The 133,126-nt window shown below is 47.9% G+C and overlaps 1 long non-coding RNA gene across 1 annotated transcript; it reads right to left on the bottom strand.

The window, feature by feature from the left end:
• Window positions 1-12,502: 12,502 nt before the first annotated feature.
• Window positions 12,503-94,792, bottom strand: LOC144773415 (uncharacterized). The gene is made up of 3 exons (XR_013599974.1): window positions 94,737-94,792; window positions 13,599-13,984; window positions 12,503-12,837 (listed from the first exon to the last, which is right to left on the bottom strand). It is a non-coding gene; the product is annotated as an uncharacterized LOC144773415 (long non-coding RNA).
• Between the last annotated feature and the right edge of the window lie 38,334 nt (window positions 94,793-133,126).

The raw sequence follows: 133,126 nt of genomic DNA, 5'->3' as shown, positions 1-133,126 counted from the left end.
CGGAGTGCAGCGGAGAACAAGGCCTGGCATGAACACCGGCGGCACAAGTCAAAGATAACCACCTACAAGCCATCCATCCATGTGGCGATCGTAGAAGAGGGCAAGTTTGGACTGTTGACAACAATCTACCTTGGGGTTGAGCGGAAGATTGGATGGCGAGAGTGCTCACACATCCGGCTGAGGAACTGACCACTCCACACCAACCCGTGGCAGCCCAAGAAGCAAAGGCCTCAAGGGACTCTGGTGGCAGCAAGTCCCACAAGAGAGACAGGTCCACAACGGTGTGTCTGCAGGACCCACGGAGAGGAAAGCTTCGCGTGCAAGAAAAGAGTCAACAGCGTAACCTTCAGGTGGAACTAGGACACAACGGTGAAGATTGTGGAGCGCCCCGCTCACGGCCCGAAGGCTATGGTGGAGCAACATGACCGACAACACCAGTCCAGTGGAAACCTGGCAAAGAGGTCCTCCCGGACATCTTGTGAGAGAGAAACACCAGCGAGAGGGGCATCCTAGTAAGAGGGATGTATGCACCTACTCCTTTCATCTGCCCAGAAATACTTTGGAGCCTGCCCAGAGACATCACCAAGGATCAGGACTGAAGAGGAGAACCGAGAAGACAAACAATACTCAGATCATGTCACCCTTCTCTCCAACTACCAACTACCAACTGTCACCAGTGGTGCCAAGCAAAGGCAAGACAGAGAACAACGTCCAGGCGGCGCAGACAGAAGATAGGACCCGCCGAAAAACGGCAAACCATGCCACAGTGACTCATGAGTCCTGGATGCAGTAACTACACCATCTGCGACCTGCAATCCACCAAAGAGACTCACTTCAAATCATAGAGTCCAGTGTTATATTGTATGTACATTTTCTTTCCCACAGGTTTGAACTTTTGTCGTGGGGTTTGCGAACTGCACTTTTTCTCCGACAGGTTGGACTTTCGTTTGTTTTCATTTTCCCCCAACCTGGGAGGGATGTAGTGACCCAGAGTCACAGTCAGCAGTCTAGTGTTTTGTATGCCCTACACTAAACACCCACCCACCACTGATGTCACTGGTCAGGTGACACAGCTTTAATAAAAGGGGCCGAGCCCATGTGCTCTGGGCCAGTTGTACCCAGAAGCTGACTGAGTCTGTGTCAGTCCTTTCCAGCAATGAGGGCCCAGGGCCCCCAACATTACAGATAACACCCCTTGAGCAGGATAATTAAAGGGCTACAGAAATTGAAAGGACAGTCAGTCACAATACTACCATCATCAATCTTACTGATATGAACATGAATCCTTCTGAACAACAGATCCTTTCACTTGGTTTCTCATACTGCCCCTCCACTAATTCCGACGATATCAACACCCGAGCTGACATCTATAAGTTTGTCAGGAAACTTAAACTTCAAAAATTTCATCAAATGAGGGAGAGCTCTCCAAATATGCCACAAACAAGACAAGAAATCAGCAACTAAACAGCAGAGGCTGGGACGAGCAGTCTGAATGTGGCTGACTTGCGATCGCTCAAAGACTTGTATAATCTGGGTCAAGAATGTGAAACAATCGATGGGTGTGAATCAGGTGCAGGTGAATACCCGGAATTGGCAACTGAGGATTTACTATCACCGGGATTTGAAACATGTACCAAGCCTGAAACCAACTTCAAGGAAAAGTCTAAATTCACACCCATTATGCCTTGTGATGTCATAGATTTATTTAATGAACAAGTAGTGGCAGAAATCAAACAACTCTACATGGAGACCAGTAAAAACAATATACCTATCAACAATCAAGAGCGCAAATACCACCAACTGATGGAAAAAATAAACAAGAATAAACAGGTTGTTGTCAGAAATGCAGATAAAGGGGGAAATGTGGTGTTATGGATTACTCAGAGGAGGCAGCTAAACAATTGAATGATACGGACTGTTACCGCAAAAGCTCCATGCAAAAATTCAGACAGGTACAAGATAATTTCTTTGGGAAATTGCTGGCATGGAAGAGCACAGGCCTCCTGAATTTACAAGAATTCAACTTTAAAAAAAAGAAGAATCCAACCACCCCCCTATTTTATTTTGTGCCAAAGGTACACAAATCAATGGTGAAACCACCAGGCAGGCCCATAATTTCTGCCTGTGATGGCCCATTAGAAAATATGTCTGTATATATTGACTCCTTTTTACAACTTCATATGAGATCTCTAAAATCCTACGTGCAAAACACAAGTGACTTCTTCCTCAAAATTGCAAAAATCAGCTGGCAGGAGAACTATTGCCTTATCACCCTGGATGTTACGGCGCTATAAGCCTGCATACGCAATCATGATGGAGTCAAAGCTGTGAAGTATTTTTTGGCAAATCGATCCATAAAAGTTGCCAAACAGAATCAGATGTTATTGAACTTATTGACATTTTGTCTGGAGGATAACATATTTTTGTACAAAAATCAAGTCTATCAACAAATACAAGGTGTGGCATTGGGGCCAGCTTCTCCCCCAGCTATGCCTGTCTCTTTATGGGATGGTGGGAAGAGCTGGTCCTCATGAAAAAGTATGCCCACACATTCTTCAGCAATATAGTGGCATGGTTACGATTTATTGATGACCTCTTTGTTGTTTGGAATGTGTCAATTCAGAGTGCACAGGATTTTGTTTCAGAGATTAACATAAACAACCTGAATTTAAAGTTTACATGTGACATCAGCTGTGAGACTATCACATTTTTAGATACAAAGGTATATATCTCCCACAATGGTCTGGCAACAACCCTGTTTCGAAAACCCACAGCGGGTAATTTGATATTGCCCCTCACTTAATTAACAGCATCCCCTATGGGGAGATGTTGAGAGTTAAGAGAATTTGCAGTGAGGAACAAGATATGCGGGAAAAACAAGAAAAATGTAAAAATAGATTTTTACAGTGTGGGTACAAAACCCGCACTTTTGGAGCAGCAATATCTAAATCTAGAGCAAGGCAGGATTTATTACAATACAAATCCAAGCCTAACAGGGTAACGGGTGCCACCCCGATGGAACCAACTAGATTGATACTGGGGCACAATAGACAAAAAGGACAGATTAGGGCGATAATAAGACGCAATTGGTCCATACTAATAGGAGATCCTGTCATAGGTGCAGCCTTACCTAAAAAACCATTGATAACGTTCAGAAAAACAGCATCTATGGGCAATGCACTAATGAAAAACAACCCAGAAGATGTGGAATCCAACACGTGGCTGTCCCCCAGGACAGGTTTCTATAAATGTTCCAATTGCAAGGCATGCCAATTTGGTGCGAATACTAAGAATTATCAAACCGCTTTCAGCCCTAAGGAGCACACCATATCCAAATATCTGTCATGCAAAACAGAATTCGCTGTCTATGTACTATGTGTAGTTGCAATCTCACATACATAGGTAGTACTAAACTACCAGTGCATAAAAGAATTTTGCAACACACTCGTGCAATTGTAAATAAAGACCCTAGTTACCCAGTAGCCTCAAACATTTTAAATACTATGTTTTAGACACAGTGCCTTTCAATAAATGGGGTGGTAACGGAGAAGCCAGACTTCGGCGCTTGGAGACTAGATATATATTAGAACTGGATACCAAGCAGCCCAAGGGTCCTAATACCTGTGAGGATTTACAAACATATCTAGGATAGACACGATCAGCAACTGTTTATAACTATTTCCATGTTATTTAATCTGTACTTCTATATAATATTTATTTGCATATCTATTTATTTATTTATTTAAGTAATTAGGTATGTACGCTATATTATTAGATTGTTGGTTGTAGGACTGTCTCATTATATAGGGGAATTACTGATATAAGATCTTTGCCCCCAATTTTTGGACAGCAAAACAGAGGTCTCCAACAACTTGTATACATATACTAACTAACTTTGTTGGGAAATATTGTATAATATGAGGATTTCAGTTAATTTATTGAGATTTTAGGTAGGAATGATTTTACAACGATTTTATATTGTGTATATCATTTTGTGGGAATCAGCCGATGAATCTTATCTTTAATTAACTTTAGGTTCTTGTCCTCCTCTCTTTTATATACTGACCATGATGTATATTGCATTTAGTCACTTTATGGTAATTGGCATTGACCATACCTATAATACTGGTCATATATGTGCTTTGCTGATTGTACTCTCGTTGCACATATGAACTATTTTGCACTTTTTGCACATTTGCACATAATTTTCAATTAAAAAGGTCTCGTTTTTTAGGAAAGTGGTGGGTAACCTTTTATTAAGCGCTTAGTCAGTTTACTTATACAGCAGCAGGAAATCTTGGGCATCAACCAGGACAATAGGAATATATACATGATGAAGGCGTTGAGTGGTAATTAGAAATATCACACGGATTATATATATATATATATATATGCACGAAAATTCCTCCACTCCTAGAAGAAAGCAGAAGCCCAGAGGGGAACTGGCTGGAGAGACTTTATTAAAACAGAACAGTCTGGTGGCGGCGAATGCATTTCGGCGCATTGCCTTCCTCAGCGCCCAACACCTGACAGGAATGTCCCGGTAAGTACCCCTGCTGCTTAATGTAGATGACGTACATCCGCTCCTCCCCCTAGCTGTGCTGCTCACCTGTTGTAGTGCATTTCATCATCATCGCACCACAACTCCCAGAATGCTTCATGATCAAACAGATTGGGCCGGTTTAATGGGGGAGAGTCCATGTTGAAATTGGAAGCGGGGTTCCATAGCAGCAGGGCGCAATGTTCTTGTGTCTCAGTCCTGTGATGCCAAAGTCGCTCCTTGGGCCCCCTCGAACCATCACAGCCCCTCGAGTAAGGCGGCCAATGAGCAGGGGCATAATGCCACGAAGAGAGGTAGATTACCTCAACTGCTCCGGTCGTCCCAAGGGAGAGGCGGGTTCCGGATGAATCCATACCTGGAAGAACATTGTGGCCGTTGAGCAAGCCAGCGTTTATCCGGACCCAAAGCGTGACAGGTGCTTCTGCACTGCGCAGCTGGCTAGCGCAGGAAAATATGCACGAAAATTCCTCCACTCCTAGAAGAAAGCAGAAGCCCAGAGGGGAACTGGCTGGAGAGACTTTATTAAAACAGAACAGTCTGGTGGCGGCGAATGCATTTCGGCGCATTGCCTTCCTCAGCGCCCAACACCTGACAGGAATGTCCCGGTAAGTACCCCTGCTGCTTTAATGTAGATGACGTACATCCGCTCCTCCCCCTAGCTGTGCTGCTCACCTGTTGTAGTGCGTTTCATCATCTTCGCACCACAACTCCCAGAATGCTTCATGATCAAACAGATTGGGCCGGTGTAATGGGGGAGAGTCCATGTTGAAATTGGAAGCGGGGTTCCATAGCAGCGGGGCGCAATGTTCTTGTGTCTCAGTCCTGTGATGCCAAAGTCGCTCCTTGGGCCCCCTCGAACCATCACAGCCCCTCGAGTAAGGCGGCCAATGAGCAGGGGCATAATGCCACGAAGAGAGGTAGATTACCTCAACTGCTCCAGTCGTCCCAAGGGAGAGGCGGGTTCCGGATGAATCCATACCTGGAAGAACATTGTGGCCGTTGAGCAAGCCAGCGTTTATCCGGACCCAAAGCGTGACAGGGGCTTCTGCACTGCGCAGCTGGCTAGCGCAGGAAAATATGCACGAAAATTCCTCCACTCCTAGAAGAAAGCAGAAGCCCAGAGGGGAACTGGCTGGAGAGACTTTATTAAAACAGAACAGTCTGGTGGCGGCGAATGCATTTCGGCGCATTGCCTTCCTCAGCGCCCAACACCTGACAGGAATGTCCCGGTAAGTACCCCTGCTGCTTTAATGTAGATGACGTACATCCGCTCCTCCCCCTAGCTGTGCTGCTCACCTGTTGTATTGCGTTTCATCATCTTCGCACCACAACTCCCAGAATGCTTCATGATCAAACAGATTGGGCCGGTGTAATGGGGGAGAGTCCATGTTGAAATTGGAAGCGGGGTTCCATAGCAGCGGGGCGCAATGTTCTTGTGTCTCAGTCCTGTGATGCCAAAGTCGCTCCTTGGGCCCCCTCGAACCATCACAGCCCCTCGAGTAAGGCGGCCAATGAGCAGGGGCATATATATATATATAGATATATATATATATATATATAATTGAATAGGTTGTTTTCATGTATTTTACTGTATTTTACAGTGATTTGTTTCCTGGTTTTTACTGCAAATTGCAATGTCATATGCACATTTTTAACATGAATTTAGCATTTATGCTGTAATTGATGTGAAATTTTAAATGTGTAGTATGTTTCCCATTTCTATCGCTGCTGTACATTGCACTTTAAAAGAAGGTAATGCCGCCCATGCGCTGTCATGTGATGAAGGTCGTCTCTACCGGCCGAAACGCGGCATGGATCTTACAGATATATAGTTACAGAAGGTAATTAACTTGTTCATTTAGTATAAACACTCACTAACATCTTGGTTTATCTCCTACCTGGAGATATAATCACAATACTTCAACAGTAGAACAGGTAAGTAGCACAAATACACAGTGGTCTCGAGGGGGAGACCAAATCATATACTAATAAAGTGGAATGCGAGCTCCAGCCAAAGTTGAGACTGGACCCAGAAGACTTAAAAGAGCTGGGGACCTAAGGAACCACCCAAGTTAAGTACACAGGAAGCCCACGGAGGTGGTGTGCTGAGTGGAAACACAAATGCATGCTCAATACATGTCAATGGGGAAGTCACGTTGCAGTTTTCAAGAAGGACCCATCCCAGAACACCCCGAGACCGGCCCGTCGGAGCTGTACAGCTCCATGCCGTTCAAACTGCCCTATTCTTAAGTGTTCAGGATGGATGAGGAGGTTTGGGAGGGGGAGCTGTATCCCTTAGAAATACCGCAACCACAAGATATGAACTGGTACGAGGAACTGGGTGATGCCTGTGGTCTGTACACCTCCCCAGATTCTGACATGCTGTCTCCACTTAACTTGGCTATGGAGGACAGGGGATCATTTGCTATGGTGGTGCGTAGGGCTGTGAAGGTCTTGGACCCGCAGCTCCATACTACAGCAGTCAGGGCTAACGTCTTGACAGGTCCTGCAGCCTGGTTTCTCCAGCTTAGAACCTTTGCTGCCTTTCAATGAGGCCTTAACGGATGTCCTTCTGGGCACCTGGTCCAAGCCCAGCACAGGGGCTCCTGTGAATAGGACAATTGCCTGCCGCCATAGCCCTGCACCGGCTACCCAGTTCTCCTCACCCCTCCCCCCCCCCACCCCACCCCACCAACTTGGTGGTTCAAGCTTCCACTTCCCGTGGCGCGTTCCCTTCTGAACCTCTGGACAGGGAATCCAAGAGAGTGGAAAGCTTTGGAAAGAAAATGCTTTCTTCAGCCAGTCTAGCATTGTGGTCAGTGAACACAGCATGCCTTTTGGGACGTTATTCCCATTCAATATGGGACACGGTTGCTCAGGTGCTGCCCAGGATCTTGGAATAGGACCGGATCCTACTCTTCCAAGCCATTTCAGATGGAAGAGATGCAGCACAGTTTGCCATCCGATGTGGCTTGGACACAACAGAGTCGCTGGGCAGAGGGATTCCCATGCCGTAGATCGCCACACCTGACTGAGGACATCTGGTTTTTCAGGGGATGGCCAAGCTAACCTTCTGGACATGCTTGATGGCTCCTGTCTCTTCAGAGACAAAACAGATGCCGCCCTTGAGCTTCTGCCAAGTCCTTGGGCCTCACCACAATGTCCTGGCCTGTATCTGCTTTTCGCTCCTTTTGTGGCTATGGAAGAGGCTACCAACTTTGCCAACCCTATCCTAGCCAGAGGGACCGCAAGCTCAGCAGCCTCTGCATGACCATGACGCGTTTCACCCCAACGACGTGAGTCGGGAGGTCAGAATTCGACCAATCCATGATCCCCTCCACAGCAAATCCCTCGCAGTCCGATCCCCTAGGATCATTCACGACCAGTCGGTGGCAGAATACACCATCTTTACCACAGGTGAAACATCTCCTCGGATGTGGGTGTTGCACATAGTCAGAAGGGGCTTCAAGACTACCCCTCTGTAGGAGGCTGGCTTAGTATATGGTGCACAATTATTTAAGTGAAGCACCCTGCACCAATCCAGACAACCCTTATGGTGATTTTAGTGGTCTTAGACAACCTTATAAAGCTCTCTAAGTGGTAGCTGTGGAGAGCTGCCTTCAGGCTTAGTCCAGGAGGAGTGAAAGCAGCTTGTTTTACCTGTACTAATCATACAGTGTAGGTTAAGTGAAAGAACCACACTGTGTAGTTATACAAATATGTATTTATTATAAACACTCGCTAACATCTTGGTATATCTCCTACCCAGACATAAAATCACAATATTTCAACAGTAGGACAGGTAAGTAGCACAAATACACAGTGGTCTCGAGGTGGAGACCAAACCATATACTAATAAAGTGGAATGCGAGCCGTGACCGAAGTCGAGACTAGACTCAGAAGACTTAGAAGAGCTGGGGACCCAAGGAACCACCCAAGGTAAGTACATAGGAAACCTATGGAGGTGATGTCCAGAGTGGAAACACGACAGCATGCTCAATACAAGTCAATGGGGAAGTCACGTTTTCAAGAAGGACCCTTCCCAGAGCACCCTGAAGAAACCCCGTGCAAGATGGAAGGTTGGAGAGTCACCCCATCCGCTGATACCCCAGGAACCAGGTTACCTACACCAGGAAAGCAGGGTGCATAGGTGTGAAGTGACTTCGGAAACCAATGGACAAAAATAGAGGACTTCAGTGAAGATGCCGCTGGCAAAGAAGGTGAAAGAGTCCGGTTGAATCCAAGGGTAGATTCTTGAAGAGGAGTTACCTGCAAGCAGAGTCTAAGCCACTCTGGAGAGACCATTAGGTAAGGAAGACCGATGAACGAAGATGCAGGAGAGTTGACTGTACCCTTGCCGCTGACCCAGTGAGGACCAGGTGACGCTGTGGAAGACCATGAGCCATTCACAAGTTGTCCCATGTCGGAAGTCGAGGTCCAGGTGTTCAGTGTCCGGCACGAGCACCAACAAGCTTTGACGGCAGAAACAGACTAGGAAAATGAAGAAGGTGCAGTGTCGGGACCAGCAAGGTCCAAGGTACTCACCAAGTGCAGGAGAGTCGGAGGAGGCCTGAGCAAGCAGGGGAGCCCACTGGAACCAAAGAAGGCCCTCAGGAGGACCCACAGGCCAAAGGCACAGGTGTAGGAGAGTAGGATCTGCTTACTATGGTTAACCCCGTTTTTTGCTGGTGTTTCACTGTTTTTTTACTTTAGTCTGGCTGGGGCCCTGCTAACCAGGACCCAGCCTAGCTGCTTCCTCTCTAAAATGATTGCATGTACATTAGGTACACTCCAGATTGGTTACTGGGGTACCCCTGTGAGTCCCTAGTATATGGTACCTTAGGTACTAAGGGCATAGATACCCCAGAGGCCTACCAGGGGCTGAAGCATATATTATGCCACCCCTGGGAAGCCTTCCAAAATGGCACCACAGGACTGCTACTGCAGCCTGGGTAAGGTGGTGCATGCACACCTTACTAAGATATAGGTTACCTCTATCTACCTTTTATCACTGACACATATAAACCTATAAGTCACTCCTATGGCAGGCCTTATCAATCCTGAAGGCAGAGTGCTTGGTTTTGTATGAGAGGGTGCCAATGCATGAGCAGGACCCCTCTGCAGTTTTCAGAATCTTTTTTCTGTAGCTGTTCTGTGATGCAGCCAGACCATATACTCTTAAGTGCATTATAACCTCGCAGTTAATGCTAACTTTGGAATGGCTGCATGGAAACATGTCGTGTTTGGTGTCAAACACTTTGGAATCCTAGCCCCCGCCAGGCCTGGCGGCAGGGGTAGAATTCCATCCTTCTAGAGGGAGAAGACATGTACACTGACCTAACCGGTAATAGTTTAAAAGAGCCCCAGCATCAAAAAATGGATGATGCAGCCACGAACACGAATCTGACCTCCTGCTGCTGGACGAAACTCTGGCAGGGAAAGCATGAACAATAGGTTTCCTGTCACAGGGAGGTGTAACCACCTCCCAGACAGGCTTTAGTATATTGGGGCTGGGTGGGTGCATTCAGAGAATGCTTTTCAGACAGTGCTGGGGCACACTTGGTGTCCCTGTGCATATCCCAGTTTAAACCGGTTGCAGGGGCACTCAGCCCCTGCTCTGACGCGAACCTGGACAAAGGGAATGGGTGTAACCACCCCTCTTCCCAGATCCTCCCATAGGGGGTCCCCATAGTATGTCCAACCCCCTTTCTTAGTATAAGTATGGGACCTCAGTCCTTAGGACTTCAAATTACACCTGGACGAAATTCTGCAACATGTATCCTGGAACTTCGGCATTCTACATCGACTAGGAGACAGAAGAATCTCCCTTGGGGTCAAGGAGTGACTCCCCTGTTCAAATAGGCACCAAAGAAGCATTGCCGTCGGACCCCAAAGTATTTGTGACTCAGGACCGGAACTCCTGGACACCGTGCACATTTGCTAGTGCATCAACTTCCAGAGCTTTCCCGAAGTTGTGCATTGGGCTACTTGTAGTCCAAGCACCATCTGCACCGAAGATTGTGGGCCTACACTCCACAATTGTTTTGTCAGCCCGCTTCTAGCATTTCTGCTCGAGGCCACTTCGCGATCCCTGGTCCGTCGATTGGTGGGTCCCCACAAAAGTAACTCTTCTTTTCCTTGGGCTTCCCTGGTTGCTCCAGACGTGCCCTGACTCCCCTCCAAAGGGGGAGTCCCTCAGACCTTTCTGGTCTGCACCGAAACAAATCTCTGCTTTCTGCGTGGGTTGCTGTTGCCAAGGCTTGTTGGGTCCCATCCGGAATCTGACACCGCAGCACTCGACATCCTTCATGGGGCAGCTCAAATCCAGCTCCTCTGGCGGAGGGTGCACACAAAAAACTGACCCAAGGATTACGCACTCACGTGTTTAAATGAGCGGGGACACATCATATACCGCTACGAGATACCCAAAAAAACGGGTGAATGAGGGTCTTTTATTGGGAGACACCCACTTACCTACCTGCAGACCTTGGTTTATGCAGGACAAGTGATCCTTTCCCCTATTGATTATGAGTAACTAATGGAGACTGAAAGGATCCGATATCTCTCTCTCCCCCCCTTCAATTGATCATACGTATGTATTTGGAGTACAGTATCCTCAAATTGCCATTGGGCGTCAGCATTTCTGTAAGGGAGCAGGCTATCTGCCATTCTTCTTCTGTGAGTAAATCATCCAGCACCTCGTTCCATCTTGCAAGCGCTCTACTCGTTGTGTTGGCAATTTCCTCTTGCGCTGTGTTATACAGTCGAGACACTATGGGGCACATGCATCAATGTTCCGTTTTGCGAATCGGTATTTGCGAATTTTAAGGAATCGCATTTTGCGATTCGCAAAACGGAATGCATCATCATTTTTGCATTTTTTTAAGGAATCGCTATTTTTCGCTATTTTTTGCGAATTCGCAATCGAAGTGCGAATTTTAATGAGATTCCTTATTTGCGAATTCGCAAAAAATTCGCAAAATTGCGAATTCGCATATTGATGCATTACAATGAGGACACACCCAGGAAGCCTACACTAATTGAAAGCACCTGAGAGACAGTTTGAACTAGGGAGTGGCAGTTGGTCAGTACTGCTTGCTTTGCTGAACCTGAAGGACTGTTTTTTGAGTGCTGCTGCAGAGGGAGAAATGGAATCAGAAGGTGGAAGTCAAGACCAACATCCAAGGAAAAGAAAGATTAAGTTTAGTGAGCAGGAGTTGCAGATATTAATAGAGGAGGTTGCTGAAAGGCAAGAGGAGCTTTTTGGGAAATTATCTTTGAAGGTTCCAGAAGCAGTAAAAAGGAAACATTGGCTGGCCATTCAAGCCAAGGTAAATGCTGTGGGGGTTGCCCACAGAGACATCACCAACCTGCAGAAAAGGTGGTATTATTTACGTTCACGCGCAAAAGAAAGGATTGCGACAAGGATGAAAAGTGCGAAAAAAACTGGTGGAGGCTCTCCCAAGGACATACCTACTACCCCCCTTGAGGATTTGGTTGAGGGGACGCTTGTGACTGAAGCTGTGATTGGAGTCATTCAGATTGACACATCTGAGCATGCTGGCACTCCACAAGGTATGTGTACATTGTAAATAGTTCATGCTTTATTTTTCCAGGCCTTTGTTGTGCTAGATGTCATTAGACATATTTAATCCCTTTTTAACATCCCTTTAAGAGTAGGACACTTTGCTTTCTCATTTTGGCTTTGAAAAAGGAATTAAATGAATTCAAGCAGTGCATCATGGGAAATGTAGTTCATCCTAAAAAATGTTATACACATGTAAAATTCTCAAACATGAAAATGTGACTGGAAACATCACATTAATAAAAGTACACATGCTTGTTTTCCCAATGTAGACAAGTGCAAAGCAATGTACATTAACACAAGTAATTAGAAAACATACATATAACAAATTTATTTTTCACTTGTAGATACTCAGAAAGAAACTGAAATATATGTCTCAGAGGAAAACAACAAGGGATCTGAGAACACATGTGAGCCACAGTCCAAAACATTTACAACTCCTGATAATAATTTGCAAATTAGGAAGAGAGTGCGTCAGCTTCTGGACTCAGACATTGAGGAAGAAAATATTGTCACTGAAGTCACAAAACAAACTGCAGCAATCCCAGAAAACACTGAAAAACAGTCATGTCAGCGCAAAAGACTTCAAAAATTCATCAGGAGAAAGCCAAGGTCCACAGTTCAAAGAGACTCATTAGATGATAGCACCCATGCCAATGTTGTAGAGGTAAAATTATTGAAAGTGCAGCGTCTGCAAGGGAAGGACATGAGAATCATGAAGGGGAAACTCAGTGATATCAATGAAAATGTAATTACTATGAACACAAATCTAGGTAAACTAACAAAAGTGATTGAATCTGCACAAAAGGCCTCATGTTCACAATTTGACCGCATAGCTACTGCTTTGGAGAACATCACTCAGGGAATGGAAAGCCAGAGAATTGCAAATTGCAATAGACATATGAGGTCAATTGCAGGCATGCACACATATGCCAGGGCTTTAAACAGAGTCACATGCAGCAATGCAAGAGTAATGAGAAATACAATTTCCATGCAAAAGGCCATCCAGCAATGTTGTGATGTACTCTGTGATGGTATGATGACCATGAAAAGTACTGCAACTGAGATGCAGTCTAAAGATAATTTTGTTAAACTTGATGAAGGTGGGGCAAATGTAGATAGTAAAGCCAGCAAAGAAATAATGAAACCTAAAGATTTGCCTGAACGCCGTAGTGCAAGAGGTCTATATATGACTGCAGGAAATTCTACAACATCTGAAAATGTCAAAACCAGAGCATTAGGTTTGCGTGGTAGAAAGAAATGAGTTACATTTAAAAATACATAATGGTGTTTTGATTTCATTATTTTGTCTAATTCACACCTTCACTGATTTCACATTGTATTCTTGTACTCATAACATTGTCAGCAATAATATACTTAGAAGTGCCATGCTCTACCATCTTTTGTGATCTGTTTAACAAAAGTATGACAAAGACATTACATTAAACTCACCTTTGGTTAAAAATAGTGTTGAGTGATTTCTGCCCTTCTTCTCCTCCCTTCTGCTGCGTCAGGTCCATGCAATCTGTGTTGAGGTTGTGGAGGCTGATTGTCAATATTTGGCAGCATATCCTCCATATCAAGTTCAAGGCCTCTCCTAGTAGCTATGTTGTGGAGGATAGCACAAGTTGCAACAATTTTGCAGCAAACATCTGGACGGTATTGCAATGCACCACCTGTCATATGGAGTACCCTAAACCTAGACTTCATGACACCAAAAGTCCTCTCAATGATACTGCGGGTTGAGATGTGGGCATGGTTGTATTGCTGTTCTTTGTGGGTATTTGGAGTCAGATAAGGTGTGAGAATGTATGACCTCAAACCATATGCACTATCACCTAAGTTTAAAAAAAAACATGTTGAAAATGAGTAACAATTACATGCAAGAGCATGACATTTAAAAACTTCTCATATTTTAAGATTTAAATTACCTAGTAAATATCCATCACCAAATTCTCCAGCAACCAAGCGAGCATGGATGGCACTGTGTTTAAAAATGTAGGAGTTATGAGCACTCCCTGGATAACTTGCAACCAAATCAGTGATAATTCCTTTAGCATTGCAGACTGCTTGAATATTTAATGAATGATAATTTTTCCTGTTTCTAAAAATGTATTCATTGGAAGAAGGGGGACAAATGGGAACATGAGTTCCATCTACACATCCTATTACATGTGGGAAATGTGCAATGTTATAGAAGTCTAATTTAGTCTGCAGCTCCTGCTGAGTTGTAGGGAATCTTATGTGATGGTTTATTCTCTGTAGCATTGCATTTAGAAAATCTCTAAAAAATCTGGACAATGCACTCTGTGACACCCCCCCAGCAACAGCTATGACCCCTTGAAAGGAGCCAGAGGCTAGTAGATGAAGACAACATAACACCTGTACATGGGTGGGTATAGCTTGAGTCCTAGCTGTTTGCCTCTGCAATATGGGGTCAAGTTCTGCTATCAGATCTAAAATAGAGTCTACATTAAGCCTATACTTGTCATATATGTCTGCCTGTGTCTGCCCTAGCAAAGTGATGCGCAATCTAAAGATTCTTTCACTCAGTACTCTTCGCCTCCTCCCTGCTGCTCTCAAACGCAACCTACGTGCCATCACAATTGCTGCTGCCATCCTGGAAGAGTTCCAGAGGGTCTGTAAGAGCCCTTTTATAGTTGCCTGATCATTTGCACATGTTTCATTTTTTTAGAAAAAATTAGCACCTGCTCACACTTCTTCTTAATTTAGGAATTCCTAATAGCGATTTCTACTTAATTCGCAAATTGCGAATTTTCATGCATACCATTTTTCGCAAATATTTTAAGAATTCCTTAAATTTGCGACTTTTTTGCGACTCACAAACCGGATTGCGAGTAAATAAGGAATCGCAAACTAAATTGCGATTCCTTAACATGGAAAAATTTGATGCATACCAAAAACAGAAATTGCATTGGCAAACGGCTAATTTTAGCGATTCGCACTGTTTGCAAATGCAATTTCTGTTGATGCATGTGCCCCTAAGTGTTTGCTACTGAGAGAGGTTATTATCATTTGCAGCGTGTTTAATTGGGGTGGGTCTGCCGGGTAAGTGGGATATAATTTCTTAACCGCCCCCTGAAGTCTGTGATATGTAAAGCGAAACATCAGTGTCTGGTTGCTGACATAAGCCAGATCATGTGGTGTTTTAAATACCCCGTTTTGGTAAAGATCTCCCATAGTGTCAATGCCCACCTGTTGCAGCAGTCCCATGCCTACCTCTTCTCTAGTGACAGATAGTTCGGGGTGGTGATGTAGTGGTAATGCAGAGGCATATAAAGGTAGGCGCCAAGCTACCTAACTTGTTCCAGGCTGCAGTTGTTGCGTCTATGGTGTTAATGTCTTTAGAATGTAGTGGCGGCCTGCGGTGAGTGATGATCGCTGTCAATGGGACTGGCAATGCGTCCCCTTCCTCAATAGCTGTATGCGTTAAATAGGGGATTTGATGGTACCAACAGTGCGCGTATTGCGCTTGTGCGCACAAGTAATTAATCAAAAAATCTGGTACCTTAAAGCCACCTCTGGAATATGGTAATGTTAAAGCTCGTAGTTCTATGCCGGCTTGCTTACCCGCCCAAATTAGTCTAGTCACTTTAGAAAGCTTATCAGGAGACATGGCCCTCATATGGGTAGGAGATTTTAATTGCTCCCTATGTCCAAGGAGCCTACAGGGTGTGTGTGGTCTGGAGGATGAAAATCAAGGGGTGCTGAACCATTTTTCTCATACTAAATTAGGGGACCTGTTGAATAGTATACTGGGAGATTACTCCCTAGCTTTCATTAATGAGGTTTGTACCCCTCTGAAAATATTTAGTCCCACTTTTAATGGTAGAGGGGCAAAATCAATTATTGATTTTACCCTCCTTTCTTCCCGTTATGCTGCCCTGGTTACTAACTGGGAGACCGTCCTTATTGGTGTGAGTGACCTTTACCCTATTTCGGTAACTCTCAATTTTGATCTGGATAAGCCACCTCAAAATAACTCCTCAAAGTATGATTTGAATCCCATTCTTGGGCAACAAAATGGGTTTTGTATTAAATGGGGGAAGGTAATCCCAGAAAATGTTCTAAAAAGTTTGATTACTAGCTCCCAACAGGAAATTAATACTTGTCTGTCATCAGAAGACGATCCAACGTCTGTGCTTGAATCTTTTAATAAAATCTGTTCATGCATTAAACAGCTCCTGGTGAGAACCCCTCGTAATGCAGTTAAGGGCTCCCCTGGGTGGTTTGAAGCAAATTGCACTAGGGCACTTTCTGCACTCAAAAAAGCCCTGCATTCTATTCCATCAACTAGACTACAGATTCAAACTGCAAGGCGCAGGTATCGTACTGCCTTGGCTGACAGAAAGAAAGAGCTGAAATCCGAAGCTTGGCTTGCTCTCCAGGCAGCGTCTGAGCTAAAGGATAATGTTGCCTTCTGGAAGGCTGTAAATGCACCGTTCTATCAAGATCGTCAGGGCCCTCGGATAGATAATGCCATTTTGGCACAGGGATGGGTGAATCATTTCCAGGCCCTCTATAGCATTCCAGCCCCCCTAGAAGACTCCTCTCACTCAAGAACTGTATCAGAAAAAGTATGTACTCCCTTTCCATTAGATATACAGTTTGAGATTGAGGAGGTCTATAAAGCATTAAGGGAAAGTCCTGCGGCTAAAGCCCCTGGACCAGACTGTGTTCCCATTGATGTTTTTAAAAATCTCCCGGATCTCTGGGCGCCAATACTTACTACAGTACTAAATTGCTCAAATAAAATTGGCTTTATTAGGACCTGGCAGGAGGCAGTCCTGGTTCCTGTATATAAAAAGGGGGACAGGAATGATCCTGTCTGCTATCGGCCCATCTCGCTTTTAGATGGCCTTATGAAGATAGCGGGCAGGATCATTCTTGCCCGTATACAGGATTGGTTAGAGGAGCATGATGTTTTATCCACCCTACAATACGGGTTCAGGAGAGGGAGAGGGACAATAGAGCAAGGCTTAAATCTCTCCTTAATAACTTCTAAATATATACATGCCAAAAAAAACAATTTATATGTAACATTCGTAGACCTTGGTTCTGCCTTTGATTGCGTAAGGCATGATACCTTGTGGCAAACTTTAATGGACATTGGGCTGGATAATAGGATACTTACCTTTATTAGAGAACTTTACTCCGGGGCTGGTGCACGTGTAAGATATGGCAGAAGAGGGGAATGCTCAGACTTTTTCCCTATTCATAGAGGAGTAAGGCAGGGGTGCATTCTCGCTCCCCTGCTTTTTAACTTACATATTAACGATGTGGGTTCCTTTCTCACAGAATAATATTATGATTACCCAGTAGTAAAAGGAAAACCCATCCCTATTCTCCTCTATTCCGATGATGCGGCTATTCTCTCACCGACAAGAATGGAACTTCAAAAGGCAGTACAGACTTTTTCACATTATATGAGGGGTAGGGGGCTACATATAAATGTTTCTAAGACATTTACCATGTCATGTGGACCGAATAAATGTAGAGCACCTTGTCCGATTACCTTGGATGATAGGCGTGTGGAGTTAGCGGATATATTTTGCTACCTGGGAGTGCACTTTGATAGACAGGGCACATGGAAGCCCGCTGTAAATGCGAGGGCTTTAGCTTTTAACAGAGCAACGGGTGCACTCTCAAATTTTGCCAAAAAGCTAGGGTCTAGGCCAGCAAGGGAGCTTCTGCAAATATTCAAAGCCAAATGTGTCTCAACTGGAACCTACGGAGCGGGTTTATGGGGCCCGTGGAGGCCATTCAACGTATCGAGAATAGGTTCCTACGATACTTGCTTGCCGTCCCAATGAGCACATCTACATACGTGCTACATGCTGAAGTTGCCCTACACTACATCTCGGACATCATAAAACTGGCGCTGATTCTACTCTGGCACAATGTATGGACTAACCCTGCCACAGCATTTAATAGAACTATTATAGAGGACTGCTTGGCCTGTGATGGGGCTAAAAATATTAAATGGTTCACCTACATCAAAAATTTTGCATTTGAAATAGGCCATCCTGAATATTTTTCAAACCCAACTTCTATGGAGCTTGTTTCAAGATCTGTGTTAAAAAAAAAATCTCTATTAGAACATCTGGAAATGAAAAGATGGAATGAAGAAAGGACCAAGATAACCGTCATCAGCCACGATGACGTCACATTGCACAGGGACATTCAGCTGTATCTCGTATTAGACCAACCTTTTTATTACCGTTGGCTTTTAACATGTTTCCGTTTGGAAACTTTTTATAGATTAGTAACCCGGCCTCGATGTAATGACTGGTCGAGAGAAAAAATTATTTGTCCCTGTGATGAGGTGTCATTTCAATTGAATATTCACTGCACCCTTTTATGCACCCTCTATAGTCATCCGAGGCGGCAAATTCTGAGACCTCTTCTTTTATCTTGGGGTCTAAGAAAATCAAGAGAAGCATATAAATAGGTAAGGACATTGGATGATCACTATACTATAATTATTGTAACCCTGTACCTGAGAGCAATACTCAGCGCCGGGACGCCCCGTTGGGGCCGCTGCGCGCTTTATAAATGACACAAATAAATAAATAAAATAAATGAGAAGGTCCATTATAACTGATTAGCCCTAGTTTGTACCAATGTATTAGTGTCAAACCTCCTAAATAGCTTGAATGTACTCTCTGTATTCTTAAATGTTTTTAATAATTCTCAATGGTACAGTATAATTAGTGTTTTAATTAAGAGTGTAAATGATATGATTTTTAAATTGTGATTTTATTGTGTATGCTTTTATGAATTGTTTACACACTCGAATAAAGCTTTTGAATTTGATTTTGTCTAGTCACTAATGATGACAATCGACAAAATACTTCTGCTGGGGGGGGATTGGTATGTTATTAAAAAGGTAGAGGAGTTTTGGTAAGATTACCATTTTCACTATAGCTAGCCCATCTGCCAAAGATAAGGGCAGTTGGATCCAGCGACCTATTTTGTCTTCTAGCGTGTTAGTCACACTGCCATAGTTAGTCCTAATGATGACCTCCGGATCCCGATGGTACCAAACCCCTAGGTACTTTACCGGTTCTGTTTGCCTTTCCAAAGGAAATTCTGTGGGGTGAGATTGCGTGGTAACTGTAAGAGGATAATTAAAGATTTTGCCCAGTTAATCTGGAGACCCGACGGCCTCCCGAATTTAATATATTCCCGCAATAAGGGGGCCAAGTGGTGTTCCGGGTCCCCTACATAAATCATCATATCATCCGCATATAAGGAGATATGCAGGGGTCGTTGCGTAAATTGTAGAGCCGAGTAATGATGCCCTTGCCTAATTTTACACGCCAATGGCTCGAGAGCTAGTGCAAATAATAAAGGGGACAGAGGGCATCCCTACCTTGTCCCTCGTGCTATGGATATGGTGTCAGATACGTAGCCATTGACTCGAACACGGGCTGTTGGTTTTGTGTACAATAATTGGACCCACTGCAAAAATATAGGGGGGAAACCCATCCTCCGTAGTACCATCAGTAAATACGACCATTCTATAGAATCAAATGCTTTGGCAGCATCTAGCATAACTGCAGCTGCCTTCGTGCTGGGAATCCGGTAGTGGGAGAGTGCGAACAGTGTCCTAGTATTGTGTGCGGTTGACCTAGTCGAATTAACACCTGACTGATCCGGTAGGACCAAGTTGGTCATGAGGGGCAGCAACCTTGTGGCCAGTAATTTAGCCAAAATGTTGGAATCTACATTAAGGAGTGAGAGTGGCCTGTAGGAGTCGCAACATTCGGGGTCCTTAGTGGGCTTAAGAAGGGCAATTAGTATGGCTTCTCTTAAGGAGGGAGGAAGTACCATCTTATCAGATTTTTTGCTGTTCTTACCGGACTCCACGCTGCACACTGCGACCTGGTGTGCCTCTGCTGGGCGGAAGCGGCTTCTGTGACGACTCGCCGGACCCGCTTCGCGGGTCCCGCAGCGCGTCTGTGTTGGAGGAGGCTGTTTGCTACAGGCAACTGTTGGGAGGAGCGCGGGAGTGGCGGTTGGACCAGCGGGGCTGCGAGCTGCTAGGCAGGGACTCCAGTGTCCAGGAGCCCCTGCGCGCCCAACCAGCAACACCTGGGCTGCTCTCCCCGCTGGCCACGCCCCCCTGCCGACGGAGTCATAAGCGGCATTCACCCTCACCTAGCTGGGACCCTTTTTGGATTTTTTGCTGTTCTTACCGGACTCCACGCTGCACACTGCGACCTGGTGTGCCTCTGCTGGGCGGAAGCGGCTTCTGTGACGACTCGCCGGACCCGCTTCGCGGGTCCCGCAGCGCGTCTGTGTTGGAGGAGGCTGTTTGCTACAGGCAACTGTTGGGAGGAGCGCGGGAGTGGCGGTTGGACCAGCGGGGCTGCGAGCTGCTAGGCAGGGACTCCAGTGTCCAGGAGCCCCTGCGCGCCCAACCAGCAACACCTGGGCTGCTCTCCCCGCTGGCCACGCCCCCCTGCCGACGGAGTCATAAGCGGCATTCACCCTCACCTAGCTGGGACCCTTTTCGGATTTTTTGCTGTTCTTACCGGACTCCACGCTGCACACTGCGACCTGGTGTGCCTCTGCTGGGCGGAAGCGGCTTCTGTGACGACTCGCCGGACCCGCTTCGCGGGTCCCGCAGCGCGTCTGTGTTGGAGGAGGCTGTTTGCTACAGGCAACTGTTGGGAGGAGCGCAGGAGTGGCGTTTGGACCAGCGGGGCTGCGAGCTGCTAGGCAGGGACTCCAGTGTCCAGGAGCCCCTGCGCGCCCAACCAGCAACACCTGGGCTGCTCTCCCCGCTGGCCACGCCCCCCTGCCTATCAGCCAACGACTAAAGGGGACCAGTGTACTTAGGTCCGCGGAGCTTCCGCTACGCGGGAGCGTGCGGGAGCGCGCCGGGAGAAGCCCGGGACAAGGGCGGGACCGTCTGTGGCCGTCCGGGGCCGCTGGAGGCCGGGCTGGGCCATTCCGCTGACATTTGCATACATCTATTAGTTAGCAGCTAAGTGGGTTCCCAACGTTCCAATATGCCGGACCACCCCAATGGTTCAGTCCTGAGGTCTCCAACGGCCGATGCTAGCCAATCTGTGGTCGGTCCTTTGGATACATTTTTCAATCGCCCCGCCAACCCTATTGACAAAGAGCAATCACTGGCTGAGAGGCGCGCAGAGCGCAGACTATCAATTGAACTGTTAAAGAACTCGGGGGACAAGCGCTCTGGCCAAATTTATCCCGCTTTAGTAACACCATTGTCCTCACTCCAACTACCTGACTTCTGCAATCTGGGTCATGACGCAAGTATGAATGGGGTCAACCAGGGTAGTGTGGGTGATTCGATCGTCCCCCGTGCAAGTCCCATTACAACCCCAACCCCCCTACCTGTGGTGTGTGCTCCACTGACCAACTCAAAACCGGGTCTTAAAAGGAAAAGTAACAATACATCTAGGAAAAGCCTTCCCCCTAAACCACCCCATAAACTCAGGAAAGTTAATAAAAGTATGTATCCTAGCAAGGCAGCTACCGTAGAGAGTCGAGGGGGTGAACCTACGCAAGAGGGGGCAATTACACATTCTGGCAATACAGATCCTAGTCCACCCACCTCCATAGATACAGAGACGGTAACAGTTGACACACAGCCGTGGTTGACTAGCTTGCTTCCCGAAGTAGAACGGATATTACGGTCCCTATTGCTTCCATTAGAGGAACGCATTACCAAGCTTACTGACCGCCTAAACCACTTCGAGCAGGCTACACGTGACAATTTCTTCTCGACTAAGGCATTAATAAAAACACAGTCAAGGCAGGATGGCAACAGTAACTGCAAGACCATTGCCGAAGCCCCACCACATGCTAAGGGACAAAGGGAACATCCCAACTCTCCCCTGTCTGCAAAAACTAGCAGTGGAGCGGTAAAGAGACCCCCGAAGTCGCTTAATTCGGCACCATCAGGGACTGTCGCAAATGCCCCCATTACTGCATTAACTGGCCTATCTGTTGTGCATCAGCCGATGCCTAGCACTAATCGGTTGGGTATTGCAGAGGGAGGAGGAGCGGAGGGCACCAAAAAGGGTATTGCTGTATCACCTGCCCCCGGAATCGGAAATCAGTCAACAACGAACAAATCGATACCCCCCCCTGCCCCCCCTGTCCCCAGACCGCCCCTACCACCCTTGAAAAAGCCCCCACAGAAGAAACCCCCTATGAACCTCACCCCTGACTCCTTCCCCTATGTAGCAGTCCTGATAAATGTCCCACCACTTCCACCGGGACAGAGAGAAACCTTCCAGATGCTTAAAAACAAAGCCATGCACCGGTTAAGGGTGAATCGGCCGCTACCTGGGGAAGTTGATGGACTCATTCTGGGAGTGAGGCGAATAGATTGGATAGGTTCCACCATTAAAAACCTGGGGGGGGGACTGTATTGTGATCAATTTTCAAGACCCAAGGGTGGTGGGGTGGATAACGAGACAGGGCTGGTGCACGGGCAAGGGAGGTATTGGCATTGTTGACCTTACATTTTTCTACCCACGCCCCTCTAGTGTTTTAACCTCCTTGATCGATGAGGTGAATGGCCCCGGAAATTGTCCGTGGCCAGGGATAGCAGCCCCTTCCTCACAGAATCTTATTTACCCTACCATCCCGCTCACCTCTGATGCGGGCGGGTGGAATGATTTAGGGAAGGGACGGTGACAATCCCTTGACTGCCAGGTTAATAATAGGAGCCCAATACCCAACAGAGTGACTGGTACCCCTAACTGCGGAAATTTAAATTCCTCTGTAGAATCCAACTCACCGCCCGCTTCTAGGGAGCATATGGTTCAAGGTGGTACAAGGGAACTAGGGATAGTGCCGATTCCGACTGAGCCCACGAACGCCTGTCCCTTGGTGGGAGTTATAGATCTGGTGAATACCATCGAGGCCGGTAGCATCCCGACTGTGACGGATCCACTTATTAGGGTTCTCAGTTGGAATGTGGCCGGGCTGGATAGGAAACTGCCAATGCCTGATTGGAACGCCCTGGTGGAGGACTACTCCATATGTCTGTTCCAGGAAACCTGGTGTAGGGAGCCTTCTCATAAGGCGGGATATTCGTCCCACCATATACCAGCGGTACAAACTGAGCGTGGTCGTGGCCGTCCTTCGGGAGGCCTCCTTGTATGGGTAGCTACCGCACTCAATTGTAGGGTGGTCGAGCACGATACTCAATGTCCCGACCTTCTTAATATCACACTAAAAAATCCTAAGGGCCACGTTATCCTCAATATATTTAACATCTATGCCCGAGGTGTAAAGGGAGGCAGAGAATCCCCCATTATAGCACGGTTGGAAGCCTTGCTTCGATCCTCGCCATACAAGCACTGCACCTTGGTGGGTGGTGATTTTAATTGTACTTTTGAGCCCCTTGGCCTTGAAGTACTAGAGGATCAAGAGGTTGTTGATAATAGGTGGGGCATACCGGCTCTAGAGCTTAGACCAATCAAGAAATGGTCGGAAGTGGCGCTCCAGGTCAACTCTATAACATCTGAGTTTGACCTGAGGGCACTCAATGGTAGGACCAACTCTGACAAAAAGGGAGCTCATACCTACAAAAGGCCTGCGCACTCCTCCAGAATAGATTATCTCTTTCTCCATATCCATTTATGGAGCCTCGTTAAGGATATGGTCATTATACCCACCGTAGAAAGTGACCATAATCTCCTTTCACTCACCTTGTCCAACAGGTGTTTAGATGATTCTGGCAGAAAAAATCTGTGCTCCTCAGTCCCGGATATGTCAGTAGTTTCGAATTGCGGTCGTCGGCTAAAATGGGCCAAGCTGTCACTTTCAACTGAGAAACTATTTTCCATATCACAGATCCTAGCGGCAGCTGTAGGTAACCTTGATCCTCTGGGGAGCGGGGTGGGGGATGTATCTGCAAGATTTTGTAAATTAACCCTGGCTCTTAGTGACCTTTTTACTGTCCCAAGTAGCACCAAGGGAAAGAGGCCAGGTTCTTGGGCCAGACAAGGCTGGTTTAACCGCACGTGCAGAGAGGCGAAGACTCTGCTGGTTGATGCAGTTGAATCTAAATCCCAAATAAGGATTAGGGAGGCCAGAAGGTCATATTCACTTTGCCAAAAAGTTGCAAAGAAGGAGTGGGAAGACAAGTTCTGGCAGGAACTCCTGACGGCTAGTCGCGGGAGAGATGCGAGAAGTTTTTGGAATTTGGTGGGTAGTAGGAAGCGTCCTGATGACACCTTGAGGACGTGCACTATCACAGCCAAGGCATGGTTTGATCACTTTTCGGGTCTCTACTGTGCTATTGAAGGCCCACTTAACGACCAATTCATTCTCCCCTCCTATCCTATGGATAGAAATATGGTTCTTTTTTCAGCCCAAGAAGTTGCAAATTTAATTAAAACCCTTAGTCCACTAAAAGCAGCAGGTCCGGATGGGCTACCAGGGGATCTTCTCCGTGCATATCCAGGTGACTGGGGGGTGTTGATCTCCGCTCTCCTCAATGCCATCATGGAGGGAGGGTCTGTTCCAGAGTCCTGGAAAGGGGCAGAGGTAGTCCCAATATTTAAAAAGGGAAATCGTGATCTACTGGGAAACTATAGGCCCATAAGCCTGATAGACTCGACCCAGAAGGTGGCGGGAAAAGCAATTTTGGGTAGGATCCTCTCTTGGGTAGACGAAAACTATATACTATCCGAGATGCAGGCCGGGTTCCGCACAGGCACAGGAACAATTGAACAAGTCTTCAGACTCCTGCTACTGTATTGGAAGGTGGTGGTACTGGGCAAGGGCAGCCTTTATCTGGCCTTTATAGACCTGAAGACTGCCTTTGACCTTGTCCCCCGGGAGGAACTCTGGAGGGTGCTGTACGGCCTTGGGATGCCCCCATACATCGTGGACCTCCTAATGAAATTGCACAAAGCTAACTATGCCCAGGTCAGATGGGGCTTGAATGGGGAGAAGACTGACAAGATCAAGGTAGAGAGGGGTGTACGGCAGGGCTGCGTCCTAGCACCCACCCTATTCTCGCTTTCTGTGAATGGGGTGGTTGACTACTTGCTCGAAGACCCAGCAGACGCCCCCACACTCTGTAATGTTAAGATTCCAACTTTGTTGTTTGCTGACGACACCCTTCTCATCTCGAAAACTCCCCAGGGCCTTCAAAAACTCCTGAACCGGTTCCAGGATTTTTGTGTAATGAGAGGTCTCGTCATAAATGTACAAAAAACTAAATATTTAGTCATGAATCCCCCCAGAAAACTGGGGTGCCCCCCTATCCTGAATTCGATCCCGCTGGAAAAAGTTGCAGAATTAGACTATTTGGGAATTCGGCTGAGTGACAGTATGAGTTGGGTACCCCATACCACCAAAATGACACTGGTTCACAAAAGGGTGGGGGGAGCCTTGCTTAAGGAGTACAGTACATCATCGAAACATTGCGTATCACCAATCATTGACATATACAAGGCTAGAGCTGTACCTGCATCGCTATATGGAGCAGAGTTATGGGGTTTGGGCTGCATGGAGTCTTTGTCTAAAGCAGAGAACAAATTTATTAAAGATTTAATGGCAGTCCTGATGAGCACCCCGACTGTACCGATGCTTATGGACGCAGGTTGTAAACCAATTAAAGACCTGGCCCGCCTTCGGCCCCTTCTACTGTGGGCCCGACTCTGGAGAGTCCCGGAACTAAAATCCTATGCAGACGGGCTAGCAGAGATAATGCATTCGGTTGGCTGGTCAAAGATTAAGTGGCTCAGGGACATTAAATATCTGCTCGGGGAACTAGGTCTGGACAACTGCTGGCTTACTCATTCAGCCCCCCCAAAGGAGATCCTGAAGAAAATATACTGGGGTTGGGTGTCCACAAAACTCATGAGCAACCAACACCACTGCAATTCCACCGCAGTATATCTAAGGATTAAAGATGTCACTGCCTTTGAACCCTTTCTGGACATCATCACCATTCCAATGGACCGGGCTCTGTACATCAAGTTCAGACTAGGAACTTTACCCCTAGCTGACCTCCTTTCCAGATGGAACTCGCAAAAGCAGGTATCAAGCTTCTGTGCCCTCTGTTCTGACTGTTGCGAAACTGTGGCGCATTTTCTCCTTGATTGTCCAGACTATGCGCGCCCAAGATCTTTTTGGCTTAAACCGCTTTGTAATGAGATGGGTATCCGCAAGCATTCTGAGGCTCTACGCATTTTACTGACTAACACTGCCCCCCCTATTGTCTGTGCTGTGTCTAAATTTTTAAAATGGGCCTGGTTGATACGTCTTAAAAGACTGTCTTTATCGATTTAATGCTTTTTTTAAAAATAACCTATTTATCCTGTTTTTACTATTGATGTTATGTACAGTCTATGAGTTTCTGATATGTCGTTTTTTATATATTTCTGTGTAATGCTTTTATGATATACGCATATCGAAATAAAGCTATCAATCAATCAATCACCATCTTATCAAACGCATCACCATACATAGCAACCAGAAGTGGGGTTATCAGGTCCACAAAAGCCTTATAAAACTCACATGTAAACCCGTCTGGGCCTGGGGCCTTACCATTTGGTAGTGACTTAATAATCTCTGTGACCTCCTCTACCGTAATTGGCAATGACAGATATTCCGGCTGCGCATCCGATAACCAAGTTATGGTCACGTCTGCCAGGTACTCTATGATCTCTGACGATGGGGCCGTAGGCTGGGACTCATACAGCGCTCCGTATGTTTTTACAAAACCCTGTAATATACCGCGTGTTTAAATTTTCACACACCCGTCCTCTCTAATTTGCAGGACAGTCTGGGGGGCACGGCCTTCGCAAATTGTCGATGCTAACACTCGACCCTGTCTTCCTCCTTCACCAAAAGACCTAGCAGTAGTACGCTTCACCATGTATTTAAGCCTGTCCTCGGCATATGACATACTCCGTCATGACAGTTCTAATGTCCCCTAACACCCGAGGACATTGCTTAAGCTAGTACTCGCGCTCCAATGATTTCAACTGGCTTTCGCACCTAGAGAGCTGTCCGCGTATATCTTTTAGGATCCCTGCATTTGTACTGATGCATACACCTCTCAATGTAGCCTTGAACGCCTCCCACAGTAAACTAAGGTCATCAGTAGTGGGCTCATTTAACAGAAAGTAGTCTGTAACGGCTGTGGTGATAGTGTCTCTGTATACTGAGTCTGACAGTGCTTTCGCATTGAATCACCAGCTATAAGGGGGTGGCATGTAATTTGGTACATTAACTGATAATAGGATGAGATAGTGAGCAGATAATGTGTTGGGTAGGTGTGTTCTAGACCTGGTCCAAAGCAGTACATCCTTTGACCCAAGCCAGTAGTCGATACGTGACCAGCTGTTATGGGCTGCCGATGTGTGTGTTGCTTCCATACGCCCCGGATTCTAAGTTCTCCATACATCATGTAACTGCATTTCTGACATGATATGTAGTAACTTAACCATCGCTTTCCGGTGTGGTTCTGTAGTGGTGCCTGATCTGTCGAGACGCTCATTCAGTACAAGATTAAAATCCCCTCCCCATAGCAAGGTCTTACCCAACACCCCATGCAGTTTCTGCCAGACCTCGTGATAAAAATCAGGCTCATCTGTGTTTGGGCCATATGTGTTGATAAGCGCGATCTGTTGCCCTCGGAGTTTACCTGTAACAATAATATATCGCCCCTGTGTGTCGGCAACCGTGTCTTCAATTGCAAAATGTGTTCCTTTTTTTACTAAGATTGTGACCCCTCTAGAATACGAGGAGTATGCTGCATTGTGAATAGATTCAGCCTATTTACGCCCAAAGGGACTACTGGTGTGTGGAGCGATATGCGTTTCCTGTAAGAGGGCAATGTCAAAATGCAATCTATCAAAATACGCAAACATTTGTCTAATTTTTGGGGGTTATTGAGCCCCCTGATTTTCCACGTGAGCAAGTTCAAATGTGTAGGCCTCGGTTCAGTGGCAGCCATTTCGGTTATGAGAAATTGTATTCCCGCACATTGTGACTTTTATGAAGTGCACCACCCCGTTGTGAAGTCTGTTGTATGGAAGAATGTGAATCATATTATGAAGTACACAATCAGTTCAGATCTCAGCGATGCATCTCAAGTACTCAGGTCCGCAAAACAATTCCCAACCCCTACCCAACCACCCACCACCCACTTTAGCATCCCAATCATGCCAAAGAGAAACCCTGGAATAAAACTCCCACCCAAACAAAAACTTCATGGGGAAATCCAGTGTGAGGGTCCGCTATGGTCACACATCACCATCCAAACTAATGGATGAGGTCAGACTAATCGTAAGCGAACACAATGTGATAAATCTGACAGCCATTCAAATCTTACACGAGGTCTCATGTCGTATTTCGTCTAGCACTCATTCCCACGCTTACATCATGATAGTCCAGTTAACTAACCTTAGAGGATCCCATCTCCGACATCGGAGGAAACTTAGTACTATTGTACAATCACATAGCAAACATAAGTATGAAATGGTCAATACAAGCACGAGTTGTAACTCAAGGAAAGGCCCGTCACTGGGCAAGCGGCAATACAAAAGTCCCCCTGACTGTGTACTATGAAATGCACTGAGCTCGCTTCCCTGGATTTGAAGGAAGGCACATTGCCTCTCTGGCTCAGTTCAGGAACATAGTATGCGAGTCAATTCAAATATTAGAAGTCGAGTACTGTTCATACATCCCAACTCTATGTACATCCACCCAGTTCGCTCCGACATCGTAATGCGGAGTATATACCAGAGGTGTAATCTCATCAGGTAGATTCCTGCAAGGTTCTTTCGCCACTCAGGGAGGTTTGCGAGATAACAAGGAAAATAAAAAGTGTTGGTAAGCTGTACAGTGGTTACCATCCCATCCAACTTTATACAGGGACCGGATGGCGGGCACCTCTTTTCTGCATGTGGGACTTGCGATCGGATCTCCTAGAGCGCTTCCAGGCTAGTCGTGGCATCATATGTTGTTCATGGTAGCCAGACAACAGTATATCTATCATCCGTTTGGTAGCGAGATCTTGCAATTGGACATCATCCCACAGTAGCAGCATTTCACCATGCAGCGTGACTTAGGACACATCCAGCATTCATGCACTGTACTTACCACACGGGATCACAACAGTGCAACGCAAGGCTGCATTGAACAGGCAATCAGGGTCCAATGGCACTAGCGTACACTGGAAATTACCTCCATGCGGCGGACACCGTCCAGCAAGATATTTCTTTATGGTGAGAACCTAGTCCGAGTCCTGATGTTGGTCATTACGTTTCTGTTCCTTGCGTTTAGTGACAATTTTCTTCTGGAAGTCCTGTACTGCTCTTGGCTTCTGGAGGATCGTTGAGCGACCATCCCATTTCACTTTCAACCGTCTGGATAGAGCATGGCGTATTCCACATTCAGTTTATGCAATTTCGCCTTGGCTTGTGCAAATACCCTACGAGCTTGTTGTACAGCCATCGTGAAGTCCGGATAGAACTCCAGATTGTTACCTTGATATGACACCTGTCGCTTTTCACGAGCCATCCTCAAGACAATGTCTCTATCCTTGTAATTCAGGATCCGAACCACTATGGGCCTGGGAGAGGCACCCGGCGGTGGACCTGGCGCCAGCGACCTATGTGCACGCTCTACGATGAGTACTGGTGAGAAGTGTTCTGCCCCAAAGACAGTGCGAAGCATCCTCCACACACGTTTCCATTCGGCCGGTGTTGGTGGATTCTGGCACACCCACAATCCGAACATTGTTCCAGCAAGATCTCGCTTCCAAGTCTTCGGCTTTGTTTTTTATAACTTCCAGTATCTTCTCCATCCCTGCGCATTTACTGGTTGTGGCATGGGCTTCGTCCTCAACTGCTGCAATTCGGGTTTCCGCATCATCCAGGAGCTCCCCCTGCTTGTCTAGTTTCGCCGCCATGCTGTCCACTCGTTGAGTGAGGTGATCCAGTTTCCCATTAATATCTTGTAGACTGGTCTGAATTGCTTTAAGAACAGATTCCATAGCGTTGCTAGTTGTATTCTCCATCTCTAATTCAGTGTCGGAATGTGCAGTGCACCCTTTGCCTGCCTTCGTGATTCAAAAGTGAGCCTAGGTTGTTGCTTGTCTGCCCGTGATGATGAATGGCTATGCCGCCAGCAGCTGATAAGGAAGGCCTCAGCCCAAGAAGATCCAGGAGGGGCCCCGTATACCACCCGCTCCCGAAAGAAAGGGGGGGCCGTCCCCGCTTACAACCTATGACACCTCTGGGTAATACTACAGTCCAGCAAAGCTGTCAGCCAGGGGGGAGCTAATAAACACACGTGTAAGGGACAACCAGGGCAGCTCGTGTACATATGCTAGGAAATAGGTCTGGGCTGCAGGCCACCATTCACCGGTACTGCCTCCCAGTCACTTGCCCGTGAAACCCGGTGTCCACCACAGTTAATGTTGTTACGATAATGGCATCCGTCGCAGTGAAAGTCCTCTTGAAGCGCTGCACCGGCAATATGAACACACGTTAAGGGATATGGTCAGGGGTATCAGTACATCAGCGCCTCGTCATAGCCAGCACCAAGCTCCAGGACTTGCAGATGGCGCACAGTCTCCGTTGTTGCTTTCACGTACGAGACGGGCCTCCTGTGATCCTGCAGTACAACATTCCGAAAAATTTTGCAGTACAAATTCTGTATGTACGAGGTACCTCTACTTGCTATTACGGAACGTCTTAGCGTCGCAGCCCGCTCTCTTCATCACATCGCCTGGTTGGCCGCCATTTCATTCCTGCCTGCTCCTGGCATCGCAACGCATAGCAGCACCACAGCTCTGCACCATTGTCCGAACTCACGCTGTCCATCGACCATTTTAGCAGAAACCCACATTCCCGTGTCAGTTTGGAAGTATTGACAGCAGCACCATCGTCAGTTTTGTTTAGTGGGGGATTGAAACATAGGGGGCCGCCATTTTGTGCTGGGTTTTCGCGCTCATTTTTGGTGAGCTGCAGCAGTCGCCCCGTCACCGCTCATATGCACACAAAGTCCTGGTAAAGCTAGGGGCATAATACATAGCAGTACTTTCCGCTCGCAGGCTGAGGCGCTCGGCGGGTATCAACTGTGCATTCCCCTGCGCACCGTAATGTGTTGTTGTCGGGGCCTGTTATCGTTCAGGGTGCCGCCATGTCACCGCAGCCCCTCATACCTTTCCCTCGATGTACTCCTCCGCCGACCGCCGCTCCGCTGTGTCGCTTTAGAAACTCCCCGCAGTGGGGCACCTCGCTCTGCGACCAGTCTTAGTGCCCCAAGGCAGAGCGTTGTAGTACCAGCACGGCTGTGCCGCTCATCGTGTCCCGATGAATCACAGTGCACTGGCGGCCGCCATCTTGTTCAGCATCGCGCTTGCCAGGCCATCCGAGCCGGAGGGCGATTTCACCACCTTCCTCCCAGCGATACAGCTCCCAATTCTGCACCATTTAATCACTTCATCTTTCGATGCACATCGCTGCTAAAAATTCTAAATTTGGAGTCCGCAGTAAGGCTATATCATCCGATCTATGCGCCTGACCGGCGGAGCTGTCTCAACAGGCAGTCATCCCGCAGTGCGCCCTTTACCGCCCCCTTCCCCATAGAAGTTAATCATGATTCGCGGCTGTGAGAAGACACTGCACCGTCACCCGTGGGTCCCCTGTATCACTACCTTGGGTGGTTCCTGGTGGCCCCAGCGGTTCTAAAGGCTCTAGGCCTTGTATCTATGTCAGTCGTGGTTCTTATACAACTTTTATAATATATGGTATGGTACGCCCCTAGGGCTCAACCTATATTGTGCTAATTTACTGTGTGCTAAATAAGTTTACTTATTGTAATTTTGCCTCTAGCCTCATAAAGAGACTAGAGGGATGTGTTTAGAATAAATACATGTATTTTATATATATACCTGATGTGGTTCTCCTTTCATTTGGTCATTCATGAGATTATAGACTGGTAAAACAAGCTGCTTTACATTCCTTCAAGAGTTAGCCTGAAGGCTGCTCTCCACAGCTACCACTAGGATAGCTTTCTATATAGGTTGTCTTTAAACCTACCATCAATAAGGGTCGTTTGGACTGGTGCAAGGTGCCCACTAGAATAGTGGACAGCATATGCCAGGCCAACTTTCCACATTGGTGGCAGCAGTGGGATTCCAGCTTGCCATTGTTTTACCAGATAATCTCAAGTGATTGATCATTTGAAAACCACTGAAGGTCCCAGAGGTACATATAATACAAGCTTAAATACAGTAAGTTCTACTGAACTTAGAGTTGTGTGTCAAGGGCTTAAACACACCCTTACTACAGCTCAAGAGAGTTTAGTAGGTAAACAACTAGAGTGGGTAGTGCATACACCACACCTCACTAGTTATGTCTTCAGGGCCAGGAATCAGTGGATCCCTGCCAGATGTCAGTAGGTTACAGACATCCAAGTATGACACATTCCCTTTTCAAGAATTAAGGGCTCTGTGTACTATGAGGAAATTGAAGACAGGCAAGAATGCCACCACCCAACATCTCAGAGAGGTGTTAATGTGTGATGAGCCTGCTGCTAGAGTACATAGAATCACTGGCGCCTCCGGCCGGACGCACCCAGTCGCCTCTCCACATCCTCCTCGCCAGTATTGGCCCGTGATGCTGCACTTGGCCTGGTGCTGCGGCTGAGGAAGAGGTGTGGCGCCGCGGCCAGGGCGACTGACGCTGGAATCTGGGGATCACTGTTCGATCCCCGGCTCCGGCGGCAGGTTTGCCCAGCACCATGTGACTCTGGGCAATAGCTTGCTTAATCTTCCCGACGGCCCCCAGCGCCTAGAGACCCAAACGGGTGATTGTGCGCTTTACAAATGTGGATTATTATTATTATGACCAGAGGATGGCTTCAGACCCTGAAAGGGTAGGCAGTGGGGTGGAAGCAACAGAAGGGGAAGAGCCCAGTGGTACCAATCCACAGGGCTCAGACTCTGATGTTGACCAGGCAGGTGACAATGACCTAGACCTGGAAGAACCAGCTCCAACTGGAGATGTAGAAGGCCAAAATGTCCCTGTATTTGTCCCCCCAGGAAGAGTTGGGGTTGTGCCTAGAAGGCCAAGATCTCCTTCAGTGGAATCTAAACATTCTGGCACATCAATAGGGACCCCTGTCTCTTATCATAGGAGCGAGGGACACCTCCCAGGAGAAGAGAGAGAACCAGCTGAGGTTTGAAGAAGCCCAACTGGAGCTAAGGAAACAAAGAGTAGCCTTAGAAAGGGAGTCCCTAGAACTTGAAAGAGCAAGAAAAAAGATAGTACTAGAGTCCCATGGTGGCAGCAATGTCCCTAGTGGGAGGGATAGGTCTTATGACCATAAAAACTTGAGCAAGATTGTCCCTCCCTGCAAGAGTGGGGATGACATCCACAAATGGATAACTGCACTGAAGAGGGCCTGCAAAGTACAGAAGGTCCCCCAGAAGCAGTGAGCAGCAATCTTGTGGCTCTCCTTTGCAGACAAAGGTAGAGATAAGCTCCTCACTGTCAGCGAAGAGGATGCTTTATAATTACAAAGTCCTGAAGAGTGCTCTAATAGATGGGTTTGGCCTAACCACTGAGCAGTATAGAATACAGTTCAGAGATACCCAAAAGGCACAGACTCAGGACTGGGTTGACTTTGTAGATTGTGCTACTACGGCTCTGTAGGGCTGGTTACTAGGCAGTAAAGTGTGTGAAAATACAGGATTGTATAACTTGATCATGAGGGAGCAGATCTTTAATAACTGTCAGAATGAGCTATTGCATCAGCACCTGGTGGACTCTGGTCTGACCTCTCACCAAGAATTGGGAAAGAAGGCAGAAAAATGGGTCAGGACCAGGGTAAAGCAGAAGGTAAAGAAAACAAGGTGGTGGCCAGAAGAAGCAAGATCCTAATAAGGGTGGGGAGAAGGGTAAAGACCAGAAGTCTTCAAAAGGCCCCCAAATATCTTCTACTGGTGGGGATTCCCAATCTTCCAAAAAGAAAGGCCAAAAGAAACCATGGTGTAAAATCTGTAAACAAAATAGCCATTGGACTAGTGACTAACAAGTCAAAAGAATCATCTTCAGCCACCATTGCTCCTAAGGCAACTGTTCCCCCTAGTTCAGCTCCAAGTGGTGGTACTCAGCAGAAGGGTGTAGTAGGGTTAACCCTGGAAACTGAGATGGCAGGAAAGGAGAAACCCCGGGGCTTAGAAGAATGGACTGACCTGCCTTTTGCTCCGCTGCACTTGAAGGGTTTGTGCCTGTCCGGGGTGCTTGGTCAGTTGATTGAGCCGTCATTGTGTTTGGGGCTTGGCTTGCGGTCGCTTCCGGGGGTCGGGGGCAGGCCTGGGCTCCTCCTCGACGGGCGTCTCGCCGGCTGTAGTGCGGTGCTCGGCGCACTCCCGGTGCTGGCTTTGCGGCTGTTGCGGTGTTCGGGTGGGAGTTGAGACGCGTTGGTTGACGTTCTCGGAGTGGCGTACTCGGAACTTAGCACCCAGCGTGTGGAGGTGGCGGCCGGTAAAGTGCCGGTTCCGTGCGGAGGACGATGGTCCGAGGCTGCTGCAGGATTGGCTCTGAGGAGAGGTGTCGCAGGCAGAGTCAGTCTGCGAGCAAATTCAGCACCTGCTAGTCTGGCCCTGTTTTCCCCGGCTTACCGTGCTGGATCCTCCCAGTGTCTCCCGGAGAAAAATTACCGAGATTCAAGACCTAAGGAAGGAAGAGGAGGTAGAGCCAAATGCATGGCTAACCTCAATGACTCCGGTAAGGAGAAGGGGGAGAGAATGGGGGCCAAAATTGCATTTTGAACGAGAGGCTGGGAGGCAGGAAAATCAAGAGGGAAGCCTTCAGACAGAGATAAATACAAATAAACTGAATAGGTAAACCCTCAGGAGTAGAGATATTTGAGGGACAAAGAGCTCTTCTCCCGAGTTAGTAGGTATAGAACCCACAGCTGCAGTCACGGTAGGGGTACAACAGAATGCAAGAAAGGTAAAAGCGATTAATTCCATCGGGAAGGCAAAAGCCCTGAATACCAATACTCCCTCTAAAAAAGAACTGAAAAAATCCTCAAAAAATAAAATAAGCAGTATAAGAGTCACCCCATTACTAAGATCTTTCTTTAAGGTTCAGAGTATACAGTCTCCAGTTATGGACACAATAAACTCCCCTTTAGACTCTACCTCAGACCTAGTAGTAGTGGAAAGCAGCACTTCTGTATTCAAACATACTCAACCACTACGGCTTAATAAAATTAATAAGGGCGAATTGGAGCCTTTACCTTTAGAGAATAGGTACGAACCCCTGAGACAGGTGATTAGTGAAGATACTGATATTCTGTCACTCGCCTCTACCCCGCCTGATACAGAAAAACCCATCATGAGTGAAAAGGGAGTTATATCGGACGAGTTAAATCCATCAGGTGCTATAAGCACAACAAGTGACAAGGGAGCGACTTTCCTTACCGAGGGGTTATTAACTACACTGCTTATAGAAATCAGAGACAAGTTTGCAGTCTCTGAAAATAATCAATTAAAAATACAGACAGTTTGTGAAACCCTCGAAGCTAAAATAAACGCCATCTCTGATAGAGTCGGTGCTATGGAAGTAGCATTTGGAAGCTTAACAAAGCAAGTGGACAAACATACGCAAGAAATACTGGCATTAAGAGGGGAGGATAGAATCTTAAAAGAAAAACTGGAAAGTTTAGAAAATGCTGCAAGAAGGAATAACATCAGATTCCTAAATGTACCGGAAGCTGCAGAAGGTGAAGATATAAAATCATTCATCATCAATCTCCTATTAGAATGACATGTCGACATTGATAAGAAGACTTTGGAGGAAGATATACAAAGAGTTCATTGAGATCCTTACTTTAAAAAACCCGGGAAGAAAAACCCTAGGAAGATCTTGGTGAACTTTAAGTCGTATATGTTGAAGGAGAAGATCTTAGCAGGAGGCCTAAACGCAGGGGTGTATAAGAAATCTGACTGGTCATTCCGCATTAGATCAGACATATGCCACATCACTCAATAAAAACAATGGGAACTAGGGAAATCAATGCAGGAATTGAAAAACCTAGGTGCAAAGGCAAATCTAAGTTTTCCTGCTTCACTTAAAGTTATGTGGAATAATAAAATGTACACTTTTAAAGATCCAGATGAAGCGAATGCCCTGATGAGTCAAATAAAGAGTTCTTCATCCAGATAAGTGCAATTGAAAACCCTGGATAGAGACAGAGCCTTAAACTAGAGGAGTTCCTCTAATAGTAGAAAGGGAGGTTTTCCCATGGGGTTGGGGTGGACCTTCCTTTTAAAATGTTAAAAAAAAATCTTAGTTTTACACAGGGTGGGGAGCATGTGGGAGAAAAAAAATGAAGAATCCCATCTACTTAAAGAGGAATGGGTATCGATTTTAAAGCACCAGAGATGGATTGAACACTGTATCTGTACAAATCAATCATGTATAACAAAGAGAGTTGCTATATTAATAAAAAAAACGGCATTTGAGGTTTTGAATGAAGGTATAGTTGATCCAGCGGGAAGATGGGCAGTTGCTAAATTAAAAATTTGTGGGATTGGGATCACTTTAGCAAGTTATTATGGTCCTAATCTGGATGACCTGGCTCCTCTGTATGCATTACTTCCTCATTTAATAGAAGCTAATAATTATACAATGTTAGGGGGCAATTTCAATCTGGTCTTAAATCCGAGTAGAGACTCGACCTCTCTTGGAACTGTATCTAACACACAAAAAATGAGAAGGGCCTTAAGGCAACTAATGTTGGATATAGGTCTAATAGATATTTGGAGTGATATGGCCACTACATCTAAAACTAAAGGTGGGAAATTTACTTTCCACAATAAAAAATGCGGACATAGGTCAAGGAGTGACTTCTTTCTAGTTGGGGGAATAGCTAGACGAAATACTGAGCAAGTAAGTCATATCCCTGAACATATGTCAGATCACTCCGCATTTATCTTGAAAGTAGCTGTCCATAATGCCCAATCTCCTCGCAGGTGTACTATTAATCGAGCGCTGTTATTGGAACACACCATAATTGAAAAATTTAAAGTAGAAACTAAAGAGTTCTTTGATATCAATTTAAACTCTGCCTCAATCCACACGGTGTGGGATACCTATAAAGCATTCTTGAGTGGGGTGTTAATGAGCATATCTTGTACACAAGCAAAGAAAATAAAAGAGGAGACTAAAAAGCTTGAAAATGAGATACATAGATTGCATGAAAGTCTTGAGAGGGATCAGGAGAACGTGATCATTTTAAGTAATTTAACTTCTGCTAAATGTAAACTGGCTGAATTTTTAGAGTCTATAATAAAAAAAAGTGGGACGCCAGTAAACTTGCACACCATGAATATGGGGAGGAGTGTAGTAAACTCCTCGCCTGGAAAATGAAGACGGATCAGACGAGAAATTGGATAAAAGATATAAGATGCCCAAATAATGGTAGTATAGCTAGAGCGGATGCTGAAATTGAGGAAGCCTTCGTTCAGTTTTTCAAAAAACTTTACACAGAAGAGAAGATGATTGATGATAGTTGCATGGAAGATTTTTTATCAGAAATAGATCTTCCCACTCTTCAACAAGAGGATAAAGAACAAATAAATTGTCCTATATTACCAGAGGAAGTAGCCCAAGTAATTAACTCTTTAAAAAAGGGAAAGCAGACGGCCCGATTCTATTCCAATTGAGATTTACAACATATTAAAAGATGAATTAACACCCATTCTTTTACAATTATTCAACTCCTCTTTTATAGAGGGTGATAGCCCCCAGCTTCCTGGGAAGAGACAATAATCACAATTCTTCTAAAGCCCAATAAAAATCCACGCGACTGCGAGTCTTGCCGTCCAATCTCGCTTTTAAACTGTGATCATAACATTTATACACAGATTATCACCAGACGATTGGACAAAGTAATAGGCTCACTTATTCATCCAGATCAAAAACGATTCATGAAGGGGAGACAGCTTAGTGAATTAACTTATGTGCTTATTGGAGCTATAGATATGGCACAGATGTATAAGTCCTCCTTGGCGGTAATGACATTCGACGCTTCCAAGGCATTCGACAGAGTTAATCGGGCTTTCTTATTTAAAGTATTACAGGGTTTTGATCTGGGTGAAAAATGCCTAGCAGCAATTAAAGCCATCTATAAAAAACCCTCAGCTAAGATTCTGGTTAATGGGAACTTAACAAAAGCGATACAAATCAAAAGAGGGACCAGACAGGGTTGACCCCTCTCTCCGATACTTTTTAATATGTATATCGAACCCCTAGTCTATAAATTAAGAACATCACAGAAAATGATCCCCTTTAAATGTAATGGATGGGAGAAAAAAGTAGGATTGTATGCAGACGACCTTGTTGTGTTTACAGGAAATCTACAAAAATCCTACTCAGAAATTTGGTTAGAAATAGAGAACTTCGGAAAGGTTTCAGGGTATCTCCTTAATCAACAAAAAACAGAGTTAATGAAGTGGAACACGGACTTCGAGAGTATTTATGAAAAGAAGGAGATAAGATACTTGGGAATCCAGATAGTCCAGAGCATCGATAAAATCGAAGTCAACTTTGAAAAAGTAACAAAGAAAGTAAGCTCCCAATTAAAATCTTTTTTTTAAGGTTTAAATTTTTTATTGTTGCAGTAGAAGGATTGCAAGGCAAAGAATCTGCATACGGTAGAGCGTCAACATTCCGCTCTGGCCGCCAAATACGCAACATTTTTGGTGTCATGAGACAGAGCGCCCCTCAATAGAACTCTTGCATTCAAACCAACAACATGGAAAAAGGAAAACATTGAAAAGCCCCCCCCCCCATAGGTCCAGTAAGCAGCAGGCCTCCACCCCTTCCCCTCCAACACCCACCTCCTGGTCTCCCCCACCCCCTCCCCAGTGGCCCCACCGTCCCCCGAGTGGGAACCGGGCAGTAGAGTACACCTTTACAATATTTACAATCAGGGCATCTCCACATTCAGACTATCTCACATCAGGTCCCACGGGCCCCGAGGCATGACTTCTCACTCTAGGCCGTGGTAGTGCCTCCATTTAGCCCACACCCTCCGAAATTTTTTGGGACAGCCCCGGGCTTTGTAGGTCACCCTCTCCGCCGCCATGTACAAGTCCAGCCCTCTTCTCCACTCCTCCAAGTCTGGTTTTTCAGGTGCCCCCCAGCGCCGCGCGATGTCTCGCTTTGCCACCACCAGTGCTAACACCAAAAAGATACATAGGGGACGGGGTAGGTCTATTTCTGTGGTCATACCCAGTAGCGTCAATCTAGGGTCTCGTGGTAAGTGCACCCCCAGTACCTCCCCCAGTTCCAGGAGCACATCCCCCCAGTATTCCTGAATGACTGCACAGCCCCAAATTATATGGAAAAAATCAGCAGTCTGGTGGCTGCATCTAAGGCAAGTGGTATCTGGTATTCTGCCCATCCTAAACAGTCTCACCCTGTCGAAATATGACCTGTGTAACACTTTAAACTGAATAAGACGTAGCCTCGACTTGATGGCCACCTCCCGTGGGTGCATGAGGGCCAGCTCCCAGTCTAGATCTTCCATGGAACCCACATCCGCCTCCCATTTAACGCGCAAGCACTGTAAATCCCCCAGCATATTGTTGGTCAGGGTTTTGTACGTGAGGGACACTGCTCCCCTCCCTATCTGTTCCTGCAACAGTCTACCCTCAAGCGGAGCATATTCTGGGATATCTGAGAGCGAAATGTGTTGTGCCCTCCATGCGTGTTGCAGTTGGATGTATTTGAAGTACTGGGTGTTGAGGAGGCCAAAATCGTCTTGGAGAGCCTGGAAAGTCTTTAGTTCCCCTCTCGCAATCACGTCTCCCACTGTGGAGATTCCTATGTCGTCCCATCTCCCGAAGCCTTTCAGCTTATGGAGCTCCCCCAGCCACCTACAGCACCACAGTGGCGTCTGTTTAGTAGGCCGTTTGTCCCACCCCGTCCTCCTGGATGCTCTATTCCAAGCTGTGATCGTAATCCTGGTGGCCGGGAGGAAGTGTCGTCCCACCTTCTCCCCGTAGAGATAGTGCAAGATGGTTTTGCCTGACCATTGAGACCTTTCCAAGGCGTACGTGGGGTGATCAGCTGCAGCGTGCAACCATTCATTGATCGGGGCGAGGTGTTCCGCCCAGTAGTACGCCTCGAGGTTGGGGAGCGATATTCCCCCACTATACTGATGGCGTTGCAGGGTGGCAAGCGCCACTCTAGGCTGCTTCCCCAGCCACAAGAAGGCTCGCAGGTCGGCGTGGATTCTATTCAGGGTGTTATTTGGTAAAGGATAGTATTCATTCTGAAGCGCATAAAGAAACTTAGGGAGGATGACCATTTTATAGAGCGCCGCACGACCCAGCATTGTGAGCGGGAGCTGTCTCCAGCCATCCATCTCCGCTGTTGCTTCCAGCATTAAGCGGGTTAAGTTAGTAGTGAAGGAACGCGTCCGGTCTAACGTTATAAAGATTCCTAGATATTTGAAACCTTCCGTGGTGTGTATCAATAGCTCTGGTAGGCAGTCTCCCCGTTCCTTACCCTGCGGATCATATAGGATCGACTTGTGCCAATTTATCGTGTGTCCTGCTCGCGCCCCAAAGTCGCCGAGTTCCCCAAACAGCGCTGGGATGGTCGTGTCTGGGTCAGTCACGAACAGCAGCACGTCGTCAGCATAAAGTGATATTTTTTCCTGCGTGTCCGCCGAGTCACCCCAGGTAAAGCCTCGGATTGCCTGATTTCGTCTAATCCTGATCGCCAGTATCTCGATGGTGAGGGTGAATAGGATGGGGGACAGCGGGCAGCCCTGTCGCGTGCCACGTCCAATGTGGAATTCGCGGGACAGCCTCCCATTAACCCGCACCCTCGCTCTCGGGCCCGAGTAGAGTAATTGTACCCACTGTAGGTATTTGGGTCCAAAACCAAAACGTTTGAGGGTCTCCATCAGGAAGGGCCAGTGCACAGCGTCGAACGCCTTCTCCGCGTCCAGGGAGAGGAACCAATGGGGTTCAGCCCTCTCAGAGACCTCTTGCAGCCAGTTGTGGGTGCGACGGAGATTGAGCTTGGTCGCCCTATCAGGGAGGAAGCCGGACTGGTCCAAGTGGACCAACTCAGTGATGACCTGTCTCAGGCGCCTAGCCAGAACTGTGGCCAGGATTTTTGTCTCTACATTCAACAGGGAAATTGGGCGGTAGGAGGCGCAGTCATCTCTAGGCTTCCCCTCCTTGTAGATAGGCACAATAACGGCCAGTGTCAGGTCGGGAGGGAGGCTCCCCGCCTGGAGGGATCCTGTAAAAAGGTCTCTCATGCGACGTCGCAATAAATCGGCCGTTCGTTTAAAAAACTCAGCCGGGAAGCCGTTGGGACCCGGTGTTTTCCCAGGTTTCAGGGCCGCTATGGCTTCCGAGAGCTCCTCCATCGTTAAGTCCGCCTCTAGGGCTGCCTTAGCTTCGGTGGACAGGTTAGGAACCTCCATGTCCCCCAAATAGTGTTGGGCATCCTCACTGTCGCCCAGGTCCCTGGCCCTATAGAAGTCCTCATAGTAAGTCGCGAAAGCCTCCGCTATGTCATCCTCCGTGGTCGCCCTCCCGACCCCCACGCACGTGATCTGTTCTACCCATCTCGAGGCGCGCTCCTTCCTGCTCAGCCAAGCTAAAAGTTTACCGGACTTGTCGCCCACATCATACAGCCTATGCAGTGTCGCCAATGCCTGAGTGCGTGCCTCGTCTGTGGCCAGTTCCCGATACAGTCTCTGTGCGTCAAGCAGTCGTCGAAGGCTCGCCTCCTCCTTCTGTTGGAGGTGCTTCGCTTCTAAGGTGAGAACATTCGCCTCAGTGTTCGCTATCGCGCCCTGCAGCGCCCGCCTGGCCTCTCCTAGCCTACTCTGGATGCGGTCCCGGAGGACCGGTTTCATCGCCTCCCACAGAGTGACTCCGGAATCCACTGATCCTTCATTTTCGGCCAGGTACACCCGTATGTCTGCCCGTATGCCCCCAAGTATTTCTGGCTTTTGGATGTCCCATGCCGATAGTCTCCACTGCGCCCGTCTCCCTACCTTCCCCCGCCCCAGGTGTACATATAGTGGGGAGTGATCCGAAATCCCTCTCGCCTTGTATTCCGCTAGGTCACCCATCGTTATCTCTTGCCGGGCCACAAAAACATAGTCGAGCCTAGAGAAGACCTTATGGGCCCCTGAGTAGAATGAATACATCTCCTGTGTAGGATGAAGCCATCTCCAGACGTCAGTGAGGCCCATGGTCTTCATGAGCCGAGCCAGCGCTGTTGCGTGGTCCCCCATGTGTGACGACCCAGATCTATCGTGGTCGATGGACATCACATCGTTGAAATCCCCACCCACCACTTGTGTTGTGTCCGCCGTGTCTAGCAGGATGGCGGTGATCGCCTTAAGTGTGCGTGATTGTAGCTTGGGGGGGGCGTATACAGACAGAATTGTGTAGCTGCGTCTTTTCCACATCCCCTGAACACCCACATATGTGCCCTGTGTATCCAACCAGGTGCGAGTAACCGTGAAAGGCAGCGCCTTTTTTATAAGGATCGCGACCCCCCTAGAGTCCGAGGTGTATCCTGCATGTGCCAGCACAGTGTACCTCCCCCTCGCTATGAAGGCGCAGTTATTACCTCTCAGGTGAGTTTCCTGTAAGAGGATAATGTCGGGTGACAGTCTCTTGAGGTAGGCGCTGACCAGACCCCTCTTAACTTTGGACCCCAGGCCATTAACGTTCCAAGTGAGCACGGTGATCCCTGTATCATGTCTGTGCGGAGTATCTAGTGTACTTGCCATGTTTCAAGACAACGTCTTTCCCGAGCAGGAGCTCGGCATGGGAAAGACCCCCAGTGTGGGTTGGTAGAGCTCTGCTGCTGTGTGATGGACTTCCCCCCCCTCTCCCCAACTCTCTCAACAACCCCAACGTGGGGTAACACTGTAACCAAACCCCATCCCACACCCCCCTCCCCACCTCCCTCCCCTTCCAGTTGCATCCCAAACCGGGCCTCAACTATCCGCGGGAGAAGGCCTGTCGCCCTCCCACACATCCCACCCTCAATAAACAGTAACCAGCGTTAAAAACACAAAAACAGTGGTGGGGACGTGCCGACTTGCTTGCTCCGCATCGCCGAGCCGCCATCTTTTCCCGCTCCCAGTGTACCTTAGTTCACGAGTGTGAGTCTTGTGTGTCCACAAGCCCCTCATGGCCTGTAGAGTCTTGTTCCAGTTACCGGATTTCCTTTGCCAGAGGGTGCAACGAATCACTCCTTGAATCTTCCTCCTCCCCTCCGGATGTGCGGCCTTCCGATTGCTCCACCTCGTCTTCCTCAGAGCGGATTCCATTCCTCAGGTTACCAACTCTCGAGCCCGCCACTGAGTCGGCACCCGGTGACAGCGATCTGCCCCGTCTCCCGTCCTGCAAGTTCCTTGTCCTGTATGGAGTCACCGGCGTCTTGTTCTGTGTCCTCCTCATTCTACGACGCTGCGGCTTCGGTCTCTCCCATGCCGGCTGGTCTCGCAGTGACCGGTCGAGCGCTGCCCGACCCGCCGCCTCCCTACTATTCAGGATAGGGCGCTCCTCGAGCCACTGCCAAGCGTCGTCTGGGTGTGAAAAGAAGATGGTTTTGCCCTGATAGATGACCTTGAGCTTGGCCGGGAAGAGGAGCATATACTGGATATTGAGGGATCTCAGTTTCGCTTTTACAGCGTCGAAGGAGCGGCGTTGTTTGGAGACCTCCTGACTGTAGTCCGGGAAAATCATTATGGTGGTATTTTCAAAGCGGATCTCGCCCATGCCCCTGGCTTCCCGTAGGATCAGATCTCGATCTGCAAAGTTCAGAAATCGCGCTATGACCGGTCGTGGTCTCGCACCCTCCGGTGGCTTGGCCAGAAGCGCCCTGTGCGCCCTCTCTATGATAAAGCACGAGGAGAATCGCGCCGTCGGGAAGGTCCTTTTGAGCCAGTCGAGGAGGAAGGCGGTCATGCTTCTTTCTTCAATCCCTTCTCGAAAGCCCACAAAGCGTAGGTTGTTCCGCCTTGACCTATTTTCGGCGTCGTCCACCTTCCACAAGAGTTGGCGGTGGGAGGCCTGGAGTTCTGCCATGTCCTTCTTAAGTTCAGAAACCGATTTCTCAGTGTCTGTCAACCTTGACTCGGCTACCGTGACTCTGTCGGTCAAGTTTCGGAAGTCCTGGCGTAACAGCGTCACTTCGGACCCCACCTCCCCAATTTTGGTTTCCAGGGCCGCTCGTGAAGCTTGGATGTCCGTCCTAGACGCCTGTATGGCCTCCAGTAACATATCCGTATCCTTGCGTGTGCCAGAGTGTACGGGTTGCGTGTCCACCATAGGTCGCGGAGCAGCGAAATTGTCCATTGGGCCCTTGCTCCGCGTCTTAGGTATCGTGTCCCCCTTGCCCATGCCTGGGTCGTTCAGATGCCAGGAGCTCCTACGCCGGAACCCCGCTCCTCCGTGCTACCGCTTCACTTGTCCGTGTATCAGGCTTCGCCCTCGCGATGTGGGGCCCACCGTCTCTCCACCTCTGGGGCCGGGCTCTGGTCGCAGATTCACCCCGGCTGCAATACAGGAGGGGGCCCCGTCGTCGCCCCTCTCCGCGCCGCGGGGGCCAGGGGGTGCTCCTCAGCCTGCGCCTCGTGCGCGTCCCCCCCGAGATTCTCACTGTCTCAGTGCCGGATCACCAGGCGTGGGCACAGGCGGTGTGGTGCCGGCGGTGTCATCCAGCCGCTCCCGAACCGGAGCGGGCCACAGGGGTTCCAGGGCAGTAGGAGCAAGCCCTCCCCCTCTAGGCAGGCCTCCGTGGTCTTTCGCGGCTCGAGGGCCGTCTCTCCGTGGGTCTTCAGTGCGCGGCCGCCATATTGGTAAAGGCGGGCGCCGCCACCGAGATCAACCCCAGTTCCAGGCACTGGACAGGTGCGGCCCTCCTCACCTCGGTGGAAGGCTCACCGACACTCCGTCTCTGCTCCCGGGCACAGAATCTGCACAGCGTCGGGATCAATGCGGGGATCTCGCCGTCGCTATCTCCCCATCACCACGACGGTCGCCATCTTGAGTAGGTGGTCGTCGGTCACCTCTGTCCCGCTCCCGTTGTCCGGCGGAGGCGGTGTGTGATCGTCCGCCCGGTGGCCGAGCACCCGATCAAGCCTCTATCAGCCCGCAACAGCTATTTGCGGGAATGCCGGCTCTTGGCGCGCGTCTCTTTCTCCTGTCTCCCAGGCCGTCAGGACGATCTCCGGGGCATAGAGGAGACACCGTCACATACAATGGCCAGGCGGGGTCGGCTCCGTTTCGGGACTGCAGCAGCCCTTGGCAGGTGTCCGGGCGTCAGTTCCTCACTTTTGGTGGCGGTTCTGGGTCTTGGGGGATAGTGAATGCCGGATAATTAGCGGGCTCGGCCGGAGCTCTGTTCAGGCACGTCTAGTCGGCCATGTTGCTGGCCACGCCCCCCCCAATTAAAATCTTGGGGGGCTTTGTCTCTCTCCTTTTTGGGTAAATCCAATTTACTAAAAATGTCGCTTCTTCCAAAATATACCTTTTTGTTCAACACTATTCCCTTAGAGTTCTCAAAATTTGGTTTGGGAAGGTCCAGGGGCTCTTTTCAAGGTTTATATGGGGAAATAAGTGTCCAAGGATTGCCCAGAAAAAACTCAGAAAGAAAAAGGAATACGGAGGGATTGCAAGCCCTGATTTATATCTGTATGTGTGCATTTCAGTTAAAAAACTTCCGACAATTAATGCTGGAAGACTGTATGTTCTCACCTCTTTTTAAAGCTCTTACAAGGGATTTTTCTCAACAAGCCGGGGGTTCTCTTTTAAAATATGGCATCCTAAAAAAATTTTTTTAAGTAAACTTGAATATTTTGAAATCAACAGTAAAACTTTGGTCCCAAGTGAGTCGTCTTTTAAAAATCCCATACTATGATGACATTACTCCGATCTGGAACTACCCTGGGACACCACTGTGTTTGGCATATGCCATGGCAACACCTCTGAGAAGATATGGGATTAATAATTGGGGCAACTTTTATTTGAGGCGGAACTCATTTCTTGGCCACACTTATCAGCTATCACCGGGCATATGATTTCAAAGTTTAAATATTATCAACTGATAAGTTGGACAAAAGCATCGGAAAAAGAACTGAAAGGGAACTCAAATTTAGCACTAAATATTTGCTCTTGTGGCATTAAGGAAAAAGAGGTGGCAGACTAGTACTGGTTACTTGCCCAAAATGGAGAAGAGGAGCAGGCCTCATTTATGGAGATATGGAAGAATGACCTGCCGGATGAAGAACTCATAACTATTGGGCAAGTATCTATGTCTCTTCTTTGGTCCTGTATAAATGCTGCACCAAATAAAAAAGAATCACCTCTTTACAGCTCATAAGGCCTATTGGACCCCCGAGAAAATATCAAAGATGGGAAATCGGGAGATCAATAAATGCCCCAAATGCAGAGAAGATAGAGCTAACGAGGTCCATATGTTCTGGAGCTGCCTAGTAATATCTTCATATTGGAACAGAGTGGGTAAGACCATATCAGATATTATGGGGCTAGAAATAAAACTAACAACTATATCTGTAATTTTTGGGTTACCCCCTAGCGAAGTTGATTAACGAGAACTAACAAAAAAACATAAAGCTCTATTATTTACCTGCAGCCTGGGTAAGGAGGCCATATTTAGGATCCTATTTGTTAAAATTTTCCCTTGCAGGTGACTGAGCCTCTGCCAGTCCCCTGGTGTGATCATTGTCTTACATGCTGCTCTTGGAAGGTTTCACCGGCCAGTCGGCCGGGCCGCTGCAAGCGCCCCCCGGCTTTTGGAAAAATGGATCCACTTCGGTTCAACAATTCCTTGACAGCTGTTCGGCTCCCCCTCCCGCAGGATCTTGAGGGGAGGTTGTCTGGGTTTAACAAGTGGATTTTGATCTCTCTGGCGGCTCTAGTCTCTCTACATCCACCCAGGCTTGCCAGAGAGTCGCCCTCTAAACCCTGGTTTTCACCAGAGCTCAAATCCCTGAAACATGAGTGCAAATAATTGGAGCGTGTGTGGCGCTCCTGCAATTACTGTCCTTTGGCGAAGTATGCACTTAGGATCAAACAAAAGAGTTATTACGCTGCCATTACCATGGCCAAAAGGCAAAACTATTTCCTCCGGATTGATCAGGCAAAAAACAATTTGAAAGAAATCTTTTCGATGGTCCAGAGTTTTTTGTCTCCCAGAGCTGAGACTTGCACGCAGCCAGCCTCAGAGGCTTGGTGTAATGCCCTCTCCAAGTTTTTTTGGGGATAAGATCTATAAGATTCAGGCGGCTTTCTCTTCTTGCCTAAGCGGCCCTATGGCCTCTGTGCCTCCTGCTCTGTTGTCATCTGAGCCTTCCTCTGCTTGAATCGCATTTTCCCCTGTGGATCTGACCTGTACTCTCAAAATTCTCAGGTCTGAAATCAGGCTTGCCTTCCGACCCCTGCAGGGTCAGTGTGCTGGCGTCGGCTGCTGAGATCATTAACCCGGAGGTTAATATGATCGTTAACATGTCTCTCCGGGAAGCCCTTGTTCCGGAGGGATGGAAGCAGGCGAAAATTCTCCCTCTGCTGAAGAAGCCCTCACTGGATCCTTCGATTCTTGCTAATTATCGTCCTATTTCCCTTTTGCCCAGTCTGACTAAGGTGTGTGAGAAGATTGTGACTAGGCAACTCACCAAGTTTGTCGAGGGCGCCGGATTATTGCACCTGGCCCAGTCAGGGTTTCGTGCATCTTACAGCATGGAGTCTGTGTTGGTTGAGGTCTCCGAGGCAATTCGGGAGTGCCTGGATGCCGGCAGGAGGGCAGCATTGATTATGCTGGACCTTTCAGCGGCATTCGACACGGTGCCCCATGCCCTGCTTCTTGCTCTGCTTTCTGCGATCTGCATTTCTGGCACAGTTTGGGGCTGGCTCAGATCCTTCCTGGAGGGTAGGACGCAGCAGGTGTGGCTGCCGCCATTCTTGTCTGCACCTTTTCCAGTGACTACGGGTGTTCCACAGGGGTCATCCCTTAACCCACTTTAACATCTATGTCACCCCTCTGATTTATTTGGCAGAGGGGTTAGGGGCTAGGGTGATGGCCTATGCGGATGACACCCAACTCCTGTTCACTTGGGGCAGGGAAGATGCCTCGGTCTCTTCTGTCCAACATTGCTTGTCCTCAGTGTTTCACTGGCTCGCTGCGGCGCAGCTTAAGTGCAACGAGGAAAAATCAGAGATTCTTCTGTATGGCAAATTCCCGGATAACTTTAGAGAGGTGCTGTGGCCATCTGGATTTCCCCCACCTACCTCAAAGGGCAACTCTGCTGAGAATCTGGGGGTGTGGTTAGAGGACAACCTACTATTCTCCACCCGGATCAAGAGGCTGACAGGCACCTGATTCGCAACGCTTAAGATGCTGAGGAAGTTCCTTCCTAGATCTGCAAAGGAAACGGTTGTCCGTGCTTTGATCCTCTCTTGCCTAGACTACACCAATGCGCTGTACGTTGGTACTCCGGGCTATCTTCTGAATAAGCTTCAAGTCGTGCAAAATTCGTTCACCAGGCTTCTGCTGGATCTCTCCAGCAGAAACAGAGTGTGTTTCCACCTGCGAACATTGCACTGGCTTCCTATTGAGGCGCAGGTCAATTTGAAAATTCTCACCATTGCTCACAGTGCCCTCTATGGCCGTGGCCTATTTATTTACAGAAGAGGTTTTCCTTCTATGTTCCAGGTCGTCAATTGCGGTCTTCCTCACAACTTTTGGCCCGATCTCCACGGTTCACCTGCCAGAGGCTGGGAGGGAGTTCGCTTGCCTTGAAGGCTACGCGGGCTTGGAATGCCCTTCCACTAGCTTTATGCTGTATTCACGATTCTGTGGACTTTAAGAGAAAGCTGAAAACCTTTCTCTTTTAGCTTCAGTTTTTAGAGACTCACAACTCTTTCCTGATTGCACTGGGACACTCTTTGGAGTAGCTGTGTGCGCTACAAAAGCAAATAACGTAACATCATGGTAGTGATGATTTTTCAATGAATTCACACCTAGATTAACTGGTAAAACAATGAAAGCTTGAATCCCACCCTGCCACCAATGTTAGAGGCCGGCTTAGTATATGGTGCTCACTTTTGTAAGTGTAGCACCCTGCACTAATCCAGACAACCCATATGGAGACTTTAGTGATCTTAGACAACCTTAGAAAACTTTCTAAGTGGTAGCTGTAGCTTTGTCGAGAAGGAGTGTAAAGCAGATTGTTTTACCTGTACTTAATCTTATGGTGTAGGTTAAGTGAAAAAGAATCACAAAGTGTAGTTATAAAAATATGTATTTTATTACAAACACTCACTAACGCATCGCAATATTTCCTGCCGGAGATATAAACACAATACACACAATACTTAGGTAGTAGAGCACATAAATAGCATATTGGTCTCCAGGGGGAGATCAAACATTATACTTAAATAGTGGAATGCGAACCACGACTCAAGTCAACAGTGGACCTAGAAGACGTAGAAGTGTTGGACACCCAAGGAACCACCCAAGGTAAGTACCCAGGAACCCCAACGGAGGCTGTGTGCAAAGTGTGAACACATCTGTGTGATCAACATAAGTCAATGGGTAAGTCACTGTTACAGCATTGAAGAAAACGGACCCTTCCCAGTGGACCCCAAAGAATCCCCTTGGAAGATGGAAGGTTGGAGAGTCACCCCACCCATGGATATCCCAGAACCAGGATACCTACACCAGGAAAGCCGGGTGCATAGGTTTCTAGTGAAGTCAGAAACCGCCGTAGACCACAATGGAGGACTTCAGGAAAGATGCGGCTGGAGAAGAAGAAGGAGAAGGAGTCTGGTGGAACCCAAAGGTGGATTGAAGATGTGAGGTACTTGCAAGCAGAGGGGCCAGAGTCTATGTCACTCAGGAGTGACCAGGAGAATTGGCAAACGAATGCCCACCAATGTCGGAGATGCAGGTGAGGTTGACAGTGCCTTTGAAGTTGCATCTGTGCAGACCAGGTGATGCCGTAGAAGACCAGGAGCCGTTCCCGAGCTTTCCCACGTTGGATGTTGAAGGCCAAGGGGTCAGTGTCCAGCAGGAGCATCAACAAGCCTTGGCAGTAGCAAACAACGTAGTTGACAAAAAAGGTGCAGAGTCGGGACCAGCAAGGTCCAAATGACTTACCATGACCAGGTAAGTCAGAGCAGGCCACCAGCAAGCAGGGGAGCCCACTGGAACCAAAGAAGACCCTCAAGAGGACCCACAGGCCGAAGGCACAGGAGTCACAAGAAGACCTCGCAGCTCACCAATGAAGAAGGCCCACGGTTACAGAGGAAGCAGTGAGGTCGTAGTTCTTTGGCGCAGGAGTTGCTTGAGGCTGGAGCTTCTTGGGCCTGGAAGATCTCTGGAGGGGAGAGTCAGCAGGCCTTGGCAATGGAAAGTCAAAGCGATGCGCAGGGGTTCGGTTCCGACGAGGAACACTGGCCTCAAATCCGGTAAGAAGACAGTGCAGGCCTTCAGGGAGTTGCAGAACCGCCACCTGTGTTGCTGAGCCTTTCGGAGTCTGTGGCAGCCCAGGATCAGCAGACCAGTCAGCTGCGTTGTGGTGCATGCAGATGCAGGGGAATTACTCCTTCACTCCAAGGGAGATTCCTTTGGGTGTCTTGGATGTCCACAGACCTGATGAAGTACCTGTCTGGAGCATGGGCACAGACGTTGCAGAAGACCCGCAGGACGATGGGACCAGGAGCAGCAGGAATCTTTCCCAGTGCAGTCTTGGTTTCCAGAGCACAGTCCAGAGTGTCCATATGGTCGAAGTTGAAATGGTATGTGATCTGAATCTTGTCCCATGACGAATCTAGGAACCCACCCACATGTAAGCCCTTAAGTACCCTTAGAAAAGCATTGGGACGATTCAGGGGTCCCTCCCAGAGGAGGGGCTGGTCAATGGGGAGGATACTCCCATGTCCTTTGTCCAGTTTTGCCCCAGAATGAGAGCCGACTCCACCCTAAACTGGTTTGAACTGGAGTATGCAAGGAGGGCACCTGTCAAATCTCCCTTCAATACTTGCGCAGGAGCAGAGATGCTTATTCCCAATGCCTCGCCCAGGAGATCTTCTGGTACAGCTATATTAACACCAAGTAGAGTCTCCCAAGGGGGGAAAGGTGAGTGGATAAAATAAATAAGAAGACAACGAGACTGCCTCGACTTGACTTGACAGTTGACTCTGGAAACTAAAGACAACAATACTTAACTCATGTGTCTAACAAATCTTAAACTATGTTTTCTAATTCTAGCCCACATACCAGTGTAACCTTAGACATTAGCTTCTCTTTGTTGGTCTTCGTATCTTCATGCAGTTTACCAGATTAACTGTTCTTTCTTGCGTGAAGATTTTCTGGTTATTTAAGAAAGAATATTTTTTATATTATCGATTGTCCCTTCATACTCTATTGTCTATTTTCTAGAAATTGTTATACATACCTATGTTCCAATTCTAATGTATTTTTTATTATTGCTTTTCAGGTTATCAACCCGAAGATTTGAAGTAATTTGAGTAAGGATTAAGTTCTATTATGGATCTTCAATTTCTTTCAATGTTTCATTGGTAGATGTAAGTCACAACATTAGTACGTATTTATAATTTACTTAGCTTTGAGCAGACTTCTCACTGTCATCTGGTTGTGGAGACTGCCGAGCCTTATCACCAGAAGGACATTAACGCTGCTCTCTCAAACTGCAGAGTTACTTTCAGCCAAGCCGAGTTCTCTCAACAGCGCATATTCCCTGATGTCTTGAAACACTGCTCTCCCTCAAGGAAGTTGGAAACGCTGCTCTCCCTCGGCGAAGTTGGAAACGCTGCTCTCCCTTGATGAAAGTCGGAACCTGTTAAGTAAACGGAGAGGGCTTGATACATAGGAGTACTGACAGTACCCCCTCACAAGGGAGGCGCTTCCGGGCTGGGTTCTCTTGGAAATTTCCTGTGGAAGGCTTTCACCAAACTGGGAGCATGCACATCAGAATTCAGTTCCCAGGATCGCTCCTCTGTACCATAACCCTTCCAATCAATCAAGTAACAGATTTTTCCTTTACGTTTAGTAGAATCTAGTATTTATTTAACTTCAAATTCATCTCCAGATTCTAATTGTACTGTCTTAGGAGGGAGTGTCACTCTTAAGTCTGGCAAAGTTTTCTTTAACAGTGATACATGAAAAACTGGGCGAATCTTCATTTTTTCAGGTAACTTTAAACGATAAGCTACTGGATTAATTATTCTTTCGATTTGATAAGGCCCTACAAACCTAGGTTGAAATTTACGAACCCCTTTTAACCTAAGGGTTTTGGCGTTCAACCATACCTTGTCTCCAATTTGTAAGGTTGGACCTACTCTTCTCTTTTTGTCTGCATATTTCCTATGATTTTCCTTAGCTTTAACTAGATTTTCAGTAGCTGTCTGATGGATGTGTGTCAAATTTTTTATCAAATATTAAACTGCTGGGACTGAGATCTCTCTATCATTCATAGAGGAGTTTGGATGTCTTCCATAATTTAGATAGAATGGAGAGAAACCTGTGGAGACATTTTTTGCGTTATTATAAGCGAACTCTGCCGCCCAAATATACTCTGGCCAATCCCCTTCTTCATCAAGTAAGTACAATCTGAAATACTGTTCTAATTCTTGGTTTACTCTCCGTTTGCCCGTCAGTCTCTGGATGAAAACGAGTGGGGTACCTAGTTTCTACTCCTAGTCCTTTCATAAAAGCCTTCCAAAAATGAGATAGGAATTGGGATCTCCTATCTGAGATCATTACTCTGGGAATGCTGTGAGCCCGTACTATGTGAATGTTTAACCGATTGGCTAATTCCTTGGCAGTTGGGTCCTTTTTTAGGGCAATGAAATGGGCCATTTTTTTGAAGGCATCAACAAACACCAATATAGTGTTGTAACCTTGGTCTGAAGCTAAATCTACTATTAAATCCATTGTGACTGTGTGCCACAGATGTGGGGGAGTGGGCATGGTTTGGAGTAAACCTTTAGGGGATTGTCTCTCCGATTTTCCCCGAGCACAGACCTCACACGACCTCAAGTAGGAATCTATATCCTTAGACAGTTGTGGCCACCAAAAATTTCTTCTTATCAAATCCTTAGTTTTCAAGGTTCCCTTATGACCTGTCAACTTTTTGTCATGTTTTTTCTCTAGGACTAATTATCGCAGTTCTTGATTAGGTAGATACAATTTTCCTGCGTGAAATGGTAAACCATGTTGAATTTCTCTTTCAGCTTCTTGTTTCGTCCACTCTACCATTTCTTCAGATGACATAGTTTTCCTGATTTTTTCCTCAATTGGTCCTTGATTCACAACTGCCACAAATTTGTCTTCTGGAATGATAGTTTGTTGTTCTTGGTGTTTTTCAATTTTTCCAGTATCCAATCTGGATAGACCGTCAGCTTTTCCATTTTTTGTTCCTGGTCTGTAGCTGATCACAAAATCTTAATCTGTGAAATAAAGAGACCAACTAAGTTGACATGGAGTGAGGGTTTTAGCAGATTTCAAAAACTTCAGGTTTCGATGATCTGTGAACACCGGCATGGTGTGCCTTGCTCCCATCAAGTAGTGTCTCCACTCTTTAAACGCATCTTTGATGGCTAATAACTCTTTTTCTGTAATGGTGTAATTAATCTCAGCCAAAGTTAGCTTCCTTGATCTATAAGCCACCGGATGGAGTTGCTCACTTCTTTTATTTCTCTGAGAGAGAACTCCACCAATTGCCAAAACTGGAGCATCTGTTTCTAGATAAAATGGTTCTGTGGGGTCGGCATGCAATAGAACAGGTGCGGTGGTGAACTATTTTTTCAAGTGTCGAAAGGCCTTTTCTTGTTCTTCTGTCCAATCAAAAGAAACCCCTTTTTTAAGGAGCCTAGTAAGAGGTATGAGTTTATGCGAAAACTCATTTACAATCCTCCAATAGAAATTGGCAAAGCCTATGAAGCTTTGCAACTCTTTAACATTCTTCGGGGATTTCCAATCCAGAATGGCCATTACTTTTTTCATATCCATCGTGATTCTAGAGGGAGTGATCACAAATCCAAGGAACTCAACTTCTTTGGTGTTGAATACACACTTTTCCAATTTTACATTCAGATTGTTTTCTCTTAGTTTTTGTAATACCTTTTTTACTTGATCTGTACACTGTTTATAAAGTGCTGGAAGGATGCTGGGGCATTACATAATCCGTAAGGCATCACTTGGTATTCATACAATCCCAAACTGGTCCTGAAAGCCGTCTTCCACTCATCTCCCTCTTTAACTCTAATCAAATGATAAGCTCCACGAAGATCCAATTTGGTGTATATCTGTGCTTCTTTCACCTGATCTATGAGCACTGAAATGAGCGGCAAGGGATACCTGTTATTAATGGTGACCTTGTTTATTGCTCTATAATCGATGCACATTCTGAGCTTACCTCCTTTCTGAGGGACGAAGAACAATGGAGAGGAGACTGGAGATTGGGAGGGGCGTATAAAGCCATTGGCCAAATCTTTTTTGATGTACTCTTTTAGATGTTCATTCTCCTTTTCTGTAAGTGCGTAGACTCTACTACATGGTAGATCTGATCCAGGCTCCAATTCTATCTGGCAATCGAATGATCGGTGAGGTGGCAATCTCTCAGCCTCTACTTCGTCAAAAACATCTTCAAACTCTTTGTATTTAGGTGGGATCTCTGTTGTGTGAATCACACAAACGAATATATCTTGTTTACTCAAAAACGAGGCGGGTCCTGGCTCGCTTGATCTAGTTTGAGAATCAAAACAATTTTCATTACAAAATTCAGAATTCCTCTTGAATGTTCTTGTCTCCCAATTAATATTCAGATTGGTATCTGTAAACCATGGTAATCCTAATATAATCTGGAATTGAGGTGCGTCTATGAGGTTAAATTGTATGACTCCTCGATGGCCTTCTTGAATGATCATTTCAATCTGTTCTGTGTGACTGGTGATGGGTCCGGATGAAAGATTTGTCCCATCTACAGCTCTTACTGGTTCGTTCTTTGACTTTTGAATTGCTCTAAGACCAACCTTCATGGCGTACTTTAAGTTACAAAAGTTTCCAGTGGCTCCAGAGTCCAGCATAACCAATACTTCAGTCAAGGTAATGTTTCTAAATTTTAATGTCATTGATATTACTAGGTGGGGGGAAGACGACTGTAAGGTATTTGCCAAAAGATGCTCCTCTGGAGTTGATTTATTTTCTGCAACCACCAGTCCAACTCTATCTACTGGTGGTGCTTGAAGTTTTCCTTCTCCTTGGAGAACATCTTAGGTTTCTTAGGACACATCCTCACGAAGTGTCCATTACCTCCGCAATACATGCATAAATTATTCTGTCGTCTTTTTTTCTTTTTCTTCCCTAGTCAAGGGCCCACGAACTGCTGCAATTTGCATTGGTTCCACCCCAGGTTGACTTTCAGTGGTTTTCGTTGATTCCGTCTTAACTCTATCAAATCTTGGAGTGTTGAACCTAAATTCTTTTCTTTTTTCTCCTCTTCTCTCAGTTTGTCTAAAATCTATCTCCAATACTAAGTCTATTAGAGCCGATATGTCCGTGGGACGCTTTGGGATTTGGGCTAGAATGTCTTTCAGCTCATCTTTAAGTCCTCGGTAAAAGACTGCAGCTCTTTTGCTTTCTGGCCAATCTGCTTCTACCACCAGCTTGTTAAACTGGGCCAGGTATGCTGCTAGATCTTTATTGCCTTGTACTCATTCTAGTAATTCGTTATCTGTGGCCTGTGATATTTTCCGCCGATCAAAAATCCGAAGAAATTATTTTTTAAAGTCCTCAAAATTATATAATAGGGCGTCATCTCTTGAGATTAAGGGCATAGACCAACTGGTGGCATCACCACTGAGGTAAGACACAATGAAGGCCATGTGGGACTGTGCGTCTGGAAAAATCAAAGGACGGCACATAAAATGTAATGAACATTGAGTCAAAAACATTTGGGCCTTCTGTGGGTCCCCACTAAATCATTCTTGAGGTGCTAAAGGGATGACTGGGGACAAGGAATGTACCACGTGTGTTGCTAACCGGGAGGTGGAACCCAAGGTTTCCCCTTCTGCTTCTGAAAATATCTGACTAGAAGTTTGAGTCATATTATTTATTTATTTATTTAATTTCTTGTATAGCGCAAGAATAGACCCCTTACGGGGTATCTCCGCGCTTTGCTCGTTAGATGTAGTATTGGAGAGGTTGTAACAGATGAGCTGTGATCTGATAAGCAGAACGATCCAATTATTCTTCTAGGAACAGTATAGTTTTTAACTTTTTCCTGAAGGCGAGATGGTTAGAAATTTGCCTTATGCTGAGGGGCAGGTTATTCCAGAGGGTAGGCCCTACCAAAGAGAAGGCACGGCCACCCTGTCTGGTCTTTTTTACAAGAGGGGTTTTTATCAGCAGTTGGTTACTTGAACGTAAGGATCTATCTGGTTTGTAGGGGTATAGTTTTTGACTCAGATATTTGGGGCCGTTCCCGAGCAGGCACTTGTGGACGGTGCAGCAGATTTTAAATTTGACGCGCTGCCGTATTGGGAGCCAGTGAAGTTCTCTTAGTAAAGGCTTGGAGGGGGTTCTTGGAGGGGCATTCAAAATCAATCTTGCCGCCGTATTCTGTACCACCTGTAAACGGTTTATGGCATCCTCGTTAGCTTGTATCAGTAGCCCGTTACAGTAGTCAAGGCGACTTATTACCATGGTCTGAACAAGGGTCTTTCTGTAGTTGTCTGGGAGATAAGGGAAGACTCGTCTCAGTAGTCCAATGGTGTGAAAACATGCCCCAGCGATCGCGTTCACATGTTCTTTTAAAGTTAGATTTTGATCTAACTTCACCCCCAAATTCTTTACAGTCAATTTTGGGGAAGGTACAGGACCTAGGTCCAGGGGCCACCAATCAAGGGACCATAGTATAGATGCTTTTCCAAAAAGCATTATTTCCGTCTTCCCAACGTTACATTGGAGACGGTTGGAAGCCATCCAATTGGAGATAGCCCTCATTCCTTCGGCAAAATTTTCCCTGACATTAGCGTTGAGAGAATGGAAAGGGTAGAGGAGTTGGGTGTCGTCAGCGTAAGACACCGGAGTGAATCCATATTTCCTCACAGTCTCATTAGTTAGTCTGGCCGCTAATTCTACTGTTTCTCTTCTAGCATACATCATCTCTTGCCTCAATCCTCTATTTTCTTCTCTGACTGCTGTTAATTCTTTTTGAATTAGACCCAGTATTTCTCCTGAATTATTTTAATCTAAACCTTCAGCCATTTCTGCTCGGGCGCAAGTTTCAATACTTGGGCACTTCACTCTGTCAAATCTCCTTTCAATACTTGCGCAGGAGCAGTGATGCTTATTCCCAATGCTCTTCCCAGGAGACCTTCTGGTACACATCCTGCAGCTCGCGGTGCGCATCCACTGTTTCGCCGTGGCCTGCCCCTAGCGCCGCAAAAGGGCTGTTTACACACCTGAACCACACTTTATCGACAGTCCTCCGAGCCCTACCTCATGGCCCAGGCTTCCAAAGATGCATTCTAGAGTCAGACGAATAGCACAGTGCCCCTGGGGTATTGGCTGGGGTCCCCGGGCCACGTGAGGCCTGCAACCACGATAGAACATCCCGGACCTAGCCCCACAGTCTTGGGGGGTGGGGGAGAGATCTCTAGCGGAGGGTCCCAAAGGAGTGCAGGCTTTCTTTTATGGCCTTGTGTGAAACGGCCTGCCTGAACTGACTACACGCTGAGGATTTTTGTATGAAACGGTCTGCCTAAACGGCCTTCCTGCCTAGGATTTATAGACCCTGATTGCCTCCTTGGAGTTTGTTCTTCCGCATCTAGCCCACACATATGACTGCTTAACTTGCCCTATCACTGCATAGGTGGAGATGCTTCAGAATGGCGGTCAAGTGATGTGTCTGGGAACTGACAGCGCAAAATGGCGGAGCGCGAAGGGAGACACTAATTTGTTGTTTCTTGTCCTGTCTGTCGGACTTCATCCTGCTGACCCTCAGTCATTGCTCCTCGGCTGGTCGGCCTCATCATAGTATGGCACCCCTTACCAAAGCACTCCCTCTCCCCTTGTTGGGGAAGGATCCAGTAGGTAGACCTTTGAGTCTTAGAGACCCCTCTGAGAGAGTCAACTGGGTAAAGCTCCTTTCCCCTCTCCCCTTTATCTCTCCCCTTGCCTGCTACGTCCCCTGTCCTTTGTGCCCTTTAACTAAGCACTCCTTCGCCCCTTGTTGGGAAAAGATCCAACTACTTTTACTCTGGAGTCTCAGTGATGCCCTCTGAGAGAGTCCACAGCGCTAAAGGAGCCCCTCACAGGTGAGGCATGGTATGGCACCCCTTGCCAAAGCACTCCCTCTCCCCTTTTTGGGGAAGGATCCAGTAGGTAGGCCTTGGAGTCTCAGAGACCCATCTGAGAGAGTCCACTGTGTAAAGGGAGCCTCTTGCATCTGAGTTGGAGGAATTATATCACTTCCCCTGGGGTCACAGCTTACTGGACTTTGGACGCAGCTTTTACTAGTCTACCGGTTTGTGCCCCCGTCACCCTCCCCCCTCTTCTTTCATGTTGTATCTCACCCTCCCCGTCCTCTTTCCCTCCTTCATTCACTGTCTACTTCACCTGCTCCTACCCTCTCCCCCCTGAATCTCTCCCCTTGCCTACTTTTTCCCTTACGCATATGCCCTTATTGTTTGTCTCGACCGAACATGTAACGATGTAGCTATGCTCTAATAACTGTATAACCTTTGGAACGATGTAACATGCAACTATGGTCAGATACTCATGTAAAGCGCTCTGATACCCCCTGGTCTAGCCAGCGCTATATAAAACCTTTCAAATAAAAATAAATAAAGTAGAGTCTCCCAAGGGGGGAAAGGGGATTGGATAAAATAAATAAGAAGACAAAGAGACTGGCTCCGGTTATCTGCTTCCAATTCATGTCACGCCTCCACAATGCTGTATTCTTGACAGTTGACTCTGGAAGCTAAAGACAACAATACTTAACACATGTGTCTAACAAATCTTAAACTATGTTTTCTAATTCTAACCCACATACCAGTGTAACCTTAGACATTAGCTTCTCTTTATTGGTCTTCGTATCTTCATACAGTTTACCAGATTAACTGTTCTTTCTTGCGTGAAGATTTTATGGTTATTTAAGAAAGAAAATTTTTTATATTATCGAGTGTCCCTTCATACTCTATTGTCTATTTTCTAGAAATTGTTATACATACCTATGTTCCAATTCTAATGTATTTTTTATTATTGCTTTTCAGGTTATCAACCCAAAGATTTGAAGTAATTGGAGTAAGTATTAAGTTCTATTATGGATCTTCAATTTCTTTCAATGTTTCATTGGTAGATGTAAGTCACAACATTAGTACGTATTTACAATTTGCTTAGCTTTGAGCAGGCTTCTCACTGTCATCTGGTTGCGGAGACTGCCGAGCCTTATCACCAGGAGGACATTAACGCTGCTCTCTCGAACTGAAGATTACTTTCAGTCAAGCCGAGTTCTCTCAACAGCGCATATTCCCTGACGTCTTGAAATGCTGCTCTCCCTTGACGAAGTTGGAAATGCTGCTCTCCCTCGACGAAAGTCGGAACCTTCAAATTGTTGTGCAGGCCTCAAGGGGAGTAGTGTTCACCTCACAAATGAACTGCGCATGAACTCCAAGAACACCACTTCGACGAAGCGATGTCCGGAACGAAATGCAGACCAGGGGTTTGTTCTCAGGAATCTCGGAATCACACGGTAGGAATACCCGACGAACTCAACGTTAACCTAACAACTGACTAACTAATCTAAGAGAGATATCTAAATACGTGCGCTTCCGTTGGGAATTCTAGTGAAGTGTGTGAGAAGTTGGCCTGGTATATGATGTCCACTATTCTAGTGGGCATCCTGCACCAGTCCAAATGACCCTTATGGTGATGGTTGTAAAGTCAACCTTATAGACCAGCTATCCTAGTGGTAGCATGGACAAAGCAGTCTTAGGCTAATACTTCAGGGAGCATGTGAAGCCAATTGTTTTACCAATTATAATCCCTTGAATACTAAATGAAAGGACACCACACAAGGTATATATCAAATATATATGTATTTTTATTAACACAACCCCTCTGCACTCTTTATGAGGTCAGAGTTTGAGATACAGCACGTTACTCAATAAGCATACTATAAGTTGCACAAATACAATTCTGCCCTAGGGGCCTCACGAACCATATACTAAGTAAGTGGTAGATTTCGAACACTTCCGGATGGACTATGGAAAAACCCTGTTAAACTAGGGCACTTGGATAGTTAATACCCACGGGAGCACTGGAGTACTCGAGTTACCTCACCCAGGGAAGCCGGGTACATAGGTGTTCTTTTGTGTCGGGTTTCGTCGCTGTTTCCTATGGAGAGCTGCAGGAAAGTGCTGCAGGCGACCAGGAGAAAAGTGTCCAGGTGGATTGGAGTTGAGAAGAACCTGAGAGCAGAGGGGACAGAGTGTGACCAGGAAGGGACCAGGAAGGAACCAGGCGATGTCGAGATGCAATCAGGTAAAGAGGTGAAGCTTGTCTCTGCAGCCACGTGGACCAGGAGGCGTCGACGATGACCAGGTGCTGGATATGAGCTGTCAAACGAAGGCTCTAGGTGACTGCAGTGTCGGTATCCGGATTGGACCCAACAAGCCTTGGTAACCGCAACCCACGCAGGAAAAGAAAACGGGCTTCTGTTCAGACCAGCAAGGTCTGGGGCGCTTCTCCTTCGCAGGGAAGCTGGAGCAAGACTGCAGCAACCAGGCAATCATTGTAGATTTAAAGGTTCATCTTCGTATGGCTCACTAGCCAATAGACTAGCAACCGGGAAGACGCGTTGAGCTGAAATGCAGGTGCAGGCCCCACGCGGCACTCGTGGAGTGTGGAGGGCTGAGCTTCGGTGCAAGTGCTGCTTGGGTCTGGGGCTTCTCAAACCCCAATGCACAACTTCGAGGGTACCTCAGAAGCTGCACAGGTAGCAAAAAGCAGGTAGTTCAGGATGTCCGGTCCCACGTCTATCGTGTCTGCCACGGGTCTCAGCTTTGCTGTGGATGTGGGTCGGAGTCAGAGAAGTCTGGAAGTCCAGTTCCTGGGTTGCTAAGTCTTCGGATTCTGGCGGGAGTGTCGACAAAGCAAACCGGCAAGTTACTGATGGTGCCTGTTTGCACAGGGTGGTCACTCCTTGACCACAAGGGAGATGTCTTCAGTCTTCCAGTCGAAATGGAATGTCGAAGGTCCAAGAGTTCATTAGTTTCTTTCCAGGATAATCTAATGTCTCTGGACACAGCTCCTATCTTTATACTAAACTAAGGGGCTGGATTACCTGCTAGGTCCCTCCTATGGGTGGAACCTGGAAAGGGGGTGGTTACACCCCTTTCCCTTTGTCCAGTTTCGCGCCAGAGCTGGGGCTGGTTTGAACTGGGCTATGCATGGAGCACCTTGTGTGCCCCAGGCAGTGTCTGGAAAAGCATCTTTCCATTGAACCCACCCTGCCCCAACAGGCTGTCTGGGGAGGTGCTAGCACCTCCTTCGACAGGAAACCTATTGTCCAGGCCTCCCATGCCGGAGTTTCGTCCAGCAGCAGGAGGTCAGACTCGTGTCTGTGGCAGCAGCATCCATTTTGTGATGCTGAGGCTCTGTTTAACTTTAACCGGGTAAAGCAGTAACTACATGTCTTCTCCCTCTAGAAGGGTGGAATGCTACCCCCGCCGCCATTACTTGGGGGGGGGGGGGTAGTATTCCAAAGTGTTTGACACCTTACACAACATGTTTTGATAAAGCCAAACCAAAGTTAGCATTAACCGCCAGGATTATAATGCACTTAAGAGTATATGTTATGGCTATATCATAGATCATCTATAAGGACATGGTTCTGAAAGCTGCAGACAGGCTCAGCTCATGCTAGAGCACGATCTTACATAAAACCAAGCACTCTGCCTTCAGGATTGTCAAGGCTTGCCATAGGAGTGACTTATAGATATATATGTGTCTATATATAAGGGTAGATATAGGAATACTATATCTAAGCAAGGGGTGATTACACGACCTTTCCCAAGCTGAGTGATCAGCCTGTGGTGTCAGTTTGGATGGCCAGCCAGGGGTGGCATAATACATGCTGCAGCCCCTGGTAGGCCTTGGATGCACCTATGCCCTGGGTACCTATGGTACACTATACAGGGGCTCACAAAGGTGACCCAATACCCAATTAGGTATGTACCTAAAGTACATGGTATGAATTTAGAGAGAGAACAGCTGGGCTGTTGGTCTGATTACCAGGTCCACAGCCACACTAAAGTCGAAAAACCATCGAATCACAGCAAAAAGTGGGGGTGACCATAGGAAGCAGACCCTACTCTCCTACAAAGTGCGAAAGCGTTCCATTGCGAGCGCCCCAAGGAGATCTCAGCATGTAGCAATAGACTAGACCTGCACCCTTCGTGCATTGTTGGCCATCTTGGAGCTATTTAGTCTCCAAGCTTCCCTTCAGGTAATGGCCTTAACTTTCGGTAAGCATGGAATAGCCTTTTGTTGACTTGTTAAGCAAACGGAGAGGGCTTGATCCATAGGAGTCCTGACAGCACCAAATGTGGCCTTCAAGCAGTCTCCGTGGTGCTGGCAAGCGCCCCCACCCTGCCCGAATACACTAAACCCTGTCTGGGAGGTGGTCAATCCTCTCTGTGACAGGATATCTATTGTTCTGCCTTCCCTGCTCGAGCTTGGCTCAGCAGCAGGAGGGCAGAAACGTGTCTGGTCAGTAGCAGCCCTAGATTTCTGTCCAGTTCTGGAAGACTGGTACCGGGAGCACTGAGGGCCTCCCGAAGGGGCTTTAGAGTGCTTGGAATCATTCCTCCCACACCGTTTATGGTGTGGGGGTAAGATTCGAACATGTTTGATACAGAACATGACAGGGTTTGTTCCAGCCAGTTTTAGAGATGGTCATCGCTTAATGACGCATGACCACTCTATATGTCGTAATAGCTGATGCACTTACAACCTGGGAGAATGGTCTCCCAAGGTTGTAGGGGTGTCCTGCTCATGCCGGGGCACTCTCACACTTAGGACCCAGCACCCTGCCTTCAGGATTGAAAGGCCTGCCTTAGAGGTGACTTGTAGGTTTTAAGTGTAGTTGACCGCAGATATAGGGAAACCTATATCTGTCGTAAGTGCTGCTAGCACCAGCTTGCCCAGGCTGAAATGGCAGGTCTGTAGTCACAATTTAAGTGGTCTCTCATGGGTGGGATAATACATGCTTCATCCCATGGGAGACCTCTGGTGTACCTATGTTCTGGGTAGCTTAGTACCATATACTAGGGACTTATCAGGGTACACCAGTAGCCAATCTGGAGTGTACCTAAGCACTCACCATGTCCAATTTAGGGTGAGAACACAGTGAGTGGGGTCCTGATTAGCAGTATCACAGTCAGACTAGTCAGAAAACACCAGCAAAAACTGGGGGTGACCATGAAAGCAGATCCTACAGTGCTGGAGCCCTTAGAGACCTTCCTTGGTTACAGTGAACCTTGGTACCCATGGTACCGTGTACAATGGCTTACCTCTCTTTTGGATACAGCGGTCCAGTGCAACAGACGACTCAGCTACTACACCCCCACCCGCTAGCTCCGCTCCATCGACCTCGACCTCGTCCTCGCCACAGTCCCCTGCTTCCGAAGAGCAACCTCCGGCGGCAGATCGTTCTCCCACCTTGCCGCCAAGACCTGGAACACCCTCCCCATCCACCTATGGTAGACCCAAGACCTGATGACCTTCAGAAAAATCCTCAAGAACTGGCTTTTCGAGCAGTAGCAGCATTCCCCACCCCAGCGCCTTGAGACCCTCATGGGTGAGTAGTGCGCTTTACAAATTATATGATTGATTGATTCCCCTTTCTCTGACTAGAAGCAACGGTCCCTATTTGGACATAGGTGCAAAGCATTGCCAAGTAGAGATCCCCATTTCTAACACCAGGTCTTGAGTTTCTTCTTGAAGTCGGCCAGGGAGGGTGCTGTTAAAAGATGGAGGGGTAGGTCGTTCCTGGTCTTGGTGATGTAGGAGAAGGAGCGGCTCCCGATGCAGCTGTGACAGATTACGATTTGCTGCGCTGGTTAAGGTCTATGCAGTACTTGGCATCATTCCTCCAACACCGTTTAATGGATTAGTGACTCCATGATTGGTTTATTTGATTTACTTGTCAGAACCTAGTACAATGCACCATGAGTGCCCAGGGCCTGTAAATCAAATGCTGCTGGTGGGCTGGCAACACTGATTGTGCCACCCACGGAAGCAGCTTGTAAAATATGGTTCAGCCCTGCAATTGCATTGCCTCTGTGCAGTCTGGGACTACCATGTCGACTTGGCCAGTGCACCCCCTTGCGAGTCCCTAAACCTTCCCTTTTCTACATGTTAGTCACCCCTAAGGTAGGCCCAAGGTACACCTATGGGCAGGGTGCATTGTATGTGAAAGGTAGGACATGCCCTGGTGTGTGTGACATGTCCTGATAGTGAATTACTGCCAATTTCGTTTTTCACTATTGCAAGGCTACCTGTGAACACGGTGCATTGTACTAGGGTCTCTAGGAGAGACGCTGCGTTGTTGCTGGAGCCGTGGAGCTCGGGGGTAACAGGGAGCACTACAAACCCCAGGAGACTGCTGGTGTGACGCGCATACCACCCGCCCCTCACACCTGACACCGGGACTGTGAAATACCTCTTGCGCCTCCCGCTTCGCGGGAGACGCTGCATTGTTGTTGCTGGAGCCATGGAGCTCGGGGGTAACAGGGAGCACTACAAACCCCAGGAGACTGCTGGTGTGACGCGCATACCACCCGCCCCTCACACCTGACACCGGGACTGTGAAATACCTCTTGCGCCTCCCGCTTCGTGGGAGACGCTGCGTTGTTGTGGCTGGAGCCGTGGAGCTCGGGGATAACAGGGCGCACTACAAACCCCAGGAGACTGCTGGTGTGACGCGCATACCACCCGCCCCTCACACCTGACACCGGGACTGTGAAATACCTCTTGCACCTCCCGCTTCGCGGGAGACGCTGCGTTGTTGTTGCTGGAGCCGTGGAGCTCGGGGGTAACAGGGAGCACTACAAACCCCAGGAGACTGCTGGTGTGACGCGCATACCACCCGCCCCTCACACCTGACACCGGGACTGTGAAATACCTCTTGCAGCTTGTGAAATATGGCTCAGGCCTGCAATTGCAGTGCCTGTGTGCAGTCTGGGACTACCATGTCGACTTTGCCAGTGCACCCCCTTGCGAGTCCCTAAACCTTCCCTTTTCTACATGTTAGTCACCCCTGAGGTAGGCCCAAGGTACGCCTATGGGCAGGGTGCATTGTATGTGAAAGGTAGGACATGCCCTGGTGTGTGTGACATGTCCTGATAGTGAATTACTGCCAATTTCGTTTTTCACTATTGCAAGGCTACCTGTGAACACGGTGCATTGTACTAGGGTCTCTAGGAGAGACGCTGCGTTGTTGTTGCTGGAGCCGTGGAGCTCGGGGGTAACAGGGAGCACTACAAACCCCAGGAGACTGCTGGTGTGACGCGCATACCACCCGCCCCTCACACCTGACACCGGGACTGTGAAATACCTCTTGCGCCTCCCGCTTCGTGGGAGACGCTGCGTTGTTGTGGCTGGAGCCGTGGAACTCGGGGGTAACAGGGCGCACTACAAACCCCAGGAGACTGCTGGTGTGACGCGCATACCACCCGCCCCTCACACCTGACACCGGGACTGTGAAATACCTCTTGCACCTCCCGCTTCGTGGGAGACGCTGCGTTGTTGTGGCTGGAGCCGTGGAGCTCGGGGGTAACAGGGAGCACTACAAACCCCAGGAGACTGCTGGTGTGACGCGCATACCACCCGCCCCTCACACCTGACACCGGGACTGTGAAATACCTCTTGCGCCTCCCGCTTCGTGGGAGACGCTGCGTTGTTGTGGCTGGAGCCGTGGAGCTCGGGGGTAACAGGGCGCACTACAAACCCCAGGAGACTGCTGGTGTGACGCGCATACCACCCGCCCCTCACACCTGACACCGGGACTGTGAAATACCTCTTGCACCTCCCGCTTCGCGGGAGACGCTGCGTTGTTGTTGCTGGAACCGTGGAGCTCGGGGGTAACAGGGAGCACTACAAACCCCAGGAGACTGCTGGTGTGATGCCCATACCACCCGCCCCTCACACCTGACACCGGGACTGTGAAATACCTCTTGCAGCTTGTGAAATATGGCTCAGGCCTGCAATTGCAGTGCCTGTGTGCAGTCTGGGACTACCATGTCGACTTTGCCAGTGCACCCCCTTGCGAGTCCCTAAACCTTCCCTTTTCTACATGTTAGTCACCCCTGAGGTAGGCCCAAGGTACGCCTATGGGCAGGGTGCATTGTATGTGAAAGGTAGGACATGCCCTGGTGTGTGTGACATGTCCTGATAGTGAATTACTGCCAATTTCGTTTTTCACTATTGCAAGGCTACCTGTGAACACGGTGCATTGTACTAGGGTCTCTAGGAGAGACGCTGCGTTGTTGTTGCTGGAGCCGTGGAGCTCGGGGGTAACAGGGAGCACTACAAACCCCAGGAGACTGCTGGTGTGACGCGCATACCACCCGCCCCTCACACCTGACACCGGGACTGTGAAATACCTCTTGCGCCTCCCGCTTCGTGGGAGACGCTGCGTTGTTGTGGCTGGAGCCGTGGAACTCGGGGGTAACAGGGCGCACTACAAACCCCAGGAGACTGCTGGTGTGACGCGCATACCACCCGCCCCTCACACCTGACACCGGGACTGTGAAATACCTCTTGCACCTCCCGCTTCGTGGGAGACGCTGCGTTGTTGTGGCTGGAGCCGTGGAGCTCGGGGGTAACAGGGAGCACTACAAACCCCAGGAGACTGCTGGTGTGACGCGCATACCACCCGCCCCTCACACCTGACACCGGGACTGTGAAATACCTCTTGCGCCTCCCGCTTCGTGGGAGACGCTGCGTTGTTGTGGCTGGAGCCGTGGAGCTCGGGGGTAACAGGGCGCACTACAAACCCCAGGAGACTGCTGGTGTGACGCGCATACCACCCGCCCCTCACACCTGACACCGGGACTGTGAAATACCTCTTGCACCTCCCGCTTCGCGGGAGACGCTGCGTTGTTGTTGCTGGAACCGTGGAGCTCGGGGGTAACAGGGAGCACTACAAACCCCAGGAGACTGCTGGTGTGATGCCCATACCACCCGCCCCTCACACCTGACACCGGGACTGTGAAATACCTCTTGCAGCTTGTAAAATATGGCTCAGGCCTGCAATTGCAGTGCCTGTGTGCAGTCTGGGACTACCATGTCGACTTGGCCAGTGCACCCCCTTGCGAGTCCCTAAACCTTCCCTTTTCTACATGTTAGTCACCCCTAAGGTAGGCCCAAGGTACGCCTATGGGCAGGGTGCATTGTATGTGAAAGGTAGGACATGCCCTGGTGTGTGTGACATGTCCTGATAGTGAATTACTGTCAATTTCGTTTTTCACTATTGCAAGGCTTCCTGTGAACACGGTGCATTGTACTAGGGTCTCTAGGAGAGACGCTGCGTTGTTGTTGCTGGAGCCGTGGAGCTCGGGGGTAACAGGGAGCACTACAAACCCCAGGAGACTGCTGGTGTGACGCGCATACCACCCGCCCCTCACACCTGACACCGGGACAGTGAAATACCTCTTGCGCCTCCCGCTTCGCGGGAGACGCTGCGTTGTTGTTGCTGGAGCTCGGGGGTAACATGGAGCACTAAAAACCCCAGGAGACTGCTGGTGTAACGCGCATACCACCCGCCCCTCACACCTGACACCCGGACTGTGAAATACCTCTTGCGCCTCCCGCTTCGCGGGAGACGCTGCGTTGTTGTTGCTGGAGCCGTGGAGCTCGGGGGTAACAGGGCACACTACAAACCCCAGGAGACTGCTGGTGTGACGCGCATACCACCCGCCCCTCACACCTGACACCGGGACTGTGAAATACCTCTTGCGCCTCCCGCTTCGTGGGAGACGCTGCGTTGTTGTGGCTGGAGCCGTGGAGCTCGGGGGTAACAGGGCGCACTACAAACCCCAGGAGACTGCTGGTGTGACGCGCATACCACCCGCCCCTCACACCTGACACCGGGACTGTGAAATACCTCTTGCACCTCCCGCTTCGCGGGAGACGCTGCGTTGTTGTTGCTGGAGCCGTGGAGCTCGGGGGTAACAGGGAGCACTACAAACCCCAGGAGACTGCTGGTGTGATGCCCATACCACCCGCCCCTCACACCTGACACCGGGACTGTGAAATACCTCTTGCAGCTTGTAAAATATGGCTCAGGCCTGCAATTGCAGTGCCTGTGTGCAGTCTGGGACTACCATGTCGACTTGGCCAGTGCACCCCCTTGCGAGTCCCTAAACCTTCCCTTTTCTACATGTTAGTAACCCCTAAGGTAGGCCCAAGGTACGCCTATGGGCAGGGTGCATTGTATGTGAAAGGTAGGACATGCCCTGGTGTGTGTGACATGTCCTGATAGTGAATTACTGCCAATTTCGTTTTTCACTATTGCAAGGCTACCTGTGAACACGGTGCATTGTACTAGGGTCTCTAGGAGAGACGCTGCGTTGTTGTTGCTGGAGCCGTGGAGCTCGGGGGTAACAGGGAGCACTACAAACCCCAGGAGACTGCTGGTGTGACGCGCATACCACCCGCCCCTCACACCTGACACCGGGACTGTGAAATACCTCTTGCGCCTCCCGCTTCGTGGGAGACGCTGCGTTGTTGTGGCTGGAGCCGTGGAGCTCGGGGGTAACAGGGCGCACTACAAACTCCAGGAGACTGCTGGTGTGACGCGCATACCACCCGCCCCTCACACCTGACACCGGGACTGTGAAATACCTCTTGCACCTCCCGCTTCGTGGGAGACGCTGCGTTGTTGTGGCTGGAGCCGTGGAGCTCGGGGGTAACAGGGAGCACTACAAACCCCAGGAGACTGCTGGTGTGACGCGCATACCACCCGCCCCTCACACCTGACACCGGGACTGTGAAATACCTCTTGCGCCTCCCGCTTCGTGGGAGACGCTGCGTTGTTGTGGCTGGAGCCGTGGAGCTCGGGGGTAACAGGGCGCACTACAAACCCCAGGATTCTGTTGGTGTGACGCGCATACCACCCGCCCCTCACACCTGACACCGGGACTGTGAAATACCTCTTGCACCTCCCGCTTCGCGGGAGACGCTGCGTTGTTGTTGCTGGAGCCGTGGAGCTCGGGGGTAACAGGGAGCACTACAAACCCCAGGAGACTGCTGGTGTGATGCCCATACCACCTGCCCCTCACACCTGACACCGGGACTGTGAAATACCTCTTGCAGCTTGTAAAATATGGCTCAGGCCTGCAATTGCAGTGCCTGTGTGCAGTCTGGGACTACCATGTCGACTTGGCCAGTGCACCCCCTTGCGAGTCCCTAAACCTTCCCTTTTCTACATGTTAGTCACCCCTAAGGTAGGCCCAAGGTACGCCTATGGGCAGGGTGCATTGTATGTGAAAGGTAGGACATGCCCTGGTGTGTGTGACATGTCCTGATAGTGAATTACTGCCAATTTCGTTTTTCACTATTGCAAGGCTACCTGTGAACACGGTGCATTGTACTAGGGTCTCTAGGAGAGACGCTGCGTTGTTGTTGCTGGAGCCGTGGAGCTCGGGGGTAACAGGGAGCACTACAAACCCCAGGAGACTGCTGGTGTGACGCGCATACCACCCGCCCCTCACACCTGACACCGGGACAGTGAAATACCTCTTGCGCCTCCCGCTTCGCGGGAGACGCTGCGTTGTTGTTGCTGGAGCCGTGGAGCTCGGGGGTAACAGGGCACACTACAAACCCCAGGAGACTGCTGGTGTGACGCGCATACCACCCGCCCCTCACACCTGACACCGGGACTGTGAAATACCTCTTGCGCCTCCCGCTTCGTGGGAGACGCTGCGTTGTTGTGGCTGGAGCCGTGGAGCTCGGGGGTAACAGGGCGCACTACAAACCCCAGGAGACTGCTGGTGTGACGCGCATACCACCCGCCCCTCACACCTGACACCGGGACTGTGAAATACCTCTTGCACCTCCCGCTTCGCGGGAGACGCTGCGTTGTTGTTGCTGGAGCCGTGGAGCTCGGGGGTAACAGGGAGCACTACAAACCCCAGGAGACTGCTGGTGTGATGCCCATACCACCCGCCCCTCACACCTGACACCGGGACTGTGAAATACCTCTTGCAGCTTGTAAAATATGGCTCAGGCCTGCAATTGCAGTGCCTGTGTGCAGTCTGGGACTACCATGTCGACTTGGCCAGTGCACCCCCTTGCGAGTCCCTAAACCTTCCCTTTTCTACATGTTAGTAACCCCTAAGGTAGGCCCAAGGTACGCCTATGGGCAGGGTGCATTGTATGTGAAAGGTAGGACATGCCCTGGTGTGTGTGACATGTCCTGATAGTGAATTACTGCCAATTTCGTTTTTCACTATTGCAAGGCTACCTGTGAACACGGTGCATTGTACTAGGGTCTCTAGGAGAGACGCTGCGTTGTTGTTGCTGGAGCCGTGGAGCTCGGGGGTAACAGGGAGCACTACAAACCCCAGGAGACTGCTGGTGTGACGCGCATACCACCCGCCCCTCACACCTGACACCGGGACAGTGAAATACCTCTTGCGCCTCCCGCTTCGCGGGAGACGCTGCGTTGTTGTTGCTGGAGCTCGGGGGTAACAGGGAGCACTAAAAACCCCAGGAGACTGCTGGTGTGACGCGCATACCACCCGCCCCTCACACCTGACACCGGGACTGTGAAATACCTCTTGCGCCTCCCGCTTCGCGGGAGACGCTGCGTTGTTGTTGCAGGAGCCGTGGAGCTCGGGGGTAACAGGGCACGCTACAAACCCCAGGAGACTGCTGGTGTGACGCGCATACCACCCGCCCCTCACACCTGACACCCGGACTGTGAAATACCTCTTGCGCCTCCCGCTTCGCGGGAGACGCTGCGTTGTTGTTGCTGGAGCCGTGGAGCTCGGGGGTAACAGGGAGCACTACAAACCCCAGGAGACTGCTGGTGTGACGCGCATACCACCCGCCCCTCACACCTGACACCGGGACTGTGAAATACCTCTTGCGCCTCCCGCTTCGCGGGAGACGCTGCGTTGTTGTTGCAGGAGCCGTGGAGCTCGGGGGTAACAGGGCACGCTACAAACCCCAGGAGACTGCTGGTGTGACCCGCATACCACCCGCCCCTCACACCTGACACCCGGACTGTGAAATACCTCTTGCGCCTCCCGCTTCGCGGGAGACGCTGCGTTGTTGTTGCTGGAGCCGTGGAGCTCGGGGGTAACAGGGAGCACTACAAACCCCAGGAGACTGCTGGTGTGACGCGCATACCACCCGCCCCTCACACCTGACACCGGGACTGTGAAATACCTCTTGCGCCTCCCGCTTTGCGGGAGACGCTGTGTTGTTGTTGCTGGAGCCGTGGAGCTCGGGGGTAACAGGGAGCACTAGAATCCCCAGGAGACTGCTGGTGTGATGCCCATACCACCCGCCCCTCACACCTGACACCGGGACTGTGAAATACCTCTTGCAGCTTGTAAAATATGGCTCAGGCCTGCAATTGCAGTGCCTGTGTGCAGTCTGGGACTACCATGTCGACTTGGCCAGTGCACCCCCTTGCGAGTCCCTAAACCTTCCCTTTTCTACATGTTAGTCACCCCTAAGGTAGGCCCAAGGTACGCCTATGGGCAGGGTGCATTGTATGTGAAAGGTAGGACATGCCCTGGTGTGTGTGACATGTCCTGATAGTGAATTACTGCCAATTTCGTTTTTCACTATTGCAAGGCTACCTGTGAACACGGTGCATTGTACTAGGGTCTCTAGGAGAGACGCTGCGTTGTTGTTGCTGGAGCCGTGGAGCTCGGGGGTAACAGGGAGCACTACAAACCCCAGGAGACTGCTGGTGTGACGCGCATACCACCCGCCCCTCACACCTGACACCGGGACAGTGAAATACCTCTTGCGCCTCCCGCTTCGCAGGAGACGCTGCGTTGTTGTTGCTGGAGCCGTGGAGCTCGGGGGTAACAGGGCACACTACAAACCCCAGGAGACTGCTGGTGTGACGCGCATACCACCCGCCCCTCACACCTGACACCGGGACTGTGAAATACCTCTTGCGCCTCCCGCTTCGTGGGAGACGCTGCGTTGTTGTGGCTGGAGTCGTGGAGCTCGGGGGTAACAGGGCGCACTACAAACCCCAGGAGACTGCTGGTGTGACGCGCATACCACCCGCCCCTCACACCTGACACCGGGACTGTGAAATACCTCTTGCACCTCCCGCTTCGCGGGAGACGCTGCGTTGTTGTTGCTGGAGCCGTGGAGCTCGGGGGTAACAGGGAGCACTACAAACCCCAGGAGACTGCTGGTGTGATGCCCATACCACCCGCCCCTCACACCTGACACCGGGACTGTGAAATACCTCTTGCAGCTTGTAAAATATGGCTCAGGCCTGCAATTGCAGTGCCTGTGTGCAGTCTGGGACTACCATGTCGACTTGGCCAGTGCACCCCCTTGCGAGTCCCTAAACCTTCCCTTTTCTACATGTTAGTAACCCCTAAGGTAGGCCCAAGGTACGCCTATGGGCAGGGTGCATTGTATGTGAAAGGTAGGACATGCCCTGGTGTGTGTGACATGTCCTGATAGTGAATTACTGCCAATTTCGTTTTTCACTATTGCAAGGCTACCTGTGAACACGGTGCATTGTACTAGGGTCTCTAGGAGAGACGCTGCGTTGTTGTTGCTGGAGCCGTGGAGCTCGGGGGTAACAGGGAGCACTACAAACCCCAGGAGACTGCTGGTGTGACGCGCATACCACCCGCCCCTCACACCTGACACCGGGACAGTGAAATACCTCTTGCGCCTCCCGCTTCGCGGGAGACGCTGCGTTGTTGTTGCTGGAGCTCGGGGGTAACAGGGAGCACTAAAAACCCCAGGAGACTGCTGGTGTGACGCGCATACCACCCGCCCCTCACACCTGACACCGGGACTGTGAAATACCTCTTGCGCCTCCCGCTTCGCGGGAGACGCTGCGTTGTTGTTGCAGGAGCCGTGGAGCTCGGGGGTAACAGGGCACGCTACAAACCCCAGGAGACTGCTGGTGTGACGCGCATACCACCCGCCCCTCACACCTGACACCCGGACTGTGAAATACCTCTTGCGCCTCCCGCTTCGCGGGAGACGCTGCGTTGTTGTTGCTGGAGCCGTGGAGCTCGGGGGTAACAGGGAGCACTACAAACCCCAGGAGACTGCTGGTGTGACGCGCATACCACCCGCCCCTCACACCTGACACCGGGACTGTGAAATACCTCTTGCGCCTCCCGCTTCGCGGGAGACGCTGCGTTGTTGTTGCAGGAGCCGTGGAGCTCGGGGGTAACAGGGCACGCTACAAACCCCAGGAGACTGCTGGTGTGACCCGCATACCACCCGCCCCTCACACCTGACACCCGGACTGTGAAATACCTCTTGCGCCTCCCGCTTCGCGGGAGACGCTGCGTTGTTGTTGCTGGAGCCGTGGAGCTCGGGGGTAACAGGGAGCACTACAAACCCCAGGAGACTGCTGGTGTGACGCGCATACCACCCGCCCCTCACACCTGACACCGGGACTGTGAAATACCTCTTGCGCCTCCCGCTTTGCGGGAGACGCTGTGTTGTTGTTGCTGGAGCCGTGGAGCTCGGGGGTAACAGGGAGCACTAGAATCCCCAGGAGACTGCTGGTGTGACGCGCATACCACCCGCCCCTCACAACTGAAACCGGAAGTATATCAGTCAGTACTTCCTCCCGCATCGCGGGACGCGCGCGTGGACGGCGCCGGGCAAAGGGCGGGCCATCTGCGGCCATCAGAGGTCGGGTCGGGCAACCTCTCTTGGTGTTGCGGTACAAAGGATACGACCCAAGGTATATGCACCTAGAGACTATCTACAAACTCTTTTGGTTTCCTTAAAGGGACTAAATACTGGTAATTAAGATACCCTACTGACTATTTCAGGTGTATTGCACAATAGTTAGTTGCACCATGTCTTCTAAAGGGGTCGTCAAACAAATTTTGTCTCAGAACGGTTCAATCAAGGGGACTTTGGCCCACTATCTAACCAGGGTATCATCCGCAATAGAGAGAGTAGAATATAGTCTTGCCACAGAAATTTCACCCAGTAAACTATCCCCCACGATGCCAACAGACTTAGCTAACTCCTCCTTATTGAGGGAACTAAATGAAATCTGTAACAGCAGGTACACCTCAATAGAACAGGAAAAGGAGCAATCCGGTGCTCCAGCTAGCCCCATGGATAATAGAAGCCCCAGTTTAGTGCATCACCTCAATTAAATAAAAGTCCTCTGGAAACCCACCTCCCAATAATAGACAAGGTTAATAATCAACCGATAGTACTCCCTCAGGTCCCTCTTGCCAACAGAAAGCGTAAAGGTGCGGAAGACATAGGGAGGCTAGCGAAACAACAGAAAATAAACTCAAGTCCCTCACTGGTAATTGCCACCACCCCAGAACTATCCAAGGCATGTCCAACATTGGAGACTCCTGTATCTATTTTACCATCCAAACTATTGGCCCAGCTTGAAGAACTGGTTAAAACCTTAATATCCCCGCTGATAGTAAGGATGGATAGAATAGGGGAAAAGGTCACGATGATAGAAGAATCCATCAAGGCAAACACGCTTACAAATAGAATGTCAGGGCACAAGCAAACTCAGAACTTAGCTGCCTCCAATATGCCGGAAACCACTGCGCCTAGCAAAATGGCCCAATACCGACCAGTCGCTACTAGATTACTAGCTTCAAAAGCCAAGGAAGTACCCAAAGAATCACCAAACGTATTGAGTTCTGCAACTAGAGCAGGGCTGATTAACGTACCCACGTTTTCTGAGGGGTCTTTTGCTAATCAGGGTAACATGCAAAGAAAAATTAATTGCATAAACTTACCTCCAGAGGCAGCACCCTTTGTGTGTGTCCTTTCGGGAGTGCCGGAGCTTACAATTGGCAAAGTTGAAGGCTACCAGGACCTTAAAAACAAGGTATCATTTTGGTTAACCAAAAATAAACCCCTTCCACCTAATATTGATGGTAGTATCCTAAATGTTAGAAGGGTGGGGTGGGTAGGATCCCGTCCCAAGGACTTAGCTGGAGACCTGGTAATTGTAAATTTTAGGGATAACCAGGTCGTCCCATTTCTTCGTAGGTGGCAGCCACAAACAGGAGACGGGCCAGTAGCAACAAGGGAATTGTGCGATTTTTACCCCAGAATCGCCTATCCGCCACCCTCAAGATGGAGTGTAGAGGAAAACTACTTGAAGGGTAGGAGAGGTCCCGTATCGAGAAGTTAAAGGATACCTACCTTCAACCATTATGATTTACTCTATGGCTTACATATGCTGAACTGATAGGATAAGGATATCGTCCCAATTACTGTTCATAAAGCACAGTCACTTTTTCCCGTATGAAGTACTTTATTGCGATGCCAAATCAAATGAATTTGAATTCTAACTGATGTTGTCAAGTGTTCTTTTCTTTATAGATCAAACATAGCTTTACATGCCTTTCATACTTTTTATTGTTCTTAAATTGTTAAACCTCTTTTGTTGGATCGACTTCTTATTGCTTGCTCACAAGGAAACCTGATTCGGATTGGGAATTATGTGTAAAACTATGTTGTATATGAAATGTTATGCTGTATGCTTTTATGGTTATTAATTTTAACCGAATAAAGTACTTTGAAATTCAAAAAAATGAAATTTTACTAGGGTCTGACAAGTAAATCAAATAAGCCAATCATGGAGATACTAATCCATCAAAGCAATTTTTACAACAGGGAGCACTTGCACTTTGGCACTGAACAGCAGTGGCACAGTGCCCAAAGTATCTAGACCAGCAAAACAGCAAAAACATAAGAGGTAACACCGAGAAAATGAAAGGGAGACCCGCACCAATGGTGCCTGGTCTAACACCTGGCTCTTCCACAGAGACGTTGCACCCACAGCACCCAGATACCCCTAGGGGTGACAATGCTGCGCTATACAAATGCTGATTGATTGAGAGCAGGTGGGTGCTTCTTCTTTTTCTGACCCCGAAGCTCCAGAATCTTTTACCTGATCATATTAGACACGCCACATCAGAGAATTTGTTCAAGAGCCTTTTGACCCATCTTTTTAGGGATATTTAAATTTGGTTGGTCCCTCCTCTGTGTGATTTTCCTATCCAAGTCTTACCATTGCCTAGCACTACTGCACTAGAGAAAGTCAACCCTATCAATATAATTAGATGGCCCACATAGGGTCCGTACTTTTTAAACAAGCAACATTAAGCTCACCAACATGCGACGAGTAGGCTACAGGGTAGAAGCAACTACAGATAGAAAGTGTACAAAATCTTTATTTTCTTTTTTCAATTTTAGAAGTATGCATTAAGTCCACATATTTGATACTGAGATTCCTAGATTCATTAGTTCATTTAAACAGTACATAAATCAATAAATACATTTCATAAAAAACCCCACATCAACCTCTCATCATACACATTCATCTTCTCGTCCACACACTCACAATCAACCACTTCAACATAGAACACTATATACACAATCCTCAGCGTAATCCCCAGAGTGACACATGAATAGGATCCTGCGGAGTCTTCTCAGCGAGTTGCCAGAGAGTCCAGATCGATGTGGCAGGACCCCAGAACGTAACGCCAACGGCGGTTCGGTGCTAGGCCAAGTTCTATGGCCACACCTTCATCAGGGCTTTCACGCAGAGGGAGTGGGAAAAGCACAGCACATAAGAACCACACCCGTGACCAATCTGTAGTAAAGAAAATTCAATTTTAGGATCTGAGGCTTCATAAGCTATTAAGTGACTCACTCACTTCAATTGATGCAAAGGAGGTAGATATTCATAAAGTTAAAAGTTCAGATCACATTCTATACAGACGTCATTAAATTAGATAAACAATTACATTTCACTATCCAATTCTTCATCAATGACATCTTGTCTTCAAAAGTCGCCTTATTGGTAGTGAGCTCAACTGTTGCTAACCAAAGAATTTTTAATAATAAACTAAGATTTAAAGCATAAACAGAAAGCATACTGGAAACCCTGGAGGAGACAGCAACATCATATTTCATTCACAAACATCCATTCAGACACTATTCTCTCACTGCATGTTCCGAAGGTCATCCGAACATGGCAAATCTAGAGGCAAATTTCCAAGAGATTTGCCATGTTCGGATGACCTTCGGAACATGCAGTGAGAGAATAGTGTCTGAATGGATGTTTGTGAATGAAATATGATGTTGCTGTCTCCTCCAGGGTTTCCAGTATGCTTTCTGTTTATGCTTTAAATCTTAGTTTATTATTAAAAATTCTTTGGTTAGCAACAGTTGAGCTCACTACCAATAAGGCGACGTTTGAAGACAAGATGTCATTGATGAAGAATTGGATAGTGAAATGTAATTGTTTATCTAATTTAATGACGTCTGTATAGAATGTGATCTGAACTTTTAACTTTATGAATATCTACCTCCTTTGCATCAATTGAAGTGAGTGAGTCACTTAATAGCTTATGAAGCCTCAGATCCTAAAATTGAATTTTCTTTACTACAGATTGGTCACGGGTGTGGTTCTTATGTGCTGTGCTTTCCCCACTCCCTCTGCGTGAGAGCCCTGATGAAGGTGTGGCCATAGAACTTGGCCTAGCACCGAAACGCGTGTTGCTGTTACGTTCTGGGGTCCTGCCACATCGATCTGGACTCTCTGGCAACTCGCTGAGAAGACTCCGCAGGATCCTATTCATGTGTCACTCTGGGGATTACGCTGAGGATTGTGTATATAGTGTTCTATGTTGAAGTGTTTGCTTGTGAGTGTGTGGATGAGAAGATGAATGTGCATGATGAGAGGTTGATGTGGGGTTTTTATATGAAATGTATTTATTGATTTATGTACTGTTTAAATAAACTAATGAATCTAGGAATCTCAGTATCAAATATGTGGACTTAATGTATACTTCTAAAATTGAAAAAAGAAAATAAAGATTTTGTACACTTTCTATCTGTAGTTGCTTCTACCCTGTGGCCTACTCGTCGGATGTTGGTGAGCTTAATGTTGCTTGTTTAAAAAGTACGGACCCTATGTGGGCCATCTAATTATATTGATAGGGTTGACTTTCTCTAGTGCAGTTGTGTTATATTCCCCTGTAGTCTGCCCTACATTCTGTTCAGGGGGGCCCCTGTTGTATTGATCTATTTACCATTGCCTAGCACTGCGACGCTCCTTTTTGGAGTAGTTGTTTTGCGCTTTATGTAAATTCATTCATTCGGGCAACCAGCTCTTTGTCACATTTGTGCACAGTGGGGCCTTGTTACGATTTGCTGCGCTGGTTAAGGTCTATGCAAGGAGTGACCCTGGCCTCTTTGATCTGTATCAACGATAAGTGGATGTACTAATCTCTTTGGATGCATAACTCCCGGTTCCCTCACAGATGACAGGGAAGGAAGCGCATTGTGATCCTGGTCCTCGCTTGTTGCTATCCAGGATAGGACTGTGCAAAGTGTGAACCCGTGCACTGACTGCTGCCAAGGTAGAACTAAGAACAATGCAATTGCGAGACAGTTTGCTACCTGGCGTACAGCTATGCCCTACAGTACCCTATACTCTTGGCTGTCCAGGGAGAGATGTGTGCAGTGTGACTACGACACTTGTCAAAGATAGAGCTCAACGTGGTCCTGTGCTCTTGGTTGCCCAGGGTACAGTTGCAGTGGCGTAATGCCAAAAAGATGGCACCCTGCTGCATTATGTCGCGAGGGTTCCCATACTACAATATCAAACTGATTTTCACAAGCTTTAGGCTAAATGGGATGTCCCCTGCACGGCAGGGAGTTCAGGGGCCTGTGTTACGCCCCGTACAGTTGCTCACAATGTGATGCTGGGGCGTGTTGCTGTCCAGGGTACAACTACGCACCGTGTGACCTTGGCACTCTTCGATTAGGCGGTGTGACCCTGTAGTCCTTCCGGTCAGAGCCAGAGAAGGGCTCGACCAGCCTGGACTGCCCAGCCCCCCTCCCTGGGGCACCTTGTTTGCTTTTCTCCTGCGGCACGCTCATTAATATGCCTTGCCCATCCGATGTTAATTGTCTCCTTGTGTCAACTGCTGCTGATGAATTGCATCGGGACCTGTCAGACACCGTGTCCCCTCAGCAAACAAACAGCACTGCCATCCATACCAACCACTCTCTACCCTCCCCCAGGAAGGCCTCCTTCCTGGACCTTCCCTATTAAAGAGTCTCCGGGGACCGGGAGGACGGGCGCCATGATTGCGTCGTCCTCCGTGCTCGGGTTACTTAGTGAAGGGGCGGGAAGCCAGCTCGCGCAAATGGTTGAGGGCCTCGGCTCTGGGGGAGAGACCGAACTGATGTGCAGGAAGTGTGGGAGTCTCTGCAGGCGGGGTGGTGAGGTACAGGTGAAAGTGATAGGTCGGCGGAAGAGGAGTCAGGATGCTAGGGGGTTTGGCGAAGGGCCAGGCTGACCACTCAGGGGCGGCTGGTGACATTTGAAAGTGGTGAGGCGTAAACTAATTTGCATATTGCACCGCAGCGAGCGAGCCCGAACCACCTTGCATCCATCCATACATCATTCATGCATCCACCCATCCATCCAGCATCCATCATTCATTCATGCATTCACCCATCCATCCATCCTGCATCCATCATTCATTCATGCATCCACCCATCCATCCATCCATCCACCCATCCATCCTGCATCCATCATTCATTCATGCATCCACCCATCCATCCACCCATCCATCCTGCATCCATCCATCCATCATTCATTCATGCATCCATCCATCCACCCATCCATCCACCCATCCATCATCCATCCTGCATCCATTCCTGCGTCCATTCATGTGTCCACCCATCCATCCACCCATCCTGCATCCATCATTCATTCATGCACCCATCCATCCATCCATCCACCCATCCATCCTGCATCCATCATTCATTCATCCACCCATCCACCCATCCACCCATGCAGCATCCATCCATCATTCATGCATCCATCCATCCACCCACCCACCCATCCATCCACCCATCCATCATCCATTCCTGCATCCATTCCTGCATCCATTCATGCATCCACCCATCCATCCATCCATCCATCCTGCATCCATCATTCATTCATGCACCCATCCATCCACCCTGCACCCATCCTGCATCCATCATTCATTCATGCATCCACCCATCCATTCATCCACCCATCATTCATCCTGCTTCCATTCATGTGTCCACCCATCCACCCATCCATCCACCCATCCATCCACCCATCCTGCATCCATCATTCATTCATCCACCCATCCTGCATCCATCATTCATTCATGCATCCACCCATCCATTCATCCACCCATCATTCATCCTGCATCCATTCATGTGTCCATCCATCCATCCATCCACCCATCCATCCTGCATCCATCATTCATTCATGCACCCATCCATCCATCCACCCATCCATCCTCCATCCATCATTCATTCATCCACCCATCCTGCATCCATCATTCATTCATGCATCCACCCATCCATTCATCCACCCATCATTCATCCATCATCCATCCATCCACCCATCCTGCATCCATCATTCATTCATGCACCCATCCATCCACCCTGCATCCATCATTCATTCATCTACCCATCCACCCATCCTGCATCCATCCTGCATCCATCATTCATTCATGCATCCACCCATCCATTCATCCACCCATCATTCATCCTGCATCCATTCATGCATCCACCCATCCTGCATCCATCATTCATGTATTTTTATGACCATATAACTTGCACACAGCTTGTCAGTGTTTAATACCAGTCTCGAACCTTGTACTCCAGCACCAATGATACATGATTAATATTAATTGTTTTTAAAAACATGTATTTATTCGACACCAATTTCACACCTTAGTCGGAACATCATTTTTATTTGTTTTTTAAAATATCTATTTATGTAACACCAAAGTAAGTCATGTATACATTTTTATGGTTCGATAAGAGGCTCGAACCTGGTTTCCCAGCACCCAAGTCGGCCGTGCTATCCGTCAGGGGTTATGTAACCGGGCTATGTAGTGACCAGCCAATCCTGCGCCAGGATTGGCTGGGGGGGCACCATGACTCCTCGCCCAGTCGCCCTGTGTAACCCCAGGGGCTGCGGCCCGCCCCCTGGTCCTCTCTCTAAGGGGGAATTAACAAGAAAACGAACTGCGCATGCGCGGGCATGTTTGTGCCCAAAAATACACTTGCGCAGCTGCAGCAGCCCGATACTCCCCACCCCCCCTTTCGCACTCCGGGAAGGTCGGGTGTCTCCCGGTTTCCCGGCCGGCAGATAGCGCGATTTTTTAAAATAATTGTGTTTGGCTTCTAGTGACGACGTGGTGGGTCCATGGGGCTTAGTGGGGCTTTGCCCCTACGCCCCAATGGACGCACCGCGCCTGTGACCACTACGCTTGGTAGGGAAGCGACAGACTGTATGAGCTCTCGGGGAAGGAAAGGATAGCCCACCAGTTTGCTGGAGGAGAGGGGGGAGACAACTTACCTGGGATTTTGATGAGATTGGTGATAAGTGGGCAACTGGATTTATGCGATTTTGCAGCAATGGCGTTTTCCGCCAAATTATGCGTTTGTTGCTGTTCCCTCATAATTATCAACTGCTGCATAATCTACAGATCTTAACAAAAAATGTGTCTAGCTCAAACCGGTAAAAAATTACTAACATGCATTGGCATCGCCACTAGGTCTCGCTTTTGTGACCTTGTACAGTTTAGCCATGCAGCACATGCATACATGGCATCGCCAATTACAGAGTGACACACACTTTCGTAGGCCAACACTGAGGAATGTAGAATTGGGAAGAAAAGGCGCCAAGAGAGTGACTGATACTCAGTGTATTACGAGAGCATTCGCGGGGAGATGATGATGATGCAAGAGGAGTTGTCCTGGGCAGGGCAAGGACTCTCTACAAACAAGTTTCCATTAATATAAATGTCTTGTTTAAATAAAAAAGAACAACATCATATACCTGGACCATCCCTTAGGATCACCACAGCCTCGGGTAGATGTTGCTAGGCATCCCTCATTAATAAAAAACAAGAGCTTTACTGTAATTGCATTTATATAGCACATACTACCCATGACGAGGCGTCAAAGCGCTTTTCAGTGTGTAGCACACTACTCCGAACCCGAAAAGGATTAGTGGTGGATTAGTACAAGGAAGTGTGAGTTAATTTGAGCGGTGCACGTGCAAGTCTGTTAGTTGGGTTGAAAAGGATAATGGAGGAATAGAAGAGGGAAGAGTAAAAGTGTAGATGAGTTGAAACAAAATAGTACGGTTAGAACCCAACACTCTAGCGGGAAGATGGGAGGCAGGAGTCCTGACCAGAAGTCGTTGAAGAAAGTGTAGATGTGAGCCACACAAACAAAGAATCAGCCACAGGGCCTTCCGCGTAGTCCTTTTAAAAGATAAAACATTGAAATCAGACCCACTAATTTACCTAAACCCTAATCTTCAAATCTGGTAAAGAAATAACAGCCACAGCAAGTACTTTTCCTCATCAGCTCACATCTAGCTAATCCCACAAAGTGCTAAACCAAACTCAGATTTATTCTGTCAAGAGCAAAAGCAGAATTAACTGTTTGCCACACTCTTTGACAAACTACATAAAATGAGCTATCTGACTGCCTAAGAAGTTAGCTTAGTATAAGTGTTAGTGTGCCTGCAGCAGAAACCAGTGAGGTACCTGCAAATCAAATTCGGATTATGGTGGGACTGATTCAGCCTCAGTGCTGGAATAGAGGTATTCCCATCCTATAGTTATTGTGGAGTCAAATCTGGGATGTAGGCCAGCCTCAGAAAGGACTACTGCATAGCTGCCATGGTTTCAGATTGCATATGTGTGACATTTTCATACATCGTGTACTTATGAGTGACATTCAACAACCAAATGTACGACACTTGGAGTAGATTTTCAAACATTTTGGGCTGGGATGGCGTCACAAAAGTGATGCTCACAGCATAAAATGTTTTTTTACCAATTTACTTTCCAGTGCAAAACTTATTTTGCATTGGAAAGTCCCCTACAAGTAATACAAAGCAACGTAAAGCATTGCTATGCGTTACTTACCACCAGGGGGATGTTACACAGGTGGTACATGGGCGTCCCTAAGCAGCCACCCATGCCTTTTGATACACAAACTAGCAGAGGCAGGCTTGGGTGGTTAGGCAAAAAAGATACATATTTTCTAAAAGTGGTATTTACAAACACAGAATGTTAAAACCAACTTCACTAAAAGATGTATTTTATCATTCTGGGTTCAGGCATACTAAACTCGAATTTCTACCTAGTTCCCTGAGTCAGTTAGGATTATAAGATGTTATAATCAAACTGCTCATTCTGGCCTATGGGAACAGGTAACCTTGCAATAGTGAAAAACTAAATTGGCTGTATTTCACTATCAGGACATGCCACACTCATCAGGGCGTGTCCTACGTTTTAGATACAATGCACCCTGCCCTTGGGCCTACTTTAAGGGTGACTAAAATGTAGAAAAGGGAAGTTTTAGGGACTGGCCAGTGTGTGCACTTGCCAAGTCGACATGGCAACCCCAGGCTGCACACAGGCTCTGCAATGGCAGGCCTGAGTCACATTTTATCAAGCTGCTTCTGTGGGTGGCACAACCAGTGCAGCAAGCTCACTAGCAGCATTTGATTTACAGGCCCTGGGCACACATGGCGCACTGTACTAGGGTCTGACAAGTAAATCAAATAAGCCAATCATGGAGTCACTAATCCAATACAATACTTTATAATAGGAAGCACTTGCACTTTGGCACAGAATAGCAGTGGCAAAGTGGCCAAAGCATCTAGACCAGCAAAACACATAGCAAAAACACAGGAGGCAACAGCAAAAACAATGGAAGGGAGACCGATGCCAATGGTGCCAGGTCTAACATGTGTCCCCTCCAGCTGAAATGTGGGGAGAACTACCCACCCCTTGGGAGTTCTCTTCACTAAGGTGGAAAAATCTGGACAGACCATCAGCATTGGCGTGTTCTGTACCAGGGCGGTGTTCCACTGTGAAGTCATCACCTGTAGGGAAATGGACCACCTCAACAGCTTTGGATTCTCACCCTTTATCTGCATCAACCATCTGAGGGGCCTTTGGTCTGTCTGAACCCGGAAGTGAGTCCCTAACAAGTATGGTCTAAACTTCTTCAGTGCCCAAACCACAGCAAATGCCTCACACTCAATTTCACTCTACCTCTGTTCCCGTGGAGGTAACCTCCTACTGATGAAAGCTACAGGTTGGTCTAGGCCCTCTTCATTTATCTGTGAAAGAACAGCCCCCACACCATGCTCTGAAGCGTCTGTTTGGACAATAAACTCTTTTGAGAAGTTGGGTGCCAGGAGCACGGGCGCCGTGCATATGGCAGTCTTCAGGGCATCAAATGCTTTCTGACAGGTGTCAGTCCAGTTCACTTACTTGGGCTGCTTCCCGGAAGTCAGCTCTGTCAATGGTGCGACAATGCTGCCATACCCCTTGACAAACCTCCTGTAGTTCCCAGTGAGTCCTAAAAAGGCTCTCACCTCTATCTGGGTCTTCGGGGTTCCCAAGACAGGATGGTCTCAATCTTGGGCTATAGGGGCGCCAACTGGCCGCTCCCAACCTGGTGTCCCAAGTACACCACAGAACCCTGCCCGATCTGGCACTTACTTGCCTTGATCCTGAGGCCTGCTCTTCGCAGCGCCATCAACACTTCCAAGAGGCGACGCAGATGTTCTTCCCAACTGGCTCTGAACACTGCAATGTCATCCAGATAGGCGGCACTGAAATTGTCCCGTCCAGCCAACACCTGGTTGACCAACCTCTGAAAGGTGGCATGGGCATTCTTCATCCCAAAGGGCATAACCCAGAATTGGTAGTGCCCATCTGATGTGGAGAATAATGACCTCTCTCTTGCCCCATCAGTTATGGCGATGTGCCAGTACCCAGATGTTAGATCAAACATGCTGAGGTACCGGGCAGCCCCTAAAAGATCAATGAGCTTGGGGAACACCAGGAAAACCAAACCTGTATTTCTGCCATCGGGCAGTGCCGTGAGGGCAACGGCGAGGCACAACACGTCGGGGAGGCAGCAGGAGGCGGTCGAAGCTATCGGACCACACTCCCCAGCAACCCTTTGGCCGGCGGCGCTCCGGTGACGCGGACAGAGCGCCCGGAGGCGCCAGTAAAAGGCTGACCCCCCCGGGAGCCCAGTGGGGGAACACCAGGAAAACCAAACCTGTATTTCTGCCATCGGGCAGTGCCGTGAGGGCAACGGCGAGGCACAACACGTCGGGGAGGCAGCAGGAGGCGGTCGAAGCTATCGGACCACACTCCCCAGCAACCCTTTGGCCGGCGGCGCTCCGGTGACGCGGACAGAGCGCCCGGAGGCGCCAGTAAAAGGCTGACCCCCCGGGAGCCCAGTGGGGGAACACCAGGAAAACCAAACCTGTATTTCTGCCATCGGGCAGTGCCGTGAGGGCAACGGCGAGGCACAACACGTCGGGGAGGCAGCAGGAGGCGGTCGAAGCTATCGGACCACACTCCCCGGCGGTCGAAGCTATCGGACCACACTCCCCAGCAACCCTTTGGCCGGCGGCGCTCCGGTGACGCGGACAGAGCGCCCGGAGGCGCCAGTAAAAGGCTGACACCCCCTCTCGCTCCGCGAGTCGCGCGCGCGGGAGAAGCCCGGGACAAGGGCGGGGCCGTCTGTGGCCGTCAGGGGCCAGAAGAGGCCGGGCAGGGCCACGTCCCTTTCCAACTGCCAACAGTGAGTACTTTTACCAGGTGTCTCGTGCGTTGTGTTTCCAGTACCCATGCCTACTCGCTCTGGAAAGCCTCTTAGGAGCGAAGCTGACAAGGGGTCAATTGCTGCTAGCCCAGTAATAGGAACTATGGACCGGTTTATCACCAGGGTGGCGGCGGTGATTGAAAAGGAAATTGCCATTTCGGAGCGACGTTTATCTGAGGTATACCTCCCCTCAAGACGTTCATCTCTAGGGGTTGCTGCTCAGTCACTTACACCAGCCTGTACTCGGCCCCAATCTGTTTCCCCACCCAGTGTCCCAGGTGTTCTTGCAGATCCCATTCAGCTGCCCGGGGTAGAGCAAAACTTTGATAGGCTAGAAAATCTGGCCACGCTCCTCCCTATAGTTACAATGGTAGATGATGGCCCAAGCAAGCTGTCCATATCATTAGCCTCAAATGTTCAAAGCGAGGCAATTAGCGACCCCGAGTCCTCAAATCCTCTCGCACCCACCATAACTATATTAGAAGGGGGGTCAGTTAGGGCATCCCCCAACTCTCAAATCCCCAAGACCAGGCAGGAGACTAGACCTTTCAGCAAAAAGCCAAGAAAACGCAGAAAGGGTAGGCTAGTGAGTCAGGCCGCTCTTTTCCAAAGAGCAAGAAGCCATGTAGGAATGAGTATGACAACCAAAAGGGACACGCCTATAGTGAACGTAATGGATACAGACAGGGATGCACAGATCTCTTCTACAGGGCTACACCCAGACGTTATCACTGCGAAGGCCCCTAAGCTCTCTGACTTAGCATCATTGGAAAATATCCTTGAGAAGGTATACAGCCTCTTGAAACCATTACTATCGCAAGTCAAGGGTTTATGAGAGAGGGTAGACAAATTAGAGCAATCAACCCTTGATGGGTTGCACTCACTTAAAACAACTTTTAAACAAATAACCAGAGTGACCGACAACAGGGAATTGGGCGCAAAGGGGAACGAACCATCACCTCAGAAAGACCCTAAACCACTTTCTGGCCCAAAAAAAGCTGTCGATAAAAACCCTGCAATTTTAGCTCTTAAATCTCCTCCCCGTCCCAACTCCGGGCCAAAACTCAAGGGACCTTCACTACACTTAGCACCTGCCACAAATAAATCTAACCCCCCGTACAAAAACAGCCACAGCTAGTTAGTGGTAAAACGGAAGTTTCCCAAAAACCAGGGGCACGCTCCACAACACAAAGGCTAGCAACAGGGAAAGCCCCTAAGTCTGTATCCCATTCTACAGCCCCCCCCACCTCCTCGATGGTCCCCAGCAAACCAGTGCGACGGATCCCCCCTGTTAATCTCCCACCAGACTGTCAACCTTTCGTTGCTGTCATGGTTGACGTGCCCGCTTTAAAGGATGGCCAGGTGGAAAATCACCAATCACTTAAAAATAAGTGTATCCACTGGCTGAAGGCGAATAAGCCAATTCCGCCGGGTGTGGACGGTATTATTTTAAGTGTCCGCAGAGTGGGCTGGGTAGGGCAGGGGAGAAAAACACAGGACGGGGATTGTATTATCATAAACTTCCAAGACTCAAGAGTAGTCCCATCGATCTGCACTCCGATTAAAAGTATGGGGACTCCGGGGGTAAAGGTGGTAGACCTTTCTTATTTTTACCCCAGGCAAAATGCTAGCCTAATTGAAGGAAGTCTCGGTTCCTCGTTGACTGGCCAAAACTGGGTGGGGGTCTCGGGGGGTATTAGGGAGAACCAACTGTGGGCACCAGGCCCTCACTGACTGGAAACTGGGAGCAGAGTAGAGCCCGCAGGAGTACCACATACTCAAGTAAACCTCACAAACGAAATAGGAACCTCTGTAGCTCCCCCACAGGGTTCTTCTTCCCCCCAGATGCTTGAGAGGAGGCCCTCAGATAGGGGCTTTGTTGTGCCCAACTGCACTCCAACTGTGACGGACCTAGTCCTAAAGGTTTTCAGCTGGAATGTGGCTGGGATTGCAAGAAAACTGGCTCTACCAGATTTTAATGCTTGGGTTGATGAGTATTCCTTGTGCCTCTTCTAAGAGACATGGAGCTCGGTCCCGGCTCACAGGGTGGGATTCTCTTCCTATTTTACCTCAGCACAAGTCTCGCCAACAGGGAGAGGGCGACCATCGGGCGGCCTTCTCATCTGGGTCGCTGCATCCTTAGACTGTAGAGTAGTGGAGTCCCCCACAGGCTCCCCGGACATACAAAACATCACCCTATTAGATCAAAGGGGAAGAATTGTCTTAAATGTTTATAATGTTTATGCCCGGGGAACAAAGGGCGGGAGGAAGTCTCCTGTAATATCACTCCTCGAGACTTTGTTAAACAACACCCCTCATAAAACATGCACACTGGTCGCAGGTGACATGAACTGTACGTTCGAGCCCTTGGGCTCGGATGTCTCCCTCGACCAAGATGAGGAGGATTCCAGGAAGGGGATCCCGGCACTAGAAATCCCACCGATTAGAAGGTGGACAGCAGTCGCGCTCCAGTTATACTCACTGTGTCTCGAATTTAACTTGAGGGCAGCAAATGGGAGGACGCCCTCGGATAGGGGGGGGCCCACACCTACAATAGGCCAGGACACTCCTCGAGGTTGGATTACTTCCTAATAGACGTATGTTTATGGCCTTATGTAAGGGACATGCAGGTGGTCCCCTCGACTGAAAGTGACCACAATTCACTCTCTTTAAGTATGATTCAGTGGTGGCGCACTTCAAATAGGGTTGATACTAACCTGTTAGCCCCATCCCCGGATGAGTCCGAAGTTTCCCCTTGTGGTAGACGAATAAAATGGGCGAAACTGGTCTTATCCGAGGCAAAGGTAGGGGAAATTCAATCCCTTCTAACCCAGGCAGTAACAACCCTTGGAACCTCCCTAGAAGGGGTGGGTGGACCTAGCGGGCTTTTTGTCTCCCTGGTAGTAGCCCTAACCAATGTGTTTACCATGTATCCAAACCAGTCGGGCAATAAAAAATCAAAAAAAACAGTCGATGGTTGGTATACTCAAACCTGTAGGGTCCACAAGGCAAGGCTAGTAGAGGCGGTAAAACTTAAATCTCGTGGCGTGATTCAGGAAGCTAGGAAGGCCTATAACAAATCCCTCAAACTTGCCAGGATGGAATGGGAAGAAAATTTTTGGGATGACCTCCTCCAGGCTAGTAAGATCAGGGACTCAAGGGCCTTTTGGAATCTCATTAGCACACGGAATCAACCCGATGCATCGATGAGACCCTGTAACATCCCGCCCCAAAACTGGGTAAAACACTTTGGGAATCTATATCTCCCGCCAATTGGGGAACTGATCTTGGGGGTGGACCTTATACGTGAAATTGAACCCCTTGCCTATGATCTCTTCACTCCCCTAGAGATTGAGGGGGTTATAGGTTGGGTAGCACCGCGTAAGGCAGCGGGCCCTGATGGCTTACCAGGGGACCTTATGAGGGCATTCCCAACGGAGTGGGCTAGGGTTATAGCAGCTCTCCTGAACGATATCATGGCGGGAGGGGCAGTGCCAGAATCCTGGAAAGGGGCAGTGGTGGTCCCGATTTACAAAAAAGGGTGTAGGGAAACACCGGGGAATTACCGCCCTATAAGTCTGATAGACTCCACCCAAAAGATAGCCGGGAAAGCTATCCTTGGTAGGATTCTTTATTGGGTGGAGGAAAATAAAATCCTATCAGACTTTCAGGCAGGTTTTCGGGCAGGTATGGGGACAATAGAGCAGGTGTTTAGGCTGGCACTATTGGGGTGGAAGGTGGTGGAGCTAGGCAAGGGTAGTCTTTATTTGGCCTTTATAGACCTGAAGACTGCCTTTGACCTGGTTCCCCGGGAAGAGCTTTGGAGGGTACTCTATGAGATGGGACTACCTCCTTACATCTTGTCCCTTCTCATTAGCCTTCATACCCATACCTATGCACAAGTCCGCTGGGGTAAGAACGGAGAGCTCACCGAGAAGATACCAGTGTCTAGGGGTGTAAGACAGGGCTGTGTCTTGGCTCCCACCCTCTTCTCGCTATATGTGAACGGGGTGGTCAAATATCTCCAGCAAGAACCCGCCGACGCCCCCTGCCTCGGAGGAGTCCGCATCCCCACCCTACTCTTCGCGGACGACACGCTCCTAATTTCAAAGACCCCACAAGGCCTACAGAAATTGCTAACACGATTTCAGGAGTTTTGTACAGCAAAAGGGCTAACAATAAATGTGGATAAAACAAAATACTTAGTCCTAAACCCTCCTAAGAAACTGGGCCGCCCACCGTCACTTAACTCGATCCCTTTAGAAAAAGTAGCGGAATTCGACTACCTGGGCATTCGAATTACGGATAGGCTGTCCTGGGCAAACCACATTGAAAAAATGGTACTCAACCATAGGAGAGTTGGAGGAGCCCTCATGAGGGAGTTCAGGGCCTCACCTAGGAGATCTCTCAGCCCAGTAATTGACATCTACAAGGCTAAAGTTGTGTCATCAGCCTTGTATGGGGCTGAACTGTGGGGCCACTGTCGAATGGACACCCTAGTGACAGCGGAGAGTAAGTTACTGAAATCCATTATCTCCGTTCCTCTGAGCACTCCCTCTGTACCAGTGTGGTTGGACACGGGCTGTAAAAATATCAAAGACCAGGCCCAGCTCCGGCCGCTCCTACTATGGACACGAATATGGAGGGCCGAAGAACTAAAGTCCTACGCTGATGCCCTGGGGGATATAATGAGCCTGGGGGGTTGGGCAAAGATAAGATGGTTAAGTGAAACTAAAAACCTCCTGGAGAAGATCGGCCTAGGAGATTGCTGGCCATCACGTTCAGCCCCTCCAAAAGAAGTGGTTAAGAAACATTACTGGAAATGGATTTCGGAGCGCTTAAGTACAAACTCCAACCATTGCAAATCCACGGTTGCCTTTTTACAAATTAAAGACATTGTTGCCTTTGAACCCTACTTGGACATGATCACCATCCCCTTTGATCGATCACTTTATTTTAAATTCAGAGTTGGATCCCTTCCAGTAGGTGCTGTGGTATCGAAATGGACATCAGCGGGCCGCACTTCCCCTAATTGTGCATGCTGCCCGAGCAGGGTTGAGTCCATTGCCCACGTTCTATTCGAATGCCCGGATTATGCAAGGCCTAGGAGCTCTTGGCTGAAACCTCTATGTCGTAATATGGGCACACGTAACCACCAAGTAGCCTTGCGTATCCTAACCACAGACACTTCTCCCCCTTTAGTGTGTGGAATAGCAAAATTTTTAAAGCAGTTTTGGCTTATTCGTTGTAAGAGATTGTCAGTAGCTGTTTAATTCATTTTTTAGCTAATTTATTAACGGGCATTTCACGCCCTTTTATCCCTCTTATAATGTGTTTTATACTGGCTTCTTGTACGGCATGTTTTTCTATTTTTGATACTGTAATGTTTGTATTCAAATGTGCTTACAAGATATCTTGCATATCGAATAAAAGCTTATGACTGACTGACAATGAGCTTATCAGCTCGGGGGATGCGGTGCGGGTCAGTACTGGTGACTGAATTGAGCCTTCGGTAGTCCACACAGAACCGGAGTTCTAGAGTGGCATCTGGTGCGGCAGCCTTTGGGACCAAGACCACTGGGCTGGCCCAAGGACTGTTAGAGGACTCAATCACCCCGGATGCAAGCATCTTGCAGACCTCCTGCTTGATGCAAGCTTGCACCCTGTCAGTCACTCTGTAAGTTTTGTGCTTAACAGGAGGACTGTCCCCAGTGTCTACATCATGGACACACCAATCAGTGACACTTGGAATCAGGGAAAACAGATCAGTAACTCTCCCAACAACTTGCGACAGTCATTCTGCTGCTCAGGGGTCAGAGTGGAAGAGAGGTTAACACCATCCACTGACCCATCTTGCTCTGTTGCAGACAGTAGATCAGGAAGAGGCTCAGCCTCCTCTTCCATTCGATCATCTGTCGCTAGGAGCATGGCCACTTCGGACCTTTCTAAGTGGGGCTTTTGGCGGTTGACATGAAGGTCCCACAAGGAGTTCCTTGGAGACCGCAAGTCCACCAAGTAGGTGACATCACTCTTGCGCTCCACCACCTCAAATGGTGTGGTCCACTTATCCTGGAGTGTATAGGGCTCCACGGGGGCCATGACCCAAACTTTCTTACCAGGCTGAAGCTCAATCAGAGTGGCATTCTGATCATACCACCCCTTCATCTCTTCCTGGCTGGCTTCCAAATTTGCCTGGGCGAGTTGCCTGAAATACTGAGTTTGGTTCCTGAAGGCCAGCATGTAACTATATACATCCTGGGGAGGTTTACTGAGAGCTTTCTCCCAGCCTTCCTTTACCAAACTCAGAGGTCCTCCTACGGGGTGACCATAGAGCATTTCAAAGGGGCTGAACCCTAAGAACTTCTGTGACACCTCTCTGTAAGCAAAGAGAAGGAGTGGCAAGAGGACATCCCACTTACATGTCATGGGTTCCTCAAGACCCATAATCCTCCCTTTGAGGGTCCAGTTGAATCTCTCAACCTGCCCATTACCTTGGGGTGGTAAGGAGTGGTGAACTTATAAGTTACCCCACTCTCCTGCCACAGGGACTTCATATACTTAGAAATGAAGTTTGTACCACAGTCTGACGCCACCTCTCTGGGGAACCCCACACAGGAGAAAATCCCCTTCAGTGCACGTCCCACCACAGGGACCGTCACTGTCCCGAGAGGGATGGGTACCGGGTGGCATGGTCCACCAAGACCAGGATAAACCTGTTGCCCATGGCTGTCTTGGGATCCAGAGGCCCCACAATGTCAATGCCCATCCTTTCAAAGGGGGTGCTGACCACAGGGAATAGTTGGAGAGGAGCCTTGTGCTTCCTCCTACTCTTACCACTTGTCTGGCAAGTCTTACAGGTCCTGCAATGAGTATCTGAACTCTAGCGCATTTGGGGCCAATAAAAGTGGGTGACAAGCCTTTCAAATGTCTTGTCCTGCCCCAAATGTCCTGCTAAAGGCACATCATGAGCCAGCCCCAGTAGAAAGGCTCTGAAGCGCTGGTGTACCACCAGCACACGGGCTGCTCCAGGCTCAGCAACCTTAGGCTCACTATACAGGAGACCATTCTCCCAGTAGATCGAATGTGATCCAGACTGATCACCTGCTACCCACAAGAGAAGGGCACTTTTTCTGCTCTTCGCAGATCTCTTTTCGGGAGGGCCCTCCTTCCTGCTGCCAATGGGTCAGCTCAGGCAGGTCCCCCAGTTCAGCTACCCGTTCCCCTCTAGGTTCCAGGGCATCCCCCTCAAGGTATGCCTCCTCCTGGACCATGGGAACTGTGGAGGCGGGTTTCCCGCACCCGGCCTCTTCTCTTTAAGGCAGGCACCTGGACCACTCTTTCAGGCTCTAGGTCCTCTTGAACACCCTTACTGGCTGCCATGGACCGTGTGGTCACACACGCCCACTCAGGCAGACCCAACATCTCCGAATGAGCACTTTGCTCCACCTTAGCCCAAGGGTAGTGTGAGAAGTTGGCCTGGTATATGCGGTCCACTAATTAAAGTGGGCACCCTGTACCAGTCCAAACAACCCATATTGATGATTAGGTCAAAGATAACCTTTACGAAAGCTATCCTAGTGATAGCTATGGAGAGCAGCCTTCAGGCTAAGTCTTGAAGGAATGTAAAGCAGCTTCTTTTACCAGATCAGAACCACCTGAATAACCAAATGAAAGGAGAACCACACAAGAGATATATAAAATATATGTATTTATCACTAAACACTCTCTACTAACCTCTATGCGAGATTAGAGCACAAGGCACATAATACTTAATCAATAGAACCACAGTAAATAGCACAATACACAGCGGGCTCCTGGGGGAGACCGAAGCATATACAAAAAAAATGGTATAACAACAACGACTTCACTAGACACAGTGCCTAGAGCAGATAGAATCGCTGGGACCCCAAGGAACCACATCCAAAACAAGTTATCCGCGGGTCTACTCAGTCACAAAAAATGTGCTTTTAAGGAACACTGAGCCTACAGAAACTGCTACACTAAACCTCTTTACAAAAATAAAATATCCTTTAAAAAGGACGGATTCCCATCACTCACCAAGGTGACACACTTCATCATCTGGGTCTCCCCCTAGTAACACACTAGTGTCACTAAGGGCTGCAACCCTTTCAGAGCAAAGGGGACCTCACGGATGTTTTTGCTGTTTAATTAGAGCGCCATAACACGCTATGTCCGATCCTGCAAATGTGAGGAAATGGTTTATGTAGGAGTGATGGGTGCAGTGTATATAGATGACAGCTAGTGAATTAAAATTGAACAGTGAGAGAACAAATATTTTAATTGGTATCTCTCACAGCTCAAGTTAAAAACAGTGCAATTACAGTTTTAACCAAATAACTGTCCGTGAGTGGAGAAGAGGGGGTCTCCATGTTTCAGACAAGTGGATTCTAGTAATCCTAGGTCTTCTACAAGACCACAATAAGCTATTGCTACTGCGTTAATGAAACAAGTGATATAAAAAGATATATAAAAAGAAGAAAGGTTAGAACAAATGCAACCTAGTCACCTGTATTCAGGGATGTACAAATCCTCAGCAGATTACAGAATCTTGATGGCATCTGTTAGAAAATAAGATGACGGTCTATTTGTAAGAGGTGCAACAACTTCAAAAAGGCTCAGTGAGCTCCTAGTATAATAAATTCATAATGACATGCTTACTGTCATCTATTATCTCTAGTGCTTCACAATCACTTTTATAGAATGTGTGCTTACCCGTATTGCACGAGGAAGGGACCTCGCCTCACATGGCAACGGCTCCGGAACGGAGGCACCGCTCTGTAAAAGAACATGGGAAAGAGCAAGAAATGCTCGTGGTCACCTGATTCTTTCTATTGCCCTCATTCTTCTCTGCTATTTAAAAGACGCACATTGCACACACACGACAGACGGTAAGTAACTATAACTACAAGTTGCTAACTAAAGTGGTAAGTCTTGTGCTCAGAATGTTTACATGAGCATCGAGTGTAAACCTCCTCTATCAACACCTTAAGTGGGAAAGGCAGGGAAGAAGGAGTAGTCTTCATGGTAAACCCCAGCATTGTTATATGAATAGGAAAGGGTGTCTGAACAGGATCACGGACCGGGAGCAATTGTTAAAAACTCCTACATTTTATCAGCTTGCTACATGATCAGCGGTTCACTTACACTTAAAGTGAAAAATTGCGTGTTTATCAACACTACAGAACCCTCTGAGCATGCTATCAAAACGATGTTAGATATCCTTTCACCGCCGAAAGCGACTTCCTTTAAACACTCGGCCAGGATATATCCTTACAAAGACTATTATGTCCTACAGTAAACATGCAGACCTATAATCACGAGACCTCTCCCCTTCTCGCAAAACAAGAGGGGGTGCAGCGGACAGATTAGCAGGCAGCAATGGTCCACCTATTGTCAAGCCTTCCCCTGCTTGAGCTCAGCTCAGCAGCAGGAGGGCAGACTTGTGTCTGTGGCTGGCAGCATCCATTTTGTGCTGCCCAGGTTGAGAAAGCTGGTACCGGGTAGACCGGTGCCCCACATTAGTGGTTCTACAAGAGAGGAATCATACCTCCCACACCAGTTACTGGTGTGGGGCTATGATTCCAACGTGTTTGACACCAAACACAACATGTTTCAAAGCAGGCGTTTTAAAGTTAGCATTTACAGCGAGGTTATAAAGCACTTAAGTATTTATGGTTTGGCTGCATCACAGACAACCCCGGACAATAGATTCCAAAGGCTAAAGAGGGGCTCTGCTCATGCATGGGCACCCTCTCACACAAAACTCAGCACCCTGCCTTCAGGATTGATTAGGACTGCCTTAGGGGTGACTGATAGGTTTGTACGTGTAGTGATTTAGAATAGATATAGGTGACCTATATCTAAATAAGGGGTGCATGCACCACCTTACACAGGCTGCAGTAGCAGACCTATGGTGTCAGTTTGAATGGTCTCTCAGGGGTTGCATAATACATGCTGCAGCCCCTGAGAGGCCTCTGGGGTACCTATGCACCGGGTACATGGTTTCACATGCATCAAAGCAAAAACCGGTCCCAAATGCAAAAATCGCAATTTAAGTAATCTCTAAATTGCGATTACTTAAATTGCCATTACATTTAAGGATTCGCAAATTGAGATTCCTTAAATGCAATGCATTAAAGTAAAAAAAATAGCGATTTCCCTAATAGGGGGCATAAATTACCATGAAGTTGAACTTCATGGTAATTTGCAAAAGCTTTGAAAAATTCACTAAAGTGTATTTTTCAAAGTTCCATTTTGCACACACACATGCCCTTGGGGCATGTGTGTGTGCAAGATGTACTCATATGCAGATTTCAGGGGTGCAACAGGGTTTCCTTTGACACCCTGGCACCCTTGAAATTGCATTCTCAATTTGCGATTTTCTAATTGAGAATCGCAAATTGAGAATGTCTTCCTATTCAATCCTATGGGCCTCTAGGCCCATAGGAATAAATGGGGAGGTATTCCTTAATTGCGATTCGCAATTCAGGAATGTTTAGAAATCGCTATTTTTTAAGCGATTTCTACATGCATAGCCTTTTGCTATTCCTTATTAGCGAATCCTTATTTTTCGCTAATAAGGAATCGCAAATGGCATTGTTGATGCATGTGCCAGATGGGGTACAAATATACTAGGGACTGATAAGGGTACCCCAGTATCCAATCGGAAGTGTACCTAGAGTACATGCACTCAATTTAAAGGAGAAATCCACTAGACTGGGGTCCTGGATAGCAGGATCCCAGTCAATCTAAGTCAAAAACAGTGAGACATCAGCAAAAGTGGGGGGAAACATAAGAAGCAGATCCTATTCTCCTACAGGGAGCTCTCCATATTGTTACCAAACAGACAGTCAACAGGCATGGCTGGCCTCACAGCTACGTGAAGACTACCACAGACCCCCCCTCCCCACTCAAATGGAACCTGAGCCACCTTGCAGTGGCTCTCTGTGTTGTCAGCGGCAACAACTGGGTAAAATGTATTGGGGACAACCTGCTCTTCAGACACCAGCCTACAACTGACAGCTGTTACACTGGCTCTGGTGTTTTTAAGAGCCTCCACTCTATGGCAATTGATGGTCACTCACTGTCTTTACATTTTAGTGTTATCAGGCAGCTGGGTCCTGGGGACCACCTCACAGCCTCCTAAAGAGATAAGGGACATCTCTGCGGGACCACACCCACCGTGGGCACCCATCTCCTCCCCCAGGGCTACACTCGCCATCTGCCGGGGTGGTGCACCAGTGGGTGCTGTCTTATCCCTCTGTGGGCACTGGGGATCATAAAAACGATGGCCCACTTCACCACACTTAAAACATTTCAGGGGTCCCCTATGAACAGGTTTACCTGTCGGGGCCCCAGGCTTCTTCTCAGGGGGAGGCTGGGAACCCTTCACTTGGTTCCCTTGGGGATTACTTTGGGACCCTTGTCCCCCCCACTCTTCTGCTGGGGACCCTGTCCACCTTTGGCGTAGTCACCCACATGACCCTTGTGGACCCGGGTGCTCACCCAGTGGTTCGCCTCCTCAGCAAGCTTCCTAGGGTTAGTCAGCTTGCTATCAATAAGGTGCTGGTGTAGCTCTGGAAAACAATTATTTGACAAGTGCTCCCATGCAATCAAATTATAGAGTGCTTCAAAATCATTCACCTTGCTACCCATCACCCAACCATCCAATGCTCTGCCAAAGAAAGAACCATTTTCTACCCAAGTGCTAGACTCCAGTTTTTTACAATTCCTAAACCTTTGTCTATAAAGCTCAGGGGTCAACTCATACCTGGACGTTAAGGCCTCTTTCATGTGTACATAAGAATTGTGATCTTCAGAAAGCAAATCCAATAAGGGATCCCGCCCATCACTAAGGAACCGCCCCCACAACCCTGCTCCCCAATCCTTCTCAGGGACTCAGTGGGAGGACATAGCTACTTCATAGGCCTTGAACCATTGCCCAATATCTTCATTCTTATGAAACTCCTTAATACCATCCTTGGAAATGGACACTCTTGTTTCTACAGGCACTGATGGTGTGCTGCCTCCAGAAGGAGTAATCTCTAAACTTCTGGCTTTCAATTCCAGCTCCCTCAACATCCTTTCATGCTCTAAATGCATCCTCTTTTCCTCCAAGGCTTACTTTTTATTCTCTAACTCCATCTGCCCACCCATCTTGGGCTTGGCTACCTCTATCTTATGCATTCTATCGCTTTCCCTATCCTCCAACTCCTCTGGGGACAGGTCCTTTGAAGAAACACTGCTGCCTGGCCTTGAAGGTACTTTCCCCCAGGTCAGGCCAATGACCCATTCAGCTGCCTATCTGCATTCTCTGCCTCATCCCAGGCTAATCAGGATGCTCAGTAGCAATTCTAGATTCCAACCAGGCCCTGAGTGCCTTTTGGAACTCTTCCTGTTAGAACTGGGGTCACCAATTCCGACACGGTAGCTTGGGGCGAGGCAGGAAGGCACCCGAAGGCAATGTGTAAAGCAGTGGTGCAGCACACACTCACACTGACTCAAGAATACGCACAAAATAAGGTGACACCACACCAGGTTTTTGTATAAACCAAGATTCTTTATTTACTTTTAGTTCAGGCAGGTAACACTTCTTAGGTACTAGGCTAATGTAGGCACCATCTCTTGGCATCAATTCAATAAAGATAATAATTACGATATCCAGGGACATCATAGGCAACATTTCCTATAGGCATGGTCATCAATGGAACACTTCATTGGCATGAATATAACATCAAAACATTTCCTAGGTACGGGATCATTCCAGTAACATTTCCTATGCAGGTACACTCTAAACAGCACAGTCCCTATGCAAGGGTGAATTCAGGGTACATTTCCTAGGCATAAGTGCTGTACCAGGGACACATTCCTGAGATGCAACGCTGTATAGGCCTGTATTGCACCTCCTTGACACTTCCTAAGTAGGTGGATGGCGCTTGCAGCACTCCTCAGGCACCAGGATATCACTATCAATACATATACATCTCCTGCAGCAGATATTGCATACCAGTATGAAGTACCGAAAAATAAATAAAACCATATAGAGCTATACTTACTGATAGCCCCCAATACCATTTACCAATAACCAGTCAGTTGGCAGTGAAGAAGGTACAATCATTTATTATACAACAACTCTGCCAGAGGAGCCCCCCGCGACCTAACCCCTCGAGGTCCGCCGAGAAGACTGCTGGCACATTATCAAGAGATCACATATATACTGTTACATTTCGAAACCGTTACCTAAGAAGGAAAAATACAAGTTGGTGCAGGTTTTTGCAAAGGAAAGACCATATGGGACACAAAGCAACCTCAGTTCAGCTCAGCTCGTTATAGCAAGGTCAATAAGGGCAACTCCCTTCTGCCTGTCTCAGGAGGGTTCGCACAGCGCCTCCTGGAATGTGCTTATCCGGCCTACCCCCACCTATAACCTTGACAGGCCTAACATGCAGGAGCAGCAGTTTGTTACAGTTGTCATGCTATTTCTCGAGGGAACGACCCTTACTGATTATAAATGGTTGGACTCTGCTAGTGCTGCGGGCAAGCTAGGCCACAAAATGGCGCTGGTCGGGTTAAGTTATAATACCCGTCAAAATGCAAAAACTCATATAGGGAGAGTAGCAACCACAAAATTATTATATATGTCGAACCCACTAATGCACGGGTACCTATACTAAACTGAATAGGTACATCACGCTAATTTCTAAATGATACTGTGTGTTTTCAGTTTACTCCCAAGGCCTAATTTATATTTCAGTTCCTCAAATCCTCCTTTTAGCATGATGTAGCTAACTATTTAGGGACTAATCCTGGAAAACCTCCTCATCAATGGCCATCAACTCACGAATCTCCTGTTGGAGCATCTGGGTTTTGGAAGGGATGGGAGAGGGGACAATCATAGCCGTAAGTTTAGCAACAGGCAGGCCCACATTGCATGCAGAGACAGCAAGTGAATAGAATGCCTGCAGCCCCGGCTACTATCATTAATAATTTCCAACCCCATGCTGATACGAGTCCCCAGAACCAACCAGAGAGTGACCAGGACCCATTGTCTGTGTGTATTTCTGAGGCTATGCGATGTAACTTCTGAATTGCTAAATGAACTGTGGGGGCGGAGTCTGGGATGTAAACACAGCAGGAGCTGCCGATCACGCGGCATGCTCCTCCTCGATCAGCCAAGATAACGTCTAAAACCATCCGATTTTGAAGCGAGACAAGTCTTGTGGCCTGAAGCTCTTCCGTCATGTTTGTCATAATATCCGTAGTAATATTATTGACATTCTCCACCACCCTGGACAATCGCCTAACTTCTCTACTAGTGAATATCAGACCCCAGATATGAAATAATCCCTTGGCAACGTCATAAAACTGTTGCAATGAAGTGTCAGTCTGATCGACTTCGGACATTCCGAGCTGTCTCCTGCGTCTACTAGGAACTGCCTTGGAATCATATAATTGGTGAGTTTTATGATAATCCGAAGGGGCTATATACACTGGGGGTACAAGAAAGACAAATAACATTGACCTGCCGACCCCCGCGGTAACCAGGTGTAAGCGGTTTCCCCCTATACAAAATAAACATTTGGAGGGGTCAATAACGGCGGGCTGCTGAAAATCTTCATTCTATAGGTATAGTTATAAATACTATTCCCAACCTGTACATGTCCCATACCTTGTACACAGAAAGCGGAGGTAGTGTTCAAAATGGGCACTGGCATAATTCGCTCGCTAGTAACATTTCTGGTAATAAACTGCTGAAAATACTGTGTATGATTGAAGTTAGTAAAATCATAAAGTTCATTTTGCAACCAAGTACTGTTTTCATGAGTGGTGTATAAATTCATACAGGCATTTGGATCCAAAGATCCTTCCCCATCATTTCCTGCTGGGTCAAAACCTTGGTGCGTCTCGATATAAGCTAGGATCATGTTATAATCCTTTTCCGTGTACTGTTTGAGGTTTTCAACATAATGGTTATACATGGCCGATAACATCTGGAACCATGCTTCGCAACTTCCTAAGTATGATAAGGGTAAGGAAAGGAGCAAATCATGTTTGTGCATGACCGATGGCAAAAGGCCACAAACCCAACATTCTGTAATGTTAGTGGTACTATGTGTTTGATGGAGCATTTCCACAAATACATTTTTAGCATATGTCTGACGATGTCTTTCCTTGTGGGGAGCTAAGGAAAACAACAAATGTTCTGGAGGAGCAACAGTAGTTTTCAGCATTGTTTGCATCGGATGCTGGTACTCTAAATATATGAATACACTCATAAAAATTGCTAATATAACTGCTATCACTACTACAAAGGCTATTTTTACACGCATAGTCCAAGCAGAAAACATGGGTTCATAAAAAGGTAAATGTCGCGGAGCAAAAGGGTGTTCTTCTTCAGGCACAATACGACCAAAGGGGTACATTCCTAGCTAAAAGTCCAAAACTACACTGGGCCAAATCAGACCTTCCTGCCAGAGGGTTCTTCTTCCCTGTGTCCGTCTAGAGTCTCACAGGCAGACTCCTATCGTTCATCTCAGAAAAAAACATCAATTTGTGTTGTACTTCGTGATACAGCGAGGAAATCAAGTATACAACCTGGGCCCTGGTATGCAAAAAGTCTTTCTTACTGAACAGAGCAAAATATCAAAGTTCCAGCTCTCAACGGGTTCAGTCCAGTGTCTCGCTCAGTACCTCAGAATAGAATCTAACAAACCCTATTTATTCAAGTCTTTCCTTATCTCCTAGCCGTTTCGTCTGAGGTACCGTGATGTTTTCTTGGCCGCAGGTTGTAACGGACATGACCCGGGACTTCCTGATCAGAAAATAACACAGGAGAAGATGTGTCTCCTTCAACAGAGCCACCACTAACAGAAGTGACAGAGACAGGATCAGGGGCAATTGCAGATTCCACTGGTGCTGCCTCACCCGATCCCGTTACTCCTTCTTGCCTCTGCTCTATTTCATAGGCGTCGGAAAAAGGAACAAATCTGGTGGCTCTCTCACTTTCCTGTGTCAGAATTCCGTCAGGATGCTGCTGATCATAAGGAAGCGGGAGGGACAGCTTCTTCAGGTGGGACACATGGATCCAAGGCCTTTTTCCGTCCACCTTCAATGCTGTCCGTGTCGCCAGGAGAATCTGGTATGGCTTAGACCACCTCGGAGCCAGGCTGGTGTCTCGCTGATATTTCTGAACCAGTACCCATTGGCCAGGTTCCAATCGATGTCCGGGGCCCTCTGGCAGGGGCTGCAACATGGATGCTACCTGCTGATGAATAGAACGAAGATCTTTAGTCAGAGTGTACAGATAGTCTATTAACATAGGATATTCAACATCTTTAAATGATCTCGGTCTAGGTACTCCCCATACATTAGCAGGCCGTCCAAAAATCACTTCATAGGGTGATAGGCCGGAACGTGAATGAGGGGTGACTCATAATGACATTAGGGCCAAGGGTAGGGTATCAGGCCATTTTAGGTTAGTACTCTCTTGGATTTTTGCCATTTTTAGTTTCAAGATTCCGTTATAGGGGTCAACTCACCAGGGACATAGATGTGAACAGGGGAGTGCGCCAGGGCTGTGTCCTGGCGCCTACCCTGTTTACATTATATGTAAATGATATTCCAACTTTCCTGGAGGGCTGTAATAATGACTCCCCTAAGTTGGCTGGGGAAACAATTCCAGCCTTACTTTTTGCAGATGACACCATCTTAATCTCACAAACCCCTCGTGGGCTCCAGAATTTGTTTTAGGGTTTGGTTTGGTTTAGGGTTTACAAATTAACGCCAGCAAGACTAAATACATGTCTATTAACCCTCACAAATCCTTTAAAAATAATCTGGATTTAATAGTCAAAAATTGGAATTTGTACATAGTTTTAATTATCTAGGCATTACAGTTGATTCCAAACTATCATGGAAGGCTCAACTAGAAAGAAGTAGATTAGTTCTCATCCAAAATAGTGTTCCCATTGCAAAAAAACATGGTGGGAGTACTACAAAAGCAATTTCCCCAGCGCTAGAAGTTTACAAATTCAAGGCGCAGGTGGCTGCCTTGTACGGGCAGAAGTTTGGGGTCTTTACTGTAAACATAACGTTGGAATAAATGAAAATAAATTCATCCGAAAGTTATTGTCATTACCTATCAGGACACCGATGCTTCCGGTAATGCTGGACCTTGATCTGAAACGCACTGATAATCTAGCAGTACTTCGTCCACTTTTATTTTGGGTAAGAATTTCGGCAACAATAGAGCTAAAACACTACAAAAAAGGCTTACAGGAGATAATGAGAGCGGGTGCTACAAAATCAATTCCGTGGTTACAGCATGTTTCATCATGGTTAATAAAAATAGGAATACCCCACTATTGGAACGAGCCCTCAAATTTGACTACACTTTGTAGCAAAACCGTAAAATTATCCTTTTGGAATCATATTAATAGTAAACGTTTACAAGATTCCAAATTGGGCTCTTTATCTTCTGCTTTTCTTTTATTCAAAGATACTGCCTCATTCGAACCTCTACTGGATGAGATATGCCCACAAATTGCAAAATCATTGTACCTCAAATTCAGGTAAACAAATGGAAATACATCGAAATGGGATCATAATAGAACCATTAAGGATTATGATAAGGGCGTATTTTGTAAACATTCCAGTGAAGCTAAGGAAGATGATGCACATATTCTCTTCTTCTGCCCTTTATATGATACACCAAGAAAGAATTGGATAAAACCATTGTGTATTAGTCTAAACTTAAGACAGTGTAGAGAGGCAGAACGTGTACTGAGAACGGATACTACGCAATTGGTAGTCTTCAGTGTATCAAGATTCCTCTCTTCTGTGATGTACATTAGAACAAAAAAAGGATGGAGATTATACAAATAATAACTTGTACAGATTTTTGTATTGTTCCAGAGTTTAAGAGTCTTAAGGGTTAGTACCTACAGAAATTGTACGACCCCCTTCTTGAGATTTTCTTTTTTTATATTTTGTATGTAATTGATGGACAATACAAGTAACACCATTTTATAAGGTTGTATATAGAGATTTTAAATATTTTAGGCTATTTATTGTATTAAGGGGGAAATTATTTTCTTTTTATGGCTAATTTTATTCATGCCGGGCTGCTAGATTGTATGTGTATGAAATTGAATCTTTTTTGGACCCTGGCTATTGCAGTATGAAATCAAGAATTGATGATCTGATGTTTTTACTATGTACTTTTATGATCTAAAAGATCGAAATAAAGTTTTTGAATTGATTCCGTTATATTTCTCAACCAATCCTGCTGACTGAGGATGTCGAGCTGCATGGAATTTCTGTCGTATTTGCAGACCATTACAAATATGTTTAACAAGGCCCCCATGAAAATGTCCCCCATTGTCCGACCAAATCAAACGGGGCAATCCAAATCTTGGGATAAACTCCTTGAGGAGAGCTTTTGCTGTTGCCAAAGCTGTGTTTTCTTTAGTCGGGTAAGCGTCAACCCATTTGCTAAAGGCACAGACCACCGCTAAGACGTATTTCAGGTTGTTGACGCGCTCCATATGGATATAATCCATCTGGAGCACCTCAAACGGCAAAGTCGGAGGTGCAAAGTTCCCACTCAGAACAGTTTCCCCTTTTCCCGGATTATGCTGCAAACAGACCATACAATATTGAACTAAATGAACAGCCGTTTTCTGAATATTGGGGTTATTCCATACTGGGTCCAATAAGGCGCAAATGCCTTTTGCCCCTATATGAGCTGGGCCATGAGCCATAGTTACCACAGCTTGTACCATAGCATTAGGCAACAGCCATCGTTGTCTTTCAGTCAAATCAACCCAACAGTTATTTTCATCCAACCTTCCCACCTCCTGCTCCCATCGGACCAACTCAACTTAGGTAGCCTCTTTCTGTATTTCCTGCACACTTTCTATGGTATTATTGAACAATTCAGATTCCTCCACCTACCTTGCAGAAGAAGTTACGAACATAAAGGTGAGTGTGGACTGGGCCGTTTGTTTAGCAGTTTGATCAGCAAAAGCATTCCCCTCGCCCACATCATCCACTACTGCCTTATGTGCGCTGCATTTTATTACTGCTACTCTTTTGGGTAGTGTCAGAGCTGTAAGCAATCGCAACACTAAGGGACCATTCTGTATTTTCTGACCATGAGAGGTAAGGAAACCTCAATCCTTCCACAGCCGCCCAAAGCTATGGGCCACGCCAAAGGCATATTGGCTGTCAGTATAGATGTTAACCTCTAACCCCTAGCTCAATTCACAGGCTCGTAATAATGCCACTAGCTCAGCAGCCTGGGCTGATCGATAGGGCACTCGAGAAGTCTCAACTACTGCTTTTAGCGTTGTTACTGCATATGCAGCTGTTGTTGTACCATCTGCTAACTTTAAACAAGAACCATCCACATACAATTCCCCTTGGGGGTCAGATAGAGGAATGTCTGTGAGGTCAATTCTCCCCTTCGTTTCTTCTTCTGTCCGAAATATACAATCATGCACATCATTTTTAGTTTCATCCGAAGGGAGAGGAAGCAATGTGGCAGGATTTAAAGTAGCACATCGCTTAATTGTGATATGTGGGGCAAACAAAGTTAATTCATAACCAGTAAGGCGTGCACTCGTAAGATGCTGTGTTTTCGTCTTATTTAACAAGGCATCCACAGCATGAGGCACCATCACTGTTAGGCTGGAATTTAGAACAAGCCCCTCCGACTGTCGGATGGCCACCGCTACAGCCGCAGTGGCCCTCGGACAGCTAGGAAGCGCTCTGGCGACATTATCCAATGTGGCCGGAAAATAAGCACAAGGTCTTTGCTTACCACCAAATCCTTGTGTTAACACTGAAAGCGAGCAACCGTCGACCTCATGAACATATAGTACAAAAGGCTTACGGTAGTCAGGAGTACCCAAGACGGGTGCAGAACAAAGAGCAGATTTCAGAGAGTCAAAAGAATGTTGACATTCATCAGTCCACGGAAGGGGTTCATGCACATCTTTAGTGGTTAAGTGTAACAAAGGCTTAGCAAGGAGAGAAAAGTTAGGAATCCATTGGTCGACAGTAGGAGGTAATGCCAAGAAAAGCACGAACATCACGCTGGGTGCAAGGCACAGACATGTTAGCGATGGTAGTAATACGTTCAGGAGTCAAACGACTCCCCTCCTTCGACAGTAGATGACCTAAGTAGGTCACTTCCTATCGACAATATTGGAATTTGGACAGGGATACCTTATTACCTTTCGCCGCTAGGTGGTGCAACAGTTTCACAGTGGCGTCTTTACAACCCTCTTCAGTGTCTGATGCTACCAACAAATCATCCACATATTGTAAGAGTACATTACCTGCAGGCAAAATCAAATCGCCTAGAACTGCTTTAAGGGCTTGACTATAGATGCTAGGACTTTCGGTATAGCCTTGAGGTGCGCGGCAAAATCTGAAGCTGCGGCCAGATAATGAGAAGCCGAAAATCTGACAGCTGTCGGGATGGATTGGGATACTAAAGAAAGCATTTTTCAGGTCAATGACCGAAAAATACCTCGCCGTTGAAGGGATCATGGTAAGTATGGTAGTTATATCAGACACCACTGGGTGCTGGGGCACCACAATTTTATTAACCTCCCGTAAATCGATCACAAAGCGATATGTATCGACGTTGTCTGAATTCCCTGCGTCAAGAGTCTTTTTTAAAATCGGGAGAATAGGGCTATTACAAACATTAGCAGCTGTTTCCTCTACTACACCTTTATCAATCAAGTCCTGTATAATGGAAAGTAAAGCTCGCTCACCAGCCGGCGAAATCTTATATTGAGGTATCCGTGGTAATTTTACACCAGGTTTCAATGTAATATGAACGGGAGGGATGTCTAACTTACCGACATCCGCATCCCCAGTAGCCCACAGCGTAGAGGGAACAGTGTCGAATTCAGGTGGAAGAGGTTCGTTTTTAGCAAAGTACTGTTTCATATTTAGATTAGGGGGTTGTATTGTCAAATAGACACCATCTGGGGAGCAATGGATTTTTGCATTTAATTTCTTTAACATATCCAGGCCCAACAAATTTTCACCACAATGCGAAGTCAACAGAAAGGGGGAGTCAACGGTAACTGGACCAATAGTGAACGGGAGCGGCCTGGAGATAGGGCTTACCACCGGAACTCCTGAAAATCCTACTAAAACATTATTTTGCCCGGACAGAGCAGCCCCTGGGACCAAAGATTGAGCAACGGAACTGTTCATTGCTCCTGTGTCAATCAGAAAATTCTCGGAAGTCCCCATTAATTCCCCTTTCACATAGGGTCCTTGTAGATTGACTGGTATCGACACTTGGCCCCCACTCTGTCCTTGGCTGTCCTATGTATAAACATATCCATCTTGAACCCTAAATGCATATTCCTCGTTAAAGTATTGCCTACCTTGAGGATTATCAAAATGGTTTTGTTCGAACTGTCCTTGCGCCACTTCTTCTCTACGCATATCACTTCGGTCTGGACCACCTCGACCACGTCCCCGCCCTCGGACAGCTCCGTTCTGTGCTAACAGCAACGGACACTGGGCTCTCCAATGTCCTTCCTGTTTACAGTATGCACACTGATTTATCCCCAACGACGGGACCGGGCTCCACCCCTTCCTGTCCCCACCCCTCTGGACACGGGCCCTCGGATGCCTCTTCCTCCTCCTCGTCCTCTAACGACTTGCTGCAATAACACCCGAGTCTTGAGATCTTTAGCCTTCTTTTCTATTTTATCCTTACTTTCGTTTTCCCTATGTTCATAGTATTGAGCCATACTCAGTATAACAGAAGGGGTGGATGTAGTCCAAGTGCTCTCGGCGTAGCAAGGTCCTGTCCGCTAAAATCAATAAATGTGCCTTCAATCTAGTGAAGAAATCGGAAACACTTTCTTCTTTCTTTTGCTTACAGGCTGTCAATTTATCCCAATCGACTTTACGAGGGGGAATCGAGGAACGCATGTAAGCAATAATTTTGGCCGGGGGGTAGTAATTTCGCCTTTCGGCTTGTCCCCTGGTTTGCGGTCCTTATCCCATTCTTTCAACTGTTCCCAGGTTCCTCCTAATTCAGCAACGTGATCAGTGTCATGTACCTGTCGCCATATATCTACAGGGACCAACAACCCGAAAAACATTTCAACATCGGCCAAAGTCATTACGGCTGAAGCCGCAGCTTCAGTTAATTCCTTATAATAGGCTGTGGGATTCTTACGAGGATCGGGAAGCTGCGATTTCAGAGCCAAGACTTCACTTCTCTTCCATGGTGTGTATACCCACTGTTCCTGTAACCAAGCCTCTACTCTGTCTCTTGTAACTACATTCTGGTCATTGCGCAGTTCTGGTATTTCAGGATGAAGAATGGGATGCACTTCCCTCATGGGGTATTGAGAATCCCAATTGGGACATTTCAAAAACATTCTACTTCGGTATTTTACCAACGTTTCTACGTTCTTATACACTTCCACTGGACTTAAATCAAACTTATGAGTTCGGTCCAAAATATCATACAATATCTGAGGAGCCAATCCGTCTCGAAAGCATTTCTCCCAAATTTCAATAAGGTAACGAGACATTTGATGTAATGCATGCTGTTGCATGACGGGCACAAGATCCCTTATGGTACTCCATAAGTCAGTCACAGTATACACATCTTTCCGCATCCATTTAACCGCCTGTTCTGCTATTGCTTCCTTTTCACTATATCCAACTGCTGCCCTTGTGAATAGCCGCCTAGCATTTAGTCCACTTGGATCCCTTAACGGAGTAAGGTCCCTTCCTTCAGGTGACGTACCAGTTGATTGAGAAGTCCATATAGGACTTGGGGTTGCTATAATTACACGAGAACTCCCCATGGGTTGCTGTTTGCCAGGAATTAGGGTAGCTGTATATCTTAGTGAGGTAGGTGGGGTACTTGAAGTACCAGCAGTGGCTAGAGATGCAGCTACCTCTGGGGCCGTTGCTAGGGGAGCAGTGGCTAACTGGAGGGGAACAGCGGGGTATACGCGCTGCGGCGCATTCGGTGGGGGAGGTCGAACGTCCAATAAATCCTCTATTTCATCTTCAGCTTCATTTCGAGTAACGTAACTTTTATCTATCTGCAATCTAAACTGTCTATCAAAACAATCGATATTCTGTTCAGTCTGGCTTTTATCATAGGCAACGGCTTTCTGGGTTACAGTCTGCCCTTCTTTTATCTTGACTAATTTCTCGGCTCTGATGCGTCTACCCTTGGCTTCTTTCTGCCATTTATTAAGGGTGTCAAACATGGCTTGTCTGCTGCGCTTAGCAAATAGACGATCTTGTAAACATTGGATCTTCTTTTCATCAAAAGACCCTGTCAACGGCCACTGTAGTTCTACATTATCTTCCGTATATTTATGCCATAAAGTATTAAACAAAAGTGGTGCAATCCTGTGCTTGCAATACATATCATGACTAGGGCTCCCTTCTGGAGGGGCCGGTTGGCTTTCATCCAATCTTGTGCCTCTCTGACAAAAACAGCCGAAACATATTTACTTAAAGCACGGCATTATCTTTCTAGAGTCTAATTCCTCTGGCTGAAAGGGAAAGAAAGTTAATTACAACACTTTCATACACATGGCCATGTTCAAGCGATTTCAATTATTCACATACAATAAATATACAACAATCTTCGGACAACATAACAGACAAAACAAATTCGTACTAAACAAAAGGCAGAGCCCGTCGACTCCTGCTCATGGAGAACTCGTGTACTTTCCAATTCTTAACAAACAGAAACCCAAAGTCAAGTAGTCTTGTCCTTAGACTACCTAGAGATAGCCACACAGGTTTTCAAACCACAGACCGACCTACGGACCATCTGGCAGTCTTCCTGGTTCACCTCCTGGACTATTCCGGCTTAACCCGCTGTTTAAGCGTCGCTCCAGATCTGCCCAGGGGCTACCCAATCATGACTGCCAGCATTTCCGAGAGCAGTGCAGCCGGGTGCGAACTTTGTCACAAGTCACACCTAGGCATCCAGTTCATATCTCTACTATTCACCAAGATTGCTCAAAACAGGAGCGTCTGCCCGTGCAGTCTCAGTACTGCCCCATCAGACCCCCACCAAGTTCTCCGTGGTTTCAAACCACCAAATACCGAAAACCAAAATCAAAAGGATATCCAACACAAAACAAGACGAATCACTCACCTGGTGCACTCAGGTTTGATTGCAAGTTTCTTAACTGCCAACTCCTGAAAACCAACACGGTCTGCTTCTGGGTTACACCCGTAGGACTCCGGCGTGGGGCCACTAGCAGCTGAGGCCCTCCTGATCGGGAAAGCGGAATAACTCCCAATACTGCGGTCAGTCCACCCCCACAACCAAGATTACCTTTTCTAATGTCCCGTTCTTTTCCGATTACGGAGGGACGACCCCAACGCGGAGTCCCGGTGGAGTCGCCAACTGAAGTACCGAAAAATAAATAAAACCATATAGAGGTATACTTACTGATAGCCCCCAATACCATTTACCAATAACCAGTCAGTTGGCAGTGAAGAAGGTACAATCATTTATTATACAACAACTCTGCCAGAGGAGCTTCTCGCGACCTAACCCCTCGAGGTCCGCCGAGAAGACTGCTGGCACATTATCAAGAGAGCACATATATACTGTTACATTTCAAAACCGTCACCTAAGAAGGAAAATTACAAGTTGGTACAGGTTGTTGCAAGGGAAAGACCATATATGGGACACAAAGCAACCTCAGTTCATCTCAGCTCGTTATAGCAAGGTCGATAAGGGCAACTCCCTTCTGCCTGTCTCAGGAGGGTTTGCACAGCGCCTCCTGGAATGTGCTTATCCAGCCTACCCCCACCTATAACCTTGACAGGCCTAACATGCAGGAGCAGCAGTTTGTTACAGTTGTCATGCTCTTTCTCGAGGGAACGACCCTTACTGATTATAATGGTTGGATTCTGCTAGTGCTGCGGGCAAGCTAGGCCACAAAATGGCGCTGGTCGGGTTAAGTTATAATACCCGTTAAAATGCAAAAACTCATTTAGGGAGAGTAGCAACTAAGCATGGGCGTAAAATCCGCTCCGCTCGCGGATTTTTCGGATTTTCGGCAAATCCGCAATCCGCGAACGCTCGCGAATTTGTCGAAAATCCGTGAATCCGCTCGCGGCGGATTTTTTGCTTGGTTGCGGCGCGCGGCGTGGTGCACGGCGTTCACTTTCCGTCATATTAGCGTTTGCCGAGTTGTTTTTCTTTGCGAGTGACGCGCCATTTTAGATCTTGCTGCGTGTTCCCGCGGGAGTTTGTCGCCCGCGAATACGTACTCGCGGCTTGCCACCTTGCACAGCACACCTCGCGAGAGTTCGCAATTGCGAACACGTAGTTGCGGCGGAAAGGAACAATCTCGCACTTGCGAAATAGAGATTTTGCAATTTCGCACAAGAAAATCACCAGCAAACAGGATAAACCTTCAGAAAATTATGATTTTTATCAGAATCACTCCTCAGGTTGACATTTGCATGGCCTTTTTTTTTTGCAAGGAGTCCATTTTGGGGGGGGGGAGGAAGGAAGTGCCCCACAGTCTCCAACTTCCTGTTCCTGTCCAGCAGGCTCCTCCCAGTGCTTTGTCCATCTCCTGGTCACTTTCATTTGGATCTGGAGCTGGAAGGATTACTTTTTGTGGGTGCTGCTGGATATTTGGATTTGAGGCCTTTTTGACTGTCTTTGGATCACTTTTGGATTAGAAATCAACTTTCACAAGTAAGTTTGTTTGGGGCATTACAGTTGCTGCAAGTAAAATTTTGGAACTTTTTCAGAACATTAAATAAATTATATTGTGGGTAGCCACAGTATCCAGTAGGACCAGGGTTGGTTAGGGGTGCATGATACAACTGTTTTGTTGAATTTAAACACCATTTAGGCCATGGATGGGCTGGGATTGTGCTGATTTTTGTCTTTTTTTTGGGACTGCTGGTGGGGCCCTTTGCCCAGGGGTGGTGAGTGTTGCATGGGCCTAGTCTTTCTGTGGGGTGTCTTCTTAAATGTAAACATAATTGAGGCCAAGGATGGGCTGGGATTGTGCTTATTTTATTGTTTTTTGTCTTTTTTGGGGGGCTGCTGGTGTGGCCTTTTGCCCAGGGGTGGTGGTGCATGGACTGAGTGTGCCTGTGGTGTGGTCTCACTCTCTTTAATGTAAACATCATGGATGGCGTTGGATTGTGGTGATTTCTGGCTGTTTTTCTGTTTTTTGGGGGTGTACTGTTGATGTGGACTGGTCATGTGGGTGGTGGTGGTGGCCATCTTGAGTGCTGGCTGGTACAGGCAACATGTGCCTGGGGTGTAAGGGGCCATTTTGAGGAGAGGCAGTGTCTGAGGCCTGCACTTATTTTGCCTACTTTTCATCCATTATGCCCAGGGGTAGTGAGTGTTGCATGGGCCTAGTGTTTCTGAGGGGTGTCTTCTTGAATTTAAACACCATTGAGGCCATGGATGGGCTGGGATTGTGCTGATTTTATTGTTTTTTGTCGTTTTTTTGGGCCTGCTGGTGGGGCCCTTTGCCCAGGGGTGGTGAGTGTTGCATGGGCCTAGTCTTTCTGTGGGGTGTCTTCTTGAATTTAAACATAATTGAGGCCATGGATGGGCTGGGATTGGGCTTATTTTATTGTTTTTTGTCGTTTTTGGGGGGCTGCTGGTGTGGCCTTTTGCCCAGGGGTGGTGGGTGGTGCATGGACTGAGTGTGCCTGTGGTGTGGTCTCACTCTCTTTAATGTAAACATCATGGATGGCGTTGGATTGTGGTGATTTCTGGCTGTTTTTCTGTTTTTTGGGGGTGTACTGTTGATGTGGACTGGCCATGTGGGTGGTGGTGGTGGTGGCCATCTTGAGTGCTGGCTGATACAGGCAACATGTGCCTGGGGTGTAAGGGGCCATTTTGAGGAGAGGCAGTGTCTGAGGCCTGCACTTATTTTGCCTACTTTTCATCCATTATGCCCAGGGGTAGTGAGTGTTGCATGGGCCTAGTGTTTCTGAGGGGTGTCTTCTTGAATTTAAACACCATTGAGGCCAAGGATGGGCTGGGATTGTGCTGATTTTATTGTTTTTTGTCGTTTTTTTTGGGCCTGCTGGTGGGGCCCTTTGCCCAGGGGTGGTGAGTGTTGCATGGGCCTAGTCTTTCTGTGGGGTGTCTTCTTGAATTTAAACATAATTGAGGCCATGGATGGGCTGGGATTGGGCTTATTTTATTGTTTTTTGTCGTTTTTGGGGGGCTGCTGGTGTGGCCTTTTGCCCAGGGGTGGTGGGTGGTGCATGGACTGAGTGTGCCTGTGGTGTGGTCTCACTCTCTTTAATGTAAACATCATGGATGGCGTTGGATTGTGGTGATTTCTGGCTGTTTTTATGTTTTTTGGGGGTGTACTGTTGATGTGGACTGGCCATGTGGGTGGTGGTGGTGGCCATCTTGAGTGCTGGCTGGTACAGGCAACATGTGCCTGGGGTGTAAGGGGCCATTTTGAGGAGAGGCAGTGTCTGAGGCCTGCACTTATTTTGCCTACTTTTCATCCATTATGCCCAGGGGTAGTGAGTGTTGCATGGGCCTAGTGTTTCTGAGGGGTGTCTTCTTGAATTTAAACACCATTGAGGCCATGGATGGGCTGGGATTGTGCTGATTTTATTGTTTTTTGTCGTTTTTTTGGGCCTGCTGGTGGGGCCCCTTGCCCAGGGGTGGTGAGTGTTGCATGGGCCTAGTCTTTCTGTGGGGTGTCTTCTTGAATTTAAACATAATTGAGGCCATGGATGGGCTGGGATTGGGCTTATTTTATTGTTTTTTGTCGTTTTTGGGGGGCTGCTGGTGGGGCCCTTTGCCCAGGGGTGGTGGGTGGTGCATGGACTGAGTGTGCCTGTGGTGTGGTCTCACTCTCTTTAATGTAAACATCATGGATGGCGTTGGATTGTGGTGATTTCTGGCTGTTTTTATGTTTTTTGGGGGTGTACTGTTGATGTGGACTGGCCATGTGGGTGGTGGTGGTGGTGGCCATCTTGAGTGCTGGCTGGTACAGGCAACATGTGCCTGGGGTGTAAGGGGCCATTTTGAGGAGAGGCAGTGTCTGAGGCCTGCACTTATTTTGCCTACTTTTCATCCATTATGCCCAGGGGTAGTGAGTGTTGCATACTTGCATGTCCGTAGTCTTTCTGTGGGGTGTCTTCAATGTAAACATCAAGGATGGCATGGGATTGTGCTCATTTTTCTGTGTTTTGTCGAATTTTTGGGGTGTATAACTGAACTGATGTTCCTCTGTCTTCCATTGCTTTTAGGTGCACAAGAAGACTCAAGAGAACCACCAGTGCCAGGAAGAAGTCCTGCAGCGGTGTGTGCAGCATAACGTCACGCGACGTCACGTCTGGACACAGAACCCTCTGCAACTCGTGCAACTGCTGCCTGCTGACCTGCTCTGAAGAGGATGGCCCCAAAAAAAGTAACCCGTAGCTCCTCTAGCAAGAAAGGTGCCAGTAAGGAGCAGAAGAAGCAAGTTACCAAGGAGACTGGTGTGCCGCCCGCCCCTTTTTTTGGGAGTAAAAAAAAAAGTATGCCTGCAGCAGCAGCAGCGGGATCTGCTGGGGACCAAGCTGGCAGCAGCACCCCCGCTCCATTGGGCTCAGTGCCACCACCACCACCACGCCAACTTAAGTCCAAGCCCTTGAGTGCTGCAGAGGCAGCCAGTATAGTTGTTCAATCACCATCGACCAGTGATGTTGGCTCATCGCAAGAAAGCAGCAGCAATGTCCCTCAATCAACACAGGTTGTTGTAGCTCATCTGACGAGTGTTGAACAACCACAGCCGCAACAACAATCACATGTGCAAGTACAAGCCCAAGTACATGTGGAAGGAGAGGCAGCGCAAGGAGATGCGCAAGCAGAGGTGCATGGAGGGTCACAAGTGCCCACAATAGTTGTTCCTCCCGAAGTAGGGGCACATCAGGAAATCGACAATCAAGGCGAGGTATCATTTGAGGAAGCCACTCCTCCTGCTGATCCTTCATTGTCTTCCACAACCCTAGCAAGGAAGAGATCAAGGGTGGTGTCTACATCCTCTTCAAGCACACCTCCTTCTGATGATACGGATCAAACTTGGGAACCAGCACCACAGCCGTCTGAGAGTGAGGCACACCATGATCCAACAAAGGTACTTAAGCGTAAAAGGAAGCTCGTCCAAAGTCTCAGACTTATGGAGTGTGATGAGGCTCAACAAGAAGTGGCGGATACTGCTGCTGATGAAGACTCTGCCAACGACGACCCAGTCATCATAAAGGTCACTGCAGCCCCAGCGGGCATGCAGCAAACAGACATTTTGACCCTAGCCCGAAGAGCTGCTGCGCGTGATGATGATGATGATGATGTTGTCGATGAGGAGGCAGTGGAAACACCACAATCATTGGAGTTAAGTAGTACACCAACTCGTCCCGCTTCCATATTTCTTTCTGGCAAGAAGAGACCTGCGTCAACCTCGACCTTAATTAGTGGCGGTGAAAGTGGAAAACGTACAAAAGTTGGGCAATCCAGATCCTCCACTTCATCTGGCATTAGCTTCATGACCACCACCACCAGTATCGCCGCCTCCTCCAGGTCCCACAGACACTTCAAGTCCCCAGTTTGGGACTTCTTTACTGTTTGTCCCAAAAATCCAAAGTTTGCCATTTGTACCCTTTGTAAGCTTGCAGTTAGTCGTGGTAAGTCAGGTACCAACTATGGTACCGGCGGCCAGAGTGGTCATCTTGAGAGAAAGCACGCTGTCCAATGGTTTGCGCACCTAGCTGCGATCAAGAAAGGCCAAAATCAAGGAAACGTTGATGTTTCATCTGATGTTGACGAGCAGGAAGAAGACGTGTCCAACACTTCCCTTACACCCAGTACCCCTGTCAGCAGCACACCCAATGTGAGGCACACTAAGAGTGTTGGAGCGAGTGAGACACCAACGCACAAAAGTTCACCAGCGAGCAAAATTGGGTCAACGAAGTCATTATCAGCCCGTAAATGCTTGGTCCAGGCCAACATTAGAACAATGCTTACTTCAGACGTGCCATATGAACGCAACCACCCACTGACGCGTCTGTATAACACTAAGCTGGCTAAAATGCTAGCTGTGGACCTTCTACCTTTTTCTTTTGTAGAAGCGGTAGGTTTTCTTGAATTAGTTGCAACGCTCTGCCCTAAATGGAAGGTTCCGAGCCGGTTCTATTTTGCCAGAGTTGCGGTTCCAGCACTACATGAAGATGTGCTGCAGGCGATTGGGGCAGCTTTGCAGAAGAGTGCTGTTCACACAATACATCTGACAACAGACATGTGGACCAGTGGCCCAGGCGATGATTACATGTGCATCACTGCACACTGGGTCTCTTTTTCAGGTGTTATAGCAAAGCTAAACGCAGGTGTTGACCCGGACCAAGTTTTCAAAGCTGCTCGGAAACATGCAACACTAGCCATGTTTGGCTTGGAGAAAAGTCACACAGCAGAAAACCTTTTGGAAGAGTTTGACAAAAAGGTCTTGACAATGCTATCCCCCCTAAAACGCAAGATTGGTTATGTTTCCACGGATAATGGCGCCAATGTAGTTAAGGCCATGTTCCTTGGTGACCATGTTAGAGTGCCGTGTTTGGCGCACTGTATCAACCTGGTAGTTCAAAAATTCTTGAGTGATAAAGAGAGTCCAGCGTTCGAGGTAATGGCCACCTGCCGCAAAATGTGCAACCATTTCAGCCATTCTTTTAAGGCCCGAAAGCATCTGCGGAGACTGCTACTTCAACGTGGAATGCCAGTGAAAGCACTCATCCAGGAGGTGGCAACACGTTGGAACTCAACCTTCTACATGCTTGAGCGTCTGCATGAGCAGTATACGGTACTCGATCACTATTTCTTGACAGAGGCTACATCTCAGAAGGAGGACCTGCGGATGAGTAAGGCGCAATGGGCCATAGTTAAAAGCCTGACAGACATGCTTCGTCCTTTTGAGTTCTTCACGCGTGCAGTCAGCCAGGAGGACTGTAATTTGGGAAAAGCTATCCCATTGTTGTGCATACTGGAGCACCAACTGATGGTGGTTTCTTCTGAGTTTCAAAAAGATGAAAAAAAAAAAACCCATTTCATTTTGTCTGAGAAATTATTACATCGCCTACGTGGTGATGAACGTCTTAAAAACATCAACTCAGATCAGGATTACATTTGTGCTACTATTCTGGATCCACGCTACAAAAAGGCGCTGGCAGACAACGCATTCTTTCCTTTCGCTGATGCACATGTTCAAAAGTACAAACATTGGTTAGCCTGGTCAGCCAAGAGGTTTGAAAAAGAACGGCAGGTTATTGAAGGAGAAGCCAGTACATCAGCATCAGCATCAGCAGGCCATCCGCAGTCACAAGAATCCACTTCTGCACCTGTGGCTGGGGCACAAGTGACCTCTCAGCCGTTAAAGACACCGGCAACTGGATCATCTGCACCACACACAATGACAACACTAACAGTGGCTGGGGAGGAGGATTGGCTAAGTTTGATGGGGTATGGTTCTCGAAAAAATGTCACAGCCAGCACAGCAAAAAGTAAGCAAAGTGGAGGAACAGTTGATGACCTTGAGTCGATGGTGCAGGACTATCTGAATGACTCAACAGTGGTCTTTCTTAATGAGGAGCCATTGCAGTATTGGCATGGCAAAAAACAATTGTGGCCACAGCTCTACAACCTGGCTATAAACTATTTGTCTTGCCCACTCGCAAGTGTGTCTTCTGAACGTGTTTTCAGTGCTGCTGGTGGCATTGTAACTCCCAAACGGAGCCGCCTCTCGCCCAAAAATGTGGAGCGGCTGACAATGATCAAGATGAATCAGCACCTCATACCACCAGATTACAAAGTACGAGAAAGCACGCCGCATGAAGACGAGGAGGACAGCAACGTAGATGAGGGGATTTTTTCTCTGTTCGGTGCCACTGACCTCATCCAGCCTGAATTCGCAGAGTATGATGACGAAATCTTGTTCTTATTCCCTGACACCGAGCCCTGAAAATGAGACAATCAATCAAGAACTTTCTTTTTCGTCCTTATTCACTTTTATTCCTGTGTGCTTTGTGTCTCTCTTTCTTTGTTTTGCACAGTTAATTTAATTCAAACTTTAATCACCTAATCCCAAAAACAAGACCATCATCAGAACTGTCTTCACTTGTTTGCTTATTGATTTGAAGGTGCCGCAGTCTACATTCCTCAGGTTCACAAGTTCTGAAGAACATGCTCCTCTATCCTCCTCCTCCAGACTGCGATTTCCCTCCAAGCAGAGTGCTGGATTACGCACAATGAAGAAAGACTCAGCACTTGTGGGGGTGTTGTACTTCTTTGCGGGTGAGTTGACGGTTTTGGGCCCATTGCTGTGAAGCTCTAATAATGGACAAAAGTGTTTTGGACCAAATATGAGGTGGAAATTTCTTGCCGTTTTTGCTGACTTGCTTGCCTTTGAGGTGCTCTTTGGCGGGGTTCCGGGGGTTTGTGTGTAATTTTTGGTGTCTGTCGAAGCACTGCTGCGACAGTCTAATCTTGATTGCATTTGCTTTTCAGGAAATCCGTGGTGGAAAACAGGAGTTATGATGATTGATGATGATGACGACCTAGCTGCACAGCGCCGCGTTTGGACCGAAGGCCGAGAGACATTGTAAGTATGAGATTTAGCTTTTCCGCTGTTTGGGGGTGTTGTGTCGGGGGTTTTTTTGCGGGTGGGTTGGCGGGTCTTGCCTGGGGCATTCCTGGGAAGGTCTAATACCGGATACAAGTGTTTTGGACAAAATCCATAAGGAACAGCCTTTTTTTTTGCCATTTCTTCAGACATCTTGCTCAATGTAGCGTTTTGGGGGGCTTCCTGCTGTTCGTGGGTGGGTTGCGGCCGGGGTCTCTGTCGAAGCACTGCTGCGACAGTCTAATCTTGATTGCATTTGCTTTTCAGGAAATCCGTGGTGGAAAACAGGAGTTATGATGATTGATGATGACCTAGCTGCACAGCGCGTTACTTTGGACCGAAGGCCGAGAGATATTGTAAGTATGAGATTTAGCTTTTTCGCTGTTTGGGGGTGTTGCCGCGTGTTTTTTTGCGGGTGGGTTGGCGGGTCTTGGCTGGGGCATTCCTGGGAAGGTCTAATGCCGGATAGAAGTGTTTTGGACAAAATCCTTAAGGAAAAGCCTTTTTTTTGCCATTTCTTCAGACATCTTGCTCAATGTAGTGTTTTGGGGGGCTTCCTGCTGTTCGTGGGTGGGTTGCGGCCGGGGTCTCTGTCGAAGCACTGCTGCGACAGTCTAATCTTGATTGCATTTGCTTTTCAGGAAATCCGTGGTGGAAAACAGGAGTTATGATGATTGATGATGACCTAGCTGCACAGCGCGTTACTTTGGACCGAAGGCCGAGAGATATTGTAAGTATGAGATTTAGCTTTTTCGCTGTTTGGGGGTGTTGCCGCGTGTTTTTTTGCGGGTGGGTTGGCGGGTCTTGGCTGGGGCATTCCTGGGAAGGTCTAATACCGGCTAGAAGTTTGTTGGACAAAATCCATAAGGAAACACCATTTTTGGCACTTTTTGTAAGTTAGGGTTCGTTAGGGTTAGCCCTAGCAGCAGGATTGCATGTGTTTAGGGGGGTTCTATTGCAACGCGGTTCTGTTGTTGTAGAGCACTGTTGGAGCGATGCTGGCTATGGATACTTTTGCTTGCAGGCAAGTGGTTTGAATACAATCCACGGTCTGTATTTGGGTCTACTGTTACTTTCAAAGTACGTTTTGTAACCATTTTTCTGCTAGGCATCGTTTTTGGAGATATGATTGGGTTCTTCTACATTTTTGCGACTGGCTTTAGTAAGGGTCTTGGTGGGAGCATTGCTGGGAAGGTCAAATTTTGTTCTAAAACACAGTAGTACACCCACCTTGAGGGGAAAGATCCGCTATAATATTTTGGCCATACTTATTGATCCTTAAAAAGGTGACTCAGACAGAGCACGCAATTTCAAAAATATTGTACTGTCTATTAGGGAAATCAAAGTGTCACTTTTTGAACCACACAGCGTACATACCTTTTATTTATTTATCAGTGGTATTGTAATAGCACTTCCTGTTTTCCGTTCAATAATTACAGGCCGGGTTTCAGTCAACATCCGCCAGGCAGGCAGTGGACAGGGTGTCTCTTCTGTCAGTGGTCACCACCACATTGATGGACGAAGCGTCAGCTGGAATGGAGGAGTGCCGCCAATAAGAGGAATTGTTTGCTGCATGCAACTTACTTACCAATTTCAACAGGACAACTCCAACAACATACGCAATACAGATACAGTATCCATTGTTGTCTTTTATTCTATGAGTGTGACTGCATGTGCTTACCTTTAGTTTGTAACCAAAGATTGTCTGTAAACTCTGTATCTTCAATTATTGTTTGTCCATGCTCTGCTTTTTTTTTCTTCTCTCAACAAAACCTACCCAAAAAGAAACCCCCATTCCCATCCATTTTACAAACCCTAACCCTCTTCCCCCGGGCTGTGTTGTTTTGCTTGATGTCTGACTAAAATGACATCAATAATTCCACACACTTGCTGGGGAGGATAAGGTGATAGCAGCAACAGGCTGGTGAAGGAATACGAGGATATCTTCTAGACTTACTCAGCTTCAGTACTATATCTTCTAGTAGTAGTAGCCAATGTCAAATAAATTCAACGCAAGTACTAGTTATACTTGCAATACTTTACCATTTGTTAGACTACATTATGGCACTGTTCTAGTGTACTGTCACCTGCTATTTTCTCGATCGTACCGTAACCGTTGTAATGCTACAGTAAGGAGTACAAACAAGGTTTCGTTTTCTTTTTTTCCATAGGCATGCAACTGCCACTGTGTCACACCACTAGTACCACCGCAATGAGGAAATGTCACCCGCCCAGGAATGACAACGTTAATCCCCATTTCACCTGGAGCCAGCCCTGGGCCTAGCCCTAATTTCTAACACAAATTACAGGTAAGATAAGCGTTTGGTGGGAGGTAGTATAATGGAGTATTATTTCGGAGTAGACAAGAGATTGACGGTTGTACTACTAAAGTCCTACGACTGTTCAGGAAAACAAAGTTACTGTTACACCCCCGCCCCCCACCCACCAGACTGAAAAGCAGTAAAAAACAGGTATGGTCAGATAAAGTTGAAAAATATATTTATTTATCCCTAACAAAATAATCTCCCTCACCCACCCTAACCCCAACGATTGTCTCTGAAACGTCCCAAAACGATCCCAACTCCCAAATCCCACCCCCCAAAAGTCTATAAAAAAAGGGCAAGGGACACTCCACTACTGGAGGGTGCTGGTGCTGGTGCATGATGCGGCATGGGCATCATACTCCTTGCGGAGGGTGGCAAGCTCGGAGCGGAGGCCCTTAACCAAGGTCTTATACCTCAGGACCTCCTGCTCCAGGTTGGACATGCGGACTCGTAGGCGGCGTTGGCGTTCCTTGCAGCTCCTGTGGGGGGCAGCTGGTATTTCGGTTGCTTGGCGGTGGCGGTCGGCTTTCTTAGCCCGGCTCGGTCCCGCTGGCTTAGTCACGGAGGAGGATGCAGTGGTCACAGTCGAAGATGTTGCCCCGCTCGACTGCGTGTCCTCCTCCTCCTCCAGGGCCACCAGCCGCCGATACTCAGCGACTGTGGCCTCCAGCCTCCGTTGCCGGGCCAATCTAGCCTGCTCCCTCCTTGTTGTTGATTTGGAAGGAGCAACTATATGAAGAAAGAAAGACATAGTCTGTAACCAATGCTCCTTATTAATAACACAAAGTGATTGAGCCGAAAGTTGGGTCACAGAGTACAAGTAGCAAATTGAAAGCACAGTACATAACTATTGAGGACAGTATCTATGTAACCTCCCACTTCTGCATCCTTGCTCTAACAGTAGTGGTAGTTTAATGAACTAATTCTACGACCACTATGGACTTCCATTACAGTCGACTATGACAGTACACCAGTCTTATTCTTCTTCTTCTCTCTTGTTTAGGGAAATGGGTACGTTATCTTATGCAAGCCGGCAGAATGACATGGACACAGCACAGTGAAGTTGCACCCGAGAAAAAAAGTTGCACACCATGATGATGGAGACAGACTTGCGTTACTGTACCGGTCCAGTACATGCAGGTGGTGAAGCTATTACTTTTCTATTACGGGTGGCACTGAGAATACTCTGTTACAAGGGCTACTGCTTAATTAATTTACCTTTCACCCTACAGTGCAAATGAGTACTAGAAAAGGAAACTGAAGAAGCTAACTAATTTGATTATCTATCACTTCACATGGGACGTATTTAATGACAGATGAGATGACTTTAGGTGCTTTGCTTAATATTGAGTGAACAGTGATACACCCACACATGAATGACGTACTACAAGTAAACTAAAGTTATTAAGAGAGGTACGGAGTGTCCACCGTAATAACCAGATATATGCTGTGAATGCAAACGCAATACAAAGTACTGCTACTATTCATGGTAGTATTGGACACATTTACAATTTCTTTTCCTTGCCTTCCCTGCACTGGGACGGACGTGCGGGTGCGGTGGTACATGCTCTTCAAGGTAACACTTACTTCACCTGGCGACCATCTACTCTCTCTAGATACACATGTGCTATGTAAGAGTCAGAGAATACCATGCTCCAGGCATCCATTCAGTCAAAGTATACGCACACATACAGTTTCTGTTTCACCCACCCAGGCTGCTGTCCTTCCACCCATCCTTGCTTCATCATTGACCCAGCCATGCACCATACCATATTCTTTCCTTCCCAGCCACCTCTGGGTCCAAGCAAACACATATCGTTCTTCTTTGCCAGCCATCATACAAGTTCGCGTCCCACTTACTTACACCCTTCTTTCGCTTTTCGTTCATCCCATCCATCACGTTCGTCTAAGAACTTATTGGGATTCTTCTCACCAAAAACTTCACAGCTAAGTCGAAGTACATTTCGAGGAGGCTACTACCTGGTTGATTTGTAATTGTAATACACCCGTGCAGAAAGCACACTATGCAGTCTTCAATCTCAATAAGTAAGGAATATATAGCTTACCTGTTTCCGCCACCACCGTTTGATCCCCCACAGGAACGGCCACCAGCTCTTCTAACGCCGCCTCCTCCCCAGAGGCCTCCGAGTCCAAGTCCAACACAGCCACCTCCGCGCTGGCCCCGTCACCAGATGTTACACCTACAAAGTACATTTAAGAATGTTAGAATACACCACTCACTACTATATAATATTTGGTCTAGGAGAAATGTTAAAAAAACAGAATACAATGTAATAATTTGTGACTGTCTACTCCATAGTAAAAATGTCCCATTTTCCAGGGAAGGCTGTTGTCTTGCTGCACTTTTATGCACAACTGATGAATGCTTGCTTTTGATTTTTAACACGCACCACTTTTTCTCCTAACAGACAGAAGCTTGACTCCTGAGTCCTAAGAACACGACCAGGATCAAGTTCAAACTAGGTGAGAGTTCGGCTCGACCACAAGAAATGTGTCCAATTAATCGTCAGCACTAACCACTTTTCCGTTTACAGTTAAATAGTTTTATGACAAAGTAGATTTTAATAAATGTGTTTACTTTTAATAAAGCTTTTACACTTAAATAGACTCTGTGGTTTTTGTTCCTCTAGACTGGATGAGCTAAAGGTTTTGGAATTTTTGCAAGCATGAGTGCCTCTGACACTTCTTGACTGTGCTGTGACTCCGTACTACTCTCTTGTCCTGCGTACGATAATCTAGAGATCATTGGGGATCTATAATCGGTGACTTCGGGAGCTGAATGACTCTGCCACACTATCTAGTCAGTAAGGAGACAGTGCATAGAGGTATTGCTGAATATAATGGGAGTCCAATGGAATTGCCAAATGTCCAATCTTAGTTAGCTACACAGACAGACTAATAAGAATAGTCTAGTAATACCACAGGGAGTCATATTCGAGGCAGGATAAGAATTTACATCCAGTCTACAAGAAGATCAAAGACGATTTAGAAAAAATCGAATGAGGAACGCTAGGAAAAAATAGGTACTGTTTATTAAAATGTAAACTTACTGGGGCCAGCAAAGGAGCCCTCGCCTGCCCGATCCTGGCCTGCATCCTCAGCACCCTCCTCCTGTGTCCTCTTGCCCTTGGGGGGAGCTGATGTACAACATGAAAGAAAGAAAAACCAGAAAACATGGATGAGATTTTTCAACCAAATCAAACATTTCAAAAGAACAATAACAACATATTTTGGAAAAATAGCAAATAGATAGACAACTATTCCACGGGATCTATCTCATGTGGTATACTACGTTATTCGTATTGCCTGATTTGCGGAACGTTGACTTAGAAAGTTCCTATGTAACTCAATAAACAGACTACTAAAGAGGTTTGCCTAGGCCTGGCACTGCAGGCAGCAGTGCGCAACACGTGACAGACAAAGTCCATCCTGCTTGCAGATCAGTGAATACTCAAACTATCAATCCACCCGCCACCACCGCCACTATTTCTTCTGATAGCCATGTGACTGTCTAAAGGAAGGACTGGACTTCAGTCTGTTGGGGCTGATTTATAAGTCCCTTGCGGAAGTTGCGGCTGATTTTCCTCCATTGTTGCGTGCCTTTTCTGACGCAGCGGCAGAACAAAAGACTCGCCATGGTGTTGGTGCGGCGTATATATTAAAAAAAAAAACACATATGGGCATATGGGCGATGCATCACGTTGTAAAGCCCTGCGCCATCAGGGGGCGTTCCGGCGCAAGGGAGGGCGTACCTGCGCAGGAACGAATCCTAAAAGTGGCTGAGGGAAATCTACAAGATGTCAATCAGTCATTTTTAGGACAATGATGCATGACTCAAACCCTGCGCGCTTGAAGCCGACGTACGGCTTGATGCAGCATTGGGGAGATAGGGTACCCCAGAGCATTGCTGGAGCTGCGCCATCGTTGGCACGCAACTCCAGCAATGCGCTGCCTTTACGGCACAGATGCGTAAGGCTTCTGTGACGTTTTGGGCCAATGGGTGGTGGTGGCATGGCACACAATTACTGCCGCATCCCTGCTACTTTGCAGGGATGCGCCGGTAATTGAAAATATGACCCTTACTGTCTAGCATTACGCAGTTCTTTTCTTTACAGTACACTCATACATAATTTCTCAGGCCAATGAAATGCTTCTGAACACAACATACAAAACAAAGAAGCATAGTAGCAAGCAAGGCTACTGAGAAGGAGAGCAGTGCACCTGAAAATGAAATGCATAGAAGATTTTGAAATATAATTTACCTCAATGTAATCGGCAGCATTATTGCTCTTGGTAAAGAACAAAGATTTGCAAATAACAGAGCAGGATAAAACAGAGTAGTAAATGTACTACTACTACTACTCACCAAGCCCGGGGACCTCTACGCCGAGCGCGTCCAGCAAGTCCCGCTCCCGGTCCATGACATCGGTCCAGCGGTGGGTGGCCTGGTTATATGTGCGCCGGACCCCAGAGATCTTGTACATGGCCCGGCACACCTTCTCCCACCGCTGGCGGCGCTCCCGGATGCCATAGCCGGTCGCGATCTTGCCGCCTCCCAGGATCGTCTTGGGGAGGCGGCGCTGGACATGGAAGATCAGTGCCGCCACTTCCTCCGCGCTGAAGATCTCCCTCGGGACCACTTGCTCCCCCCTTAAACGCCCGCACGGGAGCCGGGCACGGGGTGCGGGACCCTTCCCCTTCTCAGGGTGCTTCCCGGCTCCCTTTACCATGGTCTGGGCAGAAATAAACTTAAATGATAAAGAAGAAATAGAATAGTGAAGAAGAAAAGAAAAGAGTTTAAAAAAGTAGTTTAAAAGTAAATAAAAGCTGCAGAAAACACAAAAATATAGAGCTAGAAAAATAGAGGGTTAGATAATAAGTAAAATTAGATCAAAAAAACTTCAAACAAGCAAAGGATGGCAGAGATTGAGAGAGGATACAGAAAGCATGCCCAGAACCATAGCAATGAATGAGAAACAAGATGGCCGCGCCCGTTCACGACCGCGTGGGTAAGTTCGCGCGAGATTTTCCTTGCGAGTACGCGCGAAATTGTACTAGCGAGCAGCACACTTTGCGAGATTACACATAGCGGGCGGAAACGGAATTACGTCACGCCAACAAGATGGCCGCGCCCGTGTACGACCGATAGGGTAACTTGGCAAACGAATAGCTAGAAGCGCCTCGCGAACACGCGCAAGATCACGCGAACATACACGTCGCAACAAAAACAATTTTGTATTCGCACGTATTCGCGGCTTCCGAAATCGATCTCGCACGGATTCGCGCCCCAAATAACGCGCGAAATTGCAAAAAAACCGATTTTAGCTAAAATGAAAGCAATGAGCAGGTGCAAAAGTTCAAACTTAACATTAGTAACATTCAAGGTAGTGCTTCCTGATGGGCCCCTCCAGAGTTTGCAACAATTCTATGACCCTGCTATGACCCAAACAGCAGGCTCATAGAATAGCACCATAAAGGTCCTGTAAAAAAAAAATTTCACTGCAACAAAAAGCAAATTACAGATAAGGAAGGAAGCAGGTGCCAGCCAGACTGGAACTTTCAAAATTACTGACACATTAATGAAACACAAATTAATTGATGGCAGTTGAAGAAGGGCAGGTGTGCTAGCTTTTTTCAACCACCATAATCTACAGTGATAAATAAACCTAATAGGTGCCAGTGAGGATGTACTAGAGGGTGGCATGGGTGTCCCAGAGGGTGGCAGTGGTGAAACAGAGGGTGCTGTGAACCTGTGATGATAAACCAGACGTAGAAACAACATAGTCGCGGCCGTTGCAAGCCGAAAAGTAAGTTCGCAATTGCGAACTTGTCCCAAAATCGGCGCGAACACGCGCCAACACAAAACACGGAAAAATCCGCAAATCCGCTAGAGTTCGCGGATCTTCGCGGATTGCGAATCCGTAAATACGCAAGTTCGCGGATTGCCAATCCGCAAAATCCGCCCATGCTTAGTAGCAACCACAAAATTATTATATATCTGAAACCCACTAATGCACAGGTACCTATACTAAACTGAATAGGTACATCACGCTAATTTCTAAACGATACTCTGTGTCTGCAGTTTACTCCTAAGGCCTAATTTAGATTTCAGTTCCTCAAGTACTCAGGTTGGCTAGGGGCAGTTCTGTGTTGAGGTTAGGCCCAGCCCCTAGCAGTTCCAAACGGGGCACACGACCACAGGACTGGCCAGCAGGGGGGGTTCCCACAGCCCCCTCTGCCGGGCCTAATCCTTTCCGTTCTCTTTGCAATCACGGGGCTGGGACTCCACTCTCGTTGTGCTCCCCGGCAGCCCTGATGCTGTCAGAGATCTCGCCTCCCTCCCCAGGTTATTACCTGCTGTCAAGGGGGAGGAGACAGAGTTCCTTCGCGGATGGTGCAACTTCCCCGCTGGTGTACACGGGGCTCCTGGCTGCAGGGAAGCTGGACCGGGGGCTCCCACCTGCAGCAGAGCCCCTCCAGTGAAGGCCTGAGCAGGCTCCGGGCCTCCCAACTCCTCTCCCGGCCCAGGAACCAATGGAGGCGCGGCCTCCCGGGGCACGGCAGTGGCCGCCAATGAGTGTGCGTCTGGTAGGGGGGGCGTGGCCGATGACGCGGCCGGCGCTCAAGCCACGTGGTGACGCCCCGGCTGACTTCTCCGGCCCAGCGCGGCCTTTCCGACACCGCGGCAGCCCTCCCCAGGCTTCGGGGGCTGCGGCGATGACTTTGGGCAGAAGCTGCTTTCTCCTACAAGGCGCCGGGGGCGCGGCGGTGATCTCTGGGCCCCAAGGCGCGTTCGGCGGCAGCGCCCTAGCCACAGGCACACTTGGGCTCAAGACGCAGGCAGCGCCTCAGACGTCACAGCACCCGGGCCGCAGCTGGGATCCTCGGCAATTAGCGCTTTCACCCGCACAGCGCTAGTTCACAGGTACCGGGGCTGCGGCGGTGTTCGGGGGCTTACATCGCTTAGAGTTCACAGCGCTTGGGGGTCATAACAGGCAGTGGCACAGTAGCAGTTCCTTCAAGTCCTGGGCTGCGGCGGTGATTTGGGCAATTAGCGCTCAAGGGGCACAGCGACGGGGGGGCACATCGCTTTACCTGTTGATCCCCCAGCAGCAGCTCTCACAGGGTCTCTAGCGCTTGGAGAGGTTGGCAGGTCTCAGGTTCCCAGCACTAGTTGTCAGAAAGACTCTAGTTGCAGTTACTTGGGGGAAAGGTTGAGTTGGCAGGCACAAGAGGCAGGCTGGTTCCCTGAGGCACACTGGAGTTGGTCTCCTGGGTTTCCCACTCACTGGCAAAGTCAGCAGGCTGGCAGAGTCCCTCAGCTATCTTGGGTACAGCAGGGCCTAAGCTCAGTCAGTCTCAGTAGTGTAAGTTCCCCCCTAGGCCCAACCGCCTATACTCCGGCGGAGGGTCCCCCAGGTCCAGTGGTGCCCCAACTAATTAGTCAGGTTTCCCTCCTTTCCTCTTATACCCGTAGGTCAGGTGACCCTCCTGAAAGGCGGCAAAGCATAACTCCTCCCTGGGCTGGAAGGTTCCAGGAGCTTCTACATGTCTGTCTATGGGACAAAAAGGCGGGACGGCAAGGATACAGAAGCAGTATGTCCCAGCCTGCTCCTAACTACTGGTGCATGTATGTAAAATGGCCACTCTGCAGTAGCAGGGGCCTGTGGCAGCCATGTTATTAGGCGAGAACACCTGCACCTCAGCACTGTTTGGTAGTGGTAAGGCGCCCAGAGGCCTAGGTCCAACAAAAAGATGGTGGCAAAAATGAGGCGCAAGGGAAAAAAATGTGGGGTAAGACCACCCTAGGGCTGACAGGTGTAACACTTCCTTTTTGGCTACGCCTTTCACAGGGATTTTAAATCTTTTGCAGAAGGTTTTAAGCTGTGGCTCAGTGTAGGTATCAACCCTATCTTCTTCAAACTGTAGATCCATAGATGCGTTGGATGCTGCTTTGCTTATGGTGAAAAACAGTTGGTAGTTCGCAAAAAGAAGTTCCAAGGAAAATTCTACCAAAAAGTATGTGGTTGAGTTATGGTCTGCACTCACTAGTAGTGTACACCAATCACTGTATATGAGTCACAAATGTAAGTCCAAATCCCACCGCTGCCACCAATGTTAGAACTGGGGGTCTCTAGTTGGCAGAGGTAGGTACCTTTGACCAAATAGGGACCCTTGCTTCTAATCAGGGTAAGGGGGTACACTTCTAAAATAACCCCTGCTCACCCCTTGGTAGCGTGGCACGAGCAGACAGGCTTATCTCAGAGGCAGTGTGTAAAGCATTTGTGAACACATACAGTAATACAGTGAAAACACTACAAATGGACACCACACCAGTTTAGAAAAATAAGTAATCTTTACACAATACGTACAATGCGTTTACAATAAGTAAACTTAACACAAGGACAAACGACAAAAATCCAAAATACTGTAATCAAAAATAGGCTTTAAAATGGTAGAAATAGGGGTGTGTGGCCAAGATGGCAGTGCGGTAGGACGCAGGATAGTGTCCCTTTGGCACCGCCTACCTTCATCACTGTATAATTGCCTGTTCCCAGGCCCCTCGGGCCAAGCATCGGGACGGGTGGCACCGGAGAACTGCACAGAACCCCCTGAGGCGAGTTGCTTACCCAGAGACGCAGTGTGAGGGGGAGAACGCGCACCGCCATGAAGTTGAGGCCTAAGCGGGGCCACGAGTGATCAGAGCGGTGGCCTGGAAGCGGCGGTCTGCCGCCTGATGTATAAAATTTATAAAGCGCAGAAATCACCCGCGAAGGGGTATCTCCGCGCTATCATTGCGGGAAAGTCAGATGACTATGTGCAGAAGAAAGTTATACCCTAAATAGTGTCGTCTTCAGAAGTTTCAAAAAGCGTACAAGATTGGAACATTTACGCAAGTCCATAGGTAAGGTGTTCCAGAATTTCGAGGCCAGATGTGTGGAAAATTAGTACGTTTTTGGTGAACATTATCTGCGCCATCTTGCCTCTTCCCCTGATGCCACACTTTTGTCGTGCGCGCCCGCCATTTTAAGATGCCCCGAACAGAACAAACCCTTTTGCATGCCGCTGGCCCCTGACATAGCCCTTTGCCTTCGCTAAGCCTGCACGCTGACCACCCCCTGCTTGCACCTGCCTTGAGTCATAAACCCCTCTTCGGCGCTGCTCTGCCCCAGGCCCTCATCCTGTTCCCAGCGCGACACCTCCCTGCTTTCCTTTCATGATCTCCGGCCCTTAGATGCAAACCCCCTTTTTCCCCGTGTGCCCGTTTTGTCCTCCCCGTTCCCAAGCCGACACCCAGCTCTGCCGATACCATCCTTGCCCCTCCCCGTACAATAGAAAGCTTCCCCCATCAAAGAATCCCCGGGTTGATCAAAGCCCCCACCCCATGAGATCCGATCAAACCCCCCACATTCCGTGAATCGGCGGATTATCCAGCTGCGCGATGCTCATCACCTGTTGTGACTAGGGTGGGGACTTCAACTGTAAATGTGTGTGGGAACGGGCCCAAAGGGGAGTTCCGAGAATGTCTTTTCCGTACATCAAAGCTTTAACATGTATGTGTAATCTACAATAAAGTCATAAATGTGGGTATAAGAGGCCAGGCCTCAGGAATACAGTTAGAGCACCTCAGAACGATACCTTCTGTCCGTTTCGTTGTGTTCTCCTCCGGAGAGAATAAAAAAACCTTGTTTCCTGCTTTCCAGTCTCCAGCGCCTGCCTCTTCATTTGATTTAATAACTAGAGGGTCACAGAGGCAATACCGCCGGGCAAATATCGATTGTCCCCGACCCGATTGAACTTTTTACAATTGGCGTCCCAAGCGTGGGGCCCATCAGCGACTCGTGGATCCAGTGGGAGAGGTCCCGACGACAGAGTGAACGACTGCAACGATCGGGAGAGCTCTTGCCCAATAGACCCTCGTCTGGCAGCCGATCATCCGAACTTCACTAGTTCCGAACAGACCTCTCTCGAGTGATCTACGGTCCTGACTGGGAACCATCAGGAGTGCCGTGAGAAATACGAGAAAAAGAGGACGATCGGGCGCTGGATTCGGAAGACAAGAAACTGTCCACATGGTCCGGGTAAGGTCGTGTTGCCACGACAAGTTGCGAAAAATTTGTTTGATTGCTTGATTGTTCAAAAATACTAGTATTGCTCGTTTTATTTTTATTTTTTTTATTTTGGAGATTCACTGTCTGCAAACGGAGAAACAACAGGCTCTCTCTCTTTGCAAGCAGTGGAGGATAGGTAGGGTAGCAGCCGTGCTTGTTTTCTTTCTCCCCCACTTAATAATTGCTTGAAACTGAACTGTTGTTCGCAAAAATATTGTTTCCTGGAGATTCCCTGTCTGCAAACAGGGAAGTGACCACCCTTTTTGCAGATAGTGAAAAGGGTAGGTAACGCAGATCTTTGCGGACCTACTCATTCTCCCCATTGCTATTTGTCGGTCTTTTGGTTTTTGATCCATGAGGTATTCACTACCTGCAAACAACGTAGAATAGAAATATTCTGTCTAGTCTTTGCACCTAGTGATAAGATAGGCAGTGCTGACTTTTAGTCCCTCGTTACGAGCCGTCATGTCTGTCTTCTCCCCACTGATAAATAGCCTGTTTAGCCCGGACCGGGTGCTAGAGGTGGACCATATAGCTCCACTAGAAGGCACCCCTAATAAGGACATGTTCATAAACTATGGGTTAGTCACCATAGCTTATAATAAATTATGGCACAGGTATACCGAAGATAGCCAAGACAAACAGTGGCCACTGGCAGGATCCTTTGACCTTGATAAAATAGAAACGTTAGAAATAGCCCTTCGAAATAATAAGACAACGCCAATTATGCTCGACAGTCTCGGTATGTGGCGCAGAGAGGCTACGAAACGACAGAGAAAAGACGAGGACAAACCAAGTAGAGAAATATACCGACAGGACAACCCCAGGACACCGCTACCCACAACTTATCCCCCGACACTATGCAAAGGACGACCAGACTTAGGGTCAAACCAATGCGCTTTTTGTAGGTATGTCGGACACTGGAAAGCCCAATGCCCGACTCTACTGAGCGTGAGTAAAGGCAAAGGGCCGACAAGAACGACAGACCGACAGTACGAGAAAAGGCGCGAGACAAAGAAGAACCCGACTTACATAGACAGACCAGACAGAACTACCACGTTTGATTATGCCCGATGGCACAGATTTCGCCAGGAAAATCTCAGCGGCATGCTCAAGTTCTCCTAGGTCGGGCAATGTCAAGACGGGAACCCAGCCTCGTTTAAAATTCACAGACGGAAAGAGATAATTATGACCAATAACTGTTTTTTATATTTGTCGTGGGTCCTTGTATGTCGTACTTGTACTGTCCCCCCGTCTGAGTTTGTGTGTATGTAATGTACAAATCTGCGTCATCCCTCTACACGTGTTTCCGTGTTACTCGACCTCTGTTAGCAGAAACTTAGCATAAAAGCAACCTGGAAAGAAAGAAATGGTAAAACAAAATCCGTAGACCATTAATGAACTTGAACTTTTAATTTAACACAACAAACAAGGAATAATAACGATAAACTGTAGAAAATGAAAGTCAAACAGAACATTCGCCCCCCCCCCATTCTGGAACCTTCCAAAGTAGGGCAGGGTTACGGCTACGCCCAACCAACGGCAACCCATATAAGGCGAGCCCGGCCGCCAACTCTTGGTCAGGAAATCTTAACGTATGGGGGAGCCGGAGGAGAGGCAGGAGCCCGCAGCCTGGGCATTTGCAGGTAGTCCCGCCACATGTCTCCTTGGCCGGCCGCAACGGGCCTGGAAAGACTAAGGTAGTCCCGCCACATGTCAAGAGGAGAACGAGGCACCTCTTCCTTTTCTCTT

This window comes from Lissotriton helveticus, chromosome 1_1 (genome assembly GCF_964261635.1).
Source record: "Lissotriton helveticus chromosome 1_1, aLisHel1.1, whole genome shotgun sequence".
Taxonomy (NCBI): Eukaryota; Metazoa; Chordata; class Amphibia; order Caudata; family Salamandridae; genus Lissotriton; species Lissotriton helveticus.
The sequence above is the reverse complement of the archived record's forward strand: the minus strand, read 5'-3'. Positions and strand labels throughout refer to the sequence as shown.